This window comes from Panthera tigris, chromosome B1 (assembly GCF_018350195.1).
Source record: "Panthera tigris isolate Pti1 chromosome B1, P.tigris_Pti1_mat1.1, whole genome shotgun sequence".
NCBI lineage: Eukaryota > Metazoa > Chordata > Mammalia > Carnivora > Felidae > Panthera > Panthera tigris.
The window spans coordinates 111,766,611-111,910,789 of NC_056663.1; the positions used below are offsets into that span (position 1 = coordinate 111,766,611).

The 144,179-nt window shown below is 37.7% G+C and overlaps 1 protein-coding gene across 2 annotated transcripts; it reads left to right on the plus strand.

Moving 5' to 3' along the window:
• The first annotated feature begins 60,718 nt into the window (after positions 1-60,718).
• Positions 60,719-61,021, plus strand: LOC102966915 (small ubiquitin-related modifier 1-like). 2 transcript variants are annotated; one of them, XM_042982694.1, is made up of 2 exons: positions 60,719-60,901; positions 60,968-61,021. In XM_042982694.1, the coding sequence occupies exons 1-2, from the start codon at positions 60,719-60,721 to the stop codon at positions 61,019-61,021; spliced, it is 237 nt and encodes a 78-aa protein (XP_042838628.1). The 2 variants fall into 2 exon arrangements, with proteins under 2 accessions (XP_042838628.1, XP_042838627.1); XM_042982693.1 differs by having other exon boundaries at positions 60,719-61,021.
• The last annotated feature ends 83,158 nt before the right edge of the window (positions 61,022-144,179 follow it).

Sequence of the window (144,179 nt, forward strand, 5' to 3'; positions counted from 1 at the left end):
GGGCTAGTTGAACATTCTTGATTGTCCCTTACCTTCTTGAAACTCACTCATCTGTGATTTCATTATTCATTATTTATCATTTGCCTTCCACCCCTTGGCTGATCTTTGTTCATCTGCTTTTGATCCTATCTACCTGACCTGCCTCTAGAACATGAACATAACCCTGAAGCAGTGGTTCTTAGCCCACTGTGCATCCGAATACTGGGGGAGGCTTATAAAAACACAGATTGCCGGGCTCCACCCCCAGAGGTCCTGATTTGGCAGGTCTGAGGTGGGCCTCATAATTCACACTTCTAAACAAGTTCTCAGGTGATGCTGATGGTGGTCAGGGGACCATACTTTGAAAATGGTAGCCCTAAGGCTTAATCCTTTTTTCTCTTAGATATTCTTATTCAGAACCTTCATCTACTCTGATGATTTTAACTATTACCTCTCATAAATAACTCTTAAACTGCTATCTCAGGGTGCCTAGGTGGCTCAGTCAGTTAAGCATCTGACTTTTGATTTTGGTTCAGGTCATGATCTCATGGTTCATGAGTTTGAGCCCCACATAGGACTCCATGCTGACAGTGCAGAGCCTGCTTGAGATTCTCTCTCACTCCTGCTGTCTCTGCCCTTCTTTCTCTCTCTCTCTCTCTCTCTCTCTCTCTCTCTCTCTCCCCCTCTCAAAATAAATAAAGTCTAGAAAAAAATTATAAGAATTTTTTTAAATAACTGCTATCTCTAATCTTCCCCCCTCCACTGACTTCCATTTCCACTTGGCTGCCTACCCCTGTCCCCTTAAACTTAATATGTATAGCCTAGTTCATGATCCTTCTTTAGAAATGAGTTCTCCCCATGGATTTTCTCTTTCTTGTCCTGTGAGTAGACAAGACCATCGTTTTCCTAGTCATCTGGCCTCAATACTAGGATATCATTCCTCCCCCATCTCCCATCAAGTTTTGTGTCTCTTGACCCCCCTTTTTGTTGTTACTGTGCCATGCCTCTTCATGTATGCATTACTTCACACCTGAACTTTGGTAATCACTCATCTTCCTGCACCAAAGACTCTCCCCACATACGCACTATTGTCAGATTAATCTCCCTTAAATACCACATTGCGAACTTTGATAGTTTTCCGTTGTCAGTGGCAGAGTTCTTCAGCTCATATGGGCTACGAATGGATTACAGGTGTGCTAGTGTAGCAATGCCCTGAGCCATCAGGACATCGAGCCTGGACCAGGACATGTGGGCCTCAAAGAGCCAGAGACTGAAGCAACCAGAGGGCCCCTCCACCACTCAACCCTCACTCCCACCACCCTTTCAAGTGATTTATCTTCTTTTACCCCAATATGCCTTTCCAATATTTTCATATTCTACATGCACCATGGAGTGAAACTGTTAGTGACCACTGATCTATAGAATATTGCCCAAATTCCTTGATCTAGTATTATAGACATCAATATCTATACTGAGCTTCATGTCTCAAGCAAAACCAATAACACCATTCCTAACTATAACTATACCTATACCATATCATTGTTCTTAACTATAACACTTCACTGACTCCATTCTACAGGTTGGATTTAACTTTGTCTATTTTCTGATTATAGAAATATATCCCTTCCTTCAAGCTCAAGATACTCCCCTTCAGTGATGGTGCATCCAAAGTTTAGTGATCATCTACTATCTTCCAGCATTGGTTCTGGTGGAGAATCGGAAAAGAAAACAGAATTCTAGACAGCCCATAATCCCTGAGTATCACACCTTCCTCTGTACTCCTGTGACAATTATTACACATCCAGCTTAGCTGGTAATGTTTACCATCTTTGCATGATACTCAGATATTTATCAAGTATCTATCAAAAGGAAAACATTTCCAAAGAACAAATAGTTTTGGCATTTCCATTTTGTGTCATAGTGTAGTACATGCTAAGGATAAGAACAACTTAAAGGAAGCTTAGAATTTAGCAGTTAAAGGCCAAAAAGAAAATAGAGACTTTCTAAGCAATCAGAATAGTAATTGCATGGACTTGTACACCAGAAAAACACCATAACATTTGTGTTAAACCCCAAGAAGTTGTGTGTGTAGCTTGAGCACAATGAAAAAGGAAAGTGTGTGTGTGTGTGTATGTGTGTGTGTGTGTGTGTGTGTGTGTGTGTGCGTGTGCATGTGCATGCGCATGTGTTTGGGTGAAGAGCGAAGGGGTAGTTGTTGGCAGGAAACAAGCCAAATACTAATGGAAATGTACAGATGTCTTATGGAAAATGTTGGACTTTTCTCCTTTTTTTGAGTTTATTTATTTATTTTGAGAGAGAGCGAGAGCAGGGTAGGGACAGAGAGAGAGAGAGAGTAAGAGAATCCCAAGCAGGCTCTGTGCTGTCACTTCAGGGCCCGATGCAAGGGTCAAACTCATGACCCATGAGATCATGACCTGAGCCAATTAAGAGTTAAGGGTCTAACCAACTGAGCCACCCATGAACCTCTGGAAAATGTTGGACTTTTCCTACAGCCCATGAGTGGTTACTGAAGAGCTTAAAGCAAGAGAATGGCACTCAATATGACTTTTTGAGAAAGCAGCACTGTGTGAAGCATGAAAAATGGATCGGAGGAAGAAAAACCCATGAAATGTAGATAAATTAGGAGACTAATGCTAAAATCCAGGTGAGTGATATTGACAGCTTGTCCCCAGTGATGACATAAAGATGAAGAAAAGTGGAGATATTTGGAAGGCATTAGGGAAAAGCCATGAGATGCAGTGTTTGAACATATATGTATTTGGGATACAATGGGCGGGGGTAGTTAAGGCAACACACAAAGCACAGAATTGGCCTTATTCAGGACTGACTGAGACTGAAAAGCGAGGGTGGACCCAGAGATTAACACAGTTGGGGCAGTAGGAAAGTCAAAGCTTATGCATTCCCATCACAATTGAAGTAACCCTTGTAGAGAGGGATCGCAGAGATGGTGGCGGGGCGGGGGGGGGGGCAACTAGGAGACATGAGGGTAGTCTGAGAAGGATTGATGGACTATTGTGGAGAGTGAGAGAATTAGAAAGGAAGGAACAAGACCACCAGGAAGCTGGAGTCTAGAGTGAAGCTATCTTCCTCCACAGTGCTCAGAGGACATGGTTGGAACCACAGAGAAGGGCACCAAGCTGAGGGTTCTGGTATGGAGAGGTGGAAAATACCACCTTCACAAAACTTTACTGTAGAATATTATTTTTCCTAGGTTACTAATAAGATAGTTTAATTAGTGTATTTACCCCAGAAACCAGAGGCTTAGAATGCACTTTTGGGATTGTGGTACATGTTTTAACTGTCAAATAAGGAAAAGACTTTCATGATAACTTATTGAAATTATAATTAATCCTCCAAGTATATCAAATTTAGATTAAATTTAAATTTAAATATTTTCTTTCATAAGATTTTTAAAAAGTAACCAAAATAAAAGGGTCTGTCACCCTAATAACAAGAAGCACAACAGTGTGAGAGCTTTGGATCATTTTCTCTGAAGTCCTCCTGGCTCTCTCCTCTTGGTCACAACATGGCTTCCACAGCTTCTACAACAGGGACACACACAACAGGTTCAAGGAGAGAAGAAGGGATTCTGGATCTCTTCCGATTGGGATAGGAATTTTTTTTTTCTGGAAAGCGTTGAGCATACTTGTCCTTACATCTCATCATCCTAAAGGAGACAGCATGACCACCATGAGACCAGCCACTACCAAAAGGGAATGGGCTTCATGTGACCAACCATGATCTACCTCACAGGGCTGGCACACCTTCTCTGAGTGAACTGTGGTGCGATGTGGCCTCAACAAAATCCAGCGTGCTTTTGGAGACAAGAAGAGAGTGGGAAAACAAGAGAGTTCACCATATAACTGATTAGGGATATACACATGTGCCAGACTCTGAGATAAGTACTAGGATTCAACACTAAGCAAAACACCATTCTCATCCTTAATTTCCAAGATCAGAAAAATGTCCTATTTTCTATCCTAATAGGGATATCTGTGACACTAAACAATCATAAAAGTTAACTTAATAGTTTCACAAATCAGGTCTGATTTAAAAATTTTAAATGATACATGCATTCACATAATTACTTTGCCTTTGCTGCTCATTAATGCATTAATTAAAACTATGATGTTTTCCTAAACCTCTCAATATAAGGTCAAACGATAAAAAGAACACAAAATTCTAAGCTATTTGACATTAGGCATATAATCTATGCAAAAACGAGTAATTTTCTTTATATTCACTAGAAAGTTTTGGATAATTTTATATGTTGTTGCTGTAGGTTAATCTTACCTTTCTCCTCTACAGGTCTAAGAAATCCTCAAAGTCAAGGCTTATCTTTTATCTTTGATTTACCAGCATGTGGCATAGTGCTCACTCCATAAATGATTATTGAATGAAAGATTAAATGAATGCATATCCTGCCAAATCATCTTCCTATTTACTTTTTCTCTCTTTGTTTCCTGATGTATTTGCAGCGACTCTTTTTTTTGTAAGTCATTTCACTATTCGTCCCCAGTTTCAGATCATAGATGATTTGTTTTATTTGGGAGTGAGAGGGGTAGAATCAGAGAACACACACACACACACACACACACACATTTCTACACATAAAGAAGACATAACTTGGCCCTTTTAGAAGACTTCAGTGTTTTCTTTAGCTTTTGTTTCAAACCAAGTAGCAGTTATTCTCTTTTGAATAAAATAAAAATATTTGACATTTTGATGAAAAGATAAATGTCTCTCCCATCCTTCTCTCTCTGTGCCTCCTCTACAGTGACTCTTAAATTTAAAACTTAAATGTATGACAATCATGTCATGTCCCTAAATTGTATTCTTACAACAGAAAGCACACATCATCTCAAATTGATGTTTCCATCTCAACTGACTCATTTGGCAGGATTCACAGCTATAATTTGCCAACAGGTTGACATAGCAAAGCATGGGCTGGGCGGACAGCACAGGACCTTTCATCAGTTGTAATCTACAACACATGCGTATTACAGAGTGCCAGGTGTAGATCAGTGGGTGTCATAGTGAAAAACAAGAAGAGGAAATCTCCCCTGCTTCTCAGTACTCGTTAGCCTAAAAAGCACGATGATGCACTACTATTTACTTTTTAGTGGAAAGGTTATGAAGGTCACCCTACACTTGAAAATGAATTTGTTGTTCCCACCAAGTGAATCACTAAAAATAGGAACATTAATTTATGTAAGTAGATATGTCTCAACCTCATACTGAACAAGTACTACCAAAAAATCTTAAGAATGCATGGCTGTGTAAATACTTCATCTAGCCTGACAGAGTCAGGAATATATATGATTCCATGAAAACTCCACTTACCCGAGATATATTTTAAGCACACTTTATTTAGAGAAAATCAATTCCTAAGCAAGAAAAGCAATAACTACAAGAGAAATCCAGCATACCTTTTCCTTCAGATTTAGATTAATCCCTAGCTTTCTCTTCTTCGTATGTAACTCACAAGATGCATGAAGTTTAAAGAGGTCTAAAGACTATTTGCTTCAAGGGTGCCTGGGTGGCTCAGTCAGTTAAACATCTAACTTTGGTCAGATCCTGATCTCAGAGTTCATGAGTTAGAGCCCCACATCAGGCTCTGTGCTGACAGCTCAGAGCCTGGAGCCTACTTCAGGTTCTCTCTGTCTCTCTGTCTCTCTCTCTCTCTCTCTCTCTCTCTCTGCCCCTCCCCTGCTCACACTTTCTCTCTCAAAAATACATTAAAAATTTTTTAAAAAGACTGTTTGCTTCACATAACTAATCTCAAGAAAGTGTATTCGCCTTTTTCTCCTCATGCATCATAATAAATTTCAAGATTTCCTTATCATCATCATCTCTCCAGAAGAATCCATTCTGTGCCTATCATATATTTCACCTGTGCCCCACGTTGAAGATCCAACAGTACTCCCTACTTCTCTCTCTCATACAGGCCTGCTGTTAACCCATCATGCTCTGGTTTACCCATTTTTGTACCTGCACTTATCAAATTTACAAGCTATGCTCTCTGTCTCTAGAACCTACCTATCCAAACTCTACCAGTTTTTCAAGGCTCATTTCAAAGCCTACTTAGGTCACAAAACCCTTCTAAACTAATATTAAAATTATTATAAATAATATTAAATTATTAAAATTTAAATGATGCTCAAATTATCTTTATTGCTTCTGGTTGTTTTTAATATTCAATTAAAATATCACTTTGACCAAGATCCACATCTAGATTCTAGAGTGAGAGGGTGTCAAGAAAATCAGGGCTTGGAATATTGGGAAGAGTCATGGTAGGCATGGAAAACTCTGTCAGTTGGCATTAATATTGGTCTTTAAATGGGCATCAGCAGAATCAACAATCAGCTGAGTGGAGTATCCACAGGTACATGCTAACATGTTTAAACAGATACATGTTTCTACTTCTCTACTGTATAATGGCGTAGTCAGAGGTGTGGCTCTTGGCATGGTTAACTGTGCTTCCTTTTAGAGAGTGAACTATAGTTTACATTTACTAAACACTTAATATGCACGAGGCAACATGAGCTATTTCACATGCTTGCTTTCATTGAATCCTCAAACTGAGACAATGAACAAAACACTGTCGTCCTCTTCATGTTACAGATGAGTGGCAGCTTCACTGACTAAGGACACACAGAAAGAAGGAGTGGAGTCGAGATGCAGGTTCACACTCTGCCTGAGCCCTTAACTACTGTACTCTACTTCAGAACCCTATGCTTTTTCATCCTTAATATATTTTCTGCAATTGTTTGTCCCTGGTTCATCCTTTCTAAATTGACAGTTCAGATCTGAAAGTCCTAGAATGGATAAGTTCCAAATCAAATTATTATCTTCTGTTATCTTATTTAAAAATTTTAGGGACTGACAAACAGCCTTGTATTTGAAGGGAAGTTATGATGTAGGCTAAGCGGTCTTTTGTGGCAATATTTCCTCCCTCATGGAAGCCCTCAGCGGCATCCTTCTGACCCCCTAGAGACCCACCATGGCATACCCCTGAGCAAAGTGCTTGAGATATTTGTATAAAATCTGAACCTTTCACACACCAGGAGCACATGATAAATGGTCAGAACCCTTCATTTGTGAGGTGCTTCATAGATGAGGGAGCATTTGTAGTCATTGCTTTGATCTTCATAGTAAGAAGATCTCTCAGAATTTGAGAGACATCTAAGCCATGGCCTCTTTTAGATTCTCCAGCTTACAAAAATAAATAAATCCCAAGCAAAGTTATAAAAATTAAGGCATATTATAAACATCCAAGAGCACAAATTTCCACTTTTGACATGCACATCTACAACGCCAAAATATAATTGTGCTGTTTGTAAAACAATTCATAACTTTAAAATGTATGTTCACAGTGCACTACAGATGACATGGTTTAGAAATGGGACACATGTTTGAAAATTGTAGGATTAATAATGTATTCTGTGGTAGACTCTCACCTGTTGCCTAAAATCTGTTCTTCCCTGATAGATATAATTGACAGAATTGCAGCTGAATGAGGCTTTGGCTATGGTCCTAATGTTTGTGTCCTCCCCAAATTTGTATTTTGAAAACCTAATGCCCAAGGATGCTAGTATTAGGAGGTTGAGCTTTGGGGAGATGATTAGGTCATGAGGGCAGAGCCCTCATGAAGGAGGTGAGTTCAGATAAAAAGTAGGTAAGAGCTCAGGAACAAAGATTCTGGAAGGGAATGTGGCCCCAAGAATGGTGCAAGTGGGGAAGAAAATGAAAAGACATTTAAAGAAATCAATCAAGTTACAAGGGAGTGCTCAGATGAGCTCAGATTTCAAAAGGACATATGTAAAAGCTAGAACTAAGAGCACTAAAGCAAAGATGAATGGGGGAAAGAAGGAGTTTACATCTGTTGGAATAGTGTAACAAGGTCTTAAACCTGAATGCGCCGAGGCTTAGAAGGAATTTCAGTCATCAATAGGGTTTTTTTTTTTTTTAATGATAAAAGGGAAACCTCCCAAAAGGAAGTGAAATGGCAACTCTTTGCAAAAGAAAACAGAAAGACAAAAGATTTACCCAAGGCCGATTTAGCCTCCATCTTCTCGACTATAGGGAGGATAGTCTGAGAAACATTCCTTAGAAAAGGAAGGTATGTTCTGTAACTAGCGGTTCTTAGTCATCGTCTTATTCCTGAGAAACACCAACATCTACATGGATGTTATATACATTATAACCCTTCTCGTTTCATTACATTCATCATTAATGTCCTTACCCACATGTATCCTACTTCAGTAAAGCCCACTCTGTGACCAATCCAGAGCTCCTTCCTCTCCGAGAGCACGAACACCAATAGCCCATTTTCATCCATATGACTAATAGCCAGGAGTCTATGTGACCACAGACTTCCTTTTTCCAAGTCCTTTTGTCCTACAACTTGCATGTTGAATTTTTTAGGCTCCCAAAAACTTAACTTCATGTTTAATTTATGTCCTCCTGTCTTGGTTTTATTCAATATCAGCCCCGGACTCTATAATTCTCCACCTCAACAACACTCCCCTGTATAAAATTCTAACCTTGGTTCCATTCAGCCTTATACGTGGTCCATTTCTATAATCAAGTTATTGAGCGCAGTTGGAACAAAATCAGAACGACCTATAGATAAACATCATTATAACCTGGTGGTTTTAAATCTTAAAAAGGACGTTGAATATTTAATAGCAATCATCTTTTACATGTGTCTGGTCAGCTCCCTCTCCTCTTTCTCTTGTCAAATATTTTCAAATTTCATGACTCTCCTTAAATCCCCTTTCAACTCTTTACACCCTTTATAGCCAAAACATAGCCCCACTTTACAGAGGAAAAGGAAGCCATGAGAAATGTAGGTAATGGTCTGCTAACTACAGAGTTAACTACCTCCAGAGTCATCCTTACATTAATGCTGTTCCTCTTGTCCAGGCCCGCCCTCTCATGAGACTTACATCACATCTCTGCTGTGGTAAATAGCCACATCAATGGTCTCCAGTAGTTCGGATTTCCCATATCGGCACCCTTTCACAATGATACCAGGCTTGGCCACGTGACATGCTGTAGCCAAAGGGATGGTAATAAAGGTGATGTAAACTGAGCTTTGGAAAAAGCTTGTGCATTGAAGTTTGCCTTTTCTTGTTGCTCTTGGGAAGCCTAGGACCACTATGTGAATAATCCCGGGCTTGCCTACAGGCTGATGAAAGACACAAGGACTGGTCATTGCCCCAGATGATACTGAGCCAAATGCCAGACCTAAGAGACCATCCTAAACGATTCAGCCCAAGCAAGCCACCAGCTGACCTCAGAGATTATTTTAGCCAGCCCGGGCCAAAAGCACTTCCCAGCCAACAAACAGATTTGTGATAAATAATAAACATGTGTTGATTTAAGCCATAAAGTTTTGAGTGAGTTGTTATGCAATAGAAGCTAATTGATACTTGCTCCATCAGATGTATATTCTGATTACTGTATGTTCCACCTTCCACACTGGCTCCTTTTCATCACAAATGAACACACTGAGGTTTCTCCCACCTTAAACCATGACCTTCACTCTCATGTGCAAGCTACTTCATAACCAAGCTTTTTCAAAGAGCTGGGTCTGGTCCTTGCTGTTCAAATCTCGACGTCGAAATCTGACTTCTGCAGCCACTGCTCCACTGAAATTGCTTTTAAAGTTAACAATGAACTTGTTAGCTCCAATGAACACTTTTAAGTGTTCTTTTCCTTGACCTTTCTCTTTCACATATGTACATTCACAATATTGGAGCATGTGCTTAATAATAGCCTTATTCTCCTGAAACCTCCTAGTCAGACTTCAAGACTCAATTCAAGTATCATTATTAACCCATTTTTTTGAAATTTCACACACTCTTTTAACTGGGTTACCAGAACCCACAAGTGTCTTCCTACTTGTCACATGTATTATTGTACCTTTTTTGTTTGCTCGTCAGCCTTACATTAGGTCTTTGGTCCTTAAAGCACAGCATCTAACATGTAGAAGAAAGTAAGTGGTAGGCTTTTTTGCTTCATTTCTTTAACAATCGAGATTCAACATCTCTCCAACGGAAATGAGAAAAGTGAAATTTAACAGAGATAAATGTAAGAGCCTCAATTTAGTTCAAAAATACCACTTTCCAAGCATATTCTGCTATAGTTTTATTTTAGAGACAGCTTATGTGAACAAAGACTATAGAGATTATGTGGCTTTGAGCTCCACTTTTTCCAAAAATCTGACAATAGGGTTTTTTCTAGTAGTGAAAGCTTAGACTAACATAATAAAACCATAGTTCTCCCATTCAGGAGAGGTTATCATACATTGTAATATCACATCTATTCACTTTCTGAAAGCCACCTTTTCAGAGAGATGTCAACAGAGAGGCGTCTGAGCACTATGTAATGTAGGGAAAAATAAAACAAACAAAGAATATTGACCTTGATAAAGAGAAGACTGAAGGGAGACATGGTGGCACTTTTTAAAACATAAAGGGCTGGTGCATGGAGGCCAGAGTGCCTGGCACCGCAAACAACAAAATAAGGGCCCAGAAAAAGACACAGAAAGGGAAATTTCCTTCATTCAAAGAAAAATTATTTTAATTGGTAATTGGTCCATTTTAATTGGTAATTATTATTAATTATTAATTATTATTTTAATTGGTAAATTAAAAATAGTTCAAGAATCAAATGGGCTGCCTCACAATGAAGGGAGTTCTCACTCATCAGATATGTGTCCAGGGAAGGCTAACCAGCCACCTGTCGGCTTCTGTGATCCCTCCTAGATGGTTTTTCATATTTGGAAGATCTCACTGGCTTACTGTTCCGTCGTTGAGCTGTGTCATTCAATAGCTTATTTACAAGAGGGTTTTGTTGTTGGTGTTGCTGTTTTTGTTCATTTTTGACCCCTCTGACTTATCTCACCTCCGGTAGAGCAGCACTAAATCTATTTGTACAGCATTCACTGGAGCTACACTGCGGTATCTCTTTGGAACACTCTCCTCAGAGACGTTTTGAAGTTGTGCCAGCTGAGGCTGTAGTCATCACTGTCACTTCCTTTTAGTGTTTTCATTCTATCTCTGCTCTTGGAACAGTCCCAGCAGAGGCGAAGGCAACTTCTTTCACAAACAGAGTTAACGTCGTGCTCTGTCTTGATCCAACGCAACAGAGCAAGAGGTAGGTAGCTCTAACTCCAGAGCTACTGTTTCCAGTATTAGTGTGCTCGTCAGCAACATTGCCTTCTCAGTAACTAACTACTTGCACCATAACCTTTGCCAGGCCAATGGTTCTGTTCTTCAAACAGCAGTCCTTCATTTTTTGCTGTGTCTCTCAGAGGAGCAGGGAAGCATGAGAGAAATATACAGTTTTGACCCAAGTGGAGTCAAAGTTAAATTATAATCTCCATGGCTCCTTCCTCAGATGGAAAAGAACACTGATGAAATTGGGTTAGAGGTGGAAGCATTCATTAGACTACGGATAAGCAAGCAGCCAAATGGATTGATTTTAGTTTCACTTCCTTTCTGGGGGATCCTACCCACTCCTTGCGGAAGGACTAATACTCCATGAAATTAAAAGGCACTGCATCATCCTTGTCGATGTCTGAAGTAACAATGTGCATGTATACGTGTGTGTGCGTGAGCGTGTGTATGACTGAAGCATGATAAATTGCAAGAAACACTTTTCATGAGCAATGAATTGTAATGATGATATGCTAGCAAAGATGTCATTTGTTCTTCTACATTTCCTTGTGACCTTTCAGGAAACCTTAGACAAATTCGTTCTTGGGGTTCTACTACAAGTGTCCATAATATTATTTTAGGTCTCCTGCCAAGTGTGCTAAGTGTTTCCTGGTTTCTTAAATATCGGAAGTTGTACCAGGACAACCTAATGTAACCAAGGAACATAAGAGTATCAATATGGCAGAAGGTACTTTTACATATCCGTTTGAAATATACAGATTGTACTAACCTTGAGGTTAGAAACCATTCCTATTCATCTTTAGATACTCCGGAGCCTGGATGGTTCAGTCGGTTGGGAGTCCAACTTTGGCTCAGGTCATGATCTTGCATGCCAGTGAGTTTGAGCCCTGCATCAGGCTCTGTGCTGACAACTCAGAGCCTGAAGCCTACTTTGGATTCTGTCCCTCTCTCTCTGCCCCTCCCCCACTCACGCTCTGTTCTGTCTGTCTCTCAAAAAGGAATAAATGTTAAAGAAAAAATTAGATACTCCCTCGCCTAGACACCGAGTAAGTCTCAAGACTGTTTTCTAGAATGTGTGTTTACTCAATATAAAAAGGTTTGATCTCCACTACGAAAAGAGCATCGAATGTCTAATTCTCTGATGGAATTTATAGTTCCTAGGGATTTTTAAGTGTTCTGTTTTCAAAACCTGCAGTTCTGCCAAATGAGGCTATTGGTGATTCAGAGCAGAGAGAGAAGTCATCAAATATGCCAGAAATAATATTTAAACCGTATGCAGTTATTTAAAGGATCTTCAAATTGTGCAGCTGTGAAGTCTGGACTGTGCTCTTTAAGAACTGTGAGAGTCTAGGTATTAAAAAGCTATTTGGAGTTATCACTAAGGATAAGGTGCAAGCCTTCTTTCTACAAATCACTCACAAGCAAGCAATTGGTACAGAACTTGCTGAAATTGTCTTTTAGAAACAATTAAGCAAAAAAGCACATAAATAGAGGCTTCTCTCCAACTGCAAGAAATCCTCTTCTCTGCTACTGCTATTGATCCAAGGAACTTAGAAAACACTGAAACACTGATTTAGCCCTCATTTCAGGTTAGATAACATGGCAAGAAATGCCTAATGGGTCATGGGACATTCTATTGCGACACATAATCACACCTTTATGCACCCCATATGTTTCAAAGTGTAATACTCCTCTTCTGAAATGTCGTGCCAAAAATCACCATCGTTCCTACTCATCCCTACTCATCAAGCACCTACAATGTGTGAGGGCCTGATACTGCCCCCGTCAGCGTGTTTGATCATTCATTCTTCCTCATGTGCAGTAAATATTTACTGAGAGTCTACCAGAGGAAGTCACTATACTCAGGTCTGATGCAACAATTTTGTCAGAAAAAAAAAAACAAAATAAAAACAAAACAAAAAAGACATTCCTGCCCTTAAAAAGCTGCCATTTGATCGGAAGAGATAAGCATTCAACCAAAGTGTAGGCAATTAGTTATTTAATTTTAGGCAAATGGGTTCTAGAAAGGAGAAATCAGAGGCGACCTTATGTGGGGGATCTATAAGGGCTTTTCTTTTTTTTCTTTTTTTTTTTTTTAAAGTTTTTTTTAATGTTTTTATTTATTTTTGAGACAGAGAGAGACAGAGCATGAGCAGGGGAGGGGCAGAGAGAGGGGGAGACACAGAATCTGAAGCAGGCTCCAGGCTCTGAGCTGTCAGCACAGAGCCCAACGCGGGGCTCAAACTCATGGAGTGTGAGATCATGACCTGAGCTGAAGGCAGATGCTCAACCGACTGAGCCACCCAGGCGCCCCTATAAGGGCTTTTCTGATGAAATAACGTTTTGCTTGAGATCTGAAGTATGACAGTAATTTGGAATTTATTTCTGCTGTTGAGTCTGAGACAAAACAAAGGGTAACTTCTTCTAAGTTCCTTTTTTAAGATTTGAATTTCCAAGTTAGTGAAAAATGTTCTATACCTCTTCCTAATTCCTCCTTTTATGATTCTGACTGGGACATACCCCCTCCCTTTTTTTCCCTCTTCTTCCCAACATGGCAGGAAGATAAGAAAGTCGAAGAAACAATAGAATTATTTCAATTCTATTTCTTAAATCTATGCACTCATAACTATATCTTAATACAGCTAAACATATAAAACATGGTAATTTTAACAGACAGGCCAGAATCACCATTCAAAGGTTGGCAAGTTCCCCGGAGAGTTGGTATGTAACAATATGGGGACAATTCCAGCAAGAGCCTAAACAAGGATACAGACAGCTTTGGTCCTATATGTGACTTATGGCTGGGCTTCCAGAGCAGATAGTTCCAGATTTCCATGAAAACTCTCTGGAGATGACCAGAAATAATCAAGTGCAATTTAGAGGAAGAGCTTAAGGTCTTTGTGCAGCAGGCAGGGAAACAATAATAAATTTGGGGAGATCAGCATGAAGGGGCCCACGTGCATCCACGGGCAGAAGAGGTATATGGCCTGTTGGGTTACAACAGTCCAGTAAGGAACTGGTGATAGCCCACAGGTCAGGAGTTCAGGCACTGGAATCATATTGCTTAGACTGATGCCTTTAGTAGCCATGTGACCTAGGGCAAGTTCATTAATTTCTCCAGATCTAAGTTTGCTCATCTGTAAAATGGGGATAATAATAATTGTGAATCACAGGGTTGATGTAGGAATTCGCGAAATTATACGTAGTATTAAAAGGCTTAAGCTTGAACTTACATAATGTTGTGTGTCCATTATATCTCAATTAAAAAAAAAAAGGCTAAAGCACTATCTGGCACTTGAATTGTATTTGTTATTACTAATAGCATTATTTTTTATCACTGTGAATTTAGCCAAGATTTACCAAATTTCTTCAAATATAAAATAAAATAAAATAAAATAAAATAAAATAAAATAAAATAAAACCTTCAAGCCTTGCAATCAGAATCTCCCACTGCCTTGCTATTTTCACAAAATCACCAGTTTCAGTCTAAATTGCAAATATCATTATGTCACTTTCCTGCCCCAAATTCGTCCAGGTTTCCTATCACTTCCTCCTTTGCTTGACATGAAAGGCCCTTTTAATGCCAATTTCAATGTTCTTGCCTACCACTCTCTTTCATGCAATCTGTATTCCAGCTATGTCAGCAAATTTGCAATTTCCCAAATAAACCCTATAATTTCAAGCTTCCATGCTTTGGCATATGCCATTACTCTTGGCCTGTAAGGCTTCTTTTTACTCTCTTCCCCCAAAACCCTGCAGTCTACTTTGGCACATTTACTACTCTGTCAACGGTTTGTTCACCCACCATACCCTCTGCGTTGCCTTGGTGACATTTCTAAGCATAATTACTGCCCCTTTAGCATTCTGAAAACACTAGCACCTACTTCATCAATATGTTGGTCTTTTCTAGATATGTCCTTTATCCCCCCTGGACTGTGAGATTCTGGGATATAGAGAGCCTAACACTGGTATTTAATATCTTGTCTGAACTCTTTCTGGGCTCAAAGATTATAGTTTTTGTCAATCAAAACTTCTGGAGTGTTTCTCTAATTTTAAAGAACGATGGACGGTGACAATTTACAAAACTAGAGCAGGCGAAAGAACACAGAAGTCTCACTTTCGAGAATTAGATCCTAGTTTCAGTATAGTTTGTGCTTTATAAACAGCACAGGATTACACACGTGGATATCTTATTTATTGCTCATCACCTTACAGCAGCAGATAGGAATTTAGGTAGGTAAAGGGTTAGCACCAGGGCATTTGGGGGAATATCCCCTTTGGAGCAAAAACCAGAGCCAGACCCTTGGAATTCCTTTACGGGAGGCAGCCAGTTCTAGGATTTCCGAAATGGAGCGAAACTCTCCCCACCTCCAGTTTGATGTGTCCAGTTCTGCATTTCTCATTCATTCTGCAAATACGAACGGGGCAGCTCGTCTGCTCCAGTCCCTGTCTTCAGGCACTGCTGATACTGCAGCAAACGAAGCAGACCACGTTTTTATTCGGCTAATTCTATGCAAAGAGGAAACATTAAAACGTGGGGCACAGTCTTCTCATAAGACAGTTTCTTTCCTCGCATCAAAAATAGTCCCTCCTCCTGAAATAATGATTCTTCTCTTCGTATCTGTTCTAGCACAGTAAGATCACAATGAGCCAGCTCCTAAGAAATAATCACCTTATAAGATGGGAAGGAAAGTGAGTTTAAAAGGTTTGGCAGAAATCCTAATTTCGGAAGCACCTAGATCCTTCCATAAATCAATGAAGGTTTAAACCATACTCTTCCTCATCTCTCTCCATGAATTATTTACATTCAATCCTGAAATAAGAAATTCATTGCAACTCTGGTCGCACGCTTATATTAAAAGGGGGTTATTATCCTAAAAATTTAAACCTTTAGCTAGCCATCGGTAATGGTATATAGAATCTTTTCATAACTTACTTTGGTCATAAATATGTCCTATTCTTCAGAGCAAACATGCTATAATAGTGTTCGCTTACATTTGCTGTGTTAATTACAGCTGCTTTAAACTTCCTGGTTTTTATTTTCTTCAATGTTTATTTATTTAGAAAGGGAATGAGAGGGTGGGGGGAGAGAAAACCCCAAGCCGGCCTCACGCTCAGGGCAGAGCACAACACGGGGCTCAGTCTCATGATGGTGAGATCACGACCTGAGCCAAAACGAAGAGTCGAAGAGTCGGATGCTTAACTGATTGAGCCCCGCGGGCACCCCATAAGCTTTCTGATTTTTAATGATATTCTAACATTAAAGCTGATTTTTTGTCACTTTTTTAGTTACATTAATGTTGAACCTTTGTATTTTTATTAGTTTGCTATAAACATTCACCTATGACATGAAAACATGACCTTTACAGAAACCATTAACAATAGAGATTAAAGGTGATTGATGAGGAGTTGAATTATGATTGTAGGAAATATAAAAAATACTAAACTGTTTTCTGATACAAAATAAAGTACACGATATTATTAGGATATAAAAACACAATGCCCAAATTTATTTTGGGTGCTGTTTGTCTTTCCCTGCAGAGTTTAATGTCGGAATATATAAAATTCCAAGTGCTTCTACCATAGTTTTGTTTTATAACCACGACATCCACAAAATGCTATCACAAAAATAATAACATCCTTAGTTCAAATAATTTTACACATTAAAAAAGCAATAGAGCAATTTATCAGGCATGTGAAAGAAGCATTTTACTCTCTCTTTATATGAGATATATTTGGCTTTATCCTAATTTAATTACTATGTTACCTAAGGGCAGTAAAGAAGTTCTGAAACAGTAAGAGGAAATTAAAAGGGCAATAGAGCAATTGGGTGCCATACTCTTCTAAAAAAAATTGTTTTTTAAGCGTCAATCAATATTTCAGAGGAGCTGTTTGGATTTTAAAATAGAGAAAAAGGCAAAAATAGAAGTGGAATAGATTACCAAAAAAAAAAGTAAAAGTTTAAAAACATCTAATAGATTAACTATTTTCAGCAAATTTTCGTAGATTTAAAGCTTTTGTTTCAGGTAAGCTTAAGATTTAACCATCTACAAATAGGACTTCTCATTAATCTATATTTTCAATGGATATAAATTGTATTAGCATTATATTCCTTTTAGATCTGTGAAATCGTAAAGAGGATTTATTTTACAAATAAAGATCGATATATATGTTCATATATATATTTTTATATACATATCTCCTACTTAAAAACATTAGTTTATAATACATTAGTTCCAAAGTAACAATAATCCTAAAATTTCTTAATGTAATGACTGTGTTTTCTTTCCTTTTTTTTTTTTTTTTTTTTTGGCCTTGAAATCTGTTTGTGTTCAGGGTAAATTTCAGATACTATTCAAATAATAAAAATAACATTAAAGATTTTAACATATAAGAATGTTAATAATTATATTACAAATATGCCCCTAAATAAACATATGAATAACACTAGCAGAGAAACTATCATGTGCAGCAACAATTCATATTTCCTCCAGATTCTTATGTGTTTCTTATTATGTTCATTACCGAATGGTATACTGCTATAATCAGATTAGTGCCAAGTTTATCTGAAGTATGAAAGGTATTATTATTATGTAAATGAACTTTGGATTTACTTCTTTTTTAAAAATTTGCATCTCATAATTTTTTCTCATTTCACAAACTTCTAAATTACATTAATATTTTGTACACAATTTAACTTTAGTGAGGCAAAAAAAGTCAGGAAATTACCAATTATGAGAAAAAGCTTCTATGAAGGAATATACAAAACAAACATCGGATGAGAAAAGAGTGAATATAAAAGGGAGGATTTCCAGATTTAGCAAATTAAAATGCAGGACCTCCAGTTAAATTTAAATTTCAGATAAAAATTCATCATTTTTAGCATAGTAGTTCCTATGTAATATTTGGGACATACTTACGCTAAAAGATTATTCATTACTTATCTAGAGTTTAAATTTAACTGGGTGTTTACTGGCAAACCTAATAAAAGAGATTTTGTAACTGTTAATTACCATTTATTATAGTTTCATCTGTTATTCATCAAAAAATTTCTGTGTAACAAAGTCGAATTTTACATATTCAAGGACTATGGCATTCTGCTAGTCTCAGAGAGTATTGCCTCCTGTGCATTTACTCAATAAGGTTTTCTCCTTTGTTAAGGGCCAGACCTCTAAGTAGGGACCAGTTACCAGCTTTATACTCCAAGCTTAGCAGCAAGGGAGTATTCGTAAGCTGACATGTGTTAAAGGGTTACAGTAACGAGCCAGGCAGTGTGCTAAATGCAATACATTTATTATCTCCTTTTATCTTCACACCAACCCTCTGAGGTGAGTGCTATTATTATCACCATTTCACAGATGAGAAAACTGAGATGGAAAAGATCAAGTGACTTGATGAGGATAGCACAGCGAGTCAGTGGGGAAGCTGGACCTAGAACACAGACAGACCTGCCTGACCACTTGTCGGTCCCCACCCCATCAGTGTTATGCTGCCCTTTCTCTCCTCTCCCTCTTGAGACCGGAGCCCCTCTAACCCCACCCATGTCACTCCTGCTTCCTTAAAGATACCATATTTAATGATCGCCAGATCCCATGTGACCCCGGTTGGGTACCCCACAACTCTACTACAGAAGCTGTAATAGAAGGCATCCCAGAAGCTGTGAGAAGCTGGGAGAAGGTATCCCAGGTACTTTAAAGCATCCGTTAAGATGATGAACATCATGCGTGTGCACAGAGAAGTGGATCAAGGATTTCCCGTTTGTTTCCAAACCAGGCAGTTTGCTTCCAGCATTTAGCTCTTAAACAGTAGACTCTTGTTTGAGAATATTTCATTTTTTTTAAATTTTTTAATGTTCATTTATTTTTGAAGGAAAGAGAGAGAGACAGAACATGAGTGGTGGAGGGGCAGAGACAGAGGGAGACAGAGAATCTGAAGCAGGCTCCACGCTCTGAGTTGTTAGAACAGAGCCCGAGGTGGGGCTTGAACTAATGAACCATGGGGTCATGACCTCAGCTGAAGTCCAACACTTCAGCACTGACTGAGCCACCCAGGCGCCCATGAAATATTTTATTTCTAATGATAGTATTTACTCGTTTTTAAACTTGATACAGTTGAATACTTTGAGTTTGGAATGGTCTTCTTACCTATATAAGGTTGAGAACAATTTTTCTGAAGGTTTAAAGATCAAGCCTTGAGAGAGCGCCTACAAAATTACTCTGTGTCCCTTGCTACTCTCCACAACTCATTTTGTGCCAGAATTTCACCAGTGCACAATAAAGGGCCAATAGCCAGTGGCTGGAGTTGGCTCAAATGCCATAAGGTTGGAACAAGGACATACCAGGCTTCCTAAGTACTTCACACAAGGCTGCCAAAGGATTAGCTGGATGTTCCTGTGCCAGGTTCACTTAACAGGAACATGGCAAGTTGTGGACACTAATTGGTTCTCACAAGTATTTTGGGTGATACAAAAATACAACTGCAGGAAATAGAATTTCCCCTTAGAATGTGACCTGCTCCTATATATACAGTAGATTTTATAGATTTTAATGCGTGAAAAATATTATTATTTTTTTAATTTAAATCCAAATTAGTTAACATACAGTGTAGTAATCGTTTCAGGAGTAGAATTTAGTGATTTATCCCTTACATGTAGCACCCAGTGCTCATCCCAACAAGTGCTTTTCTTAATGCCCCTCATCCAATTGGCACATCTCCTACTCTCCTCGCCTCCAGCAACCCTCAGTTTGTTCTCTGTATTTGAGAGTCTCTTATGGTTTGCCTCCCTCTCTGTTGATGCCTTCTTTTTTTCCCTTTCCCTATGTTCTTCTGTTTTGTTTCTTAAGTTCCACATATTAGTGAAATCATATATTTGTCTTTCTCTGACGGACTTATTTCGCTTACCATAAAACACTCTAGTTCCATCCACATTGTTGGAAGTGGCAAGATTTCATTTTTTTTTATCACTAACTAACATTCCATTGTGTGTGTATATATATATATATATATATATATATATATATATATATATATACCACTTCTTTATCCATTTATGAGTCGATGGACATTTGGGCTCTTTCCATACTTTGGCTATTGTTGATAGTGCTGTTATAAACATTAGGGTGTATGTGCCCCTTCGAATCAGCATTTTTGTATCCTTTGGATAAACACCTAGTAGTGCAACTGCTGAATCATGGGGTAGTTCTCTTTTTAATTTTTGAGAAACCTCCATACTGTTTTCTAGAGTGGCTGCACCCATTTGCATTACCACCAACAGTGCAAAAGTATTCCCCTTTCTCCTCATCCTCACCAACATCTGTTGTTTCCTGAGTTATTAATTTTAACCATTCTGACTGGTGTGTGGTATCTCATCGTGGTTTTGATTTGTATTTCTCTGACAATGAGTGATGTTGAGCGTCTTTTCAAGCGTCTGTTAGCCATCTGGATGTCTTCTTTGGAAAAGTGTCTGTTCATGTCTTCTGACCATTTCTTCACTGGATTATTTGGTTTTTGGGTGTTGGTTTGATAAGTTCTTTATAGATTTTGGATACTAACCCTTTATGTATTATGTCATTTGCTAATATCTTCTCCCATTCTGTCCTTTGCTGTTTAGTTTTCTATATTGCTTCCTTTGCTGTGCAGAAGCTTTTTATCTTAATGAGGTGCATGAAAAATATTATTGTTGGCATGAAGTTTTAAAATATACACTGCTCTCCCCTCAATGCTGCAAGGTACTAAGGCTACAGTGATTAATTAAATCCATAGTAACAGCATAGTTTTATACCCCCACCCCATTTTCCCCACCTTGTAAATTCAAGGCTTTTTCCCATGATCACCTGCTGGGACAATGGCTTGTTTTCATCTCAACATTACTTCCCACGCACTTTTTGTGTTACATATGTATGCATGTATATGCAAACACGTTTATATATGTATATATACGTACAAATGTATAGAAGTGCATATATGGCAAAAGATTTGATTTCCATTTTCAGTCCATACTATACTTTTCAGTTGATTATATATCCATTCAAAATTGTAATATTTTTTATGTCACTGAAACTCAGAAAAAAACATAAACTACTGTGTAGCTCTCAAATGAACACAGACCCCACTAGGTAGGGTCTACGAGCATCAAATCACAAGTCTGAGAGCAGTTGGAGGATGAAGGAAGATGCAAAGGGAAATAAGAGCCTAAAAGAAGGAAGGGAGTGTATTTGCCTAAAAGAAGGAAGGTGAATGTATTCAACCTCCAAATACATTTTCTAAGCAACAACATACCCAACTGACAATAAAAGTAGCCAAAAGATTATAAGTATGTAACTAACTCTTGCACAGCATTTACTCTCTGCCAGGCAGTATTCTAAGCCCTTTACAAATACTAACACGTTTATTTCACCCTCATACCCACCTTAAAACAAATTATCATTTACCTCATTTCTCTATTTTAATTTTTCTTTCTAACAAACACTCTCAGTCGATCAAAAACAAAACAAACCAAAACAAAACAAAAAGCCTCATTTTCTTTTAATAATTTCCAAACTAAATATTTCAGGATTACTTCTTTCCTTCCCACACCTTCAAGGCCCACTAAGAAGATAACAAGCCTGTGCCTCTTTAAATCTTTTCATCAAAGAGATCTTTGGGAGGCAATTAAAGTCACAGAATATGCCTATAGACTGTGGATTGCGGTCCTGGGTCCTGATCTCACCTCCCAAATGGGTAGTCAGGTCCCGACATGGGGTCAGGAGAGAACTAAGGGGGATTCCCCCACAGCGGCTGAACAAATAGCTCATATGGATGTACATAGTTGCATTTAAGAAGTCCAGAGTGGCAAACATTCAGGATATGAAAATGACAAAATCCTTCAAAAAGAAAAGAAATATTTGATCTGAAAACCAGAAAGGAGGTAAATAGTCTTTGTAAATTATGGTAGTGGCAACCTGAGCACTAGTCCATTGGCATTAATGTTTGACAATATGATTTAATGTTGAACAATATCAGAGCCATATGGAGAATAATTTTTATATATATGTTATTTATATGGTATAAATTATATACGTTTCATAATTAGTTTGCCTCATAGGGTAGTATGACACCAAAAACTGAAACAAATTATAATATTTGACTCCCTAATACCATGTTGCCAGAAGTAATCATTGTAACTGTCGATATGCCTTTCAGATTTACCTTCACATGACCATTAACGTGTTTTGTTTCAGTTTTCAAGCTTTCTTTGTTAACTGCTAGTTAGACATCGAAACCTTTCAACACAAGTAATTGTTACAATTTGCAAGTGATGATAGAACAGGTCACTGATTTTCCCTTACCCAGAACAGCCTCACTCCAGAATGAAGGTGCATTTTTGCAAACTATCTCCTTTCACAGAATATAACAGATTAGCATAAATCTGTATTATATTATATTAAATTATATTACATTATTTATATTATATGTGCTAGCTACATGATTGTCTTTTGCTTTGATATGTGATTATAAAGTTATTTAGGTACTGCACACTACTCTGAATTATATTTTTCTAAGACCAGATCAAGGATTTCTATTTTGAGTATGACTAAATTCAGGAAGAACCTAGTTGCAAGTGCTACTGAGTTAAATGTTATGTTAGAAATCTAATGGCAGAATCTGTAATCTGCAGGAATTGTTTAAGGTAGAAAATATTCATGGAGACCTATGACCAAAATTAGTGCGATCAAATAAATATTGAGAGAATGATAGATAACTATGGTCCAGGCACTCTTCACAGCATATTCACATAGCAAATTATTTAATCCTGACAACACAATGAGGTTGGTAGTACTATTTTCATCATGTTACAGATGAAGGCAAACACTAAGTAGCCAGTAGAAGATTCAAATCCCCAGGGTCCATGCTTTTAAGCTCTACACGACTGCCTCTTGTCCATGAATTGATGCAATGTTACTATGTATGTCTTGGAGTACGAAGCTGCTGGAAAATCCTAGATTAGTCAAAATGAGTTCCACTTTCAGATTATACAGTTAATCTTAGGACGACTTTTTAAAAGACCAAATGTGGCATTTAATGGGTTATATAAATGCTTGGATACTTGGAAATAGAAACTTTTTAACAATAGGGTTCTCTTCTAAGGAGAAGCCGATAAAAATTAAATAGAAGAGAAAGATTACATAGTTCGTGTAAGCATGGATGAAATTGAGGCACAAAGGTGTAGGTCTTTGAAGTACGGAGCAAGAATCTTGAATTTCCTCCAGGAATAATGAGAAGTTATGTGTTAAGTAAGGTCATGACATAATGAAAAGGAACAAGAGAAAGGGCAGAAGTCAGATTAAATAAGGTGCTGGTAAATTTAACAGAATGCTGGCCAATTAATAATACCAATTCTTCACTGAATTTTTTTAATTGCATACACTTAACATACAACACTATAAATTTAAAGTACACGGTATATTACTTTGATACACTTATATATTGAAATACTGTTGCCATTGTAGTAATATTCATTGTATGACATAATTATAGTATAATATTGTTACCTATATCCATTATGCTGTACATTAAATCTCTATTTACCAGATTTCTTATCTTCCATTCCTTGGGGTAGTTGATAGAAGAATTAGAGACATACTTGGGTTAAAGAGGGAAGAGTTAGAAGGGACAAACCTTACTGGATAGGCAATAGCAGTAGCAGTAGCAGTAAAAAACATTAATTTATTTGGTAATATATGCAAGGAATAACTTACACAATTGCGTCTTTATAAATGCCGATAATTTTTTAAATTTGAGAAATAAAAATGTTAAATCAATGACTACTAATGATCTATAGCAGCTATTTTCATGCTATAACTGGAATCAGATAACCTGGATTACTTGTTAAAATACAATATTAGGTCCCACCCCCAGAGTTTCCGAGTTAGTAAATCTGAGGTGGGATCTCAGTCAGAATTTACATATCTAACAAGTTCCCAGGTGCTGCTGCTGATTCTGGTCAGGCAACCACACTTTGAGAATCACTAGTGTAATAACAATGAGGTAAGCATTTTATTTACTTGTTTTAGAGAGAGAGCATGCTTGAGCAGGGGAGAGGGGCAGAGGGAGGGAGAGACAGAGAGAGAGAGAGAGAGAGAGGGAGAGAAAGGGAGAGAGAGGGAGAGAGTGAGAATCCCAGACAGGCTCCGTGCTGAGTCCCAATGCGGGACTCAATCCCATGACTCTGGGATCACGACCTGAGCCAAAATCAAGAGTTGGACTCTCATCCAACTGAGTCACGCAGGTGCCCTAACAATGGATTAAGCATTTTATTTTTTTCTATTATTTATTTATTTATTTATTTTATAATTTACCTTCAAGTTAGCACATGGTGCAACAATGATTTCAGGAAGGAATCTACTCCTGGAGTAAGCATTTTAGAGCATGTTAAATGGTCCACTTAAAAAGTACATTGAGGGGCATCTGGGAGGCTCAGATGATTGAGCGGTTGACTCTGTATTGCCTGAGGTCAAGATCTCATGGTTTGCTGAGTTTGAGCCCCGCATGGAGCCCCATGCTGACAGTGCAAGCCTGCTTGGGATTCTCTGTCCTCCTTTCTCTGCCCTTCTCCCTCTTACACTGTCTTTGTCTCTCTCAAAATAAATAAATAAACTTAAAAAAAAAAAAAGACTACATTGGCACACTACGTTCATAAGTCAGAATATAATACAAAGAAAATCATTTAAGGAAAAAATCCTAATCTGGCTCAACTTTTCAACTTTTTCAAGTATGTGGGAGAGAAGCACATGTTCAAAGACAGTACAGGCAAGTAATCAGCAAGCTAAGACTCCATGGGAAAAATACACAGTTTCTTGAACAAATAAACCACAGGGAAGGGGGAAAGAGAGAAAAGCGTAAGAGAAAGTTTATAGATTGAAAGGCTTAATGGAAACATTAATCAATTTTAATATGTGGACAGCTTTTGATTCCAATATATAAAAAAAATTATATTTTCTTATGAAACAATTAGAAATGTAAACAATGCCTAGGTACTTAACAATATTGAAGAATTATTGCTAATATTTTGTATATAGTCATGATATTGTGGTTATGTTTTAAGAAGATATTTATCTTTTAGGAAAAATTGGTAAAATATTTACAAATTAAATAAAATGATGTCTGGGATTTACTAAATCATATATGACTGAAAGGAAGGGTAACAAATGTCAAAAGATTAGCCATGAGTTGAAAATCCTTTGGAGCTCTCAGGCATGGGTATATGACAGTTTGTTACGCTATGCTGTCTACACATAAATGTTTGAAATTTTCTAGAATAAGCTTAAAGATAAATAAGCCAAAAAATCATATGGCCAAAGTTTTCTTAAAAGTCACTTAATTTTTAAATGATTCTTCTCTTTTCCTTTTAGGGCATGAGGCCTCCCAGAGTTCAACATCCTTCCCAAACTTCATCAGACAAAAGGATGGTGGGTAGAAGGACAATATAGCATATAGTAGATTCTTAATAACATGTAGGGAGAAAAATAAATACCAATCATACACAAACTATTCAGGAAGGAGAGCCACGAAAATGTTGAGTGGATTCAAATATAAAACAAGAAACTTGCTTCTTTGGAATGTACAGCTAATTTAGGAAAGCAGGAAGTTGATCTCTGGCCCTTGATCTTTGTCTTCCGTCATATTATCAGAGTCGAGTGGTCCCGCGGCATGCAGACATGCTGTGGAATGAAAGTTCTTTGTCTACACCATAACCATGCCAGAGGACAGATCCATCCACAAATAACAGCACTCCAGAATACCATAGGCAGGCGGCCCTTGGGGAACCTTTCATTCTTCCAAACCCCACATGTAACAGACTGTCCCGCTAATTAAATGACACAGATGTGGCATCTGGGCAGAGAAGGGGACACACGGCATGAACAACCAGCACAACTGCCACAAAGTACTCGAGGTAAACGAACTACTTCCTTTCTCTTTCTTCTGAAACACACCTAGCCTACGAGTTACCCTGCTTAAACATATGTTGCCTATAACTTAAGCCTACTTTAGTTCAGAAAAAAAAAGGCCTTGGTTCATTTTTTTAAATTTTTTTTATGTTTTTATTTTATTTTTGAGAGAGAGAGACAGAGTGCAAGCAGGGGAGGCGCAGAGAGAGAGGGAGACACAGAATCTGAAGCAGGCTTCTGGTTCCAAGCTGTGGATGCAGAGACTGATGCGAGGCTCGAACTCACAGACTGTGAGATCATGACCCGAGCTGAAGTTGGCCACTTAACCAACTGAGCCATCCAGGTGCCCCTGCATGGTTCATTTTCAATAACAGTGAAAGACAGAGTGCACTTACTTTATATGCTAATTTAATGTCAGAGGGTGGAAGAAGTATATAAATCATATTTATGAACTATAACTGAATATAAATAGGTTTTATTACACTCAGATCCTACATGCCTTTGCTAGGATAAAATTAGGTAATACTGTGACTCATGATTTTAATACCACAGAGTTTAAAGCACATTGTTGTTTTCTCTTAATGTTGATTTATTTATTTTTGAGAGAGAGAGAGAGAGAGCACAAGCAGGGGAGGGACAGAGAGAGAAAGGGAGACACAGAATCTGAAGCAGGCTCCAGGCTCTGAGCTGTCAGCACAGAGCCCGGCTTGCAGCTTGAACCCACGAACCGTGAGATCATGACCTGAGCCAAAGTCGGATGCTCCACTAAATGAGCCACCCGGGCACCCCAGAGTTTAAAGCACTTTAAAGCAGAGGGAAAAATTATGCCTTACTATTTTCAATAGGCAGGAAACTGAGGCAAAAGGAAAAAAGTGAATTACCTACAATTTTGCAGCAAGTTAGCAATTCAGCTACACAACTGTCATCTCGTGAGGCTCCTGAGTGGTTCAGTCAGTTAAGCTTCCAACTCTTGGTCTCGGCTCAGGTTATGATCATGGTTCCTAAGTTCGAGCCCCGCGCTGAGCCCCCTGCTGAGCCCCATGCCAAGCCCCACATAGGGCTCCATGCTGACAGTGCAGAGCCTGCTTGGGGTTTTCTCCCTCCGTCTCTCTCTAACCCTCCCCTGCTCCTGTGCATGTACTCTGTCTCTCTCTCTCAATAAATAAATAAATATTTCAAAAAATCATCTTGTACTGTGGAAAGACAACTTTTTATTAATACTTTCTGCAATTCCTCCTTGTTGAATGTCATTCAAACATGGAAAATAGGTACAAGTGTCTATTCGGTGCCAGGAACTCAGCTAGTCAATAATGAAGGCATTAATATTACTATAAATGATAACCGATATTTGTTGCATGCTAACCATATACGAAGCACTATATTAACTAATTTGGTTCTCATAAAAGCTCTGCTACATTAGTATTATTATCTTTTCTATTTTTCAGATAAGGAACCTGAGGGACGGAGATGTTAAATATTTTACCTAAGGCCACACAGGTGGTAAATGGCAGAACCAGTACAAAGGGGTAAATTAGACACAGAATATCAAATTGAATATGCAATCTTGGGCATTTGCTCTACAAAAGAGGAGATTTTAGCTGAGAAGAGGGGACAGGTTATATAAGTAATCATCAATAATACTAACCAAAGAAACGAAATTGAAATGCAGATTTGGCAGTGTTTGTTAGAGGATATTTAACTATCAAGATAAAAATTGTCCTTTCACCTCAAACAACTTTCCTGCAAGAAATATCTCTTTAACGCCTCCTGTGTGTGTGTGTTAACTGCCTCTGGCTGTTGAGGGAGATGCAAAAAACGAGACAGATACAGTCTCCACCCCATGTACAGAAGATCTGCTATACAGTGGGCTGACTAGGCTGACAGAGGGTTACTGTTTAGAAATAAGAAGTGTATACATGGAAAGAACTTTTTTGGATATAGTGTGTTTTATTCTTTTACAATTCCTGCCGTAGACTTATAACTTAAAATAACCACTCTTTGGTTTACTTTAGAATATTCTGGCTGCAAAGTGTCCCTGATTTTATAGAGATGTCTATATTCTTTTTCTCGGGGGGTTACTTCTTTTTCTTCCAAGGTTACAAAGAAATGCCATATTCAAGTCACCTAAAACAAGATTTTGGTGTATGATAACGAACACCTTTTACAAACTTCATACAAGATATAAGAATTAGTTATCGGGGGGGTACCTGGTTGGCTCAGTTGGTTGGGTGTCCGACTTCGGCTCAGGTCATGATCTCACCGCTCATGAGTTCGAGCCCCGTGTCAGGCTCTGTGCTGACAGCTCAGAGCCTGGGACCTATTTCGGATTCTGTATTTCCCTCTCTTTCTGCCCCTCCCTTACCCTCTCTCTTTCTCTCTCTCTCTCTCTCTCTCTCTCTCAAATATAAATAAATTTTTTTCATTAAAAAGAAAAGAATCAGTTATCAGTAATTTCATTCTAGGGTGTACTTTCAGGGCTCGGCATACTGTAAAAACCCTAATCACCAACATTAGTAGATACGGTAAACAATTTAGACAGAATATGGAATTAATACTGCATTTTGCCCCTTCTTTGATCTAAACCTGGACTAAAAGCCACAACTTTGTCTCCTTCTCCCAAACATGCCATCCACTTGTACTTTGCCCAAGACATTCACGGCCTTGGAGAAGACACAGCATCTCCCCATGATTACCAATCGGATCACAATCACAATCACCTAAAACTCAAGATCGGTTTCAGACCATGTTTATCTCCAAGGGCAAGAATATAGCCCGTTGGTGTGAAAGTAGTTCCAATGTGCTTTCCATACTGGAGGATGCCCAAATAATGGTTCAATTCTAAGATAGGCAAACTGCAGGAAGTCCCAGCATTCCCACCCACTGAAAACATTCTCCATATTACATCATGGCCTGGTCTGCGACAGGTAGATTTAGGGAAATTCTAGACCCAGCGCAAAAATGTTTCTTGACTACCAACTGTGAGTAGAGTTGTCCTTATATCTGTGCGGGTCCCAGAGCTCAAAACAGACAGGGTGACAGGGCAGGCAAAGTCCAACCCTAGCACACTGCTGCGTCAGTCACACTTGGGGCATTTGTAGGAAACCCATCTATAGACACACCGCAATTCTGAAAGCTGTGTTGCTGGCAAATACCTTAAGTGCAAGCTGCTCTTGTCTGGTTGGATTGAAATAAAGTGAAATTGCTTGACAATTATAAGAGGCTATAAAACTGTCTGGGCTACTGTTTTAGAAGCATGAAATAGGTCAGTATTCTCCTTCCACGCATTCAAAGGTATAATTTATTTGGGCACTCGTGTTTGTGCTCAGATCTTTTCAATGCATATTGTGGGCATTATCCAGTATTCCAACAAAAGAACAGTGGCCAGTATTATATTAACTCCACCTTTTTTAGTGGTTTCCCTCCTTTGGCAAGGCTGTCCTCCTTTTAAATACATCTCTTTTTAGCATAGAGAGTCAAATCTCATAAAAGTAAGAATATCAGACTTGATAAATCTGCTCAAAGCCTTTTACTGAAGTGGGAATTCTCTCTTTCTGAGAAATTGAAAGATTTAATGAATATATTCTTGTTATATTATGATATCTCATTTTTCCCTCTCATAAATACTTGTCGGGTTTATGATTTCCCACCCATTGGCCAGGAATGGCGTTGCACTCGCTGTGACTGTGGGTGCTCATACCGAGTTTAATTTCTCTCACAAGGAGAGTTGACAAAAGATCACAGCCAGTAAGCCCTGGAATTACCCTAGATATTGCCCTCTGTGCTCTGCAAATGAAATCCTACAGAAGACCCTTTGGAAAAGAAGAACATGATGGTTAACACTCAGAAATCCATTTTGCACAGGGCAGCATTCGTACACACAGAAGTGCCGAATGACAGGCAAAGCTGCCAGTTCCTCGATGAGAAAAGTCAGATGCTTAGCACTACACACACACACACACACACACGCACGCACGCACGCGCACGCATGCATACACTGTCCCTCGCAGCCGCCTGTACCCCTCCCCCTGCGGCTTATAGCCCCCAGCTCCCTTCTCCCACCCATCTCTCTCTCCCTCCTTGTCTTTCTCCCATGCCCTTGATTGACTACCAGGTCAGATAAGAAATTAAGACCAGTGAAATCAGAACCAGACCGCACCTGTCCCTTCTGCAGCCAGAAGAGAACTGAAATAAAGCACTTATGAAACTGCTGTGATCATAACCTTCAAAACACTGAACTCCTCCCAGCTGTCGGCTTTCCCAACCAAAGGTTCCACAATAGAGACGCTGGCACCGAGGCCTGAATAATCTATTTGTAACAGAATGCCATCATTTTGGGACAGGGCAGAGCGTTGCAAACTGTAAAGATCCTTTTATAGCTACAAAGATTCTGAAAATAGATGTTGCTCTACTGATTTAGACTTGCTAATAGGAGGATCAGTTTGCTTCTATTTAAAATGATTCATTTGCTCTTTGAGAAAAATGATAGTAAGCAGTGATATATACTTGGAAATTTGGACAGCGCTCACTCTCACTCTTCATTCAGTGGACATTGGCACTTTTTCCCCCATTTCTTACAACGTAACTATTGACATTTGTAAAGAGCTACCAGATCGCCAGCCATAAAGTTGAGCTCTTAGCTAGAACTGTCAGTTACTCATTCCCAGCAGCAAATGAATAAAGAAGGGAACATTTTTTGTGTGCAATGACCCATCACATACATTGCTAGCTATAAATGCTTAGTGAAAAAAAAAATTAGTGATATTTTTTCAGTACTTCATTAAATAACAAAGACTTCACTCCTTAAACTAATCTAAACTAAGTTAGATTTTAGAAAGCTGGGTACTCAATCCAAGTTATAACATTAAGTAACACACTACTAATTCATACAGAGAAAGCTTTCTACTCTGAGAACTTCAAACTGATCATTGTAATGATATGAAAGAATTTACAACTGAGTTATTTCACTATATAAATGTTATCGTCATTCTCAATAGATAGCATACTTTATTTCTAAGCAATGACCAGCAACTTACATACAGTATAATTTAACAGTAAGGAGCCCTGCAAATAATACATATTTCTGTATTCATCATACTTGCCCATATTTTAGCTTAGAAAAAGTATTCTGTCACCCTACCATAACGACTGCATATGGAAATTAGTCATCTGTTAAAATCGTACAAGAAACTAAAGGTAAAAACATCCAAAAGCTATTTTAGCCAGATGTTAAATCCCTTTACATTTGCATGTGATGTTACAAATATACATATACACAAGCGTGGAGCCAAGAAATAAGAAAAGTTTGTAAATATTTATACACAGAGATTGTACACTATGTTCGTATATATACTCCCACTAATCTCCTTTTTCTAATGATTTATTTTATACTGTCTCAATAGACACAATTTTTCAACTGTGCTATTTTTCTTTTGAAATAGTAGATTGTTTACACTAGTGCTTCAAAGATATTTACGTAATTAGGGTTCTATTTCTCCATCAGCTTTTAAATCCAAGTTCTCCTTGTTTTGAAATATCATGTGCCCACAAATAAGCATAACAGTGCCACACTGCGAGCTGATCCTTCCACGCGAGGCAGGCGGGTGGTAGTTCAGCACAGAGACACTCAGTCAAACTGCCTGGTTTTGAATTCTAGCTCCTTCACCCATCGGCCTCTCCCTTCTTTCCTTAATCTGCCCATTTTGGAATAAAGAGGATAATGGCACCTACTTCATGGAATTGTTTTGGAGATAAGTAAGTTAATGTCGGTAAAGTGGATTAATAGTGCCTGGTACGTAATAAATGCTACATGAATGCTTAAATTAAAATAAAATGAGCATTCACAGCTATTACTGTTTATATTTTAGCATACGAATTCCAATATACATCTAATAAGATGACTTTCAAGTGTATGTCTCTGTGGGTCACTGATTTTCTGTTTCGCCGGAATTGCAACTTGATAGAATTCTAACAACAGCGATAATAATTTAAAACAACAGCAGCAGCATATTTGAAGTGTTTACTACGGCCAGGCACAATGCCGAGTGTCATATAATTCTCTCACCACTCTACGAGATCGATACCAGCATTATTCCTACTTTATCGATAAAGAAACTGCAGTTTAGCAGCAATAACACAATTTACTCCGATCCCCAAATTTTTAAGTAGCAAACCAGGAGGCGAGAGAACACCTACCTGATTCCAAGACCAGCACCCAGAACAGCTGAGCTGTTCTTCCTCCTTCAATAAAAGTTTATTTACCACCTAGTCTTTCTTGGGCTGTCATTTCTGTGTACTTCAATGACTGAACTTGTTACCTCATGCCCTTCTTGCGTACAGTCAGTAGCTTACATTAGCTAAATCTCATTACTGAAAAATAAAGTAATTGGTGCCAGGGTCCCGGGAATGGTTTCTAGACTTTTAGCCACACTTGAGCTTGTTTCAAGCTGAGATGGAAAGAATGCAGGACTGAGGATCAGAGAATCGAGATCCCAAGCCCTGATTTTACCAGTCACTGTGTGACCTTAGACAAGAAACTGAATGAATCTGGCTAATAAAGTTCATCGTGGCACAGTTCTCCTCGTTTTAGCCCTTGGCTATTACTTATTAAATACATTTAAATGGGAATTCGCCGTTGTTTAAGAAAAATAATTTCCTTGAAACTAAAACTACTGTCTTATTTCTTCATATATTAAGATGATTTCAAAGTTATTTTTTTAACACAAGCCTAGATTAGATACCCTTTATAATGCAGTAAAATGTATAACATTTGGCTTCTCAAAATTTAAGTGATTACAGGTTAATATCCAAACTATATTTCTAAAAGAGTATCTTTCCTTGACCTGTTTTTCAAGGACAAAGAAAAGTCTGGCATTTCTTACCATTACAAGAAGTTTCGTAACATTCAACTAGGATAAATTGGCCAAAGGAGTGTGTGTGTGTGTGTGTGTGTGTGTGTGTGTGTGTTTATACACCCAACCTTTTTCTCCATTCCAAGTACTTTTACAGGTCAGTTTGCCCAAGTACTTCTCTGTTACTAAGAAAAAAAAATCAAATGCTATTGGAAAAGGATGGGCTAGGGTAGTAGATGGGGTGACTGGATTCCTGTGCTCTGCTTCTGCCAATAGTCACAAAACCAACAGCTAGACATTCCAATGAAAGTCCAAATAGGAGCTACAGCAGAGAAGGCACCAGAGTGGGTTGGGGACAGAAAAGAAATTCCAGAGCTTTTCTTCACGATCACAAACAGGAGTGTGGCAGATTTCTAGAGCCTGGAAAGAAACGACACAATGGTGTGTGTCTAGGAGTGTTTGTGTGGGTGTGCAGCTGTCTGTAGACTGCCACTGTGGATTATGCCCCCAGTTTCAAAACATCTTTAGCAAATGCTGAAATCATTTATTTTGTATTACAGGAGCAGATGACAAAGAGAATTTGCTAAGAGTTTTGCCAGAACAGGATTGGCTCAGAAGAAATAAAGTCAGCTGATAAAACTGTGAAATCCAAACAAACTATCTGAGCATATCTATTAACAACAGCCACACACAGGCCCTGCTGATGTTGCCGGGTGGCAGGAAAAGTGGACTGGAAGATCGCATTCGGCTCTATATATTAAATCTTTCATATTCCAGAAACAAAGAATTTTTAACTGTTTACCAAGAGTCACTGTTACTAATATATTAAGTACCCTAGTCTACATAAAAAATTAAGTGTTGTATATGCTTATCCGAAATCTTTACCACTCAGGAGATGAGATTTTCCATCCCCCAAAGACCCTGGAAATAGTTCTATACTAGAAAATGCAAATCCTTACGAAATTTGAAAGTATTCCTTTAATATCATAAATATTCTTACTTGCCTTGGCAAAGTCTTGAATTAGGAACCAGTTTTAACTCACTAACTATGAGTTGGGGATTAGCATCTCATGGTCTTGTGTCTCCAAGACTTGTAAGAAATATTTTGGTCACAAATACAAGTTGGCATTAAGAACAATTCCACACATTTGCTAAATGCTCTGTAGGGTTTGAAACTCTCAAAAAAAGCACACTTCGTTACCCTGAGGATCAGAAAACTACCTAAGTCCTAAATTTCTCTATAAAACAGCAACTCTTTAAAATGGGTGTTTTTCTTTTCTCCCCAAATGCTTTAACAGAATTTTACTACAAAGCATAGTAATAATGGGTTTATAAACCACTTCACTATAGGGCAGCTACCTCAAAAGCTTAAGTTAAGTAGACTGGAATCTATATTAACACCATTTTTCCCATTGATGATTTTTATTATATACAATACAGTTTAGGTAAAAAATACAAATTGCAATGCTTAGTACAAGAAACTTTTGTTTTAGTTTTTTTATGAAATTCTCAAAATGTTTACATAAAAAGAAAAATATAATGTCTCTTCTGTCATATGAAAGGTGCTAATCTATTACCAAAACAAAAAAAAAAAAAAAAAACCCTCCACATAGCGATCTTATCCTATTGCTTCCTTTGTATACAAAGATGCATAAATCTGCTTTCCTTTTTGTTAGGAAGGTGCACTCGCTTTTCCTTGCTATTGTCGTAGAATTTAAAAATAAATAAATAAATAAATGTGTATTTAAACATGTAGTAGTTTGTGCCCTGATAAATATATTCTTTATACCAATCAATAGTGAAGCCCTAAAATTGATCATATGAAAAAAATGACCATTGTTCCCCTTTTGCAGTTGAAGTATCCCACGTCCCCTGTGAGCTGCCTCACAGGTAAGTCAATAGGAGCTCCACATGGGACCTGAGAGGAGAATTTTGCCCTGTAAGTGTAATCCATTTATTGGTTTATGGACCAAAAAACCTCTCGGGAGTGTTACAGACTCATATGCTTTCCTTGAGTGATGGGTTTTGCGCTTGGATTTCTTATTTAATTGAAAGATGTGTAGAAACTTATGTATAAATAGAGTTCCCTATTGGTTACACATTTCAAGAGTATCTCAAGAGTATAAATTATTCCATCAAGGGGTTGGAATAAATTATACTCAATAATTGGAATCAATTTTCCCTAGAGTAAGCACAAAAAAAAATTCCCATTAACATAGATAGAGGTTGCATATAAAGCATGAAATGAAAATATAATATCACCTACAAATTAGCTCTGTCTTCCTGTATAGCTGAAGAAGTAGCCCAGTGAGATAAGCCCACTCATATCGAACTATATCCTATCTGGGTAAAGTCCACACTGCATTTTGGATAAGGCACAATGTCAGTGGATCAATAGCAAAAAAGAGAATACACAAGCCTAAGTGCATAATGACTGTTTTTTTTAGCTATCTCCCATTAAATGGTAGTAGCATCGGCTGCCTTACACCTACCTTGTAGTAATTCTGTGAAGAATGGGGAGTTATTATATGAAACACATATCCCAATCCTTTGAAGAAAGAAAAGGTTAAACTAGTCCATTTGAGCATCAGTAGCAGCAGTGATCATGTATTGGGAACTTAATATATCCCAGCCACTGTGCTGAGCCTTTTACTTATACAGTTCTATTTAAGAGACAACGTAGCAAAATGGCTAAGCACTCACGCTCTGGACCCAGACTCCACAGGACGCAAAGATCAGGGCTATTATCCTCTAGCTGAATCACCTATGCAACTTACTTAATCTCTCAGTGATTCAATTGTCCCACCTGTAAAATGGTGGCCATAAAAGCACCTCCCCTCATAGGATTGTTATAAAGATTAAATGTAAGTTAGTTTCTATACAGCACTTAGAAAAGTACATGGCACCTAACAAGTGTTTGCTATTAACATTGCTGTTGTTATTAATTGAAAGGAAAACAGGGAATATTTGTATATATCCCATTAATGAAAAGTGGATTTGTGGCAAGAGTCCCCAGAAGGGACTCTTCTTCACAATGACCACGGGAGCTAGCATAGGTCAAGTGGAAGGCCAAAGGTGAGCAACTGAAGCCTGTACATATATAAAAGTCTTCCCAAAAAGAATTCAGATTGGGGCTGATGCCTAGTTACCCGGACTAGATTTTTTTTAGAAAATAATGGAGGAGATTTTTTTACAAATGGCCATCCTTCAGCCTCTGCTGTAGAATGGATCACTCTTCACAAATACCTAGTTCCTCTCTTAACGGGAGGATTATACTTCCCATTGCGTGCTGAAGTCAAATTTGATCACCCAACTTGCTTTGCCCAGTGAAATGTGAACAGAAGGATTATGGTGTCACTTTTGAATAGAAGTTTTATTAGCGTATGTGTATAACACAAGTTATTTTTTCCCTCTTCCATGGTTTTCGCCAGTGTTCTAAACTAGCGTTTCGGAGGGGGGGCAGAAATGATGTTATCCGGGAGAGGCTTTAGGTGATGCATGATTGACATATAGGGTGAGCAGGGGACGTACCTATTTTGTTGTAAGCTTCTGACATTTGGGTGTCGTTTGTTACTTCAACCCTACCCAGCCTATCATGACTGACACAAAGCTAATACAGTGTCCCAAATGAGAGAGAAAACTTACCCTGAGGTGATGAGACTGTACATACATTAATGAGAATTATCTGCTACAGGGGGATGACCTGGTCAATGTTACCAGACTTGGAAGTAGCCAGATCAACAACATGCATGACAAGAATAATTGCAAAAGGTGGTCACAAACCTCAACAATTAGAGAGCAATTAGGCAATAATTAGGACCTCTCATTTACGTGGGGAGTCAGAGTAGACACAGAGACTAGAGCAGAGACTGAACATCCATTCGTAGGAAACTATGTACCTCTCATTGCCTCTTCCAGTTGGGAGGAGTTTGGGGGACAAGTGTCCTACAGGCTCCTCTGGTGAAGGCTTGGTCTATTTTTACTTCGACGTCTAAAAAAAATCAGGCCTTTTTCTTTGCACCATCCCTCCGATCCCTAACTCCTGGCCAAACTAGAATGACTTGCGAAGTGAAGTTACATATAAAAACAAACATCTGAAAAGAAATAAAAATAATTAATATCCAACAAATATGAACTGACCACCTGCAAGAGGGTGTACCACAGATACTGCTAAGATCGATTTCTTCTTTCAAAGCAGACTAATAATGACTGAGAGTTTCATATGCACCAAGCATTTTGCTAGGGACTTTACATCAGTTATCACCAAACTCCTCAGAACAATAGAGATGGGTTCTATTATTGTCCCCACCCTAGAAAGGAGAAAGTCATCCTGGGAGGTTGGTAAGACTACTTCTCTCGGGTCCTGCAACAAGAAGAGAATCAAAACAAGATCTGAATTCAGGGATTTTTCCCCAAAAGTGAGGTCATAACTACTACCTGATACCCCTACAAAGAACCTTTATGTTGGTTAAGGAATAAAAACATCAAGACAGATAAAATTCACCCACAATAGTCATCATCAAGTAGAAGACGATTGATTGCCAATGGTTGGCAAAAGGCACTGGAGAGATGGATTTGTTAAAAAGAAGATAATTTCGGTCACTTTTTGGCCTGAAGAAGCCTCATGTGGGAAGAGGGCTCCTGGCAAAAGTTGGTAAGAATTGGATAGGTGGCCAGTCCAGAAAACATAACAAAACCTCAAAATTCTAGTACCTACGTTCTACTAAGAAACGACCACCAAAACATCACTACTAATAAAAACCAGAGGAAGTCTTTTTGCCTCGGCTTCAAATGCGATGTCACTGCTAGCATCCCTCACGTATTTCGTGATTCTTAAGCTGAGAAAAAAGAGAGCAAGAACTTCAAAAAGACTTTTTCGACATCCATGTCTTTGCTCTAAACACAGCTGTAACATTATCGAGATTTCATTCTTAAAGAGACTTGGCTGGGTAGCCAAGTCTGCTCTCGTATTTATCTTCCTGTTTAAGAGACAGCTATGACTTTTAGAAACCCTCTTTCTTGGAGATATTTCCAGTTTGCTCTCTTGTCACTCAGGTGAGGAAACCCAAGTCCAGTCAGGCAAAAAATGTGCCTGAAGTCACACAGCCAGAGCCAGAAGTCACACATCTCATCCCCAGATTCTGAACAGCACCGGGGCTGGGGCCCCAGTGCCTGTGGAGTCCTCTCTCTCTCAGAGAACCAAGATGATGATGCCTGGTCCTGAAAAAACCAGAAAACAAGACAGGGACTCAAAGAGTTGGGAAAGGAAATTAGAAAATACACTAAAATGCAAATTGCTTTCGGCATCAAGTATACTAAGTATCAAACTTCAGAAATGTCCAGGAATTCTTAAACTCCCATCTCCCACATTATACAAAATTTCACTGCCTGCCTAGGTTAAAGCATTTTACTCCATGTCAGAAGAGAATACTAGATTCTCCCCAAGTCTCATAAAGGCAGAATAGCTCTCAGCCAATTTTTAAATCAACATAAATCTTCTGTTCCCCCCACACATTTATCTCTTAGTGCTGTATGGATTGCAAATTTATTGTATTTCACTGAGCTCATTTGAAAGACAAATTTTAGGGGCGCCTGGGTGGCTCAGTCAGTTAAGCGTCTGACTTCGACTCAGGTCATGATCTCACAGTCCGTGAGTTCGAGCCCCGCATCAGGCTCTGTGCTGACAGCTCAGAGCCTGGAGCCTGTTTCAGATTCTGTGTCTCCCTCTCTCTCTGACCATCCCCCGTTCATGCTCTATCTCTCTCTGTCTCAAAAATAAATAAACATTAAAAAAATTTTTTTGAAAGACAAATTTTAGGGGCGCCTGGGTGGCTCATTCGGTTAAGCGTCTGACTTCGGCTCAGGTCATGACCTTGCAGTTTGTGAGTTCAAGTCCTGCATCAGGCTCTGTGCTAATTAATAGCTAAAAGCCTGGAGACTGCTTTTAGATTCTGTGTCTCCCTCTCTCTCTGCCCTGCCCCCCGCCTCACACTCTGTCTGTATCTCTCAAAAACAAATAAACATTAAAAATTTTTTAAAAAGAAAGACAAAATTTAAAAGATGCTCAAACATAAAACTTCTTTAGCATGTGTATTATTGTGGACCAGGTAACCACGTACTTTGGCTTTTGTTTCAGAACTATGCACAAAACAAATTCACACAGAGGCATAACTGAGTTGACATACTGGGGTCCACCTGAGGGGCTCTTAGAGAACTATCTGGAATTAAGAGGGCAACGGTTTTCATGACAGTCTCTATTATAAAACTCTGTTCAGCCAAATCATGGCTGGTTAGATAACACTGAAAACAGCATTATTATTCCCAAAGCCACAACAAAATTTGGGGTCAGAAAACATTTCTAAAGCCATTTTAGAATTCCACTTTTTTAAATTAATTTTTTTATCTCTCTACCTCTCAGCACACAGTGGGGTTAAAGGGAAGGAAGAAATTTCCCTCTGCTTAACAAATGATTATATTCAGTAAAACAAAATAAATATTCAAATAGCTAGGCAAATGTAACAATCCCCTGAGTTTGGGTGATTTACATTGGTAGTAGAATTGTTGTACTAGCTTTTAATTAATGACAACTAAAAAAAAAAAGAAAAAAATTATCCAAATCTAAGTTCTTTGTTGCTGATTCCTAAACCAAAATAGCCTCAAGCCAAAAGGATAAAGAAACAGGAAAGATTTAGAGAAAATCATTTCGGTCTCATGTCATGAATCTTGTCTCTAATCTTGAGGTTCCACTGACAGAAGTTGAATCCAATGAGATAATTACAAATCGAACTAGCTCATCATATATGGAAGAAAATTTATGAATCATAAAAAGCGTTCCCAATTTATAAGCCATGAAGCCCTACTAGACTATTCTAATCTCTATGAACCATTTAAATACAATGACTATTGAAGTATTAAAGCATAAAATCTCTCCATTAAAAACATGCTAGGATTACCAATAGTCTAACAACCATAGGAAACTCTGTATTTCTGTCCTGCTTGTAAACAATGTGGTGCCTCCTCAGAACTATAACACGATTCAAAACATTTCAAAAACTTCTTTATGGCACGGTTAACCATAAAATCCATCTTAAATTTGAAGTAAAAAAAAAAAAGATACAAATCCTCTGTTTTTCTTTGTATTTTGCAAATTTTATTGCATCAGTCAAAAAATGTGACTCGGGTAGTAAAATGTAACTGTTGCTCAGTGTAATGGTATGTGTTTGAAATACAACCCATTTGCTCTTCATCCATTTTGCCTTAGTAGCTGGCAACACTACAAAATTTTTTCTATAAAATATTCTTTGTTGTGCTGTTATCATATTCATATAATTTCTTTATTTTATCTCTCTTGATAAAATATTTTCCACCCATGTCTGCTTTTTATCACTTTACAACTTACTGCCACATGCCCTTTTCTCTTGGCAAGGTTTATGAAGTGTCTTGGCTAAGAAAATGCTTGAACTGGCTTATCAACAAGCAATTGTCACCTAGGACTAGAGTGACCACATGGCATTATCTGAGGGTCACTACTGGACTGTCCTCCCTCTCTATACCATCATGTTCTGTGATCACCTCGAGAACACAAGCCAGATATTTTTTCCCAGAATTTACACCATAACAACTGTAAGTGTTCTCTCTCTGACCGCCCATCCCGCCGCCCCACATGTAGATTTTCCATGAATCACAAACACGTAGGGTGTTCCTTGGTTCTCATTGGTGTTCAGAGAGGACACTGTGGCAGCTGAGCTAGTTGAGCATTTAAATACCCCACTCATCCCTGGTTTTGGCTTCCTTGCATTCATCTAGCTGTTTATGGACACCCAAAAGCTCCAAAAGCTGTTTTCCTTGGCTGTGAATCGGACTCTATAAAGTGTGTCTTAGTAAGAGTATTGTATTCCTGTCCTTTAAAACCTAGCCAGGTACTTTTCAGCTTTGGCAGCTTTTCTGATGCCTGCATTGGCAGAGCTTTATTCCTTTACAATTACTGACAACACACAGCTCCTACCACTGTGCTTGACAAAGTCATGTTTGTACTTTGTAACATGACTTTAACGAATGATTATTCTCCTCCCCAAAATGGCCTATATTTGTTTAGCATTGGAATGTGTTTAATTATGTCTCCCATTCATAAAGGAAATACCAAGACATGAGTGGGCTCATTCATTCAGAAAAACAAAAAGATCTTCACTAGACCTTCACAAATACGAGTTACGTTGATACCTTATGGGAGGCACCACCCTAGACATTTTGTGCAACACAAAAAAGAAATTATGTGGCCCCTGCCGTTAAAGAGCATTCTTAGAAAACTTTAAACATGTATCTGTAAAATAACTGGAGAATCTTTACAAAGCAGCTAAAGAGATTGAGCAACACACTATCAACTGAATATATAACTTTAAATAGATAATATTTATAACATATATATATATATATATAAAACTTTAAAAAGAGCATTTAAGTTTAGACAAGGGGTGGGTATATATATATTATATATATTTATATTATATATTATATTATATTATATTATATTATATATTAAATATATATATGTATATATTATATATATTATAATATAATATATAATATATTATATAGTATATAGTATATAGTATATAGTATATAGTATACTATATATATAATAATAATAATATATAATATATACATATATATTTTTTTATATATATAAATTTTGGAAAATTTTGGTTAACATCTAATCATAATGAAAGAAACCATGTATCAGAAGATGCAAGTAGGAATATATGTCTTATCTTTGTTTCCAAATGAATTTCTCAGACCAGAAATATTAATATTCAGGACACTCTAATATTAATATTCAGGACAAATATAAGATTGTCCATATAAACTAGAGTCTTTTTTAAAACAAGATCATAAATTTAAAGATTCTTAAGAGAAGGAGTCCAGGAGTAGGGCAGAACATAAGGAATCATTTTAGTTTATAAACTTCAATCTAGAATTATCCTTCATACTGATGAGTCAATGTATAAGGGGAGATATATTGGTATTATGTAATATTCACCACTGTAGATTTATTAATTAGCATGCATAAGTGTGCATGTCACTCTAATACAGAAAGTTAATTTGGTCAGGGGAGGGGAGACATTTCACTTGAGTTGCTTCAAGAAAAATATTTGGTGGGAGAAGAACCTTGGTGGTTCAGTCAGTTAAGCATCTGACTTCAGCTCAAGTAACGACCTCAGTTCGTGGGTTCGAGCCCCACATTGGGCTCTGTGCTGACAGCTCGGAGCCTGGATCCTGCTTCAGATTCTGTGTCTTCCTCTTTCTTTGCCCCTCCCCTGCTCACACTCTGTCTCTCTCTCCCTTTCTTCAAAATTAAATAAGCATTAAAAAATGTTTAAGAAAAATATTTTTTGGAAATAAAATCTTTGGAAAACTGTGACCTGCTTTGTATAAAAATACCAAAAGTCAAATATAAGTCACTAAGCTGCCATCAAAGTTTTTATTGGACATAAATTTTATCTAGGTACATAGCATTCAGTAAGTTCTACCCAAAAGTGTATATTGTCTCCTGAAACTGATCATAGAGTTTGGGAAATGAAAATTATCTGGTTAAACAGAATTCTATCTGTACCCATTTTCATTGACATCAGCAATCACTAATGCATTAGTTGTAGCTTACAATAATCATAACATTTAGCCCTCATTTTGAGCCAGCCTTACATTCTGTCTCAGACTGCCTTCAGAAAGCAGAGCCTGAGGCAAAAGTTTTTTATAAAGGATGCGATCCCAGTGAACAACGGTGAGGGACAAAGGCAACGAGGCAGTAAAGGAGAGAGAGCCCATCAAAGGATGCGTTACCAGGCTAGTCACCTCTAAGTGCAACTGATAACTTAAGCTTACTGCATCATCCTCCCCAAAGCTTTGTCACTGTATCTCAGGGCAGTCTCTCCAGAAGGAGAAAAGAGAAAGATCTTGTCTCATTCCATCTAGTCACTATCTTGCAATTGTCAAAGATTGTCACAGAGCTGGTTACTTCCCCCACTTTTCTGGGCTGTGCGCATGTGGGCTCTGAGCAGGGTCCGGCAGCTCCCCCCTTCTCAGCATCGAGAAGAACGGCTCAGGGCAGGCAGTGAACGCTCCACACCGGGCAGAGGGTGAGGTGCTGTCAAGGTGTCCTTACGTGACATTGATTGCCTTCCAGGTGCTACACCTACACGGGACTGATCACAGCTGGACAGCTGGAAGGGAAGGGTGAGGCAGGGGTGGGGATCTGAAGTGGTATATTGAGGTGTCTGATGACACTCATCACTTCTTTAATCCCCCCGGCAATGATATGAAGTAGGTGCACTTGTATCCCCACTTTACATATGAGGAAACAGAAGTCCAGTGAGCCTAAGTAGCAGTTAGCTACTAGCAACCTGCAATTAAGAAAGTCTAAACCCATTCTGTTATCATCAAGTGGTCAACTCAACCAGAACAATATATTTTCCATAAACAGGAGCGTAAAAAATATAAACATATGATCTCACTGAGTGCAAAGAGAAACTGTCCACCTGACGTTCCCAGCTTTCACACCTAAGAGGAGCTATGACATAAGAGAGGCAAGAAGGGTAACCTCAAGACAGAAGCACCCTGGACTATCTGCCCAGTGTTAAAATCATTATTGGAATTAGGGTAAATTTCGCATTTCCACCTTTCAAAATCTGAAAGTGTCATGCCTAAAAAGCACTGACCAAACAGAATCTACAACCTAAGAGGCTGTGTGTATAGTGTAGGCAAATTTTGCTGGGTTGAGGGCTGTAGAACTGCAAACAAAACAAAACAAAACAAAACACTGTCTATCTAAATAAGGACCTTAATGATAAGGGTAACTTGACAGAGTACAGAGATAAGAGGTATGGAGGACAAAGAAAGAAGAGGAATTATAGGTTGAAGGAATAATGGACTCAACCTGAAGCATCTTCAGTCTACCCAGTAACGAGTCATGGTCATAGACTGCACGTTAGGCTGTAAGTACTTGGAGAACAGGAACCATGTCTATTTCATCCTCAGAGCCCCATCTTCAGCCCTAGCTGAGTGTAGAGCCCTTGGTTGGTGCTCATTCATTTATTCTTTCAGTCAATAAATATTTATTGAGATATTCCTATATGCCAGGCACTAATGTTATGGGCATTGAAGAGAGCTGACAAATTTCTTGCCTTCATAGAGTTTCCTTTCAAATGAAGGCAGATATTCAGGATACCAAAAAATATAAGCTAATTTTATGAAGTGATAAGTGGGGTTTTTTATTAAGGTATAATTGACATTTTATGTTACATTAGTTTCATGGTGATTTGACATTTGTATAAATTGTGAAATGATCACCTCAATAGGTCTAGTTATCACCTGTCACCATACACTAATGTATTATTGACTATATTCCCCAAACCGTACATTACATCCCCACGACTTAATTTGTTTTACAACTGGAACTTCGCACTTCCTGATACCTTTTGTTCCCACCCCTGCTAATCCTGCTCCCCTCTGGCAACCACCAATCTGTCCTCTGTATCTGTGACTCTGGGTTTTGCTGTTTTATTTGTTTGTTTTGTTTTTTAGATTCCACATAAAAGTAAAATCACACAGTATTTGTCTTTTTCCATCTGACCTACTTCACTTAGCATAATACCTTCTAGGTTTATCCATATTGTTGCAAATGACAAGATTTCATTCTTTTTATGGCTAAATAGCATTCCATCGTGCATGTATATTGCATCCTCTTTATCCATTCATCCATCGATGGACACTTAGGTTGCTTCCATAGTTTGACTATTGTAAATAGTATTGCCGTAAACATAGAGGTGCATATACCCTTTTGCATTAGTGTTTTTTCACTGTTTTCTTTAGACAGATAACTCGTAGTGGAATTGTTGGATGGTATGGTAGTTCTATTTTTAATTTTTTGAAAAGACACCATACTGTTTTCCCTAGTAAGTGCACATTTTTTACATTTTACATTCCCACCAACAGTACACAGGGGTCCCTTTTCTCCACATCCTCACCAATACATGTTATTTCTTATCTTTTTGATAATAGCCATTCTGACATCTATAAAGTGGTATCTCATTGTGGCTTTAATTTGCATTTTTCTGATGTTTGGTGATGGTGAGCATCTTTTTGTGTAGCTGTTGGTCATCTGTATGTCTTCTTTAGACAAAAATGTCTATTCCAACCTCCCACTCATTTTGTAATCATATTGTTCATTTGGAGGTCATTGAATTGTATGAGCTTTTTATATATTTTGGATATTAACCCTTTGTCAAATATATGATTTGCAAATATCTTCTCCCATTCAGCACATTGCCTTTTCATTTTGTTGATGGTATCCTTTTCTGTGCAGAAGCTTTTTGGTTTAACATGGTCCCAAAAGTTTACTTTTACTTATTTTATTTTGTTTCCCTTGCCTTTAAAGCCAGATCCAAAAAATATATATATATATATCGTCAACACCAATGTCAAGGAGCTTACTACTTGTGTTTCCTTCTGGAATTTTCATGTTTCAGGTCCTACATTCAGTTTTTAATCAATTTTGAGTTAATTTTTGTATATGGTGTAAGATAGTGGGTACAGTTTCTTCCTTTAGCTGTCTAATTTTCTGAATATCATTTATTAAAGAGATTGTTTTATCCCCATTGTATTGTCTTGGCTCCTTTGTTACACGGTTTTATTCCTAGAATAGTCCTGATGGCAAATTTTTTCTTTCATCATTTTAAATATGTCAAACCACTCCCTTTTGCAAAATTTCTGCTGAGAAATCTGCTGATAGCATAATGAGGTTTTCCCGGTATGTAACAATTTGTTTTTCTCTTGCTTCTTTTAAGATTCTCTTTATCGGGGCGCCTGGGTGGCTCAGTCGGTTGAGCGTCTGACTTTGGCTCAGGTCATGATCTCGCGGTCCGTGAGTTCAAGCCCCACGTTGGGCTCTGTGCTGACCGCTCAGAGCCCGGAGCCTGTTTCGGATTCTGTGTCTCCCTCTCTCTCTGACCCTCCCCCGTTCATGCTCTGTCTCTCTCTGTCTCAAAAATAAATAAACGTTAAAAAAAATTTTTAAACCAAAGATTCTCTTTATCATTAATTTTTTACATTTTCATTATAATGTGTTTTGGGGTGGCTTTCTTTAGGTTTATTCTCTGTGCTTCCTGGACATGGATGTCTATGTGTTTCCTATATCAGGAAAGTTTCGGCCATTATTTCTTCAAATAAGTTTTCTGCTCCTTTCTCTCCGTCTTCTCCTGGTGAGACCCCCTATAATGTGAATGTTATTCCACTTGATGTTATCCCAAACATCCCTTGTGTCCCTTAAGTTATTTTCATGTTTTTTTAATTCTTTTTTCTGTTTGCTTCTCTGTCTCGGTGAGTGCCATTGCTTTGTCTTCCAGTCCATTGATCCATTCTTCTGCTTCATCTAGTCTGCTGTTGAATTCCTCTTGTGTATTTTTCAATTCAATTATTGTACTCTCAGCTCTGTGACATGTGTCTGGTACCTACATTTTCTATCTCTTTGTTGAAGTTCTCACTGTGCATTTTTACTCTCCCTGAGTTCAAAGAGCATCTTTCTGACAATTTCTTTGAATTCTTTATCAGGCAGATTATTTATCCCTATGTCATTAAGGTCTTTTTCTTAGGTTTTGTCTTATTCTTTCATTTAGAATATATTTCTCTGTTTTATCATTTCTGTTTGACTCACTGTGTGTTTCTATATATTAGGTGAAATGGCTACCTCCCTGTCTTGAAGAAATGGCTTTATACAGGTAATGAAACTTCTCGTTCAACCTTGCCTTAGCTTTTGGTTCTCTCTCCAACCTTTGTGACTATCTAAACTGTCTGACTGATCTCCATATGTCGTTGTTATTGAGGATGTGCCAAGATCTGTCAGTGTTACAAAGGGAGTGAACTTAGTCAGCCCTTAGTTTTAGGCTGATTGGAAGCCAGACCTTCAGGCAGCAGCTTCTAAAGTATGCAAATACACATAATCCTGTGGGGCCACAATTATAATCTCTGCTGGCCTCCAGACCAGGAGATTTGGAGGTATCCCCTGAGTGAAGTTGCAAAAATCAGGGCTCCAGATGAGTGTATAAGCTCCTTTCTGGGAGATCTTGTCAAGCTACAGTGAGGCCACCAGGGTGTATGAAGATGGTGTCTCACTGCTTACATTCCCTGGGAATGCCTCCTTAGCCTCAAGATTTGTAGGAAACCTGAAGCCTGTACCTCAGACTGAAGCTCCAGGATAAATGAATAGGCTTTTTTTTTTTTTTCACAGAAAAGCTGGGGGGTGGGTTTCAATCTGCTGTCTGTGCAGTTCCCTGGGTGCAGTGGCCTGCCAAAAACTATCTTTCAGATAGTTGCATTCCTGTGGAACTCAGGAACACCAGCCCCCTTGGCTACCAAAGCCAGGCTACCAAGGATCATTCTCCTGTGTGGATTGCACATGCCCACTGGCTTTAGTTAGGCAGCTAGAGAGTGTAGAGGGCAAGCATATTACCCAACTTCAGAGAGGCAGTGGGAAAATGTCCTGATATGGTGCACTCTTGGGCTTCAGGAATGCAGTGTCGTGTCTGTGCCTGTGCCCTGGCTCTAGGCTGGGTGCAGGAGAATGCTGCAACTGATCACATTCACCCTCCCCAGCCAGGGGGCAGAAGGGTGTTACAACCACCCACACCTCTGGCTTCAGCAGGGCAGACAGTGCCATGACCACTCACCCCCACCTGTCGGATAGCAGGATGATGCTGTGTTCAAGCTAGCACACTTTTGTTAGCAGGGGAGATGGAGAGTGCAAAATGTGGGGTGACCCAGTTGGGCGGGTGAAGGCCAGCAGCAGAGGTGATGAAAAAATTCACCTAAGGCCGAGCAAAGAAGATAGGATTTTATTGAATAAACTGCAAGGGAGCAGCAGGCAGGAAAGCAAAGGAAAGACTGCCAGGAGGTAGTGGTAGGGGACTGTAGTTGGGGGAGGAGGGCAGTAAGTAAAGAGGTATGGGAATGTATAGAATTGTCCTTTCTTGGTAACTGTGCCCAGTTGTAAGTAGCCCATTGTTCAGCTAACGCCTATTGGTATTTTGAGGTGGGTCGCCTAATGAGCCTGTTTGCATTCATCCCAGTGGTCACTGCGGCCCCTTCTACCTTACCCAGGCTTCCATTACTCAAGACTATTGCCTAAAAACAGCGCCTTTCTTTCTGGGGAGAGTTTCAACTTTTCCCTACCCCTACAGCAGATGCTCTTACATTAACAAATACATCTCCTTCAAATACAGTCAGAACTTTTCAAACTGTTTTGTCACTGAGTCTTGAGGCAAGTGAGGCCACATGCAAGCCCTTTAAAAGGGGAATCTCAGTTTTCTATAGTACTTTGGGTTTTTTGGACATCAGCCTCATTGGTTGCTAAGTCAGACGTTTGGGAAGCTCATCTATTCAGTGCAGGTCCCAGGGTTAGGGTATCCGATGTGAGGCACCAGCCCCTTGCTCCATGAGAAGCACCAGACTGGTAGGATCACTTCTTATTGTGTCCAGTGCTCCAGGGGTAGAGTTTTAGCACAATCATATCATCTCGATATGGTCTCCATCCCTTGTAGAGAAGCAGTTTTCAGATCTCTTTTCGAGGGACATGATCCATCTGTAGCTGTAGTTGGTGTGTCCATGGGAAGAGGTAAGTTCGGGATCTTCCTGAAGAGCCATATTGTGAAAGTACTTTGGCCAATAAGTTTATAAGAAACTAAAGTAATTTAGTAAGTAATTTAGTAAAGCAATTTAGTAAGGTAGAAGGGTGTATAGAATTAACTGGAGGAGATAGAAAAAAAGCGTAAAACGCTGACTATTGAATGTTTCAAGACAGCAACAAAAATGGAAGTTGTTCAGCTTCTCTGAGTTATTATTTCATTATTTATAAAATGAGAATGAAATCAACTTCACAAGATTGTTGAAGATGAAAAGGACACCATATATATGACATTCTTTTCTTAAATGAAAATCACTCACCAAATACTACTAGCTCTGGTGAGGGCCCTCATATCTGCTATCCATCTTTCACACTTAAAACATGAATCTATCACTTTTTAGATCTGTAAGAACTACTACCACTAGGACACACACACATACACACACACACACACACACACACACACACAAACACACACATTTTTTCCAGAGGAATCTTCCTTCATTTCACATACAAATTTACTTCTCTCTCATCATGAACCCACTTGAGAATTCAAAAAGAGAGAGAGAGAGAGAGACAAAATGCAAACAAATACTTCTGCAAATGAATATAACCATCAACCAGTGTTTCGTTGATTAAGAAAGTTAGCTCAATAAAGTCAACCCATCCCACGAGAGTATACTGATGATTTGAAAGATAGAACTCAATGCCACAGAAGCAACAAGGAAAGAGTTCTAGGTTTTAAGAGCTTAGAATTTCATGAAAATGTTCAATTGTCTTGCAACTCCGTTTTCTTCTGAGGCTCAATAAAACAGATAAATAACATTCAGAAATGGCAGACAGGTTTATGTTTTATGATTTGTTAAAAGTTGATACATTTTTTAAGAAAGAAAGGGATACTAACAGTCAGAAGATTGGTTTCACAGACACTAAACAGCATCTATCTACAAAAGAGAAGGTTGAGTCAAAATTTGGATTTTCAAAACAGTATTTTGCTTCATGTGGCGTATTTCGTAGGTAAATCACAGACATTTGTATTCAAAATGCAGCAACCTCTGCTGTCGATATAACTTATTTTACAGCTGAAGTTTCTTAGGAGAAATGAAATACATTCTAGGTGTAATTTAGCAGTGTGAAAACTTGTTAATAATGGACCTCTCTTAATGTGGGGCCCTTAATCCTACTTAAAGTGTTTTTTATTATGAGAAATGATTAAGTACAGAGCACTCATTACATTCACAACATAGTTATTATTTAAATTCAAGTCACTAAAAGTGAAATTTGTATGTTGAAGGATGGCAGGGACAAGATCATCCAAGTTTACAACTTGAAATGCCATACATATTTGCCATGCTACGCACTTAGTAATTCAACAAATTATTGCCTTCTTCTTTATTTTCCAGGCCTGACTCAAACATGAAAAGGAAATTTGACCTGCATTTAATGACCAATCTGTTAACAATTTTGTCATGGTACCTGCTTCCTAGTTCGACCCAAATGTAAGACTTGACCAGCCCCAGATGCTACACCCTTAGTTTCATTAGCATGAAAAGGCGTGTATGGCAGTTGTTAACAGAGGCTGTTTAAATAACTCTATTTGGGTATTTTTTTGTAAGTGCTCTCTCAATCTTACTCCACAAAAAATCTGAGACAGAGCTAATATAAATCCTATCAACCAAAAAATTTAAGCGATGTGAAAAGTATTCCATTCCCTGATACGGTCAATATGGAATGATTAATGTTGCCAACAGCATTTGCTAACAAAAACTACAATTAGATGTCATTATTAGATTTTCTTTTTACTTGTTTCTTGTGTGATTTGCCCATTTGATCTCATGCAACTTTGCACACCTAATATGACCCTGAATTATATTTTAAAAACTTTCATATACATTTGTCAGGGTTGCCCATGGATAATAGAAAAAAGTTAACAATAAGATTACTACTACCAACACCCACCACTACCCTACCCCATTCCAAAACTTGAAAACAAGTTTGCCTTCTGTGAGAGAGTACATAATCAGTATTAAATGGATCTGAGGAAATGGCCCAAAGAATTTGATTGTAACCTATTTGAAGGAGTATATATAAACGGGGGAGTGGCACCTAGGTGGCTCGGTTGGTTAAGGGTCTGGTTCTTGATTTCAGCTCAGGTCATGATATCATAGTTGTGGGATCAAGCCCTGCATCGGGCTGCTGACTGCACGGAGCCTGCTTGGGATTCTCCCTCTGTGAGCGGGTGCGTGCACACACACACGTGCATGCTCTATCTCTCAAAATAAATAAATAAACAAGAAAGAAAGAAAGAAAGAAAGAAAGAAAGAAAGAAAGAAAGAAGAAAGAAGAAAAGGAAAGAAAAGGAAAGGAAAGGAAAGGAAAGGAAAGGAGAAAGGAAAGGAAAGGAAAGGAAAGGAAAGGAAAGGAAAGGGAAGGAAAGGAAAGGGAAGGGAAGGGTAGGGAAGGGAAGGGAGGGGAGGGAGGGGAGGGGAGGGGAGGAAGGAAGGAAGGAAGGAAGGAAGGAAGGAAGGAAGGAAGGAAGAGAGGAAAAAGTCAAATAGGAGTTAGGTCAGTCACTGAATCCTAGGATTAGAAGAAGCACAGATGTAAATATATGTCTCTTATAGAATTATAAAACTAACCTCCTCTCATACTTTCTATTTCTCAAATAACAAGACCAGGAAGAAGAACATGAATAGGTATTCAGTAAAAACCAGTTCACCTGAGCTTTGTTCACTGTAAAGCAATACACTAGTATTGTTTTTGCATTTAAAAAGTCTTCTGTGAGCTTTGTTGCCATGAGTCATGGCAAGTTTCTGAGTCAGTCAGGAAGGGGACAGACCAAGATTACACCACTTTTGCTGACTCTTGAGAAACAGTCAATTTGTTTTCTTGGTGAAAATCTAACTTCACTCTTTTAATTTTTCACTCAAGTCTCTTCAGTACTTTTATGAAAAAGTAAAAGCCTCAGAAAACCAATTTCTTACACATTTCCTATTAATACATTTCCTATGTATTAATCCCAGATTATTTTCAGTAAAATTGACTGTTTCACAAACTGAGGTTTCTGAAATTTTAAAGGAGGTGACCTGGCAAGGAGGGCTTATTTTGAAATAATGACCTGAGTCCTCCAGCACGACACCGTGACTATGGATCGGGGGAAAAAAATGGCATTTTAAATTTCTCTAACATCAACCTGCAGATATCTCCTCCAAAAGTCTGCTTTTGCTACACAATGTGCAACTGTAAAGGCGATTAGTAGCAACAACAGTGATCAGAATAGCTAATATCTGTGGATGTTTGAAATGTGCCACCTTAATAATCTTCCTGTATATTTAATATACATTTAACATATACATGTATTTATATTCATTTAATCTTTGCAATAATCCCATGATACAGGTATTATAATCTTTCCCATTTTGTAATCAAGGAAATTAAAATTTGAGTGCTTCAGTAATTTACCCAATATTGTACAACTTATGAATGATGAGGTTGGAATTTTTGCACAAGTCTTCACAAATCCATAAACCACAGACCACTAACCTATATACCACCGCAGGTAAGGGCATCTAAATCATTCCTGAATCCATTGATAATACTTCTCAGAAGATTCTCACCACAATTTTTGCAACCATTGTATAAATGTGATTCCTGTTTATTTATCTTAAAATTTCCTCCTTCAGAAACATTCCTTACTTTTAAAGTACTGGAAATCCTAACTGCACATATCTTCATATGAGAATATGCAGTAAAATATGAGTAAAATAATATGAGTAAATAATATTTACTCTTATCCTTTTTTTAACAGACTGAAAGCACTTTCCCAATTTGATTGTGCTATAGGCAGCCTCCTCCAAACTATTCCTGTATCTTTGCTGGCTTTCTAGTCTATTCTTTACAGGCACAGAAGTAACCACACTGCACGTGCAAATAACTCTGATTTTTGTAATATGTTTTTTCAAATATAGAAAAAATGTGAAAATGAGAACACTTGCAGGTATGTGACACTTTCCTTACATGTTTATAAGGTCATCCGTGTAGAAGAGGGATTAGGCTTGTTTTATAAATCACTACAGAGTAGAAGGATAACTGTTAAATAGAAAAAGAGATGTTTCCACTCAAAAGCAGGAAATTCTTTGTAACAAAATGTTCTAGGAGTCCAGTAGTTTTGGCTCCAAGGAAGCGAGTGCTGGAGGCCTCCAAGTAGGGTTGGAGAACTTCTTTGCACAAAAATAAAATCCTGAAACTACTCTGTCTCTAAGGCCTGTTTAATTCCAATACTCCCGCATTCTTTCTGATGACACTCAGCTTCTCCTACATATAAGATCCAATGGTTGATGCCTTTAAATCGTTTTAGAATTACTGGTATGCATAATGAATAAATTTGGTTAGGAAAAAAAAAATGATGGTTCTTAAATTACTAACTGCCCGCAACCTAAAAATAATAGAGCTAACCTCAGTAATGTAAAACAACTATTCTTCCAGTTGGGTCTCTTTTGAGTAGCCTTGTAGATAAGAACCGTGAAACCTTTAATCTGATCTGTCACTTATTTATCGAAGTATTGTTCTATCGCTGTATATTAGCTAATGTCAATACCTGGGGATATAAGAAATCTTTAAAAGCATGGTTCTTGTCTTAAGGTCAAGAAACTTGATGAAGAAGATAGAAAAATACCAATACCAAAAGTGACAGGTGTAAGAATAAAGATCTGCATGAAGTCCTCCAAGAGCCCAAAGATACAACAATGTCTTCACGGCTACTTAACTTGATGCTATCAAGTATTTAAAAAGATTAATTAACAGGAAAATTAAGCAAATTGTTGTTATTGATTTTCTTCTTGTTTTTTTTTGACATCCCGACTCTTCTTCCTCCTTCTCAACAGCTATTTCTTTTATTGTAAGTCCTGACTTCATTGTATAATTTTATAATGCCCTGTATAATAATAATCACATCGTGAAGATAATTTTGACATGTTTTTAGATTTCTTTTTTCCTTTTCAAGAAATTGATTTTCCAACTCCTTCTTTTATTTTGAATTCAGAAATACTGTCTATCTTATTTTATCATATACATATTTAAACTCTACACTCCTGAGAACTGAAGTTCTAATCTTAAATGTATTGTTGTCTTGCCTGACAATAACAATGACCCTCTAGTAAGATGGCACAAGCTTTGAGTTAAAATTATTTTGGGTTTCTACACTTCAGTAGGTTTTCTCTCCACATGTTTGTTGATTAGATCTTTCCCTCATCCTTATCTTTCCCACATGGGCAGAAGATGAGAAATCAGGGTTAGGGTGTAATCCACAACCGTGGAGCGGGAAACTCACGCTCAACCATATGGCCAACATGCTCTAACCTGCGAAGCTGACCAAATTCAAGAACATATTTTATCATAACAAGCATTTCCAGTGTCAGACCACCTAATAAAGTTCTCTGAAAATCCTGAGTTAATGCCATGTGTATCACACATGCCTGATCAGAAGAATCACCCAATAACATTCAATTGTTAGGCCTCCCCTCTAAAGAGCCAGATAGTGTGGATCAGAGATGAGATCTGAGAATTTTTTCTTTGAATAAAAATCTGAAGTGATCCTAACAACCAGGCAAATTTAAGATAGCTTTAGCATATCACCATGAGTATTGTCATTTACTACATATTTAATTAACTTGCAGACTTTATGATACAATTCACTAATGATTTAATCCAGTCCATGCCTCTTCCTGACAGCAAATACTCAGTGTACTAAAGACATTCCAAAATAAATGTTGTGTACCTTTCTATATGTTCCCTTTTAAGAAAAATCGTTATGGGATAACATAAACAAGGAAGAGTTATTTACACCAGTATATACAAATCCTAAAAAGGAATGGAAACATTATACAAAAAAATGAAAAGAAATAACAAATATGCATTAGCCACAAACTTTAAACCCAACACTAATTAGATATACTCAGAATTATACTCTCCTTCCCTGACCAACACTCACAGTTTGTTGTTTGTAGCTGCAGGATTTCAGATCCTTGTTGCTGCTGAGCACATAAACATTCAAACAAATTTTCACCAGTACATTTCCATGCATCTACAATGCCCCATTCTCAAATCAGGACCCCTCCATTTCTTTCCAAATCAAAACCTTCCCAGGCCTTCAACACTCTTATTTTTAGGCCTAACCCTATGTTATATCAAACATATTAAAACGATGCTTCAATCACAAGGAAATATAATTTTTCTATAAATATAGTTTAAGATTGTTATAATCTGCCTTTGACATTATTTGGCTGAAAAAAAAGCTAATTTAAGTCACAGCTGGCTATGATTTCTCAGCAATTACCATGCATGTTTTAGGATTCTTCAAAAGGGGAAAAAATGTCACCTACAAATTGTTTTCAAATGCAGGAATTTTTTAAATAATAAAACTAAAGATTAATGAATAGCAGATATTTTCTTGAATATTAATCTCAAATTTGCAACTCACCCTCCTATTTAGGATAGAACGAAGTGTTTTTTGTTTGTTTGTTTGTTTGTTTGTTTTTGTTTGTTTTTTTTAAATATCAGACAAGTAATAGGCCTCTGAAAACATCAGAGGCCCTGTAGACTGTCCCTATAATGTCTGATGGCTCTGCCCCATTCACAATATGAAATCAACCACCGCATCTAATGTTCCTCCTTTCACTGTTCTATGCCCATTCCAAAAATTCTGCACCTTTGGAGCAAATAAAATAATGCTGCTGGTGTGATCAGATTGGATTACCCAAGAAAAACAAGTTTGAGAGAGGATTTTGAGAGTGTCCTCTTTGTCCGGAAATGGTGACCACGTTTTTATGGTTTTCTTTGGGGATCAGTTGCTCTTTTCTGAACCTTACAAAATTGTTCTAGACAGGCCTTCCTGCTGTTGCCTTCTGTGCTGACGTGTCAGTTACATTGCAAAGAAGCTACGGTCTGAAGTTGAGAACAGCAAGCCGGTATGAATATAATCAGAGTCCTTTAACTTGCGAACTCGGCTTCTCAAATGATGGATACATATACTGGTGAACCTGTTAGGACTCTGCTCCTGTGTGCTTATGTGCAAAATTAACTTTTTGAAACAAAGCACTGGGTATTTCTGAGAGACATCTAAGAGTAACAATTCACTGTCAATATGACCCAGTAACCATCCTGGGAAACTGGGAACCAAGTGACTCTCAAATCCTGAGTTGGATAAAGAATTTTATTCTTCTCACTTTTAGTTTGACAATAACAGGTCTAGAAATAACATCGCACACCAGTAAAAGTCTCTTTTCTTAATATTTGTGTCTGAGTCAGCAGCCTACATGCTGACAATCTTGCATGCAATTCTGCTCTGCTAAGATCTGCAGACTTAACTGTGTTTAGGTAGCTCAGATAAGCTTTAAATAAGCATCTGAATTTCTGGGTACTTATGGAAAATGAACCAAATTCCTCTCCTTTTGAGATTCACTTATGTCTGATTCAAATGCATTCATGTAGGAATAATAGGTCTTGCTTTACATACCTAAGCTTACCATTAATATTAAACAATGAATTTAATGTTGTCAGCCACGTGGTACTTCATTCATTCCCGTGAACAGGAATCTTTTGTGTTTATTTTATTTCCAGCTGGTAAAATGTTACGTTATTTGCTTCTTCTTAAAACAACTGCTGTTTTTCTCTGGGGAATTGAGGCATGTCATGGAAAAGTGCAATCATGATTCCAACAGACTGCATGATATAAAAACCATAAAATTGTACATAGTGTCGGGATGTGGTAATGTAACAGCAGAGGAGGCTGCTGGGGACAGGCTTTGTTTTCCTGGTCTCATTAAAATCCAGTTACTGCTTCCATTTGTTTATATATTGGATTCCCGTTAACATTGATTATATGCTGTTACTGTTTTCTTACTAAATTAAACTTGCAAGTCGAAAAGCTGAACACCACTAAGAGTATTTATTTCCTTATAATCGGTTGGCTTGTAATTAGGATCAACTGCCTACTTGGGAAGCGTATCTGGTTCATGAGCCCAAAGGACAAGTTTCTACAGAAGATGTTCTCTGAGGCCTTAGAAAAAGTTATCAGAAAGGTCCCCTTTCTAAAAATCAAATCAATCAATCAATCAATCAATAGCTGCTGATAAAGTTAAGCTTAGCAACAGCGTATCCTAGTTTAAAACAAATTTTAGAGCCAGATTTTTTAACCCTCAATACAAGTTTACCACTAAAAAAAAAAAGGCCAAATATAAAATGTTTTAACCTTCCACTATCCTCCAGGCACTGCAATTCATGCTTGTTTGTATCCATACTGTTTCATTTCGTCCTCATACCCTCACACAGTTCTTTGAAGGAGATGATTTGCCCCCTCCTTTCTATAGGTGAGGAAATTCAGGAACAGAGTGGTTAGGTTACCTGCCCGTGGTCACACAGATATTAAACACCTGAACTGCGATCTGAGTCTCTCCTCAAACATTTAAACGATTTTGCTCATATAAGTGGTGATGATCTCAACATAATCAAGTTACGCAGACTCGTCTCTCGCCAACTCACTTTGCAGCTTCTGCAGCTCCACCTGGTGTCAACGTTCACAGTTTTTCCTTCTGCAGTTAGTGGGCTTAGATCCCTTCAGCTCTTTACTTATTGACGTCCTCATCTATAAAACGGTGTCGTGTGTACCTGCTTCAGTGGGCTGTTGTGATGTCACATAAGATGCACACGCAGTGTCTACCGGACGATCCAACACATTCAGAACTGTCTCCCCTTGCCCCTTATAACTCTGTCTCCCATCCACTAAATAAGACAAAGTTCTAACTGCCCTTTCTCATTTTCCTTTTCTTAATGCATGCTAGCCCAACATCCTCTTGCAGAGAAATGGAGAAAGAGAGTTCTTTCCTGCCACACAGGGACGTCACAGAAGCGTATGAAACTTCTTAATCTTCTTTTACCAAATAGAAAATTTTCAGTCACTTTATTAATTCACTAATTAATTAATAATCACTCTTCGGATCAACAGGTTTTTTGTTTTTTTTTTATTTTTTTGTAACGTTTATTTATTTTTGAGACAGAGAGAGACAGAGCATGAACAGGGGAGGGTCAGAGAGAGAGGGAGACACAGAATCTGAAACAGGCTCCAGGCTCTGAGCTGTGAGCACAGAACCCGACGCGGGGCTCGAACCCACGAACTGCGAGATCGTGACCTGAGCCGAAGTCGGCCACTTAACCGACTGAGCCACCCAGGCGCCCCATCGGATCAATAGTTTAATTGCATACGAAAGATGTATTCAAAAATACCCAGTTTTAAAATATTTGAACTATGAGCTTTACAAAAACTTTTAAGCAGAGATATAAAGTGTTTCATATGCCTACACACATAATTAACTAATAGTTTGCTACATTTTATTTTTAAGGAATTTTTGTTTAATACATGAATTTAAGTTTACTACTTAATCAGCAAGCCGAACAAATACGACAAGCCGTGCTGGAATTTCAGTTTAAAGAGAACACTGGTTTCCACTAGTGCTATTTTCAACGTCCTCGAGTAATGAAACTACCCCATCAATGATGTTCTTGCCTAGCACTTGGATGATTTACAAAAAAGTACATTTATGCATGAATTTGGCCACCCTTAGCCACTCTAAGGAGAGATGCTGTCCCTTTTTATGGAGTAAGAAACTGAGTCCTACAGTGTAGGTGACTGGCTCAAGGTTACACAGCTAGCTGGTAACAGAAATGGGAATGAAATCAGGTCTTCTGATTCCAAATTCTTCCCTGTTTCTAGCACATACACTACAAGTAACGTAAGTAGCCTTAAGACACGCTAAGACATCAATATTATCATCGACATCCAATATTCACAAGTTAATGATGATAAATTTACTATTTCACCTTATCAAATAAATTAATAATGTATTAACTCATTGAACAAGTATTATTACTAAATAATTGTCAGATAAATGTTAATTATTATTTTAATTAACTGAATTATGGGAATAATTTACTAGATTGATAATAAGGATAATAACCTAATGACATAAAAAAACCAATGAGACTTCCTCTCTTATTTTTAAATCCTTTCTTTTTCAAAATGTTATCTTAGAAAGTCCAAATGTTTTTATTCCTTGTTTGAAGTTTCTAGACCTTTTTAAACTGAATTTTTATTGTCAATCAACTTTGGCTGTACTTCAGAAACTTACCCTAGATTCTCACTCCCACCATTATGACCCTGTAGCCTAATACTCTAAAAACCCTCTCTAACCAAAATGTTCTACTTCTCAGCTCCCTTTCACCCCTTCTTTCTTGACACTTCTCTGTTAACTTCATCAAAGCCCTGACCCTTCCATCTTCCTTTGAGACTGTCTACCTTCTTCTCCTGGTTTCTCTCTCTGCCCTGCTCAACCTCAAGCCCCATTGTCCAGAGGTGATAGCCTATTTTCTTATCTCCAGAGCACTCCATTTCTTGCACCTGGAAACTTCTATGGTGTCTCCCAGCAAAACACCAAACCCAAATCAGTGATATCTGTCCAGAGAAATAAGTGTCTCTGAAGACACCACACCAGAGTGACTTGTTCCTACTCACTATATTCCTGTCTCACCTCAGCAAAGCTGAAACCACAGCTACCAACACTCGTACTTAACTGCAATCACCATACTCTCACTTCCTCCGGGTAAAGCAGACAATGAGACCTACTAAGACTCTTAAATCACTCCTGCCCCCAGTTTCCCTAGGATCTTACTCCATGAGCCATCAGAAGCACATTCAAGTTTTTCTCAGTTTGAAGATATAGACAGATAGATAGATAGATAGATAGATAGATAGATGATAGATAGATAGGTAGACAATAGATTGATAGATAATTAATGGTGGTGAATGAATGAATACATAGATGTAACTCACTTGATTCTCAGATCCTTAGAAATACAGTACAATGTATCTCCTCATCTTCACAACTTAACCTTTAGGAGGCACTATATTCCAAAGGCTATAGTCTCTATTCCTCATTTTCAAGTCACTTCTCAACCCACTTACAGGGGCTTTTTGTCCCCACTTAAACTTACCACAGAAAATCTCCAATGACCCCCTTAGCTGCCAAATTAGTGGATACTCTTTCATACCACTGCTTAATTGACACTGTGAATTATTCCCTTCTGGAAAAGTCTACACTTCTGTGATTTCTAAGATTTTGAGTAACCTCTTTTCTCTCTCTCTCTCTTTTTTTTTTGTTCTTCTTTTCCTCTGTTCACTGATGAAACATTTGTGTTTCTCAATGTCCTGTCATCAGCTCACTGGTGAACTCATTTTAAATGCGTTCTCTGATTGTCCTCATTCATTCTGGTGCTTTCAACTAGTGTGATCATTCCCAAATACATATATATATATATATATATATATACACATATGTATATATATATATATATATATATATACTCACAAAGATCCGTACGTATGCATAAGGGTATCTGCAAATGTACTTAGGAATGGGTATATGTGTGTGTGTGTGTGTGTGTGTGTGTGAATGTGTGTTACTACACACACACAAAAACAAAACAAAAATCCATAAATATCCATAAATGTCTCCAGCCAGTCCAGCTGTCTTCCCCAGGGTTTGGGAATCACATAATCAACTGGCTTCTGGAGATCTCTCCCTACACACCCTATGCAGATGTAAACGCAATGCTTTAAAATTGAATGTATTTTTTTCTCCCAGATCAGTGCTACATCCATTCAGACCCCTAAGTTAAAAACCTCAAATTCATCTTTGACTCTTTTACTATGCCTTTCTAATCAAACATAAAGTCTTATTAATTTTATTCAATCAATATTTTTTCCTCTACTTCCCTTGTCTAGAAAAACATCCTGACTCAGTGGGATTACTAAATGTCCAATCCAATCATTAGCTCCAAATGGTCCATCATCTGGAAACCACCCAATATGGAAATACCCAGATCACTTGTCTACCTAAAAATCCTGTGTGTCTCACACAGCCTTCAAGTAATCAAGGCTCAGGGGAAGGGAGAGGGATTTGTAAACCCTGGAGCAAGCTTCTGCCTACTGGAGACCGCTGCTATGTAGAGACCCTGGGTGAAGCCACCATCACCATGTCTGACCAGGAAGCAAAACCTTCAGCTGAGGACTTGGGGGATGAGAAGGAAGGAGAGTACATTAAACTCCAAGTCATTGGACAGGAGAGCAGTGAGATCCACTTCAAAGTGAAAATGACAACGCATCTCAAGAGGCTCAAAGAAGCATACTGTCAAACACAGGGAGTGCCAGTAAATTCAGTCAGATTTCTCTTTGCAGGTCAGGGAATTGCTGGGAATCACACTCCAAAAGAACTGGGAATGAAGGAAGATGTGATTGAAGTTCATCAGGAACAAACAGGGAGACATTCAATGATTTAGATATTCTTTTTTTTTTTCTTTACTCTCAATCCTTTTTTATTTTTAAAAATGTTAGGTGTTCAACACAGACTGGAAAACAGGCACCCCATCTCTTTAAAACATCTGATGATTTGAATTCTCGTGTCCATGATTCATTTCCACTTGTTTTCGTTGTGCTGATTTTTGATCAAACTTCAGCCCCCTTCATATTGCACTCTCCTTTTTAAAAATTACATGTGAGCACAGAAAGGCCACCTTTTCCGGGTCTGTGTATTTTCAGGCTTGCGATAAATAAGATCGAAAAATGAGGGTGTTCATAATAACTTTCCAATCGACCCTGAAGTTCCCACATCTGATTGCTTCACTCCTGGACTATGACTGTGGGTGATGGAAGTTTTTCAGAAAACTGAACTGTGAAAAAATGACCTTTCCTTAACTTGAAGCTCCTTTTAAAATGTGAGGGTCTGAACCAAAAGAAGAGAAACATCAGGGGCACCTGGGTGACTCAGTTGGTTAAGCTTTAGGCGTTGGCTCAGGGCATGATCTCACAGTTCATGAATTCAAGCCCCACATCAGGCTCTCTGTTCTCAGCCCAGAGCCTACTTCAAATTTCTGTCACCCTCTCTCTACCCCTTCTCCTGTCCATGCTCTCTCTCTCTCTCTCTCTCTCTCTCTCTCTCTCAAAAATAAATAAACATTAAAAAAAAGAGAGAAGAAAAATATCAGACTGGAGTCAAGACATCTGTCAAGAGACAGTGAAAGTGAAGATTACTCCAAAGATGGCCTCACTGAAGAAAAAGCATTTTAAGATAAAAGAAAGATCTTGTCAGAAGATCCCAGAAAAGTCCTAATTTTCATTAGCAGTTAATAAATTTACTCATGCAGAAGTGTATTCAACAGAACCCTGCTCTTCTTTAATTTTATTTGAACTTTTTGCCCGGGGATATGGGTTTCCAATGGACATTGTCTGTACCACCTTCATTAAAATAAACAAACGATTTGTAAAAGCCATAAAAACAAACAAAAACAAAGACCAAACGCAAAACCAAAAATCAAGGCTTATTCCCTGCAACTTCTTTTACCTCATCTCTCCAAGACATATTGAACTGAAGGACAGACCCAGCTCTGGTGGGGCCCGAAGGAACTACAACGTGGTGAGGGAACCCTTTTTAAGGAAAAAAAAAAAAATGATCCAAAAGGAAATATTTATTTCACATGAAAAAAGAAATCACAACAAATGTTGAAACCTGGACATGCAGGTCCCCATCCTTGACCTCTTAGTAGGCAAATAAGCAGAAATGTTGACACAGAAATGGCTCTAGATCTCAACCTGGCCATCCTTTCCACCTAAAGCCTCCACAACCTGCAGCAACTCCTAGAACTCATCAGGGACTGTTCAGGTAAGAGAACCCGATGATGCAACTTGACTGGCTTTCCAGTGAACTCCACTCTCCTTGAACTTTAAGTTCCAGCAAGCTAAACAGTGTTTCAAACACACCCCATCCCCTGTGCTGCCTTTTTTGCCTTTGCTCGTGCATGAAATGCACTTGTCTGTTCCATGCTCTGGACAGCCTTCATCCCTCCATCTTGCCTAAATCATTTTAATTTATTGTTCAACATCTAGCTCAGGTGTTACCTGATTCTTCTAAACTGGGTGACTCCTCTTCTCAGGGTTCTTTTAATTCCAAGTGGAGCTCTTTCCAAATATTTGCAAGGCCCAGGGCAAAAATTCAACCGGAAGCCCTCTTGTTCCCTATCCAAATATTTGAAAGTTACAAACCCAGCTGACAAACTATTAAATAAGATATATTCTTTCCTCCTGCCCTGAGAAATATATCTTCTGGATGGCTGAGTTCAAGGTTAGAATGCTTGAACTCCTGGCAGGTCAAGGCCAGAAAAGGACACACTGGGAGAGCTGGCCCCAGCCCCACCACCACATTGACCTCTCTGCATAACCAGCTCCCTCCCCAAACGTCCTTCCACGCTGCAATAGCTTCCACACACACACACACACACACACACGTGGACTGCCAGCCCCATCCAAGCTCCATCTTTTGCCCTGCAAACAGCTACCCCAGGACCGTCCCTCAGGCCAAGGTGTGTGCATACATACCTGCGGCACAGCCCAGAAAATGGACTTAGGACAAAGGACAGTGCAGAGAATTCCAAGCCCAGTGCATGATCCAGACAGGGAGACAAACTCTGGGTTGATTACATTCACTTGGCTCTCCAAACTCTCCCACCTATGGGAAGGGCCAGAGCCAAAGCAGAGACCAGAGTGAGGCTTTCTAGAGCACACACAGGCCAGGGCTGGAGCCCCTCCTGCCTGAGTCTCAGGGAGATACTGTTTAAGTGAATGATAGATACATCTCCCTGTTAGACTGTGAGCTCTTTATGAGCAACGACTGCTTCTTAATCCATTGTTGCCAACAAACTATCAATGCCTGAAAATAAAATGATAGAATAAATGGACAAAAAAAGGAAGCACAGCATACCTGTGGGCCTGGAAAGCCTATAAAATCATGATTCTTGGGATGTTTTTGTTCCACATAACGATCTCCACCAGGCTTCCTAACTGATCTCTACGTTCTATTCACAGAGAAAACGCTTCCCGGCAAGAGGTGCGGCTTCTTTAATTAAGCACAGTGCGCTAGAATGACAATTAAAAATACAGTGATTTAAAACATTTAGGTGGTGCTCAGGAATATGCCTGTTTACAACGAGTCTGCCATGAGTCTGCCATACACCGACCAGGATTTGCAAATACAAATACTGGTTGAGGCAACACCAAGAACCATCTTCAGAATGAAGTTCAGTTGTCACTTACCAATAAATACAACTGCCTGGGAGCAGATTCCTCCCTGATTCTGCACTGAGACTCTGAGTGCTGTAAGCACAGGGGAGGGGAGAATAAAAAATGGTAAAAATAAGAGATAATAAAGTCACATAACTTTTTTAAAAAAATGAATGCAGGGGCACATGGGTAGCTCAGTCAGTTAAGCTCGGGCCATGATCTGAAGGTTGGGGAGTTCGAGCCCTGTGTGGGGCTCTGTGCTGACATCTCAGAGCCTGGACCCTGCTTCAGATTCTATGTCTCCCTCTCTCTCTGCCCCTCCCCTGCTCGTGCTCTGCCTGTCTGTCTCTCTCTCTCTCTGTTTCAAAAATAAATATTTTTTTTTTTAAAAAAACAGATGTATAGTACCTAACACACTAACTGGCCCAAAGTAACTGTGCAATATGTGGTACCTTCAAAGAGGAAGATGACTTTGAAAAGGTTCAGTCCCACCCAGTGTGGGTCCTGTTTCTCTTCGGCTGGGCAAAGGCAAAGAGAAACTGTGCAGCGAAGTATTTCTGTCATACACAGCTGCAATTTCGGCTGTCACATCTCAAAAAATTCAAGGAGCATTTTTTAAAACATGTTATTGTTATGAAAGAATTTTGCTCCCAGAGAATTCATTAATCAAAGTATCACTGCAAGCCCTGCACAAAGTCTGTGATGTTTCCTTTTTCATTCAGTTACAGAGGAATGGGCTGCAACACTGGCTGATGGAGTAGAAAGAAAAGGGACGTTGGAATCAAACTCTGGCTTTGAAAAAGATCTTACACCTTGGAAACGTTACTTAGTTTACATTTGCTTTGATTTTCTCCATTCTAAATTGTAGTTAATGATACAATTGTTTGTTTCAGAACTGTTCTTTGAAGTTTAAATGTAGTGGTTTATGTGAGGCACCTTATAGTGCCTTACACTGAGGATGTTTGATAAATGTAAATAAGTTGTGTCTAAAATACAATAGTCGTTCGTAGGGGCACCTGGGTGGCTCAACGATTGGGTATCAGGCTTCGGCTCAGGTCATGATCTCATGGTTCGTGGGTTCAAGCCCCATGTCGGACTCTGTGCTGACAGCTCAGAGCCTGGAGCCTGCTTCCGATTCTGTGTCTCCCTCTCTCTTTGCTCCTCTCCCACTCATCTCTGTCTCTCTCTGTCTGAAAAATAAAATAAAACTTTAAAAAATTAAAAAAAAAACAATAGTCATTTGTATGGCATGTCACCCAGGACAAAGATACATTAAAATCAACCATTGCCAACTTGACTTTCTAGTCAACAATCAACTAGGTTTTCATGTACTGGCGTGACTGTTGCTCTCACCAGGTATACTTGTTTAATCATGATGTATGTCTTATTAAGTCTTACTTTGTAGTCTGTAAAACCCTGGATTTTTCACATAAAATTAAGTACGTATACCATTGGTTCATATGTCAGACTGCTTCAATTACTTAACATAAATTATCACATTTAATTGCACATACCAAAGGCAACAAATAAATGCTTGTGTAAATTGGATTTAATTTGGACTTTGATTTGCTCTCGACTTAACTTTGATTTTTTTTTCACTAATATTAGCATTATTTGCTAGGCTCCTATTAGATGTTGAATGAATCCATTCTTCTGGACTTAGATTTTGCTTGAAGAATATTGAGTGTGTGTGTGTGTGTGTGTGTGTGTGTGTGTGTTTTAATAATTCTCAAACCAAAAACTAAAATGTCAGACACGGGAAACTTCACAACAACCTTATTTTCGAAAATTGCCTGAAAATTTGTGACAGTTGTCCTCACATATAAAAGCAATTTTCCTAATGCCATTGTTGCCATTAATGATGATGTGTACCAGTGGCCTCAATGAATCCAGCATCAGAGCTCTTGACTGACTTTTGAAATTCTTATTCATATTTTTATTAACACTCCATATAATGTCTTTTCATTTTCTCAGACTCCACACCTGGAAATGTCTCCTTTTATCTGTGTCTGTGTCATAAAATGCACCTAAACCTTGAAGTTAGTGAAAAAGGACAATAAATTAGAAATCTAGAAGCCCAGGAGGACTCTTAGATTTACCACTAATACCAAATGAATAATTAACCCTTCTGACAATATTTTTAAAGATAATATATTAAAATTGCAACCATTTACATTTGTATAATAATATGTTGCCTTTAACAAGATTTTAATACATAACATATCTAATTGAAGCCAAAACAAAACAAAACAAAAAACCCATGAGGAAAACAATGGGAATTTCTGTCCCTGTTTTCAAGAAGTACTAACAGTAACAGGTACTAATGACAGGTTTTTCCTCACTGAGCACACAGGCTTTGATTTATGCTTCATATAATTGGGCTTGTGCTTTATTTCTTAAGTCCTAAATGGTTAAATCTTTACCTCAGCTGGAAAAGTCCATTCTATAGGCTTTCACCGCTGGAATGATCTGGCTATTGGTGTTATTTCTCAGAAGAGTTGGGTCAAATTATTGGAAACCATTAAATTAAATGATGTTTAAGTACCTTCAAATTACTTAGACAATCAGCTCTATATAAATATGAGACATCGTCGATTCTTATCTTCTTAAAGGCATCCTCCATGGGCAGAGATAAGAGGAGAAATATTTTCCACTATAATCTCCTTAAAGATCAACGAGTCAATGCAGTTGGAAATGTCCCATAACTCCCTCCACTTTTTATAGCATAAATGTGTCAAGAGCAAACACAGGTGTCTCCATTGGTGTCCATGACTCCGTGTCGGCTAAAAAGCTACAATTTCTGCTCTTTCAATTAAAAGTTTATTTTTGTTTTTTGTCATTGTTGTTGTTAAAGGTATCCCAGAAAATAATATCTGTGAGCAACACAGAGTGTAATAGTATTTCTGTGAAGTCAATCAGGAAATCTTGACTACAGAGTCCCAGGAAATGCTGAGTTAAATTATCCTTGGCCATGAGTAACCATGCCGAATGTAAAAGCTGCACTGCTCCTGAGAGCCATTATCCCTGTTGCTATTATATGACCTTTACTGCAGTCCTTTCCTGCCTCACACTTCCATTTCTTTATCCACAAAGTGAGGAGCCTGGACTGTAATATATTTAAAACTCTAACACCCAGGGATTGATTCTTTCTGGAAAACAAAATGATAAATTGTTATTCCAAGCTTCGCTAGCTCTGCTGGCTTGCCCTCATTTGCCTGAAATTCCATCATACAACACATAGTTTCTGGTTTCAAGTATTCACAAGATACGTAGTACATTTAATGTCAGCCGTCCTACTCAAACTTGTAAACTAATCTAGCATCTTTCTGAACAGGTAAGCAAACAAACGGATATTCAAATAACATAGCAATTAACTATTCTTGTCTGAATTATGCAACTATGCTTGTGGGACAAGAATAGAAAGGAATTTTTATAGCACATGAAAATAATTTATAAGGAAAGAATAAAATCACATTAAAAAATTCTTAACCGTTTTAGTTTCCCAACTGTATATTATTGATGTAGAGTTCTAAATTATATAGTACTGGTTTTTAAAATAGTGTATATCTCAAAGTATTAAATTATAATTCATTTAAAAATTTTAAGCCCAATTCTCCCAATATTCTGATTGAACATACTGTCAGATGCAGGTAGTTACGAGTAGCAAATACATCATGATAGAAACTCTAGAAAAATTATATCTGCTTCTATCTACAGGTCTTTCAATCAAGCCACAAGTTGCATGAATTGAATTAAAAAATGAGGATATTTGCTCTTATTTAATATAAATGATCTTTAAATATGGACATCAAAAGAATAACCAACTGAAAAATAAGCTGAATATCTATTAAGAAATGAGAGTATTTTACATAAAGCTGTAGTTCTAGAATATTAACTTTTATACTTTCTATACTTTGATATAATACTGTATTAATTACAAAGATGAAAACAATATTTCATGTGTTTTGTTTAGAAGAATAATATTTCTTAAGTTCTAAAATAAGATGTGAAAGCTCTTGTTTCTATTTTGTTCCACCCGCTTATGTTTTTGTTTTTTGTTTTTTGGGGTTTTTTTTTTTTTGTTTTTTCTCTTAAGATTGGGTAATGTGAGCCTCACCACAGCCTTTCATTTAAAGTTTGGAAAAACTCTGGATTCTTTCTTTATCAGCAAATAAAGATAAGAGTAGCATGCTAAAAATGCCAATTTTGCTTCTTGTCTTGAAAGGTGATAATGTGCTTTCCAAAGCAAATTTTCTTTTCTAACTCCAAAGACTCAGTAATATCACCTTAATAATCTTTTCATCTTGAATAGCACGATTCTTTGAAAATATTAATTACTGAACCATTCCTGATATCACTTTGAAATTATGTGATGCCACTTGTAACACTTTACCACATTCAAAATGTTGTATGAAGAGAAATCAATATTATTAGAGGGCTATTGACCAAGAAAGATTTTTCAGAAACACCACTATTCTAAGCATAAGTGAGTACAACAAGCTTGAACACTAATTAGGTACTGAAAACAACAAGCTCTGTTTGGGTGAAGAAATGTGTCATTAGTCATAGGTCCTATGAGTGGAAAAATTTTAAGATACTTGAATCATGATATTTAAAAATAAATGCAGCTATCTATAATAAGTCCTTCATTCTAATCAGTTTTTTTGGTACACTTAATTGATGCATTCTTGGAGCAAAGAACTACATAATGGAAAGAGATGATTAAAAATGAGTGACGTGTTTATTTTAAAACCCAACCATTACTACTAATGTAAAAGGAGTAACTGATCTTAAATCATAAGCATTGTATTGTAAATAATATAAGAGTTTTGACTGTTCATTTATGTTTCAGAACCCTAACAGCATTGTCTCACTTATTTGTAATCCATCAACCCAGGTGACAAATAGTCTTCTATATTTATCCACTCAGAATATACAAGAAGCATACTGTATTAGCAGCTGAAACTACAAACGCTAATGTCAATCAAACAGTCTGGCCGGGTCCCATATTTCTTGTCACCAAGAGGCTTAAAGCAAAGAATCTGTGCCTAATTCTTTTAAACCTTATAGGTCAAAAGGTTTTAAAATTATTTTTGACACCATTTCTTTGCTTTGTCAACAGGCCTGAGTACTTTTTAGCTCGTAAAGGATATAAAAAACGACTCATTCTAACTTCGCAAATTTATGGGTTTTAAGACATCGCTTTTCACAGTAACATAATTCTGCAGGCAGATTACATGAATGCTATGCCTCAGAAAGATGTTGATATACTTTTGAAAACTATGTCTTAAAAGCTTGTCTGCATGGTACCAAGAACTGGACCAAACAGCCCATGGGGCCTCAGATGTGTCTTTGGCTCTGAAGTGGGTATGGCACTAGGGCAGGTGGTCCCTACCTAGTTTAGCGAATTACAGCTTCTAGAGGCACTGTCAATTCCTTGTGGCCTTACTGAATCCCAAAGGGGAATATTTTAGCAGTTCTTTTGAACCGACTCCTCATGGCTCAAATCACATGAGTTCAGGTAGCTTCTGACTCACACACACACACACACACACACACACACACACACACAGAATCACTCTCTCTTTGTATACGGGACATTTGAACACACATATTTCTCCTTTCAGCTCTTGTTCCTCCTTACTTGTCTGGTATTCAAGCTACTTCAGGGTACTTTCTGGCCTTTTCTGTTGCCTTTCCCTCTTGCTTCACATCTCAAATTTCTCCTCCTTTTATTTCTAAGAACTGGGTTGTATCATTGGAGTCTCCCATCCAGGTACACTTCTCTCAGTTCGATCCTCGACACCGCTGTTGAGGTCGTTTTTCTGGTCAAAAGTCTCTTTTGTTGATATAGCCCAGGCAGGAGTCTTAAATGTTGTCAGCGCACCACTCCTAAGAAGCAAAGCGAGTCCTGTCTCCCTTTGTCTAACCTTCTTACTCTGCTATCGATAAGCCATCTTCATGACCACATCCCTTACAGCTGATACATTCTTTCTCTGCAAACTTAATGACTCCACTCCCTTCTTAAAAGTCCCTCTTTTCAGGAAGTTTTCCTGACAGACTGAGAGGCATGACAAGCTCCTCCTGGCCTCACCCTGACTAAACATGAAATAGTTTCCACAGTTTCCCAGTTACCACCCAAGGGTGATATGCAATGCTAAGATGTGAGGTTCTATTTCATCTTTTTATTGTCTCTGCATGTCCTTATATTGCAGGGTGTGTTGACTCTTTATGTCAGTGTGTGGGGATGTAGTTAGGGAGCAACTGGGAGTTCTAGAAGTTACACGTGATACAGCAATGCATCACATCCAATAGCTGCGCCATTAACATTGGTATGATGGTGTTGATGGGTGCTTACATCTACAAGATTTCTTCAAACTCCATCTGACTTGAGGAGGATTATTCCTCCTTTTTTCCATTTATTAGGAGGCCCAGGGTTACCAGCTGGTTAATAAAGAGGAAGTGATTCAGAAAAGGGTGATTGTAATATTCATTTATGCACATAAACATGAGAAAAGGATATTAAAATTACAGTATATATACTAAAATTTAAAAACACATTTAAATATATAATTACATTATAATTAAAATAAATATATAAACATATTATTACACAAATATATATGTGTGTGTGTGTGTATATATATATATATATATATATTTATAATACAATAAAAAAAAGCCAAAAGAATTACACAATTAAGTACCATCTCTGGAGAGGAGAAAACATCTATGGTTGTCTTCAAATTCCTTTCCTTGGATCACACTGTCAACATTTAGAAAAATAATCACTACTATAGTAATAGATGCTTTACTATGAATGTTGCATCCAAAAGAATGCCATCTTCAATAAAAATTGGCTTACAGAATCTATTGCATAAAGATTCCCCAAATCTCATTTTCTTTTTGTTTTACACATAGGTAACAGTGGTCTATACTAAGCCGTAGCTTAGTTTGTAGTTATTGTGAATTTGTTATAAAGCAAAGGATTTTGTGGTCTTTAAGTTTCACCATATTATATCCAAATGGCATTTTGCAAGCTACTCATTTATAAATTTGGGCTATAATTTCTATTGTAAATAAATAATAATAAACATGTTGTCCTAAAATGCTTTTCAGTCTGACTAACTCTCCAATGTATTTGATTTTATTTTACATATGAAAAGAATATTATAAAAAAGGAATATTACAATTACCCATCTATATACTATATTATGATAATTTAGAGTTGGGTGGTAAATCTTATCTGAGTTTGCCAACAAGCTATCTTTAGTAATTTTGTTTCTATAATTTTACTTCTAGAGCCTAAAATCTTAAGTGATTTTTTTCCCTAGGCATTTTTCTTTTTATTTCCTTTCCTAGATGTTAAAAGACAAAAGGAAGAAAGAGAAAACAAAAGCACTCTATGCCTAAAAAACTTGAAGTAAGCTCTCTTCCTAAACCTATAATAAAAGGCATGATTTTCACATTTGCAAATAATTTTACAGTAGACAGTTCTATCACATTACTTGGAATTACACAAAGCAGGGACTTCCACAGAAAAGGTCTGTAGAACCATTACACATAGAAACATAAGGCCATTGTCTTATGAAAATTAATCTGCTTTTAAGAAATTTCCTGAGTAAGAATGTTTGCTATGTAATGCTTAGAACATTTAGTGATATGCATGTAAGCACTAAAAACTATGCCCCCCAAATCTAAAGTTTAGAGTAAATCTATAAATGGCTATGATGAGGCTTCCTTGACTTTAGGGTGTCTCATATCTGTAGGACTCCATGCCCAATGACATTATGATACGGTTTTAGTGGGAACCTTTACAAGGCCATGCCTAGTACTAAATTGCACCCTAGAGAGAATAGTATTATGATGAGGCTCTGGTGAAAAAAAAAGTGATTTGCCATTTTGCACGGATAGATTTCCATGCAGTGGAACCTCATTGCTAGGTAAAGGTCTGGTGGTGTGTGAATCCTGGTGAAACAGCTTCCCTCTCTGCCTCTCACCTTTCAGTTTTCAGTCGCCCTGCTTTAAAAAGAAGTTAAGAGTTGGGTTTAAAAACACTGTTTCTAATATAGATTCAAGGTTTCCTTTCTTTTAAAAAAAATTATAATACAGTATTTGTAATCTTCCACAGTAACGAAACTGAGATTACTGCCTTTGAACACAAGTCCCCATTGTGTCTTGGGCAGGGAAAAAACTCTATAAATACAGAATTTTTTTAAGGGAAATAGGTAACTGTGAAATAGTAAGCCAATAAATAGAATGCAATCATAATTTACAATGCTAAAATTTGCCAGTACTATATATGGGTAATATACAACTAGTGATAAGTAACATACAGCTCTCATGAAAAAGTATTAGCCTTTTTTCCTTCACAGCAACTGCATGATTCATTTTATTCTCTGTATGCATTTATATGATGAATTCTTATTGCAGAGTATGAGAAGTTTGATATTCCACTTATAGACGTCCAGAAAAGAAACTTGCTAAAGTAAAGTGTTCTTTGGACAGTTTTTCCCCCCCGCCCCATCTAACTTTTTTATTTCGTTGTCATCCGGCTGTAAGCTAACCCAAGGATAAAAAGGTTTCTTGCAAGAACCCGAAAGGACGGCTCTGACAGCTACGGAGCACAGAGTTGTAAGTTATCACGTACTTTGCCGAGTAGGCCGTCTCTTAGCCCATAGCTGATGAAATGCCATCGTGCAGTGAGAGTCGGTGGGTTCCCTCGCCGTAGATTACACTGCACTGATTCTGTTTTGCTTTTGGTCAAATGCCAAAGCAATACATCTCGCAACAAGAAAGCAGTGCCGCTAATTAAAACAACATAGTCAATCCTAACATATGCAAAAGGAAATAAATATTTAAATAAACACGGATTTGATAAAGATTGTCATGATTAAAATTATACAAAGCAAAATGAAGGCCTTATAAGAATAATGAATTCTCTCCCCAAAATCTCCCATCTCAACTCGGTTGAGAAGGTATTTAACTAACAGAATATTTAAAGGTAAATAGGACAGTAAATATGAAATACCAAAGTAGACAAAACAAAACAAAGTATTCATATAATGAAGTCGTTTTTGTCTTAAAATACGGCTCACTGACATTCTTTTAAATATCTTTCCTATGAAATTTAGAGTATAATTTTTTATTTTACCTATGTGAAATTATGGTCTAATTAATTATGAGATCATACATTTGTGAAGTTCTATTTTAGCTTATTCAACATAGGTACAGAAGACTGTGCCAGGATGGAGTTAAAAGGATGAATAATGCAAACACTTTCCCTTCCCTTAATAGAGCCTAATAGTTCGGCGAAGGCTAGTGGTGCAATGAGAGAAAGAGAAAGAGAATAAATAAACAAATGAATAGGGAAGAAAACTACCAAATGTGATTGAAGAAAGTTAACTGGACTTGCAATAGATAATGTTGGAAGAAACCTACTTCAGACAGGGTGATCAGGAAAGTTTCAATAAGAGGTGACATCAAAGCTGAGCCCTGAAGGATGCAGAAGATATGGTCACACAAAGGATAAGAGAGAGGGGCGCCTGGGTGGCTTAATTGGTTAAGCGTCCAACTCTTGATTTCAGCTCAGGTCATGATCTTGAAGTTCATGAGTTCCAGCCTTGCATCAGGTTCTGTGCTGACAGTGCAGAGGCTGCTTGGTATTCTCTCTCTCTCTCTCTCTCTCTCTCTGCTCCTCCCCTGCCCCCTCATGTTCTCTCTCTCTCTCTCAAAATAAATAAATAAACTTTAAAAAAAGAAAGGATAGGAGAGAAATAAAGTCAGAGAGACCAGTGAATGCAGGGCTTCTGAGAGAAGGGCTCAGAGTGGTTTTCCTAGGAACTGAAAAAAGTCACTGGGGATAAATCTGAGAACAGGCCTGGAGAAGGAAAAGGAATTAGATATACAAACTCTGGAAGGAGATAGGACAAGGGTGATAGTAGTAGAAGGAGAGCAGATAGTTCTTAAAGAAATATTTGGAAGTTAGAATTAATAAGATAGGACTGTGCTGTTAAAACCTTAGAGAACTTGGAGATTAGACCCAGAAAGATGAAATGCATTGACAAAGTCATGCGGATAATGACAGTGCTGGCACAAAATCCCAAGTGTCCCAGATCATACCCTTAAATGTCTTGTGTTACACCAACTGTTACACTGTGTTTCCTTCTTACAGTATCTTTATTGCTGTATCATCCTGAGAACTTAATCAAAATACATTTATAAGTGTGCATATTCATGTATATATGGATATATTGAATATAGAGCTCTAATCTTAGCCAATCATAAACTTTTTCTTAACTAAGAAAAGATAGATAGAACTCCGTGACAGCTAATTTTTATTTTTAAAAAAAGTCAGTGTTTTGGTCACGGATATATTTGACACTGCAATTGTATACCTCATGTTTCTCAACAAGAACTCAATGGCAAGACTTCTAGTTGTCCACCAAAAACCCATTTTCCCCTCACCTTGGACACCTAACTTCCCAGTTATATTACATTTCCCAGGCTCTCCTACAGTTAAACGTAGCCATGTACATGGGCGCCTGGGTGGCTCAGTCGGTGAAGCATCTGACTTTTGTAAGCTCAGGTCATGATCCCACAGTTGTGAGATCAAGCCCGTATTGGGCTCCATGCTGAGCATGGAACCTGCTTGGGATTCTCTCTCTCCCTCACTCTCTCTCTGCCCTCCCCCACTCACATGCAAAAAATAAATAAATAAATGCTAAAAAAGACAGAGAGAGAGAGAGAGTATAGCTATGCACAAAGTTTTCACCAATAGAATTGAAGAGAAATGATCCGTGTCACTTCTGGAACTAGCCCTTAAGGCATCGAGCTTGCTTCCTCTGTGTTCTTATTCCCCTTGCCAGCAGTCTCAACAGGGATGTGGTGGTGATACAGCATAGTCCATGCAGATGGTGACAGCAACCTCAAAGCTATCAGAAAAATGACTTTAAGGGAACCTGAGTCCTAGAATGAACACAAGGAGCAGAGCTTCCCAGCCATGTTGGAACTCTTAGGTGAGAAAGAAATAAAATTCCTTATGTTTAAGCCACTGTGTAATAGGATCTCTATATTTCAGCAGCCAAGCTATATCCTAACCAGCAAAGACTCACAAATCTCTGCAAGTTGGAACAATTATACTTTTTATGTTGGAAGCAATCCTGAACCTTAATAAGGGGGAATATGAAGAGTCTTAATTGAGTAGTTCACTGGCTTTCTATCTGAGTGATATTTTCAGGATGTCTTGTTGGATGGGAGTGGAGGTAATTCTGACACATCCATTCATTCTCTGCTCCAACCCCTAACCCCTGCCCGCCACACACATATACATAAACATTGAGATCCATCGTTCTGTGTGGCTTTCTTAGGCAAAGGAGGTAGTTCTCAAATGGTTTGCCGTAATCCACCTTCTTGCAAAACCCTGTGTGCTTCAATCATTCACAGAGCTGAAGGTTGAATGAGAAATAAATATACTTGTTAGGGCAACGCCTGTGAGATAGATCATCGAGCTGTGTAGGCTACGGGACACATTGGGCATACGTTACTGAGAGAAAGGCATAGACTAGCTTCGGTTAGGTGCCAGAACCGTGACTCAAGAGCATATGGGTGAGATCGGTGTAACAAATGATTACACACCCACAAGGTGCTGAAGGCAACCAAGTCATCAATGCCCTAATTGTGAATAGACTTCAGTCTCTTCAAAGCTGACAAAAGCTCTACCATTCAAAAGTATGTCAGGAAGAAAGCAACCAATGGTCAGAACCATTGGTTAGGGGTTCAATTCCTGGTTCAGTCAGTTGTGGCCAGCATAACAAGGTCACATGGCAACTTTCACGGCAGAGGACAACCCTGGCTATATTCCTCAGGAGAGTGGTTTTTGAGGTTCAGAGGCATTTAGTAATCCACAAACTATCCAAGAGTAGGAACAGTAGCAGTACAGTAGTCTCGATCATAATAATAATAGCAAACATTTACTGAGCACTTACCTAGTTCCAGGCACAGTGCCAAATGCTTTATATACACTAATTTAAGCCTTATATGACTTTATTACCCCCATTTCACAGCTGAAGAAATTGAAGCTTAGGGACACTAATTGAGAGAACTAGTACCCAAATGGATGGGGTGACTCCAAAGCTTTATATTTAACTGAATTATACTGTGACCTTTATCAAGCCAGAGCATGGTCATACCCATATTTGTGACCCCAGAGCATCTAGCAGATAATGACCTGCATGCCATCACGAACACACAACGGCCAGTTCATTGAAATAATACATCCAGGGCTTCTGTGGTTCACTCTCCCTACCGTGACACTTGGAAACAATTTGCAAGGTGTTAAGTGTCAGCATGGTAAAACTTTAGTACAGTGTTCCAGACATACTTGTAGATTAGCGTCTTGTTTGCCAATTGGGGCAATGCCCAACTTAAATTGTACAATATGAATGTAAAGAGGATGGCAGCCTTGCGCATGCCCTGAAAGCAAACATCTTCACTCTTCTCCATACGTTTGGATTCCCCTCTCTCCGTCCACATGGATAATCACGGAAGAGGATGTTTCTGGTTTCTCTCTCTGACCCACTCTACACTCCTATTCACTCCCACATTCAAAAGGATGCATTGCTAATCCAATTCACTAGACTCTTCTATTCACTAGGTTTACTTACTAATGGGCAGGGGGACTCTGTCTCAAAAGCAGGAGCTGGGCTGCCCTGGCTTCTTCTTTAACCCTGCACACTGGGGAGCACATCTTCCCTGTTCTTGCACTTCCCAGGTTCAGCCATGAGGCCACCTTGTCTTTTATGTCTCTGTGGGGTAAGCCGACTTGCTCTTGTGGGCACACCCTTGCTTTTCTGCTCTGTTTAGACCAAGCATGGGATTTTAGCCTTTCATGTCTTCATGCAGGTAGTTCAACACATGGTTTCAGAGTCTATCTTACAGCTGCAAGAGAGCTACAGGCAAACCTGAATGTGTAGGTCCCAGAGTCAATGCAGAAAATCCCAAATCCAGCATTTTGAGAGAATCCAGAATTTTGTCAGGTAGATAGTACTTGAACATATACTTTAAAGTGGTGCTTTTTTTTACATTTGATTCTTTACGTATGGGTCCCCTGAATCAGAACTCCAAGCAGAGACCAGAGAGTATCACTGTAAACCCGAAACAACCTTTATAATTATTAAGGAGTAAGATTTATAGTTTTCCAAGCTGCCAATTCAGAAAAACTTCTGGAATCCTTTGTTATGTTAATTTAGGCCATGTCATCCTCAAAACAAATCCACATTACACTGTTTACTATGGTTGAAATTTCAATTACAAACAAGATACCTAGTCTAGGTAAACTAATATTGCAAATTCTACCACAAACTAAAAAATAGAATTAAGCAAAATCAGTTCTATTCATAGGTCAAATGTGTAAAAGTAGGAGAAGGAAAAAGAGAGGGATGGAGATTTAATTTTCATTCTCTCTAATCCCTAGCTAGCTATTCTGAATCCCAACATCGCTAAATACAACAATACAGCAGGGAGAAGTAATGTTATGGTATGTTTTCTGTTGTTTCCAGAAAACATATATAAATTGAAAATGAAAATTCCAAAAGAATACTAGGTCCCATACCACATGATATTTATTAAGGATATCTTAGGGAAAGTTTGGATATTCAGTTTCAAACTTTCAAATATGCTTGATAAATATTTGCTGAAGATTGAAGAAATTAATATCTTGTGGTTTTATTCTTATGCCTAATGCCGCATTAAACACTGCTGTATACATATATAGGGCAGGCTTGGGGTTTTTTGCAGGGGGGAGATGGGGCTAAATTTTACTATTGCTTACTTGTACTATTAGTTACATTTCCAACGACAATGTATGTGAGTATGTATTTCCCTTCAACCTTGCAAAGAAGAAAAAATTCTAAAGCAACACAAGAGAAATTTAATTATCTAAAATTTTTAAGCTCTTGCATGCAAAAGTTGCAATAACAAAGTTAAAAGAGAACCAAAGAGCTGAAAAAAAAAGATATCTTCAATACTTAATAGCAAAGGGTTATACTTTACATTTCAGACAAACAAACAATCCAAATGAAATACAGGTGTAGCGTAGGAATATGTAATTCATAGAATGTATATACACACACCAAAAACTATATGAAAGGTAGTCAACTTCACTAATAATTTTTAAAACTACTAGCTAAAACCATAATAATTTTTTCACCTTTCAGCATGGATAAAATTTCATAAGTTAATACAACCCATTAGTAAAGAGTGTAGAGAAATTTGGCTCATATACTTGTCCTCAAAGTATAAACAGGTGCTTTTTTGTAATTTGCAGTATCTGTGAAAGATTAAGTATGCACTACTAACCAACTCAGCAATCTCACTTCTAAAAATCCATACTAAAGAAATAACAGAATAGATACTTAATGAGGGTTGGAGAAGAACAGTTTTTAGTAGCAAAAAAAAAAAAAAGGTTGGGGGCAATTTAAAGATCATTTTGAGGCGGGGTTAAATAAATGACTACAACAATAGGGTGGGATAATGTTTGGGAGTCATATATGTAAATACTTCTGATAAGTGAGTAGATAGGATAACAGAGAATTGAGTGCAATTAACGGAAGCAGGAGGTCTGTCACCAAAAAAGACCCAAATTCCGGTTTTTTTCAAACATAAGATGTGGTCCAAACCAAACAAAATGTATTATCTGCAGATCATTTTCACCAGCAGGTCTCCAGACTTCGAGATCTGTATTGGAATGAAATGTACTGGCCTAGAAAGATAGCTAATGATACAGTGTAAAAGAGAAAAAAGTAATTTGCCAAACCAATGAATAGCATGATCAACTGTTCGGTAGATATGGATACATAGAAATGTCTATAAACACATAGGAAAAAGTTAAAAGGTACAGGTTAAAAGTGGATTACCTCTCTGTGCAGAATTAATGAAGCAGAGGAAGGGGAAAGGGTGACTTTCCCTTGTAACTTCATGTTGATTCTTAAATTGTGTAATCCTGGGTATTTTGTATTTTGTGGTTTTTAGCATTTTCAGATAAATTTTTAAACAATAGAATTACTCCACAGAAATTCACAAATAAAATTTTATGAAAAATAATAGAATTATGTTCAGGCTGAAGAGATAAGGTATATTTTCCTTAAATGTCAAAAACTTTGGTTATTTCTTTTTTTTTAATATTGATTTATTTTTGAGAGAGAGAGACACAAAGCACACTCTAGGAGAGGCAGACACAGAATCCGAAGCAGGATCCAGGCTCTGAGCTGTCGGCACAGATCCTGATGTGGGGCTTGAACTCACAAACTGTGAGATCATGACCTGAGCTGAAGTCAGACACTTAACCGAGTGAGCCACCCAGGCTCCCCAGTTATTTCTAATTTGAGATAAACCTTTTATGATTAGTCAATCACTGGTCAAGTTTTTTTTTTTTTTCCCAAAGAGAAAATGTTGGAATTAAAGCACCAAATTAGCAAATGTATTTAAACACTGAATTTGCACCAAAGATTTCAGATTCAGGAAGGGAGAGGATGGAACAGCTAACAGTTTGGAAAGTTTATGGTTTATTTAATGTTTATTTTTATTTTTGAGAGTGAGCATGAGCAGGGGAGGGGGACAGGGAGAGGGGGACAGAGGATCCGCAGCAGGTTCTACTCTGTCAGCAAGGAGCCTGATGCGGGGCTCGAACTCACCAACCGTGAGATCACGACCTGAGCCAAAGTCAGATGCTCAACCCACTGAGCCACCCAGGTGCCCCAACAGTTTGGAAAGTTTTGACAAGATTTTCCAATATGTAAGAAAGTTTAACTCAGTTTATCCACCAAAGCTAGCATATTTTCAGTTATGTTACCAATTCAGAGACTAGTTTGATCTAAGTGTCAAAGAAAACTATTTGAATGTAGCAATGAAACATACAATTAAGTTCTGCTTCTGTCTACTGATAAAACTTGAACTTGGTGGTAGAACATCTTACATGAGCATTTGGGGTTTGAAGAAAAAACATTGACAAGGCACTCAAATTTGAAAGCAGTTGATTTTATATCGCATTATGATTTTGAGCATACTTGAGGCTAGCATTTAGAATTTGTTATTTTTAATTCTTATGAAGTATGTGTGTGTTATGTTTGTGTATATGTGCATGCATACCTTATTTGGGACATTATACTATTCCGTCAGTCTATAGCCAAGTTGAATCTCAGGAAAGCATTATTATAAATACAGAAAGTTCTCTTAAAGAGATGGAAAGCAGGATTGATTTTGTTCTTCCAAGAACTTTAGAGTCTTTGGGCCCAAGCCATTTACACAGTTATTCAATTACATTCAGCCCTCTCAGTCAGGGGGTTGACTGTATTACCTATGGTCACCTAAACTGGCACCTAGGTTCGAAAGTAGAGCTAGAATCTCATGTGACAACTTACGGCACATAATGAGGCCCTTAAAGGGACCCAGACAATTAAGCAACAAACACTGTTTCAACATCCATTATTAAATTAATTATTCTGAAAATTAAATATTGAAATATAAAGTGCTATGGCCAGTAATTTTATCTTGAAATCTTCAGGGAAACTCTATTCTTATTCAGATAAATTGCCAGGAGCTTTATAAATTACAGGAAAAACCCATGCACAGGAGTTCCAGGCATGCTGAGATCCACTCTGGGGCAGTCATCGTGGACCCCTGAGTACTGAAATAGTCTGAACTCAGGCAGGACAGAAGATGAAGGCTGATTTACTGACATCAACAAACAAATTAATAGCACAGTGTGATATCGGCAGAGAATCTCCTGTTTTAGTTTTTGCCATTTAGAGATTTCTCAAGCATGCTTACATGTGAAACGGAAGAGATTTATTTTTCTTCTGTAGCTTTCCTGTAGGCTTTTGTTTGATGATTTTCCCAACTAAAAGTAGTCTTGCACTCTCCTGTGAAATTCCATTTCTGCACGTTCATTTTATCTCCCTGACAGTATAGCTTGTGTCTATTTAGCATACACGATGTTCCGCTGCCCAAAACCCTGAGATGACCCCTCTCTATATTATGCGAAGAAAAAGCCAAAGTCCCCAGTTCTCTTTAACCTCATCCTAATACTCTCTTCCTCTCCTGCCTTCACCTGACTCCTGTCACCAGCTCCTGGCTATTCCTCAAAGACCTCAGGCCTTTGCTTCAACTCTCAATTACTCTGCAGAATTTACTTAGAGAGTTACCCACCCACCCCCTGAAAAAAGTCTGTCTTAAGAAAAGGCATCCCCATATTAATAGAACTTGGGCATTTAGTGTCACCTGTGTTCCAACAGAGGAAGTCAAATCTATTTGATGCTTTGTCTATGAAAGAGCCTGTTAATTCTCAACCAATTGTGTGGATTCAGTAATACCATCCTAATAAATACAAGCAGGCATTGCTTTAATTAGCAAATCTAGTCATAGGTAACACAAATCATTTTTTTACATCTTTTAAATTTTATTTTTGATTGTGGTGAACCACATATAGCATAAAATTTACCATGTTAGCCATTGTTAAGTGTACCATTCAGTGCCAGGAAGCGAATTCACCTGTGGTGCTACCAACACCATCATCCGTCTCCAGAACTTTCTCATCTTCCCAAATTGAAACATTGTACCCAAGAAATAATAATTCCTCATTCCTCATTCCCCACAGCTCCTGACAATTATCATTCCACTTTCTGTCTCTATGGATTTGCCTCCTCTAGGTACCTCATATAAGTGGACTCATGCATTATGTGTCCTTTTGAGGCTGGCTTCTTGTACGTAGCATAATATCCTCAAAGTTTACCCATGTTGTAGGATGTGCCACAATTTCCTTCCTTTTTAAGGTTGAATGGTATTCCATTATATGTGCACCCCACATTTTGTTGATCTCTGAACCAGTGGACACATGGGTTGCTTACATCTTTTGGCTATTGTGAATAATGCTGCTAAGAATATGAATATACAAATATCTCCTCAAAACCCTATTTTCAACTCTTTGGGGTAGATCCCAGAAGTGGACTTTCTAGATCACATGGTAATTCTATTTTCAATTTCTTGAAGAACTGTCATTCTGTTTTCTTTACAGGCTGTATTCCATTTTATATTCCCACCAACAGTACACAAGCGTTCTGATTTTTCCATATCCTTCCCAACACCTGTTATTTCCTGTTTTTGTAATAGTAGTCATCCTCATGGGTGTGAGATAATGGAAACAAATCATTTTTTTTTCTACCAGAAAGAATATTTGCAGATTGATAATCTTTGTCATGTCTCAGCAAACATCAGAACAGAATTTGTGTTTCATAAAGATTAGCTATTTTAAGCCATAGCCTAATGTTCTAAAATTATTAGGGAAAAAAATGTTTAAAATTATTAGAGGAAGATGCTAAGGACAAGTAATACAAAAATGGAAAGGATGATGAAAAAGTAAACTTAGAAACCTTTAGGTTGTTTGAGACTGATGAAAAGCTTTGTCAAAATTCTAAAGCACCAAACAATTTGTCTTTTTATTTTTTTTTAATGTTTACTTATTTATTTTTGAGAGAGAGAGAGAGTGAACAGGAGAGGGGCAGAGAGAGAAGGAGAGAGAGAATCCCAAGCAGGCTCCATGCTGTCAGCACAGAACCCAATGCAGGGCTTGAACCCATGAACCGTGAGATCATGACCTGAGCCGAAATCAAGAGTCAGAGGCTTAAACAACTGAACCACCCAGGCGCCCCTAAACAACTATCTTTTTGTGGGTAAAAGGCAAAAAGTTAAGGGGGGCCTGGGTGGCTCAAGTCACTTAAGTGTCCAACTCTTGATCTCTGCTCACGTCAAGATACCATGATTTGTGAGTTCAAGCTCACCTGGGGCTCTACACTGATGATGTGGGGACTGCTTGGGTTCTGTCTCTCTCTCTCTCTCTCTCTCTCTCTCTCTCTGCCCTTTTCCTGCTCGTGTTCTCTCTCTCTCTCTCTTGTGTGTGCATGCAAAAAAAAAAGGTAAAAAGTTAACAATTTTAATAATGTTAATATATCAGATATTTTGGGATTTTTTTTTCTTTTGTATTTTTATTTTGCAGTGACTTGAATACTGTTACTCAATTATAATAATTTGAATGTTGTCGATATTTCAAAGATTATTTTTAATGCTTTAGTAGATGGTTATTTTCCTTTAAAATATGTATTGTCAAAAGTGTTGCATCCTCGAGTGATCTTATTACGGTCTAGGGCCAGCTTTTTTTCCCCAAGAGTAATAGTCAATAATTGTATAATGCTAGTCAACAGGAAACAGGGTTCACTTAAGAGAATTTGTTTTGCAGTTAGCTTGGCAGGGACGCACTTACTCCACGGAGAATAGGGTACCTGCACTGACATCCACTCAGAGAAGTAATAACTTACCAAATCCTCCTTATCAACGTGTATCCTTTTCTCAATTAATTCAAGATTTCCAGTTTGTTTACTTTCATCTCCAAAATAGCAACAACTTCCTTTAATATTTCAGACAGTCTGGCATTTAAGTAACTGATTGATGAATGTTCAATTGCACTCAGAAGGCGACAGCCCTTCTCATCATCCGTAATTCATTAGCATATAATGGAAATGCCGTGCCAATCAAATTAAAGTTGCATGTGATAAGAGCTCTTTGTTATTGATTGAAATTTTTTTTCTCAGCAACTTGTAACTGCATTTGATCCTAACATGCTTTCTGCCAAGTTGCTTTTATTTCCTTTCCCTTCTTTAACATGCCACATTCTTATTCTGTACCTAAGCGGCGATGGGTAGCATTTCTCTGCCAATCTTGCTTTCAGCTGCCTGTTTTTGTTTTTACCCTCTTCGGCGCTTTGCATTATTCATTGCTGGGCTACAGCAAAATATTGGAATGTGCAGCACATGGCAAGAGAAGGAAAGGGTATCCCTTCGCAGAATCTATGCTGTGTATATTTAAATGCTTTCAGCTTTAAGAAACTGCCACACCAAAACTCAAGCTATTTGCATAAAGACTAACCACTGCGGACCACATGGCATGATGCCGCTACATGGAGGCTAATCACTAAAAATCCATGTCCAAGTTTTCAGAAAGGCATAAAAATATGATTTATATACATTTTTTGTTGTGCTTTTTTAAACAAGGGTTAAGTAACAAAATAAAACATGTCACATTTTGTTTATCCTTGTAGGCCTCACAGCCGAATACGTCTTTAGTCTGCAAACATTTAAAATTTTTCGCTTCAACATTTCACCACACAAGACATCTGAAGGTTAGCCTCTTCCCTTTAATAAATTCTATAACTCAGAGCTTGATCAAAGCTCTTCCCTCAACTCTCACAATGTAAAGAAAGAAAATTTTACATTGAAGTCATTTAGAATTCCTCAGTAGTTAAAATGTTTTTCATAGACACAATCAAATCTTCTTTAAAGTTGCAATTAATTCTTAGTTAGGGGAAAAATTCCATATGGAATAAAATTCTCTTTGGAAATCATGTGTTTGCATTCCTGCTGTATGATTATTCTTACCACACCAGAGACTTCTTAATTAATTGCACTCTTCATGGCTACACTAAAACAGATGTAAATAAGTGCTTTTTATAACCATTAACTTTCACAACAGGCTTCTACACAAGAACTATAGGCTTCCATGGTGGAGAGGCCGCTGAGCGTGTGGGCAGCTGAAGACTATACCGCAGCGCCCGCTCATTTGCATAGGCGGTTTGCTCTAAATCCAACGAAGGGACACAAAGACATTTCCAAAGACAGCCGAGTTGCCCGTTTGAAAACAAATTGGACTTACCGTGTTGAGTTTTGAGTGGTGACGATATAATTAGTGCTTTGGGTTGGGGGAAACCCACCTCAGCACTAGCTTGGTTTTCTATATATACATATAGTTCTATGTGTGTATATATATATATATATATATATAGGTTGGCAAGAAAGCACGACTACTGAGAGCGTGAACCGATGAGAGCTTGAACGGTGAGAGAAATTAGAGTGGCAAGAACTAATAAAAGCAAAATAGAGGACAAGGTTCTGTAAGGAGGCCAGAAGCTGAGCGGGCCTTATGCCATCATTATTGATTTGAGGGATGGAATTCGTTAAGGAGGGAGCGCGTCGTGTCTTCTAGGAACTCAGGCATGCAGCACGGTAACAAGGAAGGGAGCAAGCCCATCTGTATGCACTCTAATAGCAGAGTATTAATTTCAAGTAGGCTTGTTAACATGCTTTTTGAAGCTGCTTGGGAAAAAAATATACAGCAAAAATGTTACAGCTACACAAATGGGAATCTACTGTGCCCAACTTTCTCAACAGACGTTATACCTCTTTGCATTAGATTTTTCATCAGGAATTTACTTTTTCCTCCCTGCTTTATTGAGGTATAATTGACAAATAAAATTGTAGGATATCTAAAGGGCATAAACTGATGATGTCAATGTTTGTCAATTCTCACACATAGTGAAAGGACCCCCCCTCATTGGATTAATTAACATGTTCATCACTTCACATATTCACCCCTTTTTCTTGGTGAAAACATTTAAATGCCACTCTTTCAGCAAATTTCTATTCTACAGTACAACATCATCAACTACAGTTGTCATATTAAACACTAGATGGTTGGGGCGCCTGGGTGGCTCAGTCGGTTAAGCGTCTGACTTTGGCCCAGGTCATGATCTCCCGGTCCGTGACTTTGAGGCCCGCGTCGGGCTCTGTGCTAACAGCTCAGAGCCTGGAGCCTGTTTCAGATTCCGCGTCTCCCTCTCTCTGACCCTCCCCCGTTCATGCTTTGTCTCTCTCTGTCTCAAAAATAAATAAACGCTAAAAAAAAAAAAAAAATTTTTTTAAACACTAGATGGTCAAACGCAGTTACGTGGTCACTTTTAAATTAGGTTACCCTGTGACCTGAGCAACTCTGACAGGGAGATCTCCCATTAAGCTAGGCAGATTCTCACAAAACAAAGAGGAAATCTGCAAATCAAACTGGAAGCATGCGCTTTAAAAAAAAAAAAAAACAGGTAAGATTCTCTCATGAGAAAAGGAGGAAACTCAAGGTACCACTGACACGCACCAATGAGAGCTACCACATGACATTTAATCTGTGACAAATTAGGCTCTGTGCCGTTAAAAAAAAATCACCCATGATTCCTATCGCAGGATTTAACTAGTATGTGCTTTTTCGGAAGAGGGTGCCCCATCGTGATGCCCCGCGAGCTGATTATGGTTTCTGAAGACTGTTTAGCTTTGCAATCAAACAATAACACTAATAATAACAGCCACCAATTATTAAATGTCAAATACCATGTACTTTGCATAATCATCCCTAATTCCCCAAACAATTCAGTAATCTGGGTACTATCTTCATTTTCAAAAATAAAACCTGGGGCTCAGAGAGGTTAGGTAATATGTCCAAAGTCACAACGCTAGTATACTGTAGAGCCATAACCCAAATTTAGAGCTGCCTGACCCCAAAGGCTAAGCTCTTTTTATTACCCCTGACTGCAGTGAGACACCTTCATTCCACTCTAGATAACAAGAGCAAACCCAGGATGTCTCTGGGTTACCATACCTCTGCACCCCCTTCCCACATCTCCATTTTGCAAAGGTCTCTCGTTTTTCCTTAAGTAAAGCCAAAGGACAGTGTTTTCTTTACAACCATCCATAAAATAAGATTAATCCGGCTTCACAGGATTTATAACTCTGATTAAGGGATGGGACCAAAGTCCAAATACAGATGTGGAAATGATTACTCTTACACCTATTATGTATGAGGCGATGTCTACATGATGGCACAAAGTGAAGGTTCCATCTGTCTTTGGACTTAAGCCACCTCGTCTTTTATATAGGTCTTCCGAGTTTACAACCACGATTCCCATTTTCAGGCATATTGTTGCGTGTGTGTGTGTGTGTGTGTGTGTGGTGTGTGTGTGCACACACACAATTTCTAAGTTTGTCTATCAGTCCTTTTTCCTTCCAAGTCCATGACACCGGAGGATTTAGAATATTAGTGGTGTTCAATAACTATTTATTATCATTAATTAGCTGAATTGCCTCAAGAAAGCCTAATGAAAAGGAAAAAGGACTTTGGTTTAAGAAAACATATGATTAGGCCTTCCTGCCGACATCCACTTTTTGATTACAGAACTTGTCTTTCAGACTCACTGAGAAACTGCATTCTCAAAGCTATGTTTCCTTTATCCAAACTGATCTCTGTGTACAAGACAAAGGCTGTTAGAAGCAACCCTTTCTAAATTAGCATTAAACTGGAATTCCCACATTGTATCAAATTCAAACCATGTGACTTAATCTTTAAATTGTCTTCCTTGGGGGTTTTCTCCTTCCTGTATTGTTTAAGGCAGTCCGTTCTCCCCAGGCCGCTTAGTTCCTCGTCCCCAACCTACTCAGGAAAGAGAGGGCCGTTAAGAGCTGGTCTGGTGTCCTGGGATTTGTACTTAGAAGATTCCCTTTCAGTATTTGATAGCTCAGAGCTGAACCGGCTGTTACACACCACTCATCACCAACAGTGTCAGAAGTTGTATCAGCACCTTCAAAAAGAAAGTCAGTACATTTTCAGTTAAAAATAGCCATATTCTAAGCTTACCTACGTTCCCTGCACAACTTTTTTAAGTCAAAGTGAAAATATCTCTCGAAGCCGTGTTTGACATGCTCAATAATTCCTATCAGGTGTAAAACACCTTTGGTTTATTTCAAGAAACCAGCAGCTCCTTTGCAGTGGTCAAAACCAGGAAGGTCTTAAGAGTTGGCTGGGCTAGCATCCCAAAATGTTATTCTGACCACTGATAGATCTTTCAGCAGGAGAATATGTATGCATCAAGCTACATTTATTTACTTTAGTGCAGTGGCAATTTGGTGTGCCTAAAACCACAGTGTTCCCATTTATGTAATAAAGTAGAGCAGAAGAGAAACAACAACACTTTCGAGAATTACAGTTAACAGAGGGATAATATTCTGGTAGAGATGCTTTGTGATTCTGAGGCCTCTTCTAGATCTAATAGTGTCAAGGGAGTATAAGGAGAGCAAAGATACTTCTGGTTTCTTCCTTAGGCTAGGACAATTATATATAGGACCTCTGAGAATTGACTTGACTTCCAAAGATCTAAAGAACAGAGGAAGAAGTGATGATGGCCTTTTGTTTATAGAAGCAAACCTACAGTACTGAATGAGTATATTTGGGGGTGTAGAACAAAGTATGCCTTCAGTTCTGCCCTGGACCAAATCCTGAATAAAATGGCATAGCTCACCACCAACATATATTCTTCTGTTCAGATAATTCACCGAATCTGGACCAGAGAAGGCTTCGACTCTAGATTTCCAAACAAGCCTGTCAACTGGAAATGTATCACATAAGTTAAAAATGATCACGATCTGTCTTGAAAGAGTAATCTAGAATATCTTCTTTCCAATTTCTAGAATATCTTCTTTCCAATTTTTCTTTCCCATTTTTCTGGATTTTACACAACTTATTTCAAAGCGATGAGGGCAATGACTGCAATTTTACAAACTAAACCTGGAAGCAGCCTCATCTGTATCGTATTTATATATTTCATTAATGTAAATTTCAGCTCCTTTGGAAATTTTAGATTGATTTATAAGAAATAAAATATTATTTGGAAACAGTTTACAAATTCTGTGTATAATTACTTGATTGAACTAACAGACCTCAGCCAATTGTGTTAGCATCATTATCTGATGACTTTAAGAGTGAGCATTTTGAGTGGATTTGGATCAAGTTGTTAATGAGAGCTAGAGCAGTGGCTTATTTCACTGGATTTTCACTTCTTGAGACATGGAATCATGTACTGAATAAATCAAGTGCAAATGGCTTCATCTTAGCCTCCAATGATCAACACTCAAAAGTAACTGTGTATTTAATGCAATCAACAGGCTCCGGCATGGTGGCCTACGAGTCCGGAATAGAAGGAGGGCTCCCAGCCAGCTCTCAAGGGTGTCCATATGAAAAGGATCCAAGACCTTTTCATCTATAGGAAAATAAGGGATCAGAAGACAAACTATCTCATCATATTTCGGGGTCAGTTTCCTGGCCAGTTACCAGCCCTCTCAATGTTCTCTCTCCCAGGAGAAGTAGTCTCTGGTATTATCTGCTATTCCTACAGGGCTTTATTAAGGTTTACAAATTGTAGGACAGGCACAAATGTGACACAGACAGGCAGTTTCTGTCCTCCTGACATTTATAATTCCAGAGGCCTGAGAGGAAACATCAGAACTCTCCCTAAACCACCAAACAAAGGAGGAGGGATGAGACCGCCTGCCAAACAAGCCCACCCCAGTGAAAGGCAGTCATGCTCTGTTCAAGTCCTTCCTCCAAGTGAACTAGGGCTCAGAATAAAACACGATTATCATTTAAGAGCGACAGTTTGTGAAAGTGAAAAACGAAACCCTTTCACCGGGCTGAGTTTTTACACGCTTGCCGTAACTACTACATCGAAGCATGCCTGTTAAAGATAAATGGAATGAAATAATAAAACTCGTAAAGGGCTTAATGCCTGGCACATAATAAGCCCTCAATAAATGGATTCTGAGATCTTATCAGGAAGAAAATCAGATGGAGCCTAGTAATGAAAACATTTTAGTCAGAAGAAGGACATACATTTTTTTAACACACGTAAAATACAATTATAGCACAACTGGACCAAACTGAGAGGTTCCTAGAGACATGTGGAGTCCCGAAAACACCTTTACAGCATAACAGGGACTTGTTGGGACTTCATAAGAAAGGATTAGGACATGTGTTTATTTTTTTTTTAAAAGACTGCCCTATGGGGACCTAAAGTGAAATACAAGGCTTATAGGCTTGGCCTGATCCTCCCCAAATTTGGGGGTTGTTTAACGTAAGTCATCTCGGATTTTAAGCTGGCTATTCCGGACTATTCCCTTAACTAAAACAAGACGGCCCCCTACCTTCACTGAGAGATCTCAGAATCCCTGAAGTCTGGCAGCTTCCACTAAGCCAGCTGCTGTTTGCAGGATTCTGATGATCTGGGACTTCCCAGGTGTCAGAAGCAAACAATAGATCACAGCTGGCATTAATTGGCAGCACCCTTGTTGGCAGTCTCAGCAGAGAGAGGCCAAACACTGAACAGGCCGCAGAGAGAAGACTCCCCTCACTCAGCTAATATTAATTGAAATGTCTTCATGGAATGCTGTTTTACACATTGCAATGAAAACAGTTTGTTTTTAGGATTTAAACATCCCTCCGCTGTGTTTGCAATCTGAACACTACAGCATGTGTTAAAACATAAGATCCAGGGAGGCAAACTGACTATAAACAGAGTAGTTTAGGAGCTGGGGGGCTGGGAGGGTGGGTAGGTGGGGAAGCCGGGTCTTTCTTTTGCAATTCTCAAGCCCCCTGAAGTGTATGGGAGTGATAACGCAGCCTAAGAGAAAAGAAAGAGATATTTAAACTTCAGAGGATTTTTCACTGTGTGTGTTATTGGTAAGAACCCTAGAAAAAGAAAAACGATTTAAATCCGTGAGGTTTCCCTCCGATACTGCCCTCTTCAAATCCTAGGCCAGCATGCTAAATATTATCCTGGTTATCTAGGACAATAGTCTCAATCCACCTAGTTAAAAGATACCTAGGAATGTGGTTCACAGCCAGTAATATAGATTAGTATGCTAATGTTGTTCTAAGGGTAGCATTGTTAAATAAGCCCGAGATATCCCTGGAATCAGACTGAGCACACCAAGCCAACCCGTGTGTATCATTTAGGATTATACACGAACTGTTAAGAATACAGAACAATTGCTTCGCATTTCTCTGTGCTGGTGTCATCTCCCTTTCATATCTGGGAACAACACCCATATCTCGTCCTCGGCCACTGACATTTGTCATAAATTCCAATTGACCTTTTGCCAGAAGAGCTTCAGGATGATTTTCTCTTTATCTTTTCACGTCTTCAGCCTGTAATGATTCATTCCGGAAGTATTTGGGGCCCAGTACTGTGCTAGATATTATGGGAGGTGAACAAGAAGCAGGAAAATCAGTCCCTACTTGGGCAATCGATACGTTTTTGACACCAGTAGACAATTGGGAGACAATAAGAACTTACTGGTGTGACCTGAATACATCAAGGCTGAAAAAGTAAAAAATAAATAAATAAATAAAATAAGGCAAAGATATCTGTGTATTCCGTTTAGTCATCAAAGGCTTTCTGTGGAACATAAATATGGAATGGTGTTTTGAAGAAAATAGGGGATTTGGATGAGAAAAGTATTTGAGATGAAAAGAAATGTTTTAAAAGAAAGCAGAAGGAAAAACCAAAACAAACAAACAAACAAAAAAACCCTGATCAATAAGAAGGCCATAAGAAGAGAAACAAAGTGTGTTGACTAGAATGAGGGATACTCCCAGCTCTTTTATACAACAGAGAAGCAATGAAGCTGTGGTCATACTGGTCAAATATCCCAGATTTGGCAAATAGAAACATTGACGCAAAACAGTGAAATAGTCCTTCAAAAATTATGACTCCAACCAGTGTTGATACGTCGTGACAATAGAACTGAACAAAGGCATTCAAAGTCAGCCCTGGGGGAGCATTCACTCAAGTCCGGGTCCTGCTTGAAGTGTTTGGTGCGTAGGAGCACTTTTCCAGTTCTTCTTTGGCGCCTCTGAATCACTGTCCCTCAGAAGGTGCAAGCATCTCTGCAGCCCACCTTAGCCACCTGGGTACCTTTCTTTATTTGCTCTCTGCTATTTTTCTCCCCCTTTCCCCTTCCCACTCAGACTCCAAGAATGGTGTGGTCAACACTCTAAGAAGACTGTTATCCATCTCAGAGCAGTCCTACTTCCAATTCACCATGTGGACATAGCCTAATACCCTAGGCTCAGCTTGTGCCACCCTAATACCTGAGAGCTGGCACCCCGGGAGGAACAAATGTGATATAACTGAAATGTTTTTGCTCCACGGCAATGGGTAGACAGCCATAAAAACCATTGCCTTAAAAGATAAGCAAGTACCTTCATTGCCAAATGCTTAACTTCCTGTAGGAATACAGTTTATATCTTAGGTTAGGAAGAGTCCCATTTAAATGAAAGTTCCAAGACAGAAGTGAAACTCCATCCATGCTTGTGTGTGTGTCCACTCTTAATCCCAAGAAAAACTATGTTATTCAGGACAACCTATTGTCTAGCCAATGACTCTCCTGTGATAATCCTTTCCACCTACATAGTATCAGTCACAGGGTGAGGGAATTTAAGATGAGTTTATTATTATAGTTTCTAATGTTCAAAACCGTAAGCTAAACAAAAACAGTGGGTGTTTAAATGTTAGAAGTGTTAATACAAACCATACTAATAAATTTAAGTGTAAGCTCTGGGGCATCAACTTACTCTTATAAATAGATGATTCTTTTTATCACAGTTACAAAGCGGCTAGTGGTAGAAATAAACTCACGTTTCATTCTCTATTAATGTGCTTAAAACCTACCAATCCAGTTGTTTACAAATGGGATTCAAAGGGAAAGAATTCATTTGATACATTTGGAAAATGCTTTGAGGTCTTTTGAAGAAAGGACAGACATGCAAAGATTCTACCTTTTCCTAGGTGACTTGTCGTCTCAGATAGAAATACTGCAATGGAGAATGGGGAAGCCTTAATTGTCTTTTTCACTCTGTCTCTGCTCCTGATGAGCCACCTGCGTGAACTCAGGCAAGTTCTTAAGCGTTCAGAGCTCATTATTTGTGACCTAATAAACAAAAAGGTGTGAGAACCAGAGTAAAATTTGAAGCTTCAAGTCAATCTGAGAGATTTTGCTCAGGAATGGATCCGATTAAGGCAAGCTCTTACCAAACAAAGATAATGCAGAAAGGAAATCATATAATTATAGAATTTTAAAGCCAGAAACAACCTCAGAGCTTATTGAGTCCCACCTGCTCATTGTGCAAATGAAGGACTTCAAATCTGGAAAGAATAAATAAGATGTCCAAGGCCAAGCAGCCAAGTTGTACAGCCATGGTGAGAACCCAGAGACTGAAGCAACCCCCACGTAACGCACCCGCATGCATGCACGCATGTACACGTGTAAGTTAAAATGTTTAGAAGAATGATATTTTCATGTATAGATAATGTTTGTATAGCAAAAATGTTACTGGCAAATAATACACTATCGTAAATCCTTTTTCTGTCTTGATTTCCCTTGAAGAGGTATGTTACTGCAAAAGTGGTTCGAATCCAAGGCAAAAAAATTAGGCTTGTTCCAAGTGCTGTGTGAATCTCCTGCCCCATGCTAGCTATGGAGAAGAAAAGAAAAGCATGAGGGAAGGAAGGAAGGAAGGAAGGAAGCAAGGAAAGATGGAAGGAAGGGAAGAAAGGAAGGAAGGAAGAAAAGAAAGGAAGAAAGGAGGAAAGGAAGGGAAAATAAAAGAAAATCATCACTACAATTTAGGTGACCCAGTACAAAGGCAAAATTACATAGACAGGATTTGATTGTATTATAAATGAAATGCCATCCCCAATCTAGTAATTTTGTCTTATAACAATGAATATACATATATATATATATATATATATATGTATGTATATAGTTATTATAAAATAAGTGTGTTCCTGCCATAATCTATTCTCACACTCTCCTTCATAATTAATATTATTCACATTTTAAGCTCTTACTGAAGAAAAGATTCTAGGCCTGCCTGAAGTTCTCTGGAATCACTGGCATTTGCCTATCAGTCCACCATGTCTGCAAATGTCTCCTGCCCTAAAATAAGCCATCTCTCTATCATTTTTGCCTTGTTTTACTCGGTCTCTGTCTTTCTCTAACCAATCCCTTAAAGAAGTAATCTAGACAGGTAGTGTCTACGTTTCCTCTTCCCCATCCTGCAATGTCACTTTCAGGTCCTCAGTAGGTCTCCATTGAAGTTGTTTCACAGTAACCCACACATCACCACATCCAAAGACTTCTCAGTTCTCATTGTCCTGGGTAGGGCTTGGAATCCAACAAACTTCTTCTCGGAACTCAGCCCCTTCATGGCTCCCTTGACACAACTTTCATTCTTTATGAGCATTTTCCCAATCTATCTCTTCCTGTTACCTCTTCCTCCACCGCCCACCCCTCCACTCAGTCAGTAACAATTTCATCCACTCTCCTGGTTTCATCTATACCAGTGGTTCTCAACAGGGAATAACTTAGCTGCCAAGAGACATTAAGCAATGCCTGGAGGCATTTTCGGTTGTCACAACTGCAAGGGATGTTGGCTACTGGCACCTAGTGGGTAGAGGACAGGAATGCCTCTATGTCTCCCATGGTACACATCTGATAGTACACAGGACAGCCTTCTCAAACAAAGAATTAGCCAACCTAAAATGTCAGTAGTGAGAGGATGAGAAACCTTGATCTACATCTACCTGTTTAATAGGTTAATGGCTCTTATATAATTATCCACAGCCTGCATCTCTCCATTAAATTCCAGACCTGTTTTTAGTACATCTCCACATATGTGTCCTGTAATCATCATTATTTGCCTTCAGACCTTCTCTTTTTATAGTCTCTCTCTCAGGTAAAGGCCTTATTTACTCAAGTTAGAAACCTTGAAATCATTATCATTCCCCCTCTATCACCTTACAGTACTTAGGTGTCACTGTGTTCTATTTTATTTTATAATCCGATAACCTCCTGGGTGATCTGGTGGACCCCAGTCGCTCCCCATCACACTCCATTCTTTATACTACAGCAGCCTTCATTCTACAACCAAAGTCTACCTTGTCCCTCTTTACCTTAAAAACTGTCAATGTCTTTAAAAAAAAAAAAAAATTGCCAGTGTCTGTCACTACCTAGGGGAGGAATTCTAAACCTGGATTCCAAACTTAGGGGGAGGAAAGGGAATGAGCCTTGAGGGGATTTCCATATATCATGTAAATTTATATCTAAAATTAAACATGCACTGCATTTTCCTGGAAAGCACATTAACAGCTTTCAACAGATTTCCTATGGTGGTGATTCTCAAACTTCAGCATACATCGGAATCTCCTGAAGAGCTTGTTAAAACAGATTGCTAGGCCCCATCATAGCTTTGAACTTAGTAGGTCTGGATTTGGGGCTGTGAATTTGCACTTCTAGCAAGTTCTCAACTGATATCAATTCTGCTGATCCTGGGACCACACTCTGAGAAAAACGTTTTTATTTTGAAAGCATCTAGAGATTTTATAAAAAATACAGAGGCCCGAGTCTCACTCCCAGAGGTTCTTTGGGGTGTGGCCTGGGCCTCTGGAATATTTTCAATCTTCTTAGGTGATACTAAAATGCAATAAAGTCTGTAAACCACTGTTCTAAGGGATCCATGACCCAAAATAGGCAAAGAGCCTAGAAGATAGAGCAAATGTTGCTAGCGAAGAACCTTCTTACTTGGCTTCCACATGCCTTTCAGACCCCTAACCACTCATTCAGGGTTCTGTCCATCTCTCACTGTCCCCATCACTTCACACTTGATCCTCCAAATGTCCACACTGACAACAATCCCCTACACACACTGTGAACTTTCTGCCACTATCCATTTGCTCTACAATTCCCTGTGCCAGGAATGCCCTTCTCCAAACATTCTCTCTGGAAAATTCTACTCATCTTTCAAAATTAGTTAAAATGCCACCTGTTTTCTGACTTTCTTAGATCAAAACTCAAGCCCAAACCACCACTAAGGCAGAATTATCTTAGCTTTATCAATAGCTTTATCAATGGCTCTTTTTTTCACATGGCGTAAGAGTCTGTTTACATTGCTGTATCTCACTGGGCTGTGAGATCCTGGAGACCTACTAATATCTGGTACCTTGTGCAGCACCCAGCACAGACCAGGCAATCGATATGATGTGCTTGTTCATTTCTTCACTCACTCCTTTATTCATTCAAATAGGCAAAAGAAAGTCTCCTTTGCCTAAATGCTTGCAATTTGTCTTAAACTTTTTCTGTTTTAAGATTTTTCTGCATCTTAAATGGCAAACAAAATTTTAGACAGAGCCAGCTCTGAATGAACAGGAGTCTTCTGAATGGTTCTGAAAGTCAACAAGGAAGTTGTGCATGCAAGACAGACCTCAACAGATTTATTTACTTAACCATCATAACTGAATATTTAACGTACTCAAATACTTAAAGTTCTCGCTGGTAAACTTGCAAATAACTGTTTAAAAGAGTGTGTGTGGTGGGATAAATGACTATAAAAATGTCCAGTTAGGAAAGCAGTGACCTGTTTCTCTAATTGCTGGCTTATGAAACTCATTGGGAATGCTCTCAGTGAATTACACAGGAAGTGAATAGGATCCAGAGATGCTCCCTTCCATCTCCTCAGCTTGCTTCCCAGTAAACTTTTTTCATGATTTCTCTTCTCTGTCCTTAATAATAGCCACAGATAAATAAGTTACATTCTGCACTTTGATCCCTCAAAAAAATAAAATTAAAATAAAATAAAATTATATATATATGTGTGTGTGTGTGTGTGTGTGTGTGTATGTATATAATATACATATATATATAGTACAGTATAAATCGTTTCTATTATTTTGTGATTTTAAAAAGGATGAATTAGGGGAAAAAATTGATCATAATTTCAAATTTCTGCAAAAAGCTAGCAAACCTGCTAACTGGTATAATCTTGTATCAGAATTGGGTAAGTGAATCAGCCAAAAGGCATTTTTTAAAGAGTAACAAAGGCCTGAGTGACTTTGATGAAATGTGAGACCTTCTCTAGTCACTTTCTTTGGGATCATCAAAGCTAAAAGCAGCAAAATTACTTAGACTTTTAAATACTTGGACTGCTGTCACTTTTCATTATAAATTTGTTCCAAAAGAGTCATTTCCCTGACTTATAAATGTATATTATATTGAACAATACAAGTTTTTGAAAGGTAAATAAAAATATTCCAGAAGATTTAAAAATACGTAATCCAGTCATCCATCTATGTATCCCCATTAGCTTCTCTATTTTTACAAACAGTATCCACAGTTATTACTCAGAAATTCTGCAAAAGTACCACCAATACTCTACACATCCTGTCTTTTCCTTTCCTGAGTTCTTTAACTGAATTATAGGAATTAAGGCATTATCATTTGACAAGGGTTGAATGTTTTTTGAAGGTTAAATGTTTTGTTTTGTTTTGTTTTTTTCAGGCATAAATATCTAGGAATTCATTTTTCACTTCCCTTTTAAGGGAATATTACTTACCTCCTTAAGTAATATTATTTTTACCTATTTAGTCCGTTTATTAAGGATAAATGGGATATGAAGAATCAAATTTAAAGTTTTCATTAAAAACCTTTTTTTTATTTATTTGAATCCATGAAAACTTTTCTACAGTGTGTGTGTGTGTGTGTGTGTGTGTGTGTGTGTTCCCTGCCATCTGGGCAAAATTAGTGAATTCTTAAGCATTGACAACTTGAGTCAATAGTGTCATCAGTATCATCACTTTATAAGAATACCACAAGCTGATTACAGGTAATTGGTGGCATAATTTTCATACTGGTTCCTCCAAACCCAAAGTTCATACAAACGTCCTTTTCTTTGACAACATGAATCTGCAGTAAGAATGAGTCTCCTCTTTCTGAATAGTTTTCCTGAATTTCAAAAGTTTCCTAGATAAACCTAAGACGTGTGGTCAAAGCATCATCCACCAGACTTTAGAGTGAGCACCAAAATTTACTCTGCTCTTTTTCGCCATGTCCCCACCTCCTCTTTACCACTCCAAGGCACAGGAAGAATAAGTTTAATTATTTAATTAAGTTTAATTATTTAACTATTTCATTTAACAAATTAAATTACCTCACTAAGAACCTGCTGTTACAGATTTAGGCACCCTGTCTGCCAAGACACCATCTACAGGTGAAAAGTTTTCAAATGAGGTTCTTTTCTGGTGTTTACACTAAGTAAATTTCCTTGGACAAGGTCCAAAAGGGACTCACATTACCCTGAATTCCTAGCAAGAGTAATTTAGTTAATTTTGTAGCAAGGATTCTATTTGCCAGCAAAATTCACAGTCAGTGAGTGGGTGGTCAGTATGTGTTCTTTCAAGTTAAAAATAAATTTTCATCAGGGAGAGTGTTTTGATTATGTTGCTTATCTATGACAGCTCTATAGATAAAAGATTCCTCTTCTGGGGCACCATTTGAATACTAAATGAACCCACTCAGGGACAATTTGGTAGTTATAAGTGTAATTAGTGATCCACATTTAAATTCAAGAATTATATAGACTTACTCCCAAAATTGTAGGGGGAATGTAAGCTAACATTTTCTTGGCTTTGGGAAACCTAAAAAATCCTTGCTTTTAGTGACTGCAATATTTTCAAACAGTCAAAAAGTATCAATTTCTCAATGCAGAATAATTCTAAGTGAAAATCCTTGATGCACTATAAAATAATTTTAAATATTTTTATTCACTTTAATGGCCCTAATTTATTCTTGAAAATTATCTTGGTAACCAGTAAAATGTTGCATCATATGAAATTCATTACTGCCAAAATCTAGAATCTTCAAAATACAAAAGGAAAAATAAATCTGAATAATGAAGGCAGACCTTCAATGGCTTCCTCCCAAAAAAAATTCAGACTATGAGAAACCATGATATTTTAAATGTTGGGAGAGTTCCAGAGTTTTACAAAATTATGGAGAAGGGGGTGCTTTTATTAGTTGAGAGAAGGCTAGCTTTACTGTAATAGAAATTTAGACCCAAATGTTAACATTCTTATATATAATTTTTTGGCAAAGGGAGAATATATCATGCAAATCAGATATCTAGGGGCTTTTCTATTAGAATTGATAGAGATTTTCTGTGGGCCAGGTGTGAGTTATCAATTTATAATTCTTTGGGAGGAGAGACAGGATGAAAACAGCTTAATTATGAAGCTCACTTAGCATATAGACCATTACATTAGTGTACAGACCGTTCACTAATTGGCTAATGTCCATCAAGTTTAACAAAATTCCTATGTTGACATTTTCTGTATTATGGTGATTATGAAACCCCTAAAATTGTCTTGTTGAAATGTAGAGACACAATAAATTTTGCTTTGTTTAATATTTTACTTCTAAGTCTTGATAGGTGGTTTTTTTCTATAGTATTAAATACAATAGTAACAGAAGAATAGTATCTTAACAATATTAACTAATATGCTTACTCCTCAGTAATTCTTTCTTAATCTGGGTCCGTCCCTATTCAAAGACTTTGAGTATCCATTGCCTCAGGGCAGGGTTGATATTTTGGAGAGAGGAACAAAAGACTCAAATCCTTGGCTTTGGAGTTTCAAAGACTGAGATATCCAAGCATAGGACAAAAAGATCTGGAATGATAAGTACTTTCAGTCAGAACCAGTTTTTCCTACCCACCACCCCAGACTCAATGAAGTTTGTGCTGGGAATGGGAGAAGAGATGGATTCAGGAGCAAACAATGGTGTTTGAACTGCCCTGGGTATCTGAACAAGAGGAGGGTTGATAATGCTGGAGCCTCCAGATGGGGTTAGGGCACCTGAGAAGGGAGGGGTTTTGTGCGTGGAGGTCAGGGACCCCTAGAGCCTCACAGAGACTTCCCAGTCTCCAGCCTGGCACAGAGGACATTGGAATAAAGACAGCTGCACTGTGGAAAGGAGTCTGAGATAGCTGCAGAAAATTCCCCATGGTCCCCACCCAGAGAGGCTCAGGAGAGCCCAGCAATCTGTCCTGCTCAAGACGAGGTGTTCAAAAGTAGCTGAGAGTGAGAGCTGAGAGTATCTGAGAAGATGAAGACCATTCAGGTTTGAAAAGGGATCTGAGTAGATCAACAACCGGAAACCTGATGAAATAGGGGTGTCTCAGTGGACGCCAGCAAGAAGAGATAACAACCTCCATGTGTTGGCACTGTTTAAGCTCCTAATAAGTAGGTTCAACCCTGGGGATGCAGGTGGAGATCTGAATGTGCTGAACTCTAGTGAAACAATCTGGCAACAGCATTTCAGATAAGACATTGTGACCCGAAGTATTAACCCTATAGTGAAGATGAGGCAAGGATATTAACACCAAGGTTTGGATTGAGTTATTTCTGGTTCTAAAATCCAAGCCAATACACTTTACTAGAATAATAATGAGTCATTTCCATATTATTCAATAAACAGTGTGTGACAACTGCCTCATCATTTTGAAAAGAAAATGACTCCTTATGTCAAAATAATTTCCAGATGGATCAAAGATTTCCAGTTACAAAACAAAACCATAAAAGTATTAAGAAAAAACATGGGGAAATATTTCTTTAATTTTGTAATTAAAGGCCTTCCTAAAGATGACACAAAACTGAGAAACTGTTAAGGAAAATGACAAAAAGTATAAACAAAGTTAAAAGATCAATGGCAAAAAGAGAGGAAAAAAATGTGTACCATATTTCTATAGTCAAAGAGCTAGTTTTCTGACTTACATAATGTTTGTACAAATTAGCAAGAAAAAAGACCAAAAAAAAAAAAAGAAAGAAAAGAAAAATGAGCAATTAATGTAAGTAGGCAATTCACAGATACAGAAACAAAATGGCCAATAACATACAAAAAGATTCTCAATCTGACCCATAATTAAAGCCATGCAAATGACATATACATTTTCTTTTATCATACTGGCAAAATTTTTAAAAGTTTAATAGTATCCACTGATAATGCAAAAATGAAGAGACAGGTTATACGGAATCTCAACAATGTTGATGGGAATTTTAATTGGTAAAAAATTTTTTAGTATAATCTAGCAATGATCAAAATCAACAATGAATAAACATACTTGAACTCAGTAGAATGGGCTTTACTAAAAACTAAAGTTCCCACTGATAATGAAAATGTTCTTTACAGAATATATAGAGTAAAAATAAGCAGGAATATAATCCAAAGGCCTATGAATAAGATTGTGGTAAAATAGAAAATAGAAAATTATGTCCTCAAAAAATAAGATATTATGGAGTCACTAACAAAAAGTTCCTATGGTCTCAAACAGACAGTCTCTAAGCCATTTGATTAAATGAAAAAGTAAAGTATATATCATTGTTTGTAATACAATCTCATTTATGAGGACGTTGAAATATATATGTACACATATATATTTATACACATACATATATGCACATTTATAATATCTGTGCTAATACATGCAATTATATGTTTCCAAAAATATAGAAAAAGGTAAATAGTTACCGTTGAAGAAATTACTGGGACAGAGGTGCCTGGGTGGCTCAGTCAGTTAAGCATCCAACTTTGGCTCAGGTCATGATCTAATGGTTCCTGAGTTTGAGCCCTGCACCAGGCTCTCTGCTGTCAGCACAGAGTCCTCTTTGGATCCTCTGTCCCCCTCTCTCTCTGTCCCTCCCCTGCTTGCATGTGCTCTCTCTGTCTCTCTCTCAAAAATAAACATTAAAAAAAAAGAAAAAGAAATCACTGGGGACAGAAGTGATGACCTGAAAAAGAAAGGATAAGTATTAGTTTTTGTAACTTCCTGCACTTTTTGTTATGTACATTACTTTTATTTTTCTTTTTTTAGTTTTTTTAAACATTCATCTATTTCAGAGAGAGAGAGAGAACACAAGAGGGAGAGGGGCAGAGAGGGAGACACAGAATCAGAAGCAGGCTCCAGGCTCCCAGCTGTCAGCATAGAACCCGACCTGGACTCGAACTCACAAACCACAAGATCATGACCTGAGCCGAAGTCAGACACTTAACCAACTGAGCCACCTAGGTGCCGCTATTTTCATTTTTTCTAAAAGTTAACCTTTTCTTTTGAAAAATCAAAGACACTGAAGTTATGCTTTTCTTGGTTTAAAATTTAAAACCACACTTCAGTAAGATGTGCCTCTAGAGACCCAGACAGCCACAGCTGCCAGCAAGGAGAAAATTTTGTCAGGCTTAGCATATTTCTAAGTTACTGGTTTTGTTATTACAAATACCTGATTTCATTTCCACATCCCAGGTGACTTCCATAAACCCTAACTCAAACCAACTCAAAACCTACAGAAAAGCCCATGGTCTAGAGGTGTTCACCACTTATGTCTAGTCTCTAATGAAGCCAATCAGCAAAAAAGCGCCAACATACATTTCTAAGCCCCATTTCCTAGTGTATTGGCAAAGGCATATGGAGAATCCAGACAGTGGAAGACAGGACGCCTGCTTTTAGGCAGGCAAATTTACCTCACCTGTAATCTTCCTTAAAGTGGGAAGGCCAAATCCCACCTCCCTTCATTCACAGCTCTGATTCCACTTTCCCAGAGACTATTCCCTCACTGTCTTTGTAAGCACACCGCCCATCCGCACCCTCCTCCTCATTCCCAAACTTAGTTGCCTATCGATTTCCTTCTTGACTTTTCTGATGAATTGCTGTATTTTTATTTATCTGTGAAATTGTTTTTGTCTGTCTTCCTCATTGGAATACATTCTCCAAGAGAGCAGAGCCAAGGCTGGCTTGTCTAATGCCCACCTAGCATAATCTTGCCATCTAAGGAATATTCAATTAATGTTTGCTGTATAAATAAAAAATGTGAGATGTGTGTGTGTATGTGTGTGTGTGTGTGTGTGAGAGAGAGAGAGAGAGAGAGAGAGAGTATAATATGAACAATGGCTAGTTTATTGAGTGCATACACTGTGCAATATTCCAAGTATCTATAGATTATATTCATGCCATAGTCAAAACTACTATATCATTAAACCCATTATTATCCCTATTTTACAGATAAGGAAACTGAGATATAAAAAAGATTAAGTAACTTGACTGAAGTCACACTCAGCTAATAAGGAAAAGTATATAAAGTGTAATATATATAATATGTAGTATATATTATGTGTATCAGAAATACATATTCACATTTGCATGTAAAGTACACAGCAGAGATTTCCTTTTAAATTTTAGCTTCAAAATGAAATGGGAACTCTACCTTCAAGGAACCAGTGAAAAAACATCACCAGATCAAAACACTCAATTCTATTTCCTCTTTGACATGGAAGAGGAAGCACATTTCTTATGAATAATGAGGACTTCCTTTTGCCTCCATCCTTTCTTTGGAAAAGTACACCAACTCTCGTCCAGAAACTCTGCAAGTAGCTTCTGAGGGCCCACTCCGTGCACACTTTGTATGACTACAGAGGACTCCAGTGAAGTCACAGCGGCCAATGACCCATTCTATTGTATACAGAATATAACTGTTGCTTCACTATTTATACCTGGCATGTAGTTACGTAGTGTCATCATTATCATAGGCAGAAGCAACAAAACTAATCCAGAAGCATAGTGTCGGGTATTTTGAAAGACAGCGTAAAAACAGACTCCCTTTACTTTATGGATTTTACAATAAAAGAAGAGAGTGGGGATAACACAAACGTGTAGGACATTCTCTAGGAATGCTCAGTGAGAATGGATTGCAACGAAAGGATTAACGCAAAAGAAAGATTAATTCATCTTGGCAAAAACATCCTACAATTCATTGCTGAATTCTTGTTTCTAAAGTATGTCTTTTATTTTCAATACACATGAGTGAGAGCTCTGTAAATTGATATGCAGCCTAAAACAGACACACTATAACAGTTATATATGTATTTCTTTCTCTTACTCAGTGGCTTCATTCCCATCAGCCAGGAAAATCATTCTAGCAACCCTCATTTCTAAACAGTTACTAATAGGACTCTGAAATTAGCTCTCCATTAAAATTATGATTTTAATTTTGATTATGATTATGGATTTGAAACAGTCAAAGAAACAAACTTCAAGCAGGCAAGTGAACTACTGCTAAAAGCTTTTAACATTAATGAATAGAACATAATTACTGATCAATCAAAGTCACTTTAAACCAATGGTTTTCAACTCGCGACAACTTTGCCCACAAGGGACGTTTGACAGTATCTGGAACCACTTTTGATGATGGTGACCCAGGAGTGGGGGAGCAAGGGATGTTATTGACACCTGGTAGGTAGAGACTAAAGACATATCAAGCAGATAGTTGAATATTCATGTGTATAGCTAAGGGTAGAAGTCAACAGCGGAAATGTAAATTTAGGGGTCATCAGTTTAGAATTAAATTTACGGGACTGAAAGAGATTACCTCAGAAGTAAGTGCATATAAGGAAGAGAAAATGTTACATAAGCTTTGCAAAAGATTATATTTTCCAAAAATGGCCCTAACAGCATTTCCCAGACCACTTAGTCATATACGATGTGACTCTTTAAGAAGTGGAATCTAGGGTCCTTCATCTTGAATCTGGGGAGGATTGTGGCTCACAACCAAATGAATGTAGTGCAAGTGATACCACATGACTTTCAAGACGAAGTCAGAAAAGGAAATGTGGCTTTCCCAAATGTTATTTGGGAAATTTGCACTTGAAGCCATGGGTAACGATGTAAGAAATTCAGCTCCCTAGGAGGTGCCATGCTTGAGGTGCTGAGTAACATGGAGGGGCCATGTGTAAGCTCTCCACCTGGCAATCCCAATTTTTTATTGCCTGGTAATATGCGGGAATCTGAGCACCGCAGCCAAGGGGCCAAGGAAAAGATGGGTCCAGTGTGTTGGCCCTTCTGCATCCAGCTCTCTGCACCCTACTTAGTGACCAGCCTCAGCATCTGGGAGGAAACCAAAGAAAATATACTTTCCTTCTAATTATTCAGGTAGGGTAAAAATAAATTTTTAAATGATTATAGTTATTGCTTCTCGGCCTTTTGGCTAAGATCAAGTGTAAAATGATTATAGTTATCATCCGTGATCCTAGTTTTTCTTCTGTTTGCTTAGTGACAACAGGAGCTCACCGGTAGGACAGACGGTGCACCTCTGAGTATGTCACTGACCTATCTTCCTGTCTGCCCACAAAGATTTCCACTCCCAAACACACACACATACACACACACACACACACACACACACACACACTTTTATCCTGACACATCTATGAAGAAAATGGATTCATTGTCAATGCTATAATTTTCTGTCACCTATCTGTCTCCTTCATTACCTACATTTAAATTGTCAAGTCCCAGCTGTAAAAACAAGTTTCTCTGTTTACATACATTTCTGTATCACCAAGGGCTAATATCAACTATCAGAATACGCTCAGGAAATCTCGAAATCTTTAAAATTGGTTCATATTATTTCATGTTTGTAATTATTATAAACATATCCGTCTACAAGGCTACTAAGATGGGATAAGAACTAAATTTCATGGACCAGGAAGAAGATGCTTGTTTATCTCACTTCTGTTCTGCCATATGTAATGCTAATCATGAAAGTCCTGCCAAAAAAAATCAAAGGAGAACCATGAGAAACATGTGCCACCCTTATGAAGCAGCATTGTAGAGTTTCATATTATTAAATTTTTTAATGTTTATTTTTGAGAGAGAGAGAGTGAGAGAGGGGCAAAGAGAGAGGGAGACAGAGGTTCTGAAGTGGGCCCTGCAATGACAGTAGCAAGCCTGATGCAGGGCTGAACTCACAAACTGTGAGATCATGATCTGAGCTGAAGTCAGATGCTTAACCAACGGAGGCACCCAGGCGCCCCTGAAATTTCATATTGTATGTTACTCTGTTGGCTAAATTCTTAGATTTGGAATAATCAGTTATGAACTATTTCTGTATAATAGAAGGTAACTAATCTAATAGAAAGTCTACAAAATTATTTATGTCATTTGTAAAATTACTGAGTATCCAATGGTGTGACCATAGTGACGTGTTTATAAACGAGCATTTAGAAAAAACTAAGTACTAAGAAATTATTTCAAAAGTAATTATGAGTCCCAAGCTATTGTTTCGACTTCCCCTATAAAATCAATTTAATAGTGGCCATTGCCGATCTTACATTTTCATTTCCAGATGCATGAATGGAGATGGTGGCAGCTTCAGAAAAATTATATTGAATGAAAAAAAAGAAATAAATTTTCACTAAAGAGTGAAACCAAAATTCAAGCAAAATGAAGACTGGTCAATAGGAAAAAAAACAATCCCAACTTGCTGTTTCTCTAGCATATGAAAATTTCTGAGAGTTTTAGGAAAAGTCTGATTTTGCATTTGTAAAGTGGATAGCACACTTTATGAGTGAAATTGCTAAAGTCCCACCAGCTGCCCAGTCAATCCCCATACCTCCTCCCTCCCTCCCCAAAATACTTCCTATCACTCTTCAGCGTGTTTACACAATATGAGAGATAAAGTACATAGTAGGAAAGGTCATAAGAAAGTAAAAGTTTAATTCCACCACCCCTCATTTGCTTTCCACCTCTTCTAAAAGTAATTCCTTCCAAGGTATTGTTGGGAATAAATGAGATCTGAACAAGAACATTAACTTATGTTTCCTAATCACGTCAAAGGAAATGTGTTCTCTGGGTGTGGTTACACACATGCATTAACGTGACCAAAAAATAATAATCCAAATTTAAAATTTTTTCAGAGTACAATCTAATTATGCATGAACATTTAATTTCACACACACAGTCTTAACAGAAGTACAATTTGATTTTATTGTTCTATTTTTTTATGCATAACATCAAAATATCCGTTATTTGGTCCTTCACGATAATTTCCGACATACAAAAAGAAATTTGGAGAATTTGGATGGAAGTAGCTTTTCTCTTGAATTATTAAAATAATTGCTATCATTTCTCAATGATCCAATTAATACCAATGAAAAAAATCTTCATTTATTGTTGCTCTATCACACAACATATCAGCATTTATTTTTTAAGACATGGTCTCAGCTACCAAGTGGAAATTATAATTTTCAGAATCTGGAAGTTTTTATCTTTGTAAAATATATGGCTTATTTTATTACTCTTATTATTTTATTATCACTATTTTATATTTTATTATTAGTATTATTATTTATTAGAAATACTTTGTAATATCTATTTACACAGTTAGGTGTTTCAGAGTATTAAAACAGCATATATATTTTATATCTCATTTGATAGTGGAAACCCACTCACATTAGGTAAAATAGGTATTATCCTCACTTGACAGGTTATGAAATTGAGCCAGAGATGAAGGATCTTCCCCAAGAGCATGTAACCAGCTTTGGATAACTCACGATCAGAACCAGCTATCCTGAAACCAGTCCATATCCTTGCATTGACCTCCAGATATTGTCACTCTGTTGGGGCAGAGGTTAATTCTTCATTTTAATTAGTTTAGCAATTTGTCATAGTTTAACAAATGCAAATAATTTAAAATTACAGAAAATTAAGTCAACAGACTTCTGAGAATTTTGAGAAGAAACTCATAACCAGAGAGTAGTTTCCTATACCAGAAACTGCTGCAGAATGAGCATACAGTGACCAGAAAGAGAAAAGGAACCTACAAGTTTTGTTTTCACATAGTCTTCAAGTTCCATTTTACAGAAACTTGTACTCAATAATAATTTTATTTAACATCTAGATTGACTACAGTGAAAACTTGTTCCCATTTTTCAAAGGAAGGAGCTCTTGGAACACTTAGGGGAAAGCAACAGATAGCATCTCTCATGACTTTATCAAGGCTTTTGCTTCAGGTCTGCATGATAAAGTCATCAATGAACTGGAAACACGGTCTGGGTCACACAGATGATCGAGAGCTGCACAGTTAATGAGTGGTTATCATTGGCTCAGTGTCAACGGGGTGGGAAATGAATAGAAAATCCCAAATGTAAATTTGTTTAACATTTGCCATCGGTGACCTAGAGAAATGGAGAGCTTATTTAAGTTTGCAGCTGGATAAGATAGATGTTCTTTCTGGCAGTAAAAATTTCAAAAATGAAGAGAAGGAGTACAATAGAATCAGAATTCCCCATATCTTTGATTAATTGGAAAAAAGTAGTCAGGGAAATAATCAAGATCGATAGACCTAAGAGCAGTAAAGTACCTGAGAATTACTGGCAATTGCTTGACCTTTTGATGTCTGCTTCTGTAACCCAAGTTCACAGTGGGTACACACATCCAACACACACACACACACACACACACACACACACACACACAAGGTATACTAAAGCAAAATGGAATTCAGATGGGAAAAATTGTGGCGATATCTAGCATTTTATAATTTTCCTTTCTTAAAGTAAGACTCAGAAACTTCTAATTAGGGAATACTTTTCCATAAGTAGTGTTGTTGTATGTGTGTTTACCAATTCAATGAAGCCTATATACTTTATGACATGGTACAGCCCCTGGGTAAAACAAAAGTATGAGAGGTGGGAGAGCACATTGTCATTTTTTCTTTAGAAAATAGATTTAAAACATTAAGTCATCAGGCCAAGATTATGCAAGGAATAAGGTACACAGTAATGTGTTTAAAATAAAATATAAAAGTTGTTTAATGTAGTGTTTATGCTTCTCAAATGGACAGTTCTGCCTTATTCTAGGATAGATCTTTGGAAACAATACAAAATGTTTGAAAATGACAAATCTCAATCCATGAAACAGAATAGATGATAGAGAACACTAATCACATAATACTGAAAACTTTTCTATCTAGATCTGCAAATGCTAAAATGAAGAATATTTCATTATTTATGGTCCAAAGTTTCTTTTCCTAAAAGTTGCCACAAGAATTTTTGGTGAAATATTCACATAAATTTTATTTAGTGTAAATTGAGACCATGGTGATATCCTGCAGGTCAGATAGAAAGGGCAAACAATAACTGCTTTTATTTAAAAAAATCGATTTCTGCTTATAGGTGGATTTTGCTATTTGAAGAGGGAGGGCAAAATGACAATTTTTTTTTCATCTCTGTATCTGTCATGAACTAGGAGAAATGTAACTTTTCTGTAAAACAACACATTTTTGCTCTCTCATCTAGTACCAAGACAGACACTGTAAAATGTGCCTGTTTTAAGAAAATAGCCTAGAATTGATTCAGTCATTTTATTTGATAACTTGAAAAGTTTATATCTGTACACTGTTCCCATGGACTAGACTACTTAAAAGTTCACTCACTTAGTTTGGAGGTACCATATATAATATGTGATGAAACATTTCTGTCTTTAACCTTTGAAATACCCTCATTTTACTTTATTTTTAAATGCTTATTTATTTATCCATTTATTTATGTATTTATGCATTTATGCATTTCTGTATTTATTTAGAGAGAGCACGCACAGGGTAGGGGCAGAGAGAGAGGAGGGAAAGAATCCCAAGCAGACTCTGCACTGCCAGCACAGAGCCTGATGAGGGGCTCGATCTCAAGCACAGTGATATCATGACCTGAGCTAAAACCAAGAGTTGGATGCGTTACTGACTGAGCCACCCAGGTGCCTCCGGAATACTCTTATTTTAAAGCAGACCTTATATAATGCTCTGTGCATGTGTGTTTGTCTGTGCATGTGTGTGGAGATCTGTATATACCATACATACATACTTCATGTATGTAGAGATCTCTATATATCATATGTTTTGTATGTAGAGATATATTTCCATGTATGTGATCGACAGAGGCATTCCTTCACTAGATTCTATTTTCTTTCATCTGATTGGCCAGTCTCTGACTCCAAATCTCTGCTTGGGAGTCTAGAATTTAAATTTCAAGAGTTTTGGCCATTAGTGAAAATTTTAGAATTTCATACATGTAATTCCATGGAAGAAATAAAGTGGTTTGGAACGATTGCAATACATGAACATTGTATTAACTTCATTGTTTCATGAAACATTTGAAATTTTTTAAAGTTTATTTCTTTATTTTGAGCGACAGAGTGTGTGCGTTGAGTGGTGGAAGGGCAGACAGAGCAGGAGAGAGAGAATTCCAAGGAGGCTCTGCACTGTCATTTGGAGCCCACCTTGGGGCTCGATCTAACAAAGTGTGAGATCATGACCTGAACTGAAATCAAGAGTTGGACACTTAACTGACTAAAGCACCCAGGCACCTCTTCATGACAAATTTTAAAGGAAGGCGGCAAAGATGATGTGCAAACACTGGGGTTACCCTGAAACTTCTCAGAATTTTTAATTGAAGAATTTATAAAATATGTATGTTCTGAAATATTTTTAAGACAGCATGGGATGTCATATCACATCACATTAATTTTCTAAGTATCTCATCAAAGTATAGAAACAGAAATTGTCACATATGCTAACAACATGCCATTGGTTTTCTTGACAAAAACAACCCTCCCTGAAATCAGTTTCAAATATTAAATACATCACATCTCTGCCTGTATTTCATTGGTAACTCTGCCATTCCTGATTTTTCCCAAGTATTTTTAAATCTAGTCCTAGCTTTACAGATAGCAACCGCTTGTGGTAAAAAGTTATGTCAAATTAAAGCAAATAAACTGTACTTTTAAATGTTTATCTAACTAAGGGACCTTGGGTAGCTGAGTTGCTTGAGTGTCTGAGTTTGGCTTAGGTCATGATCTCACAGTTTGTGAGTTCGAGCCCCATGATGGGCTTGCTGCTATCAGTGCAGAGGCTGCTTTGGATTTTCTGTCTCCCTCTCTCTCTGCCCCTTCCCTGCTTGTGCTCTCTCTCAAAAATAAATAAATCTTAAAAAAAAAAAAAGTATCTCATTCAGATTTCCAGTGAGTCCCCTTTACCTTTTGTATGGGTTTACTAGGCCTGCTGTAGCAAAGTACCACAAACTGGGCAGTTTTAACAACAGAAATTTATTGTCTCACAATTCTTGAGTCTAAAAGTCCAAAATCAAGTGTCAGCACTTGGTTCCTTCTGAAGCCCGTGAAGGAAGGAACTGTTCCAGGCCTCTCTCGTTGGCTTGTAGATGGTAATCTTCTCCCTGTGCTTCTTCACACAGTCTTTTTCCTATATGTGTGTCTGTCTCCAAATCTAGCCTATTTATAAGGATACCAGTTATATTGGATTAGGGCCTACCTTAATGAACTCATTTTAAGTGGATTAGCTCTGTAAAAATCCTACTTCCAAATAAGGTCACAAAAAGCTACTGGGGCATCAAGCTTGGGAAGATGGTGGAGAAGGAAGACCGTCAGTTCTCCCTGTCCCACCTTTACAACTAGATCTCATCCGCATCCCAGTCAATAAACCAGACAATGATCCAAAGACTGGCAGAACAAACTCCACAATTAAATATTGAGAAGAAGCTGCATCTGAAAGGTTAGAAAGTCAGAAAGGTGAAGAAGGCTGGCTGCAAGTAGATGGGAGCTGCACTCACAGAGAGGGCAGAGAAGTGGGGCCTTCGCACCAGGGAGATCACACAGGGAAGACTAATCCCCATGAAGTTTGGTTTTAAAAACCAGAGGGCTGGGGCGCCTGGGTGGCTCAGTCGGTTAAGTGTCCAACTTCAGCTCAGGTCACAATCTCGCAGTTTGTGAGTTCGAGCCCTGCGTCGGGCTCTGGGCTGATGGCTCAGAGCCTGGAGCCTGTTTCCGATTCTGTGTCTCCCTCTCTCTCTGCCCCTCCCCCGTTCATGCTCTGTCTCTCTCTGTCCCAAAAATAAATAAACGTTAAAAAAAAAATTTTTTTTTAAATAAAAAATAAAAACCAGAGGGGCTGAGTTCCGTGAGTTTCTAAAACCAGTAGGACTTGAGCCTAGAGACCTAAAGTCAGCTGACTCGGCACTGGGCAAGCTGGGAGGGTGAAAGATATCTGGGTTGCTGCCCTTAAAGAGTCAGCAACCTGCAAAAAGAGGCACCATAAAAACGGCAGTTTACACAATGCCAGGGGCAAATGGGAGATAAATCTGTTCATACAGGTTTCAGAGCATACTGGGGGACTTCTCTGAAAATGAGGGAGCTAGCAGGCACCGTCTCCTCCTATACCCCTAGCATAAATCCAGGGCCACCTGCAGGAAGGGTGGCTGCACAATATTTGCTACCTAACCTGCTAACAGTTCTCAATGTCCACTCCATGCCTGTTAGCCTCCACCCTAGGCTCAAGGCAAAATTTCTCAGTGTGCGCTATGCCCAGCCACCAGTTGCACAGCTGCCACCGTGTTGCACCCAGCCCCGTACCCCCAGCCACCATCACAAGCTGGACCAGCCATGCCCAGCCATCACTATAGCTAAGCCCAGCCTCACACCTCTAGCTGCCTCAGCACTTCAAGGGATCTGACAGAGGACCAGTGGCCCAGCGCAAACTTTGCCAACACTACCACTCCACTCCCAATTTCCCGAGCAAGCGTGACCCCTCAGCGCTGGCCTGCCTTGTTCCCACTAGCACCATATGGAGCAAGCGCCACCCACGATGGGCAGAGAGTCAGTGTAGATGAAGGCACTGAAAGGAAAAGTGACTCAGACAGAGCAGCAGGGTGTAAGCAACACACACAGGATATTCTCCTAAAGTGCCAAGTTCTGGTGATCAGGGACCACTGCACTTCAGGACACCCCAGGACCTCTTCTTCATAAAGTCACTACTTTCAAGAGCAGAAGACCTAGCTGACTTTCTTAACACAGAGAAACAGACACAGAGAGGCAGACAAAATTGGGAGACAGAAAAAATTATTCCAAATGAAAGAACAGGACAAGCCACAGTCAGAGATCGAACCAAAACAGATATAAGTGACATGCCTGATAGATCATTTAAAACAATGATCATAAAGTACTCACTGGACTTGAGGCACCTGGGTGGCTCAGTCGGTTAAGTATCTGACTCTTGATTTCAGCTCAGGTCATGATCTCATGGTTTGTGAGATCAAGCCCCATGTCAGGCTCTGTGCTAACAGTGTGGAGCCTACTTGGGATTCTCTCTCTCTCTCTCTCTCTCTCTCTCTCTCTTTCTCTCTCTCTCTCTTTCCCCCCTCCTTGCCCCTCCCCCCCTCTCTTTCTCCAAATAAATAAATAAACTTTAAAAATAAAATGACATTTACTGGACTTGAGAAAAGACTGGAAGACATGAGTGAGACCCTTAACACAGAAATAGGAAATAACATAGCAAAGATAAAGAGCTCAATAAATGAAATGAGAAACATGCTTGATGGGATGAACAGCAGGCTGGAAAAAGCAGAGGAATGAATTAATGACCTAGAAGACAGAGTAATGGAAAATAAGCTGAACAAAAGAGAGAAAAAAGAATTATATAAAACAAGAATAGACTTAGGGAACTCAGTGACTCCATCAAACATAATAGCATTCATATTATAGGAGTTCCAGAAGAAGAAGAGAAAGAAAAGGGTGCAGGAAATTTACTTGAAGAAATAATAGCTGAAAACTTTCCTAATCTGGGGAAAGAAACAGATATCCAGATCCGGGAGGCACAGGCAACTCCCACCAAGATCAACAAAAGTAGACACACACCAAGACACGTTGTAATTAAGTTGGCATAATAATAATAACAGTGACAAAGAAAAATTTTCAAAGCAGCAAGACCAAACAAGTCAATAACTTACAAGGGAAAGCCCATAAGGCTAGCAGGAAATTTTTCAACAGAAACTTTGCAAGCCAGAAGGGAGTGGCTATATTCAAACTGCTGAATGGGAGAAATCTGCAGCCAAGAATTCTTTATCCAGCAAGGTTATCATTCAGAATAGAAGAGGAGATAAATAATGTCCCAGACAAACAAAACTAAAGAAGTTCATGACCACTAAACCAATCCTGCAAGAAATGTTAAAGGGGACTCTTTGAGTGGACATAAGAGACCAAAAGTGACAGTATAGAGATAGGAAACACAAAAGCAGTAAAAATTAGTATTTCTTTAAAAAAAAATTGGTCAAGGAACTTGCCAAAAAAAGGATATAAAATATAATAACCTATACCTAAAATGTGGGGAGGAGGGGAGAAAAGAATATGTTCAAACTTAAATGACCACCAACTTAATATAGACTGCTATAAGCAGAAGAGGTTATGTACAAACCTAATGGTAACCATATATCAGAAACCACTGATAAATATGTAAAGAACAGAGAAAGAAATCCAAATATATCACAGAAGACAATCAGCAAAACATGAAAAAAAAAAAAAGACAAGAAAGGATCAGAGAAAATCTTCAAAAACATCACAAAACAAGTAACAAAATGGCTGCATACATATATATATTTATAATATATATAATTACTTTGAATGTAAATGGGCTAAACACTCCAGTCGAAACACAGGATGACATCTATCCTGCAAATATATGTCAAAAAAAAAAAAACTGGAGTAGCAATACTTAAATTGGACAAAATAGACTTCAAAACAAAGACTGTATACTAATGAAGGGGACAATTCAGCAAGAAGATATAACAACTGTAAATATTTATGCACCCAACATAACACCCAAATATATAAAACAGTCAATAACAAACATAAAAGAACTCATCAATAATAATACAATAATAGTAAGGAACTTTAACACCCTTTACATCAATGGATAGATCACCTAAACAGAAAATCGACAAGGAAACAATGGCTTTGAATGACACAAGAAAACAGATGGATTTAACAGATACATTCAGAACATTCCATCCTAAGAAAGCAGAATACACATTCTTTTCAAGTGCACATGGAACATTTTCCAGGATAGATCACATATTAGTCCATAAAACTAACTTCAACAAATTCAAGAAGATCGAAGTCACCATGCATCTTTTCTGACCACAACACTATGAAATTAGAAGTCAACCACGAGAAGAAATCTGGAAAGCACACAAATATATGGAGGTTACATTACATGCTACTAAACAATGAATGGGTCAACCAGGGTGTAAAACAAGAAATATTTTTTAAAGCACACATTGTGATACTGGGGTTTAGGAATTCAACATATGGATTTGGTGGGAGCACAGAACTCAGTGCATAATACCATTGCAAGGCCTTTCTCAATATAGAAAGTTCTTTATATAAAAAAATATATATATCACCTGAAAGAAAAATCAGACCATGTCTCTGGGTAAGCAGTGGGTATATGCATAAACAAACCCTCCATTGATTCATTCAAAGTTTGTCCTAGAGATAGACAACAACAACAACAACAACAAAAACCTGTACTAATTAGAACTTTTTTGGTTGCAAGTGACAAAAAAAGCAATTCAAATTTGACTTAAACAAAAAGGGAATCTATTGGCTCTGCTAGGTAGGATGTGATGGGAAGTTACAGATTGAAGACCTGAAAGTTATCAACAGAAAGGAGAAGGGGGAGGGACAAAAGCAGGAAAGGAATGTGTTTTCTTTTACAGAACCAACAGTTTTCTCCGGGGAAGTTAGGTTCTAGGTGTTTGGACTAATAGCCACTTGCATGAGCCAGTTTGAAGCTAAGAATCTGAGCAGAAGCCTCCCCCTCTGACCCCAAGTTACTCTAAAGTTACGGTTAGCTTATTATAGTACTAAGATCTCCTCCTATGGGTGGAGTTGTCTGCCAAGTTTTGAACATAAATGTATGCATGTTGATGCTAAGAATGTGCATTTGAACCAAAGTGCTTAAGTAATAGAATATGTATAAGTTCCTCAATGTGTATACAAGGTCTCAGCTTTTGCCCCTAAAACACTGAATAAAAGTTTCCAGGGACACTGGGAGGCTCAGTGGGTCAAGTGTCCAACTTCGGCTCAGGTCATGATCTTGCAGTTCATGAGTTCAAGCCCTGCCTCAGGCTTTGTGCAGACAGCTCAGAACCTGGAGCCTGCTTCAGATTGTGTGTCTCCCTCTCTCTCTCTGCCCTACCCTGCTCACACTTGGTGTCTCTCTGTCTCTCTCTCAAAATAAATAAACATTAAAATAATTTTTTTAAGTTTTCTGTACTAACCCCACAAGTAGACAGTGCTTTGAGAGCTATCTCCCTGTCTCCTTCCTTGTGACAAGTAATAAAATTTCTGTTTTCAACACTTAGTTGCATTGTGTTCAATTCAATGCAACCCAATCAGTGAACCCCTTGAGTTTGATTACAGCTACGGCAACTGAAAATTCTAGAGGTACAACTAGTTTGAGGTATGTCTGAATTCAGGGCTCAAGCAATGTCGTCAGGACTAAATTTTTCTACATTACTCAGCTCTGCCTCATTCATATTGTCTTCATCCTCTCAGATTTAAGTTCATCAGGAGGAAGTTTTCCACAATCATCTCCAAAATTCTCTCTGTGCCTTATTGTCTCAGATTGTTATGTGTTCATGCTAATCATTGTGGCCAGGGAAAGGGGAAGCTCTAAGTCAAGTATGAACTCACAAACTACACATTTTGAATCAGTGATGGAATCAATTCTAGCTGGGTAGATTAAAAATGGGGGAAAAATTGATCCTTAAATAAATAGCAAAAAGTGTTACCAGAGCTGGGCTAAATGGCTATTTAATGTCAAAATCGACAAATATCTACTGCAGAGGCCCAACTGACAAACCCAGAAGTCAGTACGTCAATTTGGGGATAGTACTTCCTTACTTGTGTAAGACCCCCATAAATTCAATATTAACAATGGATTTTAAGAACTCATCAAAATTCTCATATAATGCCGAATTTATCTGTAAAAGGAATACCAGTTAAACTTCTGATTTTACATGCAAAAGCCTATATCAACTAAACCGCAGAAGATACCAAATAGCTTTTTAGAAATGGCCTTGATTTATTGAGTTTGAATACCAATGTGGCTCAACATTGCAGAGGACTTTGGGCAATAGATAAAAGGGAATAAGCTTAAGTGACACTAAGAAAGATATTTCCTCCTAAGTGGGCTTTTTTTTCTCTTCCTTCCTTCTTTCCTTCCTTCCTTCCTTCCTTTACTTCTTTCTTCTTTCTTTCTTTCTTTCTTTCTTTCATCTCTTGAGCAGTAAAGAGTATCCAACTGCTACATTCACTGAGGAAAGATCAATATTTTATTTTAAAATGGGGTAAGAAAAAGGAAACTTTTAAAATTTTTATTTGAAGACCTAAATTAACAAATCTATCTCCTCTCAACTCATTAAGACAGTGTCACATGTTAGTAAAAGTGGTATTTTGGGGTCCACACTCTTCTAGACCATGTGAGCATGCTATGACAATTTATTGGTTGCAGGGCTCCTATTTCAACTCTTATTGTTCACATATTTATTGAGTCATATTTAGGACCTAGGATCTGGAACATAATCTGTAGCTTTTTAGGTTAGAGATGAACTACTTTTGTTTTAATATATTTTGTGAAATTGTGCCTTGGCATTATATAATTTTTTACTTTAAGATCAATCTAGTTGTTCTGCGAAAAGGAAGTCTATGCAAAAATGACTCCAAAGGCCCAATGAGCCATAAGACTGAAGAAAGAGGCTGTCAAGGCCAGCTTGACAAGAAATGGTTTGTTAAGGGGACTTTGGGACAGAAATGTGTTTTGGGGATGCTGAAAGATGAATAGATCTCCACACTCCCACCTCCTGTAAGACCTGCTTTAATACCCCTAGAAGACGGGAAGTACATGCTGTGGGACCACCCAGAACGAAATGTTTGAGAATTATTATATCTACAGAGCAGCTCAAGGACTTACCTAAGGGTGTGGTTAGACAGTAAAAAGGAACGTGAGAGGTGGGTTGTGTTCAAGAAGGCTTCAGGTCACAGAGCTGTCATCATGGTGGATTTGTTCAAAATGGAGTCAGTTTGGTTCATACATTAGTCTATCCTCTAGACTGTCTCGACCTTTAGATTTGTCTGTCTCGCTTTTTTGCCAAGAGGGAAAAGCAAGTTGTGAGCCTAAGAAGCACAACTACCTCTAACATTTTTAAATAAGAACTTTGGTCTGCTTTACATACAAATGTACATCATCAAAAATTGTATTTTTTTCTATTTCTTATATTGGGGAAGGGTCTAGCTCTGCATACCTCTATGCCTCCCCTCCCTCTCTTTAACTATCAAAGGAATTTGAAGGAAAGGAGAAAGAATCAGACTAGGCAAAATAACACTCTGGACACTACTTCATATGAAATGAGTTTCAATTATCAAGTTCCCTACAGTGCACACCAAAGAACCAGCTGAAAGTGGTTAGGAAGTGTCAGCAATTTTAAATGTGTTACTAATTATTTCTGTACCTCATCAACAACTCAGCACTTTTATTCTTGGTAACCATGACTCATCCTCTTCATCCATTCATCATTTTGATTAACTTTTTCTATGATGGTTATTTGCATGACTTTATGAGAAAAATGACCCAAAAAAGGCATTCTATCCTGGATGTCATTCAGAGATGACAGGATGGCACTTTCCAGCTGCTTCTCTCCATTACCATATTTTGCCTGTTCTTACTGTTTTGTTTTGTTTTGTTTTGTTTTGTTTTGTTTTGTTTTGTTTGTTTTGTTTCAGCGGGAGAACTGAAAAGTGAGTATAGTGTTGCTGAAGATCTGAGTCCAGGTCCGACAAGGCTTTTTTTGATAATTTATGCTATATGAACTATATTTTGAATACTGTGCTCTGAAACCTTTTAAACACTGTACAAATGTCAGCAATAGATATGCACGATCATGTATATGCATAGGTCTTAATCCTATGATCCTTTAACACCAATGAGGTCAGGACTCCCATTGTATTCCTAAAAGCCTAAACTTAAAAGTGCCTAAATCATAGGCTGCATTCAATAAATACTTCTTAAATAAAAAAATAGGTGAAAGAACCAATATTGTCAAAAATACAAATAAAATATAATAAGGAATTATTGCACTATCTACAACATTGAATTCTCTCCAGAAAGGATGAATTGTATTACTAGAAAGCTATTTCTCAACTGAGCACTTTGATGAATGTCTAAATATAAGTTTGGAAGTATAAGGCAGAAAACATGCAATTAGTTTCCAAAATATTACAGAATCCCTGAATGGAGACAAGGTAACCTTAGAGGTTAAGTGCCAATAAAGAGGAAGAGAGAAAACTCTGAACAGCAGCAGAGCCTTGAAGGGACTTGGAAGAAGAAGAATCACTAAAATAGGGCTTCATAATTGTTTGCTTTAGAATATGCAGTGTAATGAACGCTTCCTCTGCCTTCCTACAAAATATTTAGTAAATTCTACACTTGTCACTAACGGAAGAATAGTCTATTGGGGAACTTGAGAAGTCTGTAGTAGCTGCTTGCCTCATTAGACATGTTTCTGGGTGATGAAAGCTCACAAGAAAACAGGATTATGAAAGTGTAAACCTTTGAGTGGGAGTTTTTCGGAAATGTTGACAAGACTGTTGGCTTACCCAGGTCATCAGTGAGATGGTGGGCAAAGTTGAATTCTAGCTAGATCAGATGGTGCAGAAAAACCAAGCTGTCATCTGGACTCCATGCTGCCCACTCAGAGTGGAAGAATGGAATGCCTCAGAGGGATAGGACTAAGATGCTCTTTGAATATCTTTTCTACTATGCAACTTTCAGTTCTCCATAAACTATCAGCTGATTACCATCAAAGAGCTTTGTGACACTTATCTTCTGACTAAGCTCCTAACAATTATCAGTATTTATAATTATTATGATACATACCATTTATTAAGGTCATACAACATGACAGGCATGGTGCTAAGACTTAACAAGTGTTATCTCATTTATGAGTATTTATCTATAATATTCCTCATGAGGTAAGAAATCATATGCCTGGAACAGTGTAATTGATACATAAATGCTTTTTCAATGAATGAATTAATACTAATAGCTGGTATTTACTCAACCCTTAGTATGTGCCAGACACTCTTCTAAGCACTCTCCATAAACTAATTCACTGAATCCTCAATACAATCCCGTGGGGTAGATAATATTAGTATTCCTATTTCCATGGCACAGAGAAGGTAAAGATTCATAGAGTCATACAGCTAGTTTAAACCTACGCAGTCTGGCTTTAAATTCCACCCTCTGAACCACCACCAGTCTTCCAAATGAATGATCTAAGACAAACAAGGCTGAGAAAAGTTAAATAACTTGTCCAAGTTCACCTATCAAGTGAGAGCAGACACAGGACTCAAACTCAGGCCTGGTTGTCTTCAAAACCCACACTCTTAAGTGTCTCATGCAAAAAAGACCAAAAGCATCAATTATAATGTGTATAATCCATTGTAAGTATAATAACTCATTACGAAATGGGTTCTAAACATCAGAGTCCAAATCTTCTTCAAGTTTCTCACTAATCTTAGAACCTCTGGCTAAGACTTGGCAGCCTAGAAGCAGTGCCAAACTCTTGGGAACCAGTCAGGGCAGAAGTACGAGTAAGGTACTTTCTGGGCAAAGTCAGGGGAGTCAGAAGTACCCTACCAGTAAGGGAGGTCAAAGACCATTAAATTCGGCATTATTTTGATTAAACAGGTATTCCAGCAGCAAATCAGGGCTAGTTTTATGGGCACATACTCAATGCAGTCACACAGGGTTCCATACTCAGAAAAGCCTTACACTTAGAATTTAATATTCCACAGCCTCCATCTTGAAATGACAATCTAAGGAAAACAAGGCTTAAAAAAGTTGAATAACTTGGCTACGCTTATCTACTGAATGAGATCGTTTGAATTTGCATTTTGTAAATGAAATCTGGTAGCAAAATGGAGCATGCACAGAGCCTTGGAGCTTCACTCAGGAGTGGCCCACTCCTATTCTTTTCCCTGCTTCATCCTATGAATATTAACACCTTAACCTTGGGAGAGGGAGTGCTCACAATCTGTTGTCATCTGCCCTCCAGCCTCAGGAGGGCCTAGGTACAAGTACAGGTACAGGTACAAATATAGAAGGGTTGGTGTTAGACACATACCCCATGGAGTAGGTCAAGGCAATGACTGTCTTTACCCTGGCCTGGCAGAAACACAGGGCATTTGGTAGGTAACTTGGCAGAGGTTTCTCACTCACTCCCACCCATTTCTTTTTTTTTTTTTTTTTTTTTTTTTATTTTTGGGACAGAGAGAGACAGAGCATGAACGGGGGAGGGTCAGAGAGAGAGGGAGACACAGAATCGGAAACAGGCTCCAGGCTCTGAGCCATCAGCCCAGAGCCTGACGCGGGGCTCGAACTCACGGACCGCGAGATCGTGACCTGGCTGAAGTCGGACGCTTAACCGACTGCGCCACCCAGGCGCCCCTCACTCCCACCCATTTCTAAGCCAAGTACCAAGTATATCTCAGAGTAGAGATTACAATCCATAGGAAGTCAGCTGCCCACCATGGACTGAGACATGGGCCTGTGGGAAAGGGAGATTAACTTTTCTGCCCCTATCAGGAGCCCTACATTTTCATTTAGCCCTGGGTCCCACAAATTAAGTAACCATTCCTTCACCAGAACAACACAGAGCTTTAATTACATGGTTGGAAACTAAACTCTCAATTCCATTATCACCTAGCTTAGCATTAATATAGGTAGAAGAGTACAAAGAGTATTTTATAATTAGACTTGCAAATAAAAGAGAGGGTCTAGAATACCATTCTTTTACAACAGCTGTATTTCCATGGTAGTGTTTGATCTTTGCTAGTTTGTGTGTTTGTGGCAATTTCTTTTTACTCATATTCAAAATTCTTCAGAAAGATCAGCAGACTAGGAGTCAGGAAGAAAAATTGTTCTAGTTCCAACAGCATACTAACTTGCTATGTGAGATTGAAAAGGCCTTTTCTGCCTTTTAGATTCTCTGAACTACAAAACAAAATAGATGAATTATGATCTATCTCTGAGTTACTTTGAACTGCAACGTCTACGATTTTGATTCCTACATGTTCATTCTTCAGAAAGTCACCTACTCATACAGTTTCAACAACCACCCACATATATATGTCTAAGAGTTACAGCAATAATTACAATCATTGGTACTTACCAGGATAGTGCATTGTATGAATTATCTCCTTCAATTCTTCAGTGTATTATAAGAAAAAAATGACTACTCTTCAACTTATCTCTGGATAAACAACTTTTTTTCCTTAAGTTAATTCTAATTTTGGTAAATTAAGTTTGTCTAAGATGTAGTCAATTTTGATTTTTTTTTTCAGAAAGTTTACAATCTCCTCTGAGTTTATGTCTGCAGTATCTATAGTGGTGTCCCCATTTTACTACAGTTGCCTTCTTAATTCTGTTTGTGATCAGTATAGACAGAAGTTTTCCAGTTTTTAAGTTATTTTATGATTGGTTCCTGATTCCTTATTTTCTTAATAAAACTAAAAAAGCAGTTGGAATAAAGAGGTTGGTTGGTTTATTTATGTATTTATTTATTTATTTATTTATTTATTTATTCATTTATTTATTTAAAAATAAAGGTTAGTGGGGTAACAGTTGGAGGCAGGAAACAGATTCTATAAGGACTTTGGCTTTACTCTGAGTGAAATGAAAAAACTACTGCATGATTTTGAGCAGAAATGAGATATGATTTGCCATATGGTTAAAGGATCTCTTTGTTAAACACAGACCATAAAGAAGATAGAGTAAAAGCAGGAAGATCAGTCTATTGCCATAATCCCATCAAAAAACTAGGATTACACCAGTAGAAGTGATAGAAAGAAAACAGATTTGAGATATAATTTAGAGATAGGGCCAATATAATTTAATAAAGCATTGGAGGTAGTATAAGAGAGTCAGAGAATAGTGAAGCAGTACACCAAGTTCTATGGCCTGAGCAACTGAGAGATAGAGCTGTCATTAGCCAAGGTGGTTTTATTTTGTTATTTGTTTCTATGATGGTATGGGTTGAAAAGTACTGTTTTGAACATACTGACTTTGCAATGTCTGTTAGATGTCCAAATAGAAATGCTGAGTGGCCAACTGGAGAGAGATTGAGCTAAAGATATAAATTTGGAAGTCATTAGCATACAGATGGTACTTAAGGCCTTAAAATCAGGTGAAAGCATGAATCACTGAGGAAATTAAATGTAAAAACAGAAAAAAGCTAAAAAATAAAGTTCTGGGGTGGTCTCCAACTTTAAAATGTAAGGAAGAAGAGGAGGAACCAATGAAGACAGACCATGAGGGACCAGCAGAATAGGAGGGAAATGAAGAGAATGTAGTATCCTGAAAGTCAAAAGCATATATCAAAGAGAAGGGAATAATTAACCCTGTAAATGTTACTTACAGGTCAAAGAAGATGAAGACTAAGAATTAGTCTTTTGATTTAGCAAAGTGAAGGTCATTGGTTACCTTAATGGAATGAGTAAAAGCATGATTAATCAGAGCATGTTAAGAGAGAATGGGAGGAATGGAATTGAAAACAAAGTGTAGACAACTCCTTCAAGGAGCTTTGTTGTAAAAGGGGCAAAGAAATCGTAGCAGATGGGAAGAGGATTAGTTCAATAAACGTTGTTGTTGTTTCATATGGGAGAGATAGTACTTGAATGCCGAAGTGAGTGTTTCAGTAAAGTGCAAATTTGATGTTGTAAGAGGCAAAGGAGAGAATTGCTGGAGCAATGTCATTGAGTAGTAAGAAGGGATAGTCTGTTCTGTACAAGTAGAGACATTGGCTTTGGGTAAGAACATGGCTGTATCATCCAAGTGGGAAGGCAGAGTATAGGAATATAATGCTGGTATTAAACATGGTGTTGGCAATGTGGAAATTCTCTTTTGATTGTTCTAAGTGTATAAAAGAAGAAGAAGAAGAAGAAGAAGAAGAAGAAGAAGAAGAAGAAGCTCAAGTAATATTGAAGATGGGGTAAAGAGATGTTAGAATTTTGAAAAGAAAGAAAGGTATGAAGTAGTCAGCTAGACAAGTGGGTGAGTGAGTGGACTGAGCTACAGAAATTATGTTTGCTTGGTAGCATTAAATTTAAAGTGGTATCAGTCAGTGTGGTTCCGTGCTTTATGTTCTGCATCAACTATGTTCAATGGACAAGTGTTAATGGAGAGAAACAGAAACTTGGCTTTAGCTATAGTTGCACCAAGTCAACTACAATGAAGCCCAAGAATGACAAAACTGTCAGGTAATATAGAAGAGAGTGATTTATATCCATTCCCCCATGGAATTTAAGTGATCAAGAAGGAGAATAAGGATATCATGGGGGATCAGGGGCATTAGAATGTTAGTAGGATCAGTGGATTGATGGTCACAGCAGGATAGAAGAATTATACATTTTGATCTGATGTTTATGTTTTAAGAAATCCTTTAGACTTTGTCCAGCAATTTTAATTGAGCAGTTGCTCCAAATGATCTTATTACCAGAAATAGAAACTCCTTCTAGCTTTGAAACTTATTTATTTATTTGCTTCATTCAAATGTCCATCCAAATACAATAGTCTGCTGATTTTGTTTTACCGTGCCTTTATCTCATCACCATCCCATCTGGGTATATGGCAGCTCATAATCTATTTTATAGCTATTAGAATAAGAGGGCTTTTTCTTCAAATATTATTTTGATTATTGCTTATCATATAGATAACCAAATATTGCAGAATTAAATTTTTCGCTGCCTTCAATTTCTAAAATCCAATATGGTACATAAGTATTTTTAAATATTGAAACTTCCTTCAACAGGCCTTCTACTGTCTTTAATATTTTGTATTGTGTGCTTTCTTGCAAAACTGTGTATTGTTTTGTGTCTCTTGCTGTTTGAACTGAGAACTCTGATTTTAAGAACCATCAATGTTGCTGAGTATAGATCTAGTCTATTGTTTCACATAGTTGCTTAGTATTGTAGGGTGAGCAACCACACAGATTTTTAAAAATTTTTTTTAAAATTTATTAATCTTTGAGAGGCAAAGAGAGACAGAGCATGAGTGGGGGAGGAGCAGAGAGAGAGGGAGACACAGACTCTGAAGCAGGCTCCAGGCTCCAAGCTGTCAGCACAGAGCCCAATGCGGGACTCGAACTCACTGACTGCGAGATCATGACCTTGAGCCAAAGTCAGACACTTAACCGACTGAGCCACCCAAGCGCCCCAGCAACCACGCAAATTTTATCTATCAGTTTCCAAGGGACAGACACCCCAGTTGCCTCCTAATCCCCACTGCTATTAACAATACTGCACCATGTGATAATTTCTTTAGCATACATACTATACCCAAAATTACTGGGTCACAGAGGTAGAAATAATTATATTTGGAGGGATGGCTCCCAGATTGGCCATTTCAATTTACCTCCCACCAGCAAATATGAAGGTTCTCATATCCCTGACCATATTTTCCAGCATCCAAGTTTCTAGTTTTTTAAAAGATATAAATGATATATAAAAGATATTAACATCCACAATATATGAATTCTTCCATTCTGTTAGCTCTTAACTTTGCCCATGGTATCTTACACTAATGAGAAATCATTCATTTTAATATAACCAAATTCATCAATATTCACCTTACAGTTTGTTCTTTTAAAATTTTACTTAAGTCATTTCCCATCCCTAGATCTCAAAGGCATTTGCCTATACTTTCTTCTGTTAACTATATAGTTTTACCCTTCATATTTATAGTCTATTTTTGAACGCTGTGTTAGCAATCCAATTTATTTTTATGCATATGGTAAACCAGGTCTGCCAAGAACATTTTCCAAGTAACCCATACTCTTCCCCTTGACTTGCAGTGACACCTTCACTATAAATTAAGTATAAATGCACATTCACACATGAGTCTGTCTCTGTGTTCTCTGTTCCATTCTGTTAGTCAATTTTCTGTTCTTGGGCCAACTTCTCAACATCTGATAGCATAAGCAAGACTTACCCTTACACACGCATACTCTTTATTCTTCTTAAATTTGATTTAACTATTTGAGAACAATGATTCTTCCTGGTAAATGGAAAATACAACCAGTATTGTGACTGGAATGACATTTATCTGCTAATTTATAGATTAATTCAGGACGTTTATGGTATTTTCACAATACTGTCTTCTTAACCAGAAGCATGAAATATCTGTTTATGAAGATCATCATTATGTCCTTTTTAAAGTCTTAATTGTTTCCACATAAAATAATTGTGTTTTTTGATTAAGTTAACTTTGCATACCCTATCATTCTTGTTGCTACTTTAATTGTATTTTATAGTTGTTTACATGTCTTTCCAGCAGCATCTCATTCAGTATTCTGAAGAAACAGGCATTAACAGCTGCTTCAATTCCATTATGGCTGATTTGAATACAGTAGAATGTTGCCCTGGCAGAATAGCTCAGCCTGAAAAATGATAGATTAACAGACTAAAAAACTTCATTGGATAAATTTTTCCTTATACTACTTATCCCTTATGTCTTGGTGTGGACCCCCAAATGTCTACTGAAAGAGGAAAACACCTCAAGTTTTCCTCAAAATGAATAGTAGGCAACACTAACTCTTTTTACTTAACAAACCAACACATGGTGCAGGAAACTGAGAGATTTGGGTTTTAATTCTAACAAAGATGTATGTTTATAGTCTAAGGAAAGGTAACTATAGGAAAGAGAGAGCATAAAGTCACCAAGGTAGCATGTTGGAGTTTGGGGAGAACAGAATGGAGGATTGGAGGTAAAAAGATGTGAAATAGGGACACTGGAGTGGCTCAGTTGGTTAAGTGTCTGACTCTTGATTTCAGATCCGGTCGTGATCTCACGAATTGTGGGATTGAGCCCCACGTCAGGCTCCATACTAACTGCATAGAGCCTGCTTGGGATTTTCTCTCTCCTACTCTCTCTCTGTCCTTCCCCTGTTCATGCTCACTCTTTCTTTCTCAAAATAAATAAATAAATAAAGACATAAAATAAATTCTTGGGAAAAGAAGAACAGATTTCTCATGGTTTCAGTTAACAGACATTTACTGAGTGTTGGCAATGTACCCCACCCTGTGCTCAATCCTGAAGAAATGGGGATCGAGAAGACACAAGCTGTGTCCTCATGGAGTTGGAATATAAGGAGAGAGCCAGACATTGAGCAAGTGACTATAAGAACATAAACAGAAGTGCAATCTTAGAAGTAGAGACGTGTCTTTCTCTAAGATGGGAAGGAGTCAGAGAGAAGAACAAGATGTGATGAGATCCTGAGGCAAGAGGAGGTAGGAGTTTAGGGAGATCATGGATCACAGCTTTTTATCACCTCAAAAACTAAAAAGAAAAGATACCTACTAAGAGTGAAGGAAACCAATTTATAATAAGTGCCATAAAATGAGGACAAACCTTAAATTACAACTCGGAGGACAAAATAGGGATTAGTACCAGCATTAAAACAATAACAAAACAAGCAAACCAGCAAAAAAACAGTTGAAGCATAAGAGCGTAACAAGGTGGTCTTAGGACCACCTTTTTCAAATCCTCTGAGATGTTTCTTAAATATAATTCCTGTACAGGCCCTATCAGAAACGAATTAAATCGGAGTCTCAGGTGGTGGGCCAAGGGGCTACATTTTTTTAAAATTATTCAGGCAATTCCCTGTGCAATCCAGAAATCAAGAAGCACTGAAGTAATTGGGCTAATCCCTACTGGGTTTTGAGCTTCTCTGTCGAGATTCATCAGCAAATTCCAAAATAATTTAAATCCTTCATAAAGAATTTATTTTTATACTTTTTAATGGAATTTTTAAGGTTATACTTTCCCTCCCTCACAGAAGACTTTTTTTTTTAATATTGTGTCTATTACTTGTTCTCTTTAAGTTGTTGCAAGCTAGAAGAGATAAGAAGCTAATTCTTTCATCAGTGGCTATAAATGTTTTATGTTTGTAAAGTATCTTTTTGCTTTTCAAGGAAAAAAAATATTTGTTTTAGACGGATTAAAAATTGTATTCCAAAAATGAAGACTAACAGACACTACCAAGTAGTAGATTTAAGTGTTAGCTAAATTTATAGTTTTCAAATTCCAATTCTTTCTACATATACTTGCTCTCAATGTCCATCTTTAAGTGAAATCTAGGAAATTAAAGTTGATTAAATTTGGGCTGTACTAAAAAGCAATTGACAGTTGAAGTTTCAGTAGATATGGGAAACACCAAGGAAGGAAAGGTTGACAAGAAATCTCTGAATAAAATCCTTGAATTTCACAGTCAAATGCCAGACAAAATGGATAATTGTTTCCTCTTAGAAAACAATTGTTTCCACTGACTAATATCCACCTTTTCCTAAAATAACATTTGTTACTAAAACATGGCTTAATATATAGGGATAGATATAGATATACAGATATATTCCTTTCAAAAAAATAAGTTCCAAAATATTATTTATAAATCTCTTCATGTTAAAAGGGAAATTTAAAAGGTCGATAAAATTCAATTAAATAAAATTTTAGAATTACATTGTTTCCCAAAAATATTGCCTTTTTTTATTTAAGGTTGCACTCTAAATATCAATTGTTATGCATTTTATGTCATCACTGTCTAGTCTAGAATTTTTAAAAACAGCACTCACTAAAAGAAATGTTTTTTTTTTAACATTTTGTCATTAGGCCATGCTGCAAAAAATATTTCTATAGAGCAGAATGATCGAGAAAATGAAACTCTAATATTTTAATTTATAAGGGTATCATTCATTATGGAAAATTGTCATAAGTATAAATATAGACTGTTTTATTTGTCAGGAATATGTTTTAGGTGATGGATAGATTTTTTTTTTTTTTTTTTTTTTTGTATCTTAAAGATCTACTAGAGTCTAGTCTCCCTGGCCACAATTCATGTTGGTTTTTTACGTACTTATGGCCAATTTAGAGCTGAGACACTTAAGCTTCCAAAACAAAAATTTTAATCCTAAAGTTTCTCAAGAGACCAACCACAGCTACAAAGTATTTTCCTCTTGAGCTGACTCTATAGATCATCAGTTCATAAATAAAAGAAGACATGTATCTCAGATTTAATCGTTTTTCTGTGATCATTTCAGTAAAATGAGTGATTGTTCCCATTTAATGCATCTCCTTGTCAATTCATTCAACAGGCACAAACAATAGTTAAAGACTATAGGAGTTGTAAAATTAGCAATAACCGTGTATACTTAATGTTCTTTCCTATGTGTCAGGTATTGTCCTAATTAAACCTCTCTTCTGCACACAGCAGCGAGAGTGATTCTATAATACAGCCCCTGTGGGATCATGCCTCTGCTCTGTTCAGAGTTCTGCAATTGCTTTCTAGCTCAGCCAGACAGCCAGTGTCTTCACTCTGGCTCAGAAGGCCTTATGCAATGGTATACTCAGATTTTCTCCCTTGCTTCATTTCCCACTGCTTTCATTCAGGGCACAGTGGCCTTCTTAGCATTCTTCCAACACGCCAGTCACAATCTGCCTGAGGGTCCTTACAACTGCTGTCCTAAGAAACATACCAGATGTCTACTTGGGCCATGCCCTCAATTCTTTCAGATCTTTGTTCCTAAGTCACCTTCTCAAGAACACCTTCCCACCTTCCCTGTCTGCCTTATCTATGTTTGCATACGTCCCCTCCACACTTCCAATCCCTCTGCCCAATTCTGTTTTTTGCCATTATTTTTTGTATTTTTTTCTTGTTATCTTCTGTCTCTCCACTAGAATGTAAGTCCCATGAGGGCAGCGATTTTGTGTTTTGTTCATTGCCATGGCCCCAGTGCCTAGAAAAGTGCATGGCATATAGCAGGAGCTCAATAAATGTTGGTTAAATTAATGAACTAAGGAATTAAGCTTTATTTCTTATTTCTGAAATAAACAGAAGACAACAAGCTTATGTAATCATGGAGAAAGGTAAAATATGAAGGCATTAAACAGTAATAACAACATAGATTTGACAGAAGTCCCCTGCTTTAGCTGTCACTCCTTACCCAAGTAAGACCAGTGGGGAAAAAGCAGTCTCTTTTCTTTCCCTCAGTTCCTAACCCTTCTGGGTACTTAATAAATATTAGTTGCATACTCTTTGGCCCAATTTCTAAATCTTCTAGCTTTGTGACAGAGCTGCATTTCTGCTTTTTGTTAATCTGTAACATTTTAGCATCCAGTCATTCTCAAAACTTGATTTGCATTCTCTGGATGGACAAAATCTAGACTAGCATGTTTCTTAACATAAAAAATATGGAGTCAGAAAGCACAAGAACTGTAATTGTGAGCATAAATCAACACAAAGAGTGGCCTGATTCTCATGGCATCTAAGTCATGGCAGTGGCCCAGGATAACAGTTCTCAAGAAAATTGTGAATGTAGAATTCTGGCTGCGGCAACTCACCGTCCATGAGCGGTGGAGGGGGCGTTTCTAAGGGCTTGTTGTCTACCATCAAACCCCACTTGCTGACACGTTGTTCTGTTCTGCCTTTCTGCATGGTCCCGCTGGCTCCGCTCACCTCCACAGCCACCTGTTTGGGCTCAGCTGTGTTCTGTGACTAGTGATTGCCACGACTAGAGAATTCCAGTCGCTAGTTGGCCAATGATGATGGAAAGTCTGGGGCTATCAAGGAGTGGACTCGTAATAAGTACACATTAAATACTCTTTAAAGAGTGTCCAGGCCAGTGTGCTGCCAATGTTGTCACCACGCTAGCTGAGCATGGCACAGTGGAAAGTTCATGGGCTTTGGGATCGGACAGACCTGGGTTCAAATTCCAACTCTGAATTTTTTTTTTTAAATAGCTCATAGAACTAAGTACTTACTACATACCAGGCCCTAAGCTAAGCACTTTATGTATAAAAATTATTTGACATTCATAGTGATATGATGTAAGTAGTATTCTTCCCATTTGTACAGACGAAGAAATTGAGGCTTATTAATGTGTCCCAAGCCACTTAGCTAATAAATGGCAAAGCGGGGACTTGACCCGTAATTTTCCAATTCCATCCTCAACCACTATTTTGTGCTAACTTTGTGAGTTTGAGAAAGGAAATTACCTTTATTATGAATTTAAATGAATAAAAAAACATGAATAACCGAGAACATAGTGACTGCTTAGTAAATGTGAAAACATAACTTTGAAATTTGGTGTTATTTGAAGAATTATGGTTAATCATTCTATGTGTCAAAGAATTTTCTTAACATGTTTAAGGAAGAATCCTTTCTTTCCTTCTTTCTTCCTTTCTTTTCTTCCCGTTTTCTTTTTTTTCTTTGTTTTAAGTAGGCTTCACGTGGGGCTTGCACTCACAACCTTCAGACCAAGACCTGAGTTGAGATCAAGAGATGGACATTTAACCGACTGAGCCACCCAGGTGCCCCAAGAATTATTACTTTTAAAGATATATACAAAAAAGATATATACAAAAATATTTACAAATAGTATAATAATAATATTATTATTATTTCTTAATCTAGTGGTGTGGAGGGCATAGATGAAACAAGATTATTGTGATAATTGAAGTTAAGTGATGAGTACACTGGGGGTTATAATACTATTCATTCTATTTTTATTACATTTGGGTACAATAAAAATGTTTTTAGCATACTCCTTAAAATAATGTAAAGACAAGTGTGTGTGTGCACATGTGCATATGTGTGTATACAGAGAGAGACTTACTTTTCTAAAGAGACTCCATAAATGGGAAATAAATCGTTCTACCTCTTATGAATGAAACTGATCTTTAGATATATGGTTTCTTAAATGAAAAGTTGTTTAAATATAAGAAAATGATTTATCTGGAGCAATATTTGTAAAGTAAAACTCATGTAGTACCATTAGCTATATTGAAATTGCCCTCAAAACCACAACTGTGTCCTCTGGAGTGCATGCCTGGATTTATATGGTGACTAAATGAAGAAAGTAGGTGTTTCCTGCTTCACATACAAAGCATTAAAATCTGATCAACTGCAATGAGCAGAAAATTCGAGTTTTCTGGCCAATAATTTGTTTTAAAGGCATAAAATGCTGAGGATTTTTTCCCTCTAAAACACCTTTGGGGATACTGAATTGGAAAAATGTCGAGAAAATACTAGATGAGTAATGCCAATGAAAGAGTAAGTTTAATTCATGCACTTGTTAATTTCTTATAAAAACCTAAAAGCACATAATATGGGTTGTGTGTTATTATTGGATTTTTCTTCCAAGGAATTAAATATTAGAAACCAAAATTTGCAGAAAGGATCACTTGGTAAATTCACTAGAGATGTAACCTATTTCTTCAATTCTAATATGAAAATAAAGGCATTTTTTTGATGATGACACGATAAAACACCAATTCTGATAAAAAGAAAAGGACTATTATATATGATAAAGTGGGCATCAGATAGAGATTTAAGGTCTTTCAGCTTCTTATCTGTTAGGAAAATACTAGCCTTTGTTATATTCACTAGCAAAGAACATCTTTTCTGGAGAACACGGTTAGTGGTCAAGTTTTCAATATTCTAAATTCCTCGCTTATTCAAAAATCTATTTGTTGTTTCACCAGAAATGACTCATTCAGCTATGACCAAAAAAAAAGGAGAAAATTGAATTACACTAAATTAAATAAATATTCAAAACTCTTAGACTACCTATCCACAGAGTCAGACTCTAAACTTTAGACCTACAGGCAAGAATGGAAAGATCCAGTCTGTTCCTGTTAATATTTTGGTGAGTCAGATTTAGTGCAGTTTTATTCTCTTCATCTAACATCTTTTAAAAGAGATGAAATGTGTTCTTCAAAAGAAATTTAAGGGTGCCTGGGTGGCTCAGTCAGTTAAGCATGGGACTTTGACTCAGGCAGTGATCTCTCGGTTCATGAGTTCAAGACCCTCATCAGGCTCTGTGCTGACAGCTCAGAGCCTGGAGCCTCCTTCAGATTCTATGTCTCCCTCTCTCTCTGCCCCTCCCTCGCTCACGTTCTCTCTCTCTCTCTCTCTCTTCTTTCTCTTTCTCTCTCTCTCTCTCTCTCTCAAAGATAAATATACATTAAAATTTTTTTGAGAAATTTAGATATCAGGAAAAATTTATTATGAAGTTATTAATAAAATTAATAAAGTGACACCTGGGTGTCCCAGTTGGTTAAGCACCTGGCTCTTCAGTTTGGTTCAGGTCATGATCTCACAGTTGGTGAGTTCAAGCCCCACATCCGGCTCTGTGCCAACAGTGCTGAGCCTGCTTGGGATTCTCTCTCCCCTCTCTCTCTCTGCCCCTACCCCACTTTCACTCTTTCTCAAAATAAATAAACTCAAAAACTTTTTTTAAAAAATAAAAATACAAAAACAAAATCAACATATAAGAGAAAAAGTGTATAGTCTCAGGTAGCTATATTATGTGTTCTTTAGTCTCCACAATAACCATCAGCCAAATCAGAAAAAAGAAACCATAAGACAGCAGGAAGAGTGCTGAACTTACAGATAAAAGCTACAGTTTTCTATGTCAGTTGTGCCTCACACCTGCATAGGTCATTTAACCGCTCTGAGCCTCGGTTTCCTTATCTACAAAATGGTAATAATGGGAATATTAACATTAAATGAAACACACAGTTAAAAACCTAAATGAAACAAAGGAAAATCTGTAATTTTTCTTCATAGATGTGTGTGTGTATGTGTGTGTGTATAATTTTATATAAGAAATACTGTCAATAGGTGAGCTAAAGATATGCATGTTTTACTTAACAGTGGGATCACATGCTATTTCTAGTGGGAGCATAGAGGAGATGCTCTGTGGGAAAAGATGATCTTGCAGAGTATCTTCATTATATGAATTAAAGGTTCTTTCATTAGTTTAGGCAAACTTTGCTTTACTATTTATACCTTTTGTTCCTGCAGACTTGCCTCTTTGTATTTTCACCAAATTGAACTTCGATTTTCATTTGGGGGTGTTCATGAACTGATCATCTTTTCTTTGCTCAATAAGCCAAACAGCAGTCATATCTTCAGGTTTGAGAGTTATATAGATTTAATTTTTTTAAAATTATATTCAAATAAAGCTTATTTTCTAACACTGGCTTTCATTTTAGGAATAATTTTCTTCAAGCCAAAATTAAAGTTAGGTCCACGTTTTCTTCTCTGTCACATTCTCTTCCTGTTGTCAGTAATGCAGTCTCAGAAAAAAAAAAATAACTGGGACTAGAAAAGAAAAAAGAAACAGAAAAATATGGAGGAAAAACAATCACAGTGTAAGAATAAAACATAAAAAGAATTAAAACTATAAATCAGAAACAAGATGGTTATAAACAAAAATAAGTGATTTTTAACATGACAAATTTGTATCTTATTAAGCAAAAAATCCTGTGTTAAGTTAGAATTTGAAAGCCTATGTTGTCAGCTTCATTAGTATGAAGCAAAAGTCCAATAAATGTAAAGTTTAAACATTTTGCAAACAAAAAAATAATCCCTGTGAGACATATGGGACTTTAACTTGTTAGTATTTTAATGCATGTTTATTTTTTTAATTCTACAACATACCTAGTATTTCACTAGGCCAGTTTCTCTTAAAAAGCAATTCAATAAGCACATGCATGAATTTGCACACAGATGCTTTAAATGTGCAATGACACATCTCCAAATATATTTAAGTCACTTTTCTATCTGCCCATTTGGATGACAGAATAAGACAATGAATCTTGATCGTCTAGATGAAAATTGAAGAACAGCGTATTATTGACATCTTCATTCAATACACCCCTCCCCCCAAAAAATGACGCTTTCAGAAATGTGTTTGGCAAACTTGATATTGTTCTTGTAGATCACGATGCTTCAGAAGCATGACTTCTCTGAGGAAACACTAGATCTTGTAACAGAAATATCTTTAAATCTTTTAGATAGCCAGTCCACAGGGAAAGGTTTAAGAAAGGATCAAAGCTTGTCCTTTCAGCTTGAATTATTCCATTACAGCTGAATGTGACATAATTACAAAAGATGTTGGATGTGGAATCTCATCAGGATTATCTGACACTCATCTTTGTTGAAAAAGTCTCCCCAGCTGTTGCTCTGATCGCCCAAATGTGACAGGAGTACAGAGTACAAAAGTACTTGTAAGTGACCACTGCTTGGGGTGAGCTTAGCTTCCTTAGGCCATTTTGTGACTTTCCACAAATATCAATAGTACGAAAAAACAGAAAACAGTGTTCCAAATATAGTTCCATTTTCATCTGAAAAGCAGCTTAGAAAACACGAAAAAGCAGCAGCAGCAAGAGGCTTATCTTTTGGCACATTTATGTTTGATGCAGCCAAACTCATTTAGCTATAAACATTTCAATCAGAAATGATCATTTGCACTCCTATGCAAGTCTGCGTATGTTCTGATTTGTTTATACAATCTCATCTTAATTTAGCTCTCCCCTATCATGATGCCTGTTAATGGCTTTGCTGGTGGAAATTCTTGTTATTGGGGATGACTCAGAAAGAGCGTTTATGACCCTGAAAATGAAATAAGCTGAATAAATATTTAATTTCCTACTATGTTTAACAAGTTCTGGCCATCAGTAAATCGTATTTAAAATTTTAAAAGGTGTGGTTTTTGCAAGCATTTGCCAAAGTTTCTTTGTTAAATATCACCATGGAAGTTCAGTGGTAAAATATAACATCAAACATATAATGTTGAATAATTACTCATTCCAAAGGATTTGGGAGAGCAAAAAAAAAAAAAATACTTTTCTTTCCTTCCTTGTCGTGGATTACATTTTCTTCATACATTATTAATGAAGTTAAACTACTAGTAACATGCCAAATGTGCTGCATAGGAGATTTGTGCCTAATCCAGCACAAAACAGGCCCAGTCACATAATGATAGAAAAAAGAACAAATGTCAACAGTTTCACACTGGGACTAGATTAAGCAGACCGTACTTACTGATTTCTTACAAAGGGATTATCTCACTTTTAGTGCTATGAGAAGGAAGGCCACACTTCTCTTATATAGCACAGAATTGCACCTGAAGGGGGGGAAGAAAAAGGAGAGAAGATGCTTCATTCTCACCGCCTCAGCCCCATGGCCATGGAACCTTGATTTATTAAATACCACAGACTTAAGCCATTGTTTGGATAATGGGTTACATAAAAATGTCTAATAGTGATACACAAGTATTAATACCTTAGAGATCAAATATAATATTGCTTCTCATTGAACTCTGATTAGATCGTGCTTAAAATAACTGGTGTTTATTGTTTACCCTTCTACTTGCTAGGTTCAAAAAGCTCCCTGGCTTAGATCATGGCTGGATTCTTTACAGGCAATATTAATGTTGAAAGAGTTTAAGGATTTTTTTTCCCTTTTAATCTCTGGAGGCTAAGGCTTGCAGCCCTTACGTAAGCAAGCTCCCACTGACTTCAGTCAGAGGTTAGCAGTTGCATAAATATCACAGGAGCTGGCTCCCATTCTTCATTATTAGTCTTGTTCAAAGGGTGCATATTCAGTGAAAGTATAGTTTTCAGACCTTTGATTATCCATGTAGACAGGATTATGTCTATTACTCATGTCGAGATTATTTACCATTAAATTGGGCTCCATAAATATTAAATAAATTTATTTATTTATTACTTTATACTTCAGAATACAGACATTATTGTGACCTCAAAAATTATGACTGCCATCCAGTCCAAAGACTGACTGCATTATGCCAATGACAACAAAATCTTCTAATGCTTCTGTATTCAATAACTTCCTAAATGTATCTTTTTGAAAAACTTGATCCTTAGAAAATGTTTCAAGGAACTTTATCTTAAGGAATTTTATCTTAAGATACGCTTCAATTCGGCTCATAAACTATTTGTTAATTTACCTTGGCTCTTATTTCAATTACTAGGATAGTGTCTCAGAAACCAATCATTCAGTTAATAGGTAAAACGTTTAATCATTAGGGATTTTTGTTTATATGCCACCAAACAATTGTTTGTCATCTGGTTTGCATGCAATTCTGAAATAGTGGCTTAGGAAATTCCAGCAATAAAAAATGAGTGACAGATACTCGAGAAATATAAAAATGGGTAGATAAGGCCATATTGGCTTGACTTCTCAAAATAGCAGATACAGGGGCACTTGAGTGGCTCAGTTGGGCAAGCTTCTGACTTCAACTCAGGTCATGATCTCACAGTTTGTGAGTTTGAGCCCCCCTCAGGCTCTGGTGCTCACAGCTCAGAGCCTGGAGCCTGCTTCAGATTCTGTGTCTCCCGCTCTCTCTGCTCTTCCCCCACTTGTGCTCTGCCTCTCTCTCCTTAAAAAAAATAAACATTAAAATTTTTTTTTAAATAGCAGGTACAATTTACTGTCATTTTCTAACTGTAGAAACCCAGAAATTAAAGAATGGCCTTTTCAACTTTACGGAAATCTCAGAAAGAAATATTTTTCCAAGTTACCAGTCTTTTCACCAAATTCTTTCTCCAATAATTTCGATTAAAATTTTCTCTAATATGAATCTTCTTTGGCAATTCATAACCACACCTACACTTCTGGGCAAGTCCTTATTTCAATAGAAAAACTACACAAACCTTGCTAAAAAACCAATAACTAACCTCTGGTATACCTTGAATCCTATAGTGTATAGGGTTAGATGCAAGCATATTTCTTCAAAGTTATTATCATGTTCTCATAGGACAAGACAATTTAAAGGCATAATCATAATTCATCTCACTTATATTTAACAACACAATCATATGGATATCATTAATTCTACCAATGAGGATTCTGTGTGACACTCTATATCATGCAGCAAGAAAACAGAAAAACAGGGCACTTAAGTTCAAGTTTTCTGAGTACAAATCTAAAACCTTTTGCCTTCACAAAGGCAACTATTCTGTTAATGTTTATCCTCAGTTGTTAGATATTACCCCAAGAAAATAAAGCAAAAAGTTCTCCATCACTGGAAAGAACTTTGGGATATATTTGCATCCTCTTTCACTAATATGTGGTTCAGTGTTTCCAAAAGCATATTACAAGACTGCTGGTATTTGGAATGACTTTTAAGTTTATTTCTTTATTTTGAGAGTGAGAGAGAGAGAGAGAGAGTGATCAGAAGAGGGGCAGAAAGAGAGGGAGAGAGAATTCCAAGCAGGCTTTATGCTGTCAGTGCAGAGCCCAATGCAAGGCTCAATCCCACGAACTGTGAGATCATGACCTGAGTCAAAATGAAGAGTAAGGCACTAAACCCACTGAGCCACCCAGGCACCCCTTGAAATGACTTTATATGGTATCCAACCAATATTCTTCTTTTAATTGTTTAATATTTATTTTTGGGTTTTTTTGTTTTTTTTTTTTTTCAACGTTTTTTATTTATTTTTGGGACAGAGAGAGACAGAGCATGAACGGGGGAGGGGCAAAGAGAGAGGGAGACGCAGAATCGGAAACAGGCTCCAGGCTCCGAGCCATCAGCCCAGAGCCTGACGCGGGCTCGAACTCAAGGACCGCGAGATCGTGACCTGGCTGAAGTCGGACGCTTAACCGACTGCGCCACCCAGGCGTCCCAATATTTATTTTTGAAGACAATCTCTATTCATGGGAAGAGAGTCTATGTTTTTCTTTTTTTAAGTTTTTTATTTACTTTGGCGGGGGGGGGGGACAGAGAGAGGGAGAGAGACAGAATCCCAAGCAGGCTCCATGCTGTCAGCTGGGAGCCCAACACAGGGCTCGAACCCACAAACCATGAGATCATGACCTGAGTTAAAATCAAGAGTCAGGCGCTTAACCAACTGAGCCACCCGGGGACCCCAAGAGATTCTAGTTTTTACTTATAATTTAAAAATTCCATTCTAAGGATTTTAATTTAATTTAAAAAATGATGCTGTCTGAAAAACATTAATTAATATCACTAATGGCACAAGACCATGGCAAAATATAAAGATGTAATGGGAATGACTGGTTTGGAAAACACTGATTTTTTGATGCTTCCTTGTGACCTGGAAGAATATAAGGAAGAACAAAGCATATGTGCTAACTTCAGAAATGTGAAGTCTTATGAATAATTTTCACATACATTATAAGAAATTAATAGTGCTATTAGAAAAGAAAAAAGATCTAAAATCAACAACCTAAGCTTCCATTTTAGGAAACTAGAAAAAGAATTGCAAACTAAATCCAAGGTAAGCAGATGAAAAGAAATAATAAAATTAGAACAGAAATTAATAAAACTGAAAACAGAAACACAATAGAGAAAACCAATGAAACCAAAAGTTAGTCCTTTGAAAAGAAGCACAAAAATGATAAGCTTCTAGCTAGGCTAACTAAGAAAAAAGATAGAAGAACAAATCATTAATATCAGAAATGAAAGAAAGGCCATCATTACTGATCCCATGGAGATTAAAAGGGCAATAAAGAAATATTATGAATAATTCTGTGCTCACAGATGTGGTAACTTAGGTGAAATGGATGAATTCCTTGAAAGATACAATCTACTAAAACTCACACAAAGAGAAATAGATAATCTTAATAGGCCTATATCTATTAAAGAAGTTGAATCTGTAACTGATAACCTTCCAAAACAGAAAGCACCAGGCCCAGATGGTTTCACCAGTGAATTCTACCAAACATTTAAGGAATAAATGATACTAATTCTTTATAATCTTTTCCAGAAAACAGAAGCAGAGAGGATACTTCCAAACTCATTCTGAAGTCACCATTACCGTAATACCAATACCAGACTAAGACATTACAAGAAAGAAAAAGTGTAGACTAATATCTCTCATGAACAAAATGCAAAAAATCCTCAACAAAATATTAGCAAATTTATAAAAAGAAGAATATATCTTGATCGAGTAGAATTTATTCCAAGTATGAAATGATGGTTCAACATTCAAACATCAATTCATGCAATCCATCACATCAAAAAGCTAAGAAAAATCATAAGATCATATTATTAATGCAGTAAAAGCATTTGATAAATCCCAACACTCAACAAAATGCTCAATAAAATAGGAATAGAGGGGAATTTCTTCATCTTAATAAAGAACATCTACAAAAAACCTACAGCTAACATTTTACTCAATAGTGAGAAACTAGATGCTTTCCCTCAAAGATTAGGAATAAGACAAGGATGTCCTCCCTCGCCACTCCTACTTAACATTGTACTAGAAGCCCTAGCTAAGGCAATGAGGTAAGAAAAGGAAATAAAAGATACATAAATCGGGAAGGAAGAAATCAATAGTGCTCACCAATATTTCTAGTTCTCCTCTCTTTTTTTGCACATTCAAGAGTTTTACATTTCTCTGTCAACTTAGAGGTAGCTTGCTTTGGTCAATGAAATATGAGGAAATTGATGTGTCTCAATTCCAGACAGAAGTAATTAAGAGATGGTGTATGATTCCCATGTTTTCTTCTCCTGCTGTGGCAACTGTAAAAGCATTTGTTGAGATGGAGGTGTCAAAAGCAGCCTGGAAAGTTGAGCTGCTACATGAAGCACAGCTAAGCCACTAAAATTTTGGTGTGTTGTTGTTGCTGTTGTTGTTGTTACCACATCGTTATATACCTTCACCTGATTAACACATGTATGAAAACATCGAACTAAACGTGACAGAGTAAATTTACTCTCATAATTTATGTAGTAATAGGAGAGAGAAAGGGAACATGTGTTCCAATTGGAGGACGGGAAAACTTTCTTGGAAGATGGCATTTATGAGGAATGGGTCAGGACTTTGAAGGTCAGAGTATAAAAGGGGCAGTCAGTAGAAGGAATCATGTGAATAAATTCCAGAGAGTAAGACAAAAGGCACAAGGTGGGAATGATGTATAGGAACATGGGAACAGAATCTTGTAGGGGATGCTAACATTGGAAAGTTATGGCTGGATTGCAGAAGGTCATGAACACAAGCCCAGGATCTTGGACTTGATTCTGTTGGCAATAGAGAGCGTACCTGAAAGCTTTTTAGGTCGGAAAAGTCACAAACGGGGCTGAACCTTAGACAGGTCAGTCTCACAGTGGTGCTAAAGGACTAGGAGGAGGGTTTGCAATTTTCTGGTTGAGAAGAAATAAGGAACTAAATTAGGACAGTGTTAGAAATGATGGAAATGAACTGATGAGCATGAGAAAAACTGTTGTAGTACAACTGACAAAACCTACTACTTGATTAGACGTGGGAGAAAAGAGAGATGGTGAATGCCGGAGAACACCTGATGTGGAACGAGTTGAATGGAGTTGAAGGCCTAGATTTTGAATATTATAAAAGACTATTGGGCTTTACGATGTCTATAATATCAGGATGACCTTATTCAGATTATTTGTCCCTTAGAGCAGGAGAAATAACCATTTTGATTACCAGCACACAGTATAAATTGTGTTCAACTCCAAAATTATGTATTAGGACAATATTTCATTAAGATTATATAATTTTAATCAAAAGTATACACAATTTTTTACAAAAGTGATCAAATAACCTACTGCTCTTATATCAAAATAAAGTCATTTAATTCAACATACAATATGGCTCCCTGTCTTCTCAATTATTTAGATATTGGCATAAAAAGAAGTAAATGTTCAAAGAGAGACACATTTCCTGGGATCAAAATAGTGAGTAACTTAAAATTTTCTAAACCCTAACTCAAATCCCTTTAGTATAATGTTCTTACACCCTTAGGAAGATAATGTCACACAGCTTCTGAAAATATGCACTAATAATATGGAACCAGGGGCACCTGGGTGGCTCAGTTGGTTGAGCGTCCAACTTTGGCTCAGGTCGTGATCTCACAGTTCATGAGTTCAAGCCCCATGTCAGGCTCTGTGCTGACAGCTCAGAGCCTGAAGCCTGCTTCAGATTCTGTCTTCCTCTCTCTCCACCCTTCCCCTGCTCACACTCTGCCTCTCTCTCTCTCAACAATAAATAAATATTACAATTTTAAAAAAAATAAAATAAAATAATATGGAACCACTTACAGAAGATAGTTTAGAAAACTATATATTAGAAAGTGAAAAGAAATAGCAGATTCCCTGAAAGATAAACTCAATGTTAATGAGTACACAGGGTTCCTAAGTTTCTGAAGTTTTCAGAAACGTAGACATCTAATTTCCACATCCTCCAGGAAACAATAAAAATGGGCAAAACCATGGAGATGCTAGCCCCCTCATTTCTCAAAGAAGGATCAGCATTCCCAGGACACCCTCACCACCTTTGCACCTCTTCAAATCAATGCTGTAAGCAAAATGGCATTTCCTCTCATTTTGGGTCCTGCCTCTCATGTGACTAAGCCAAAAGCTATTTCTACAGAGTCTTCCTCTCAGCTTGAAGTCAAATCCCTGTAAAGAATTAGTAGCTTAAGTCTTGGTATTTAGTCCCAGAGATACTTGCTTTTGATTGGGGGCCTCAAAGTCCAAAAGATAAGGGCCGCTAGTACTATATGTCTTCTGCAGTAAACAGACACCACTTTTACAGATCATTTTCAGGACGTGGCATGGTGCTTAGCATGTAGTAGCTGCTCAGTGAATAATAACTAAATAGAAAAATAAAGTAATCAGTCAATCAACCAAGCATGCAATTTTAGGTACACAGTCAAGGGTATTTGAGGACTTTGAAGGGGCTGCCTGATGCTCCTGAAGTCATGCCAGATGGATCGCCCTCTCAGAAATCCAGTCTAGACTGGGAATGTGAATGCCTGGCACCCCCAGCATATCATTAATACAAACTCAGAGTTACCAGATGAGGGAAATCAAGGTCAAGGGTCAAGATAAATTAAAGAGATTTCTACAATAAAATTATGTGTGTAAAACAAGATGAAGAAAATGTCTTTAAGGGGGAAAAGGGTGGGAAATAAAAGAGAAATACAAGAAAAAACTTTATTTAAGTTCCCTGTCTTTTGTTTAGAGAGAAAAAACAGGTTTTCGGATGTGGTCAGAACTATATAGAGAGTCGTCCTTTGATGACCCTGCACTAATGCTATTTCCTGTCTACAAAAGTGGCCAGACAGATACACTTCGCAGACTTCTACACACTGTATCCTCTTCCTTAATAAAGACTGCCTTTACTGCCCTTGGGGTCTGTTGCTTTGGAAATCCTAACCCTAACCTTCTCATTGAACCCAGACATTTTGCTTAAGTTAACCTTCCATCAGAAACAGTAGCCGTAGTTACTCTACCCAGAAAATATCAGCCTGTTGTTTCCAACAGTTACACTGGACCCTTGAGTGTCCATTCTCAGGATGTGACTGGCACCAGTATAGAGTAAACATACTTTCAATGACACTTGCAGGGTGATTATGTTCTGATAGCTTACTGTGTCCCCCTGCCTGGTTATATCTAATAATACCATGATGAATGACTCCTCTTTTCTAAGCATTTCCCTACCACTGACTACAGTTGGGAAACAGAGCCAAATATACAAAGCAAGAAATCCAACTTTATGATGTGCTCTCTGATATTTTTACAATTCCTTTTTTTAATCTTCTAGCTTTGTGAAGCTGAATAGTGTATTAACTACACATCCAACTTCACTTTGAAATGAGTTTTTCCTTTGAATGTCTCCATGAGTGTTGGATCTGATGACCTTAGCTGACTATATCGTTGTGCTAATGAGGTCAAAGTTGGTTTTCAATTCGATTCCCATGTAGTCCAATTAACTTTGATCTGTCCTATTACCAAGGTCCCAACCTAACTATATTGCCTGGACAGTGAATAGGTGTGGTTCATGAAAAAGAGGACCAAGAATAATAAATAGATAATCAGCCATCCATCATTCTATTGAAAAGAAACTTTCATATTTTACATGGACATTTATGTATGTAATAAAATGAGTGTATGCCATTATACTCATTTTATTACATATATGTATATGGAATATGGTTCCTCTGTAGCTATGTGCTCTAATCAGTAGTTCATCATCTGTTGGACTCAGTGTCCAACAGTAGTTTCCGTGCAAAGGGTTAGTGCTAAGTGGGATTGACCAGTCCTTTTCACAAATGGACATCAATAAGAGAAAAGTTCAGAACATAACTTTTTAAAAAAATATATTAAATGTATAGAAAGAGATGTACCTTGGCAAGTACATTCCTATATTATTCACAGGTGGATTTTACATCTTTTCTGTTATACAAGGCAAAATTTTAATTACAGCCTAATTATATGCTTCCCATACATATTTGATGTCATCAACTGGTTCATGCTCAGGAAATACAAATTCTTTTTACTCTTAGCCTAAATAAAACACATGAGGTAAATATAGTGTCAAGCTATATTGGCTAAGTAAAGGTGACTTTAGGGATAGTGTGTAATAGCTCTATGTAAAAGTGTACTTATTTACTGATGATTCATAATTAATTGTATTATGGTACACATATGAACAGTTTTCATTTTATTAATTATGCACTCATTTTGTCACAAATAGAAATTTGTGACCCAAAACATAAAATCTTTGATTTCTCAGATGTTATTCTTTTTTTTTCTTAATTTTTGGGAGACAGAGAGACAGAGTGCAAGCAGGGGAGGGGCAGAGAAAGAGGGAGACACAGCTGAAGCAGGCTCCAGGCTCCGGGCTGTCAGCACAGAGCCTGACACGGGGCTTGAACTCACGGACCGCAAAGTCATGACCTGGGCAGAAGTCGGATGCCTAACCTACAGAGCCACCCAGGCGCCCCAATATCAGATGTTATTCTTGAGAAAAAAATTAAACACACACACACACACACACGCACACAAATTAGCACAAATGATATAGAAATATTACAAAAATCTTGAAACTGACATGTGAATAATTAAAATTTGGAAAAGGGGTATATGCTCCCAAAATAAAAGACCTAAAATAAAAGATATGATATTGGAAATATACATTTAAATTTTTTCACTAATAATTCAAAAAAAGAAAGTGTGATCCCAGGAACATCAATTAATCAATCAATTTTCACTTATTACTTTGCATGCAAAGCAGCTCTTACACCTCTTTTTACCTGTAAGTTACCAAATCGATTCCTCTCAGAATGACTGAGGAATCAAAGGCTGAAGAGGAAATAATTTTGACCATATTCTATTTCCAAAGAACAATCACCTGCATGAAATTGCCCTTGTGAGGACTGTTAAATGTCAAAGGACCACCTACCTGCTGCAGTTCTTGTCCACACACAGGTATAGGTAAGAAAC

Excerpts from the sequence above, each read along its gene's own strand:
- LOC102966915 (XM_042982693.1), top strand. The coding sequence starts at position 60,719 with ATGTCTGACCAGGAAGCAAAACCTTCAGCTGAGGACTTGGGGGATGAG.